The sequence below is a fragment of the Heptranchias perlo genome, chromosome 18 (genome assembly GCF_035084215.1).
Source record: "Heptranchias perlo isolate sHepPer1 chromosome 18, sHepPer1.hap1, whole genome shotgun sequence".
NCBI lineage: Eukaryota > Metazoa > Chordata > Chondrichthyes > Hexanchiformes > Hexanchidae > Heptranchias > Heptranchias perlo.
In genome coordinates this window covers 7,503,884-7,648,062 of record NC_090342.1, presented here as the reverse complement: position 1 = coordinate 7,648,062, position 144,179 = coordinate 7,503,884, and the positions used below count along the sequence as shown (strand labels likewise).

The window sequence follows — 144,179 nt, the reverse complement described above, 5'->3', positions numbered from 1 at the left end:
AGGCGGCTCACCACCACCTTCTCAAGGGCAATTAGGGATGGGCAATAAATGCCGGCCTCGCCAGCGACGCCCACATCCCATGAACGAATAAAAAAAATATTGACTCCCAGCATCCACTGCCTTTTGGGGGGAGAGAGTTTCAGATTTCTGCTACTCTTTGTGTGAAGATGTAGAGCAGGATGGTCATTGCCATCAGAGGATTTTATACTATTGTCATCCTCATTATCTTCTTCGTCTACCACTCCATCTCTCCCTTGCAGTGCTGGACCTGAAGAAGAGCAGAAAGAGGCACAAATGGGTGTGCAGCCCATAGAAAGGGTGACGAGATAGAGACATGTCTGCAATTGAACAGTTGCTCAGCCCTTTAAAGTGCTGCAGCAGGTTCAGTCGCTGCTTTGCATCCCACTCACCTGCGGCTGGCACTAGCCCACCGACCTCAGCAGCGCTGAATGTCAAAGTGGCTCCTCCCAGTGTGTCTCCCCTCCCCTCCCCAGTGTGCCGCCCTTCCACAGTGTGGCCCCTCCCTCCCCAGTGTGGCCCCTCCCCTCCCCAGTGTGGCCCCTCCCCTCCCCAGTGCGGCCCCCTCCCTCCCCAGTGTGGCCCCCTCCCCTCCCCAGTGTGGCCCCCTGCAGCCCGTTGGCTTGTCCGGATTCCCATGGCTCCCTGCCTTCTTCGCACCAGAAAGAAACTGGCATCCGGATCCTGGGACGGGTGGGAGTGGGGTGCACTGGGACGCAGTGGGACACACTGGGGTCTCCAGGCCGGGACTGTGGCCTGGAAGGCCCTGGAATTGACCCTTGCATTGGCACCTTTGTAACGGATATTGTGGCAGGGTCGGGAGCAGAGGTCTGCGGGGGAGCAGGATTCCTGACCTCCACCAGTGGGGCGATCAGGGAGATTATCAGGTCCGTTGTTTTTATTCCATTGGTTCTGCCTCAGTTTGCCTTGAGTTTAATCGGTTCTCTGCACTTTGTTGGCGTTTGGCACCATCTGGTGGTTCTTTTATTTAATTACATCATTTATAACCCTTGAAGTTCGCTGTTTGAATTCAGGTACAGAGAACAACCGGCTTTCCTTCTTCCTGCACACCATTGAATTTGATCTAAATATATTCTAGTTCTGTCCTGATAATATCCCGTGTACATCACAGTTTATTTTCTGGTGCAAAGCAGCCTGTCTACTCCCCCCCCCCACTAACTGTGTCACCACTCTTACTGGGTTCCAGCCCCACCTTCCCAACACATGCCGGCCTCCCAAATTCTGCCTTTACAAATTGTAACTCTGCCCCCACATCCGATCTTGCACAACGTCCCGTTCCCCTTTGTTTTTATTTATTCTCGGGATGTGGGCGACGCTGGCAAGGCCGACATTTATTGCCCATCCCTGGCTGTGCCGGTGAAGGTGATGGCGGGCCGTCTTCTTGAACTGCTGCAGTTCTTGTGGTGACGGTGCTCCCACGACGGCGTCTTCACTAACCTACACCTCAACTTCCAGAGCCTGGTCCTCATCTACTAATCCTCACTGAGTCGTGGGGGCTCCTGGCCCAGGCTCGGGGGTGCGGGGGTGCTGCATTTAGACCCAATGCCATAAGACGGAGACCCCTACTCTACCGTACCGACAAGTGATGCAGGACTCTTGAACACCAAGTCCAGAGCATCCCCGACTTGTCTATCGCAAATAGTTATAGGAAACACAGGAACGGGAGTAGGCCATTCATTCAGCCCCTCGAGCCTGTTCCGCCGGCTGAGTATTGTACGGCTCTCACAGCGATCGAGCATTGGCGAGTCAGAAACCCACCTTATTCTCTCTACCTCCTCTTCCTAAAACCCGGACTCCCAGCTCCTTAAAGCTGAGCGTAAAGCTGACTCCCGTAATTAATTACAACTTGCACCAAAATATTTCTTTACATTTGTCAGACACTTGAGTTTAAATTGGAGTCAGCGTCACCATGTGGGATTGATTTGGTCGATTCCTCTGGCCAACTTTGCCTTTGGAAATGTGACAGGATATTCTCTTTTCACAAATTAAGATCCTGAAATAACATCCACACATTGTGCCAATGTTCATTTTAAGTGTTATATAATTTCAGCTCATGTTTTTTCCTCTCTGCTAAATATTTCTCTTCTTGAGCCGTTATTTGGTTTCGTTGTTGAGTTCTAAGTTAATTTCTACAGTGCCTTTCACAACCTCAGGACGTCCCAAAGCGCTTTACAGCCAATGAAGTACTTTTTGAAGTGTAGTCACTGTTGTAAAGTAGGAAATGGGACAGTCAATTTGCGCACAGCAAGATCCCACAAACAGCAATGTGATAATGACCAGATAATCTGTTTTTAGTGATGTTGGTTAAGGGATAACTATCAACCAGGACACCAGAGAGAACTCCCCTGCTCTTCTTTGAAATGGGATCTTTTACCCGTGAGTGCAGACAGGGCCTCGGCTTAACATCTCATCCGACGGTACTGGCACTGGGAGTGTCAGCCGAGATTTTTTTTTCCTGGAGCGGGACTTGAACCCACAACTCAGAGGCGAGCGTGCTACCCACTGAACGCAGCGCAACTGAAAATAGGGTCTGTTGTAAAACAGAAGCCTGGTGGCAATAAATTCTCACTGCACACGTTCTTCATATCCCCAAGCTTGGGGAGCACTCAGGAACACTAACATGATCAATCATTCTGTTCAGCTAATCATTTGTGGCATGTTCAGTGCCTGGAAGGGCCAGCTGGGGACGTCTTCAACCATTACAGCGAATTAGTCATAGGTCACAGTTCATAGCCATAGGGACCACGTGTATTAATACCAGTGATGGGCGGAGCTGGCAACTGCATCGAGTTACATCGAGACTACAGCACAGAAACAGGCCATTCGGCCCAACAGGTCCGTGCCGGTGTTTATGCTCCACACGAGCCTCCTCCCTCTCTACTTCATCTCACCCTCTCAGCATATCCTTCTATTCCTTTCTCCCTCATGTGTTTATCTAACTTCCCTTTAAATGCGTCTATGCTATTCGCCTCAACTACTCCTTGTGATGGCGAGTTCCGCATTCTTACCACTCTTCCAGGACTTATGAACAGTTCACAGAGCAATTAAGACTTTCAATGACAAGAACGAAAACTTTGAAAAACAGTTTTTTTGAATCTTTGGTTGGGGGGGTTTGACAGCGAGGCGTTCGTTTCTGTGAAATTATTCGCAATTTTTTGGCAATTGTTTCCAGCCACTTTCAAGTGCCAAAGTTTCAATGGTTCTAAGATTCTGCAGGGGCTTCTCCTGATCTCCCTTCTCAAGTTACACCAGGTCTCTGCCAATCCCAGCAGCTACCATGCAAAGCCAAGAGAACCCCCGTGGAATTTAAAGGCCTCTGTTTTTGTGCACTTTGTCCGAAAAAAAATTGCTATTGCAAAATGCAGCGTCCAAAATAAACTGAAAGAAATGATGTGATTCCATAGCAAGAGCATGTGGGAGAGGGCGTGTGGCGATTACAAGTGGAAGGGGTAAATGAGGGTCTCGGGGGTTGGGGGATGAGCCAATTCTGGCCTCTTGCACCTCCCCGATTTTCATCGCTCCACCATTGGCGGCCGTGCCTTCAGCTGCCCAGGCCCTAAGCTCTGGAATTCCCTCCCTAAACCTCTCCGCCTCTCTCTCCTCTTTTAAGACGCTCCTTAAAACCTACCACTTTGACCAAGCTTGTGGTCACCTGTCTTAACATCTCCTCATGTGTCTCGGTGTCAAATTTTGTCTGATAATCGCTCCTGTGAAGCTCCTTGGGGACGTTTTACTACGTTAAAGGCGCTATATAAATGCAAGTTGTCGTTGCGGAAGAAAAAAATAGGGGAGATATTTCCTCAGTGATAAATAAACAAGAGATCTACAAACAATAACAGACTCACCATGTTCAGACATTGCAGAGCAGCAATGAACAAGTGTAAATACAACGCTGAGCTATATGGCCAAACTGGCAGAGTATTAATCAGCCTGCCGCCATATTGGGTGAGGGCAAACATGAGGGCGTCCTTTACCCACGCCTGAAGCAGTCGTTAGCCGCTTTGCACAGATAAAGGGGCCTAATGCCTGCTTCAAGCCCCCGTTGCAATGTTGGTCTCCCCCAAGTCAGCGAGCACCATTGCACTCAGGGAAACCAGCCCCAGGGATCACCTGCAAAAAGACAGGTAAGTTACTTAGCTGTAAAGAGCCCTCCCCATCACTGCCGTCCTGAGATCCCCAATCTACCCCCCCACACCCCCCCCCCCCGCCCACCCCGAGATCTCCGACTTCCAGCCCCCCGATCCCGCGAGCTGCTGCCGGCTGACGCTCCCCACCACCCCCGCCCCACCCCGCACTGATCGCTTCACCCCGCCCCCCCCCCCCCCCCACCACCACAACCCCAGAGACCCTCATTTATCATAGACGGGCGCTCCCGAATTTCTCTCCGCATGCCTCGAGTGCTGCGTCCGGTACTCCTGACTGAAGCACAAGGGAAACCTCCAGGCTCTGGGAATGCTGCGCATAAGGGTTCCTACCCAGGAATTACAACACGGGAAACAGGCCATTCGGCCCAACCGGTCTGTGTTGGTGTTTATCCTCCACACTAGCAATAGTCCTAATCCCCCGTGCCCACTCTTTTTCCCATATTCCTTTGCTCTACTTTTCCCTTCAACTATCCATCCTGTTCTTAAGTGTTGACATACTCTCTGCTTTAGTCACTAAACCCGGTGACGCATTCCAAACCCTCTGTGTGAAAGCGTTTCTCCTGTTCACTGTCCTAAACCTCTCACATTTAATCTCATACCGACATCCACTCATTCTAGATTGGACCAAACAAGGACAGAGCCGAGTACTTTTTCAAATGGTGAACAGCTAGGAACGGTGGAGGTCCGAAGAGATTGAGGGGGACCCTGCGCACAGGTCGCTAAAATGTGTTGGTCAGGTCCAAAAAATAATCAAAAAAGGTGAATGGAATGCTAATAGGGGGCTAGGATATAAAGGGGAGGAAGTTTTGCTACAGCTGTACAAAGCCCTGGGCCGACCACATCTGGAGTACTGTGTACAGTTCTGGGCACCGCACCTTGGAAAGGATATACTGACCTTGGAAGGAGTGCAGCGTAGATTCACCAGAATGTTAACAGGGCTCCAAGGGTTAGATTATGAGCCGAGATTCCATAAACTAGGTTTGTGTTCCCTGGAATATAGAAGGTTTAGGGGGTGATTTTTTTGAGGATTTTAGGAATTTGAAAGGAATTGATAGGGTAGATAGAGGGAAACGTTTTCCGCTGGTGGGGGGAGTCTAGGACAATAATAGAATCGTGGAATAATGCGGCACAGAAGGAGGCCATTTGGCCCATCGTGTCTATGCCTTAAAATCAGAGCCAGGCCATTCAGGACAGAAGTTAAGAAATACTTCTTCATGCAAAGGGTGGTAGAAGTGTGGAAACTCTCTCCCACCAAAAGCAGTCGATGCTCAATTAATCATTTTAAATCTGAGATCGATAGATTTTTGCTAACCAAGGGTATGAAGGGATATGGAGCCAAGGCGGGTGGATGGAGTTAGGATACAGATCAGCCTTGATCTCATTGAATGGCGGAACAGCCTCGAGGGGCTGAATGGCCTGCTCCTGCTCCTATGTTCTTATCCCTCAATCACTGGAAACAGCCTTTTTCCATCAAGAGTGGTACAAGGAGATTGCACATCTCCTGTCGAGTGCCGATTTCTTGGAACCCCCAACTTCTGTGTGAAGGTGATCCATTATTATAGTCACAAGGTTCGGCCTCAGTGATTCCCATAGTTAAGTTCCAAAAGTGACTGATGCGTAGTGGGAATCAATAGTGTCATAAACCATGACAGTAAGACTCAAATTTCAAGAGTTAAAATGATGCGACACTGCCAGTAACTGAGTTAATCTTCCATAACAAGTGTCCATTAACATCGGCAAGTTAACTTCTGTAGACTGTATCCTTCCATACTCTTCAGCATCATTATTAGAATCATTTCCAGTTCAGATACTTTCATCCCGATTAACCAATATCAGGAAATAGACGGTGTTAGTGGTTACGTGGCATCGGGAGACTCCCAGAGTACACACGGGGGAGTGGGAGGAGTGGACGGTGACTCGGATGGTGCCGCCTTCCCGGCAGAGGCAGGGGAGAAGGTTACTCACAGTTTCTGGAATCGTGGAACCCAGATCTAAGGGTGGCCACCTGAAAAAAGAGATTCAAGGGACATCTCACAGCTATGTGCAGCCTCGAAGGTCAGGCTAGAATTTGTGCTCTAGTCCTGGAGTGGGATTTAAACCCACAACCAGAGGTGAGCGCATTACCAAGTGTTGCAATATCTGCTGGTTTCGGTTTGAGTCCTTCGATCCGTCAGACGCTCCGCCCGCCCGTCAGACGCTCCGCCCGCCCGTCAGACGCTCCGCCCGCCCGTCAGACGCTCCGCCCGCCCGTCAGACGCTCCGCCCGCCCGTCAGACACTCCGCCCGCCCGTCAGACGCTCCGCCCGCCCGTCAAACGCTCCGCCCGCCTGTCAGACACTCCGCCCGTCAGACACTCCGCCCGCCCGTCAGACACTCCGCCCGCCCGTCAAGCACTCCGCCCGCCCGTCAGACACTCCGCCCGCCCGTCAAACACTCCGCCCGCCCGTCAGACACTCCGCCCGCCCGTCAGACACTCCGCCCGCCCGTCAGACACTCCGCCCGCCCGTCAGACACTCCGCCCGCCCGTCAAACACTCCGCCCGCCCGTCAGACACTCCGCCCGCCCGTCAAACACTCCGCCCGCCCATCAAACACTCCGCCCGCCCGTCAGACACTCCGCCCGCCCGTCAAACACTCCGCCCGCCCGTCAGACACTCCGCCCGCCCGTCAGACACTCCGCCCGCCCGTCAGACACTCCGCCCGCCCGTCAGACACTCCGCCCGCCCGTCAAACACTCCGCCCGCCCGTCAGACACTCCGCCCGCCCGTCAAACACTCCGCCCGCCCATCAAACACTCCGCCCGCCCGTCAGACACTCCGCCCACCCGTCAAACACTCCGCCCGCCCATCAGACACTCCGCCCGCCCATCAGACACTCCGCCCGCCCGTCAAACACTCCGCCCGCCCGTCAGACACTCCGCCCGCCCATCAGACACTCCGCCCGCCCATCAGACACTCCGCCCGCCCGTCAAACACTCCGCCCGCCCATCAGACACTCCGCCCGCCCGTCAGACACTCCGCCCGCCCATCAGACACTCCGCCCGCCTGTCAGACACTCCGCCCGCCCGTCAAACACTCCGCCCGCCCATCAGACACTCCGCCCGCCCGTCAAACACTCCGCCCGCCCGTCAAACACTCCGCCCGCCCGTCAGACACTCCGCCCGCCCGTCAAACACTCCGCCCGCCCATCAGACACTCCGCCCACCCGTCAAACACTCCGCCCGCCCGTCAAACACTCCGCCCGCCCGTCAGACACTCCGCCCGCCCGTCAAACACTCCGCCCGCCCGTCAAACACTCTGCCCGCCCGTCAGCTAGTCCGCCTGCCCGTCAAACACTCTGCCCGCCCGTCAGACACTCCGCCCGCCTGTCAGACACTCCGCCCGCCCGTCAAACACTCCGCCCGCCCATCAGACACTCCGCCCACCCGTCAGACACTCCGCCCGCCCGTCAGACACTCCGCCCACCCGTCAAACACTCCGCCCGCCCGTCAACCACTCCGCCCGCCCATCAGACACTCCGCCCGCCCGTCAAACACTCCGCCCGCCCGTCAGACACTCCGCCCGCCTGTCAGACACTCCGCCCGCCAGACACTCCGCCCGCCCGTCAGACACTCCGCCCACCCGTCAAACACTCCGCCCGCCCATCAGACACTCCGCCCGCCCGTCAAACACTCTGCCCGCCCATCAGACACTCCGCCCACCCGTCAAACACTCCGCCCGCCCGTCAGACACTCCGCCCGCCCGTCAAACACTCCGCCCGCCCATCAGACACTCCGCCCGCCCGTCAAACACTCCGCCCGCCCGTCAGACACTCCGCCCGCCCGTCAAACACTCCGCCCGCCCATCAGACACTCCGCCCGCCCATCAGACACTCCGCCCGCCAGACACTCCGCCCGCCCATCAGACACTCCGCCCACCCGTCAGACACTCCGCCCGTCAAACACTCCGCCCGCCCATCAGACACTCCGCCCGCCCGTCAAACACTCCGCCCGTCAAACACTCCGCCCGCCCATCAGACACTCCGCCCGCCCGTCAAACACTCCGCCCGTCAAACACTCCGCCCACCCGTCAGACACTCCGCCCGTCAAACACTCCGCCCGCCCATCAGACACTCCGCCCGCCCGTCAAACACTCCGCCCGTCAAACACTCCGCCCGCCCATCAGACACTCCGCCCACCCGTCAAACACTCCGCCCGCCCATCAGACACTCCGCCCGCCCGTCAAACACTCCGCCCGCCCATCAGACACTCCGCCCGCCCGTCAAACACTCCGCCCGCCCATCAGACACTCCGCCCACCCGTCAGACACTCCGCCCGCCCGTCAGACACTCCGCCCACCCGTCAAACACTCCGCCCGCCCGTCAACCACTCCGCCCGCCCATCAGACACTCCGCCCGCCCGTCAAACACTCCGCCCGCCCGTCAGACACTCCGCCCGCCTGTCAGACACTCCGCCCGCCAGACACTCCGCCCGCCCGTCAGACACTCCGCCCACCCGTCAAACACTCCGCCCGCCCATCAGACACTCCGCCCGCCCGTCAAACACTCCGCCCGCCCGTCAGACACTCCGCCCGCCTGTCAGACACTCCGCCCGCCAGACACTCCGCCCGCCCGTCAGACACTCCGCCCACCCGTCAAACACTCCGCCCGCCCATCAGACACTCCGCCCGCCCATCAGACACTCCGCCCACCCGTCAAACACTCCGCCCGCCCATCAGACACTCCGCCCACCCGTCAAACACTCCGCCCGCCCATCAGACACTCCGCCCGCCCATCAGACACTCCGCCCGCCCATCAGACACTCCGCCCGCCCATCAGACACTCCGCCCGCCCATCAGACACTCCGCCCACCCGTCAAACACTCCGCCCGCCCATCAGACACTCCGCCCACCCGTCAAACACTCCGCCCGCCCATCAGACACTCCGCCCGCCCATCAGACACTCCGCCCGCCCATCAGACACTCCGCCCGCCCGTCAGACACTCCGCCCACCCGTCAAACACTCCGCCCGCCCATCAGACACTCCGCCCGCCCGTCAAACACTCTGCCCGCCCGTCAGACACTCCGCCCGCCCGTCAGACACTCCGCCCGCCCGTCAAACACTCCGCCCGCCCGTCAAACACTCCGCCCGCCCGTCAGACACTCCGCCCGCCCGTCAAACACTCCGCCCGCCCGTCAGACACTCCGCCCGCCCGTCAGACACTCCGCCCGCCCGTCAGACACTCCGCCCGCCCGTCAGACACTCCGCCCGCCCGTCAAACACTCCGCCCGCCCGTCAGACACTCCGCCCGCCCGTCAAACACTCCGCCCGCCCGTCAAACACTCCGCCCGCCCATCAGACACTCCGCCCGCCCGTCAGACACTCCGCCCGCCCGTCAGACACTCCGCCCGCCCGTCAGACACTCCACAAACCTTTGTCTCCCGGAGGTCAGACTTTATTATTATTTTAAAATGTAGATTCCACAGTAACACAACTCATATTCTAAATGAGTACTAAATATCTATTATGGAAGAGAGTCTACAAAGTAACACACAGTATAATATCCATGCAATGTTACAGTGGTGCAGTAAAGTTCTTCATCTCACATCTCATATCCACAAACTAAAACGATTGATCGTTCCGCAGTCAGTAAGGCAGCAGGCAATGCTCCACCTTAACTACAGCTCATCATCGCTCTCATCCTGGGGCACACCTGCCAATCAAACCATGGTGCCACGGAAAGTTACATAAATAAATCAACTCTAGTTGTAACAATAGTGGACCAATAAATCCTAATTGGAGGAGTGTTACATCTACACCACCCGCATGCGTTTCTTTCACTGGTTTAAAGCCTCGTAGGATTGTAAAATGGGTAATCAGAATCACGGGGTCAGTTCCAGATCAAGAGTTTCCATGATTTTAATTCCATACATGCATGTTTAAGATGGAGGCTAATGGCTTCCATCTTAAACGTGCATGTATGGAATATAAAGCCGACCTGTCCGGCGATTATATTTTCATTCTCAATCTAATTTACTAACGCAACTGAAGCACGCTGACACTTAAAGGACGTCAGGGCTGATTGAGAACCCTGTGAACGAAGAGATTCTCCCATTGATGGGCAGTGATACGTCAAAGCTGTCATGGGACGGAGAACTTCTGCTTTAATGTACGTCACTTGGCAGGGACTATTAAACAGGCGTTAAAATGCAGAACATAAAAGGGGGGTGATTTTAAACCCCAAGAACGGGCGGGTTGGGGGCGAGTGGGAGATGAAAACAGTCCTTTGTTTTTGGGTCACAGCCGTAAAATTTTCGGACTTTGCGTTCCCCCGTGGGAAGCCGGTCCTTTTACGCTCCGACGTTAAACCCGGAAATAAAGCCAGGTTGCGGTCGCGACCCAAAAAAACAACTATTTTCAACTCCCGCCCGCCCCCAACCCACCCGTTCCCCCAAAGTGTTTGATTGCACTTTACGTGATATGATCATGGTAAGTGTAACATGCTTGGGAAGGACAGGTAACTTTGGACCTATGGGTCTAAATTTTAACTCGGAAAAACGGGTGGGCTGGGGGCGAGGGCGGGGGGACAGTAAAAATATTTAAAATCTAAAACTCGCCCCCAACCCACCCATTTCTGGTTTTCACAGAGGCGGGACGAGGGGCGGGCGAACAAGTTGCTCTCAGGTGGCGGGTCGGTCATTGAAAGCTTTCAAAGAGGCTGCACTTTTACAGTTTTTTTGTTTTTAACCCCTGGGGGCCGGGATTCCCAGACCTTCTGCTTCACGCCACGTGAAAGGAGGCAAGAAGGCCCGAAAAAGCAGCTAAGTGTCTTTAGAGCACAGCTTGTGGGCCCGGATGAGCAGGAGTGCTCCCCAAGGCCCATAAAGCCTACCTGCAGCGAGCCCCCCACCAACTCCGAACCCCCCCCCATGATCTCCGACCCCCCCCCACGATCTCCGACCTCCCCCCATGATCTCTGACCCCCCCACTATCTCCGAACCCCCCCCCATGACCTCTGACCCCCCCCACCAGCTGCGAACACCCCCTCCCATGATCTCTGACCCCCCCGCCATCTCCAACCCCACGATCTCCGGCCCCCCCTGCAAGATCTCCAACCCTTCCCACGATCTCCAACCCCACCCCCTCAATGACTCCCGACCCCGACCCCCCCCCCTCAACTCCGGTTACCCGACCCCCCCCATGACCGACCCCCTCCCCCCCCCCATGACTGACCCCCCCACCATCTAACACTTACCTTCTTGCCTCTGCTTCCTGGCTCTTCCCATGTCTGACTGAGACAGGCTGGCCGGAGGGGCAGGAAACCAACAATAAATAAATAAAAGACGTCCTTACGTCAAAATCGTAAGGGCGTCCCATCAGGAATCCCACCCCCCGCCCCCCCCTGTCTTCCCAGCTCCTAGTAAAAATTTAGGCCATGGTCCCCATCATGTCTGTTGTAGACTAATTGATAGAGATTAATTGCTATGATTGGTCAACAATTCCCATTATCATTGCATCCTGCGACTACCAGGATGGTAGAAGGTGAACTGGTCTTTTTTTGTCAAGCAATTCCTATGTTCCAATGTTCTTTATTAATGCTGCAGGCCTAATATTTATACCACAAAAACACCAGTACTTGCTTGAGCAGACCTGAGTTATACTGCCCCACATACTCCATGCAGCCTGCTTCTAAGATGACACTGGCGACAATGACATCCTTAGCGACCCGCCAAAATAGGCCTAAACTGATACCAAAGGAAAGTGAGATTCCCTGCTCCAAGGATCCTCACTCCACTTTTATACATGTAGGTTGGTCCCAGACTCCGGGTTCACGCTGCTCTTACACGATAACCACAGCGTCAGGGTGACGCCACACGACCGTAACAGCGTGAATTCACCCGCAGTCACTCAGCTCTGCCAAACCTAGCGATTTCTTTTAGTAAATCCAATGACCATTTACAGTTGTAAGCAAGATATGATCTAGCAGGGGTGGGTGGGGGTCAGAGGAATCTTCCTGAGCAAAGCAACAATGATTTTAAGGGTCACTGCACATGGAGTATGGTTTCACTAAAAGTAAGCAGTGTGTAATCAGTGGAGACTGGGGCATCAAATCATCTCTTACTTCCTCACTCTGGGTCACACAGCCTCTGTCTGTTAATCATAAACCAACATTTTTTAATGAGTATACCAATATCACCTTTACCACACGGACTGCAGCGGTTCAAGAAGGCAATCAGGGATGGGCAATAAATGCCGGCCTCGCCAGCGACGCCCACATCCCATGAACGAATAAATAAATAAATAAATAAATAAATAACATTTCTCTGACAAGAGAAGATGCTGATAGATGGGTTCTCTTTTCAAGATGTGATGCCGAGAATAGTCTGTCAGTTTTACAGATTCCATCCCAGCTTGGTCAAAGCTCCATATGTTGCCATGAGCGTTTATTGTAATTCATTGGAAACACAAGGAAATGTTCTTCCTTTTCGTTCCTGCTCAAATCTCTTCCTCCCACCCTCCACCCCTTCTGCAATGTCCTGGTGATATAAACCATTGAGCTTAAACTGTACCTTTTTGTCACCAACAGACCTCAGCGGTTTAGTTTTTGTGAAAGTGTGAATGCTCTCCTGGCCGCCCTCCCATCTTCCACCCTCCGTAAACTTCAGCTCCTCCAAAAACGCTGCTGCCCTCCCCGCCCCCCCCCCCGTATCCTGACTCGCACCAAGTCCCGTTCACCCATCACCCCTGTGCTCGCTGACCTACATTGGCTCCCGGTCCTGCAAGGCCTCAGATTTAAAATTCTCATCCTTGTTTTTCAAATCCCTCCATGGCTTCGCCCCCCTCCCTATCTCCGTAACCTTCTCCAGCTTTACAACCCTCCGAGATCTCTGCGCTCCTCCAATTCTGGCCTCATGTTCATCCCCGATTTTAATCGTTCCCCCATTGGCAGCCGTGCCTTCAGCTGCCTGGGCCCTAAGCTCTGGAATTCCCTCCCTAAACCTCTCCACCTCTCTACCTCTTTCTCCTCCTTTAAAAGGCTCCTAAAAACCTACCCCTTTTGACCAAGCTTTTGGTCACCTGTCCTAATATCTCCTTCTGTGGCTCAGTGTCAAATGTTATTTGATAATCGCTCCTGTGAAGCGTCTTGGGAAGTTAAAGGCGCTATATAAACGCAAGTTGTGAGGAGTGTCAGTAAAAAGTGCTAACGGCCTTTTCATCAGGCGTTACAGCATCTCTGTCCTTTGCTTCCGTGCCGAAATCCGTTTATGAAAAATTCGCCCCACCTGACCCCCCAAAACGAAGTTGCCTGTCAGAGATTGTTTAGGCTTTGTTATGGCAGCAAGACTGCACCACAGAACAGGTTAAAAAATTAACATGGAGTTAGCAACCCACACTCCGATCTGTGAGGTAGTCGTATGATCGAATGCGATTCCTGGGTATCGCTACAGGACTGAGAGGAGTGAATGCTTTATTGATGTCCTTTAGGGAAGGGAGAACGCCCTTCACATGGGTAAGTCTTAATGCCCTCTGAAGTGGCCCAGCATGCCACACGATTATGTAAACAACTGCTATGAAACACTAGTGGAAGACGCACCAACTTCTCATGTCAGCTAGGGATGGACAATAAATGCCGACCTTGCCATCTCATAGGAAGATAAGAAATAGGAGCAGGAGTAGGCCATACGGCCCCTCGAGCCTGCTCCATCATTCAATCAGATCATGGCTGATCTTCAACCTCAACTCCACTTTCCCGCCCGATCCCCATGTCCCTTGATTCTCCTTGAGTCCAAAAATCTATCTATCTCAGCCTTGAATATACTCAATGATTCAGCATCCACAGCTCTCTAGGGTAGAGCATTCCAAAGATTCACAACCCTCTGAGTGAAGAAATTCCTCCTCATCTCAGTCTTAAATGGCCGACCCCTTATCCTGCGACTATGCCCTGTAGTTCTAGACTCTACAGCCAGGGGAAACAACCTCTCAGCGTCTACCCTGTCAAGCCCCCTCAGAATCTTACTTGTTTCAATGAGATCACTTCTCATTCTTCTAAACTCCAGAGAGTATAGGCCCATTCTACTCAACCTCTCCTCACAGGACAACCCTCTCATCCCAGGAATTAATCTAGTAAACCTCCGTTGCACTGCCTCTAAGGCATGTACATCCTTCCTTAGATAAGGAGACCAAAACTTTACGCAGTACTCCAGGTGAGGTCTCACCAAAGCCCTGTACAATTGTAATAAGACTTCCTTACTCTTGTACTCCAACCCCCTTGCAATAAAGGCCAACAAACCATTTGCCTTCCTATTGCCTGCTGTACCTGCATGTTAACTTTTTGTGTTTCTTGTACCAGGACACCCAAGTCTCTCTGAACACCAACATTTTAATAGTTTCTCACCATTTAAAAAATATTCTGTTTTTTTATTCTTCCTACCAAAGTGAATAACCTCACATTTCCCCACATTATACTCCATCTGCCACCTTCTTGCCCACTCACTTAACCTGTCTATATCCCTTTGCAGACTCTTTGGGGGAAAAAAATTGGATAAGGGCCGTTTTTGGGCGCGGGTAGCGTGATGTGCTATTACCCCGCGCCCAATGACCGCTGCGCAGGCAGGACACAAATTCCGGCCGGCCCGAGGACTCACCTGTAACCAGCGTTCCATTCCAGGCCTTGGCTGTGGAATCAATGCAATTCACACTTTCCACCACCAGGGGGAGCTCAATCTCTTAAAGGGAGGATGTTTCTTAGAAACCTCTTAAAGGTAGCCGGTACCTGTTATTTGCTGAAAATAACAGCCTACTGTCTGCACGGAGTCTGAATGGAAATCAGACATCACAAATGTAAAACACAGATGCAGGTCCCATCCCTATGTTTAAACACTGATGGGTTATGTTAAAACATTGAATAAAGGTTGCGCACTAGTAAATCCCACATCCTCCAATCTGAACGCCAGACCTCACCAATCTGCCGATCTGAGTTGATACCAGGCCTGCGAGAGTGCATGGACCAAGGTTCTCTGTTGATGCACTAGCGACCTTGGTGCAAGAGGTGGACAGAAGGAGGGACATCCTATATCTGCAGGGGGGAGGGGAGGCGAGAGACCCGTCAGACATATATCCAAAAGGCAGTGGGAGGCAGTGGGGGGGCGAAGTCAATGCCAGGCGCACAGCATCATGAACGTGGATGCAGTGCAGGAAGAAGTTCAATGCTTTGACATGAGTGGTCAAGGTGAGTGAGGTCAACTGTCAAGTGGTGTCTCCTACCAACTGCACCAAGCACTACACCCCCATCACCCACATACCAACAAACTCACTCTTTCCATCTGTACTCAACTCTTCCAACCGGATGCTTCCTCTCACCCTTACACATTACCACTGTTTCAAGCCGCCCACCCACAACTCACAGGCTACACACACTGGCAGCTATTCAACCATGACAGGCATATCATCCAGACACATGTCCCGCTTTCTTGCAGGAGAAGGTGGCGCATATCAGGAGGCAGCAAGTGACAGTGGTGCATAGCCCTTCGAGCCTTTTCCACTGATGAGATCATGGTGGACCTGCGACCTAACTCCATATACCCGCCTTAGCCCCATATCCCTTAATACCCTTGGTTCACAGATCTCAGGTTTAACATTCACAAGTGAGCTAGCATCAACTGCCGTCTGCAGGAGAGTGTTCCAAACGTCTCCCACCCTTTGTGTGTAGAAGCATTTCCCAACTTCACTCCTGCACGTCCTGGCTCTAAGTGTTAGGCTATGTCCCCGTGTCCTAGTATTCAAGTATAGGAGACCTCCAAAAACAGTTACAAATGTCTTGGCAGCCAGAAGCAATAGTCCAGTCACTAACCTGTAAATCCTGCATGGCCCCTTTAAATAGCGCTGGTGGGGGGACCTCCAGGCACTTTAAGACACATTCAGATGGTCGGGGTTAAGACTGTGCGTTGAGTTGAGCGTTAAGTCCCAAAATGGTGCCTATCACTTTAAATCAGCGTTGCACACTGATTGAAGCCATTTTCTCCCTACTTTACATGATTCCAGCGTTCGTTATCTGCGCCTGCACTAATTCCTATACCAAGATGGTGTCCGGCGCACATCATGCTGGAAACATGCGTGCGCATCCAAGACACCATCTTGGATGTCAGAGAGACTGTGTAGCGCCGAAACAACGGGCGCTACACGGCCCAGTTTAGCGCCCAGTCTGTCCTCTTCACAGCTTACTTTCCCACCCAGCTTTGTATCATCAGCAAACTTGAATACATTACACTTGGTCCCTTCATCCAAGTCATTAATATAGATTGTAAATAGCTGAGGCCCAAGCACCGATCCTTGCGGTACCCCTAGTTACAGCCTGCCAACCCGAGAATGACCTGTTTATCCCTACTCTCTATTTTCTGTCTGTTAACCAATCCTCTATCCATGCTAATATGTTACCCCCAACCCCATGAGCCCTTATCTTGCGTAACAACCTTTTATGTGGCACCTTATCGAATGCCTTTTGAGAATCCAAATATACTACATCCACTGGTTCCCCTTTATCTACCCTGCTAGTTACATCCCCAAAAAACTCTAATAGATTTGTCAAACACGATTTCCCTTTCATAAAACCAATGTTGACTCTGCCTAATCATATTATGATGTTCTAAGTGCCCTGTTACCATTTCCTTAATAATGGAATCCAGCATTTTCCCGACAACTGATGTCAGGCTAACCGGCCTGTCCTTCCCTCTTTTCTCTCTCCCTCCTTTCTTGAATGGCGGGGTTACATTTGCTACCTTCCAATCCGCTGGGATCATTCTAGAATCTAGGGAATTTTGGAAGATCACAACCAATGCATCCACTATCTCTGCAGCCACCTCTTTTAGAACCCTAGGTTGTAGGCCATCAGGGATCGGATTTTAGTCCCATTAGTTTCTCAAGTACTTTCTCTCTACTGATAATAATTACTTTAAGTTCCTCACTCTCATTAGCCCTTTGGTTCCCCACTATTTCTGGTATGCTTTTTGTGTCTTCTACTGTGAAGACAGATACAAAATATTTGTTTAACACATCTGCCATTTCCTGATTTCCCATTATAATTTCTCCTGTCTCAGCCTCTAAGGGACCCACATTTACTTTCGCTACTCTCTTCCTTTTTACATATTTGTAGAAGCTCTTACAATCCGTTTTTATATTCTATTTTCTCCCTTTTTATCAATTTTTTGGTCGTCCTTTGGTGGTTTCTAAAACTCTCCCAATCTCACGCTTACTACTCTTCTCAGCAACATTATAGGCCTCTTCTTTTAATCTAAAACTATCCTCAATTTCTTTAGTTAGCCACGAGTTAATCACTTTTCCCGTGGAGTTTTTATTTCTCAATGGAATGTATATTTGTTGAGAATGTTGAAATATTTCTTTCAATGTTTACCATTGCTTTTCAACCATCAAACCCTTTAATTTAATTTCTCTATATACCTTTGCCAACTCGCCCCTCATACCCATGTAATTGGCTTTATTTAAGCTTAAGACTCTAGTTTCGAACTTAAGTACGTCACTCTCGAACTCAATGTGAAATTCTATCATATTATGATCACTCTTCCCCAGAGATCCTTTACTGTGAGATTACTAATTAGCTCTGTCTCATTACACAATACAAGATCTAAAATAGCCAGTTCCCTGGTTGGTTCCATGACGTATTGCTCTAGGAAACTGTTTTGAGACGGTTTACTGCTGGCTCCTGAGAACCAACGGTAAAAATATCAGTTGCTCTTGGTTTTGTTCTCACAGATTCCACTCAATTAAACTCAAGTAAGAGGGGAAAAATTTGCAGGGCTATGAGGAAAGAGCAGGGGTGTGGGACTAATTGGATAGCACTTTCAAAGGGTCGGCACAGGCACGATGGGCCGAATGGCCTCCTTCTGTGCTGTATGATTCTATGATTCTGCGATAAATGTCACTCACAGTTAACAAACACAAACTTTTGTTTTATTTATTTATCATGAAATTAAAAAAACGATAATGTTTGTGCACAATCCTAATGTAACTTTAAAGATTGGGTTCTTCGATATCCCAGTAATTGGAAGAAAGAAGGAAAAAGTTTGCTTGGTAGGACCTGAAGACAAAAATGGATTTGACTGTAAGGTGGAGACAAACAATGCTGTATTCATCACTGTACACAGCCAGCATTGCTACGTACAAGTCAGGAAATGGCCAGGATTACATCGACTTACATCGAGTCTGTAGCACAGAAACAGGCCAATCAGCCCAGCTGGTGTTTATGCTCCACAAGGGCGTCCTCCCACCCTCTTCATCTCAACCTACCAGCATAACCTTCTATTCCTTTCTCCCTCATGTGTTTATCTAGCTTCCCCTTAAATGCCTCTATACTATTCGCCTCAATTACTCCTTGCAGTAGCGAATTCCACATTCTCACCACTCTTTGGGTAAAGAAGTTTCTCCTGAATTCCCTATTGGATTTATTAATGACTATCTTCTATTTATGACCTCTAGTTCTGGCCTCCCCCACAAATGGAAACATCTTCTCTACGTCTACTCTATCGAACCCTATCATTATCTTAAAGGCCTCTATCAGGTCACCCCTCAGCCTTCTCTTTTCTAGAGAAAAGAGCCCCAGCCTGTACAGTCTTTAGATAAGTAAATCCTCTCAGTTCAGGCATCATCCTTGTGAATCTTTTTTTTTTGCACCTTCTCCATTTAAACAAACTATGAGCCTTTTACTGTGTGAACAGCACTTTATTTCCTGCTTGTTCGAATTCGACTCTAATACGATCCGCTCACTCGCTTTTAATTTGATGCGTGCAGTCATATCTCGGGTTTGCCAGATGTTCCCACACGTTATTTGGTGCCAACAATGAGTTGGAAACAACCTACGCTGCCTCTATGAATATTTCACTGCTTAACCATTTAGTAAACTGCAACCATTACCTTTCAAAGTTTGGTCACGGTGACAAACACCGGGCCAGACCCTGCTGAGAAAAATAACAGCTGCTCGATTTACGCCGCTCCACCGATTGCTTCGCACAAACGGCATCTTGCCCTCAACCACCCCGCTATTTTTAAGAACTTGCTGGATTTGCACATTAATTTGCCCGTTAAACTCGCCGCGGAAAGTTAAGTCTGGTAATTAACAGCGTAAGTACTTTTTAACGACATGATAATTGTTAATGCGATGCCAATCAGGCTCTCCAGCCCAGAAATTGAACAATGTAAACCGTGGAGTCTCATTCCCCCAGGTAGTGAATTGTTCCTAGAAATTTAAAAAAATGTCAAATTTTGAATTTTTTTTCATGCTTTTCTTTTCTGTCTTTTTTTTCTCTGTCTCTTAATCCAATCTTTCTTTCCCTCCCTCTATTTCTCTTTCTGTACCTGATTTGACTCTAATTTACCCTCCTCCTCCGTCGTTTCTCAACCCTTAAATCTCATCGGTTAAGGAGATAGATTGTTGGTTCCCCCCCCGTTCACTAAGGTCCCAGATATGCCCTTTTGCCCTCCCTGCCCTGTTATCAGCTCGCACTTCCAGCCAGTTACGGCACAAAATAAATTTGAGCTAAAGAGTGCGGGAAAAAGTCTAACTAATGGGGCACACTGCGAGATGCCCCACTCCAGCAAGATCTGGTCCAATAAATGTTTTATTAACAACAACAACTTGCATTTAGATCGTGCTCCTTATGTTCAGGAAGACATCTATCAGGACAACTAACAAAAAGGAGGTAAGGGATAGAGTGGGCGTTGGGTACAGGGAAAGAGGAGGGCAATGGAGAACTGAATATAGGAACAGGCGTAGGCCATTCAGCCCCTTGGGCTTGCTCCGCCATTCAGTTGGATCATGGCTGATCGGAAGCGTGGTCAAAGAGAAGCACTTTGAGGAGGTTTTTGAGGTGGCAAGGCGGAGGGGACTGGGGTAGAAAATTCCAGAAGGCAGCTGAATGAGCAGCAGGGGGCGGAGGGACAAGGAGATGCCGAGTGTTAGAGGAATCAAAGAATCATAGAATGTTACCATAGAAATTCGGCCCATCGAGTCTGCACCAGTGAGCATAAGGGGGCATGTAGGGTCTGGGGTTGGAGAAGATCACTAAGGGAGGGTGGGGCACTGTTAGCTATCAGAGCTTGGAGAGGAACGGGAGAGATGAGAGTGGGGGTGAGAACACGGGAGGATCGTTTTAGATGAATTGAAGGGTGTGAAGGGTTAATGGGTGGAGGCCAGCTAGGAGAGCCCCCGCCCACCCCACCCCATGTAGAAGTAAGGTCTTGAGGTGATGAAAACTTTAATTTGGAATGCAGAGCTGGTACGCAGCAAAGGAAATTCAGGTGGCTTTCTTCAGACTTATCCTGATCGATTTTATGAATCAGAACGAACTTGCATTTATATAGCACCTTTCATGACCTCAGAATGTCCCAAAGCGCTTTACAGCCAATTAAGTACTTTTGAAGTGTAGTCACTGTTGTAAAGTAGGAAAAGCGGCAGCCAATTTGTGCACAGCAAGATCCCACAAACAACAATGAGATAATGACCAGACAATATGTTTTAGTGATGTTGTTTGAAAGATAAATATTGGCCAGGACACCAGGGAGAACTCCCTTGCTCTTCTTCAAAATAATGCCATGGGATCTTTTGCATCCACCTGAGAAGGCAGACGAGGCCTCAGTTTAACGTCTCATCCAAAAGACGGCACCTCCGACAGTGCAGCATTCCCTCAGTGCCGCACTGCAGTGTCAGCCTGGATTATGTGCTCAAGTCTCTGGAGTGGGACTGTACCCACGACCTTCTGACTCAAGAGTGCCATCCACTGAGCCATGGCTGACAGCAAGTGAGCAAGTGAATAGCACTTTAGTGATCTCAGGGTATAAAGGGATATGGAGAAAAGGCAGGTAAATGGAGCCGAGGTGCATATCAACCATGGAATGGCGGAACAGGCTTGAGGGGTTTAGTGGCCTACTCCCGTTCCTATCTTCCTAAAGGGTGTGGACAAGGTAAATGTTAATACGTTTAACATAGTCACAGGCTCTACAAGAGGGCTAGACCTCAAACTTAGAAGAAGGATTAAAAAGACATTTTAGATATAATTAAGCAGAGGGTGGGGAATTTATGGGATGCCTTGCCAAGGGAGCCAGTGAGGGCTGATTGTATTCAGGACAGAGTTGGAAAAGTGTAGGTCAGTACAAGAAGACAACCGATATGGCGGCATCAATCATTTTAATGATCAAGTACAATCAGTTACACACAGTAACAAGGCAGTAAATACAAAAGATGGACTATTGCCTCAATCCTTTGGCAAACAGGCAGCCATGTGTTGAAAGTCTTTGCTCCTGTTCTGCCCGTTCCCCCTTTAGACAGTTCTTTATATACCCCCAACGCCATGTGGTAGCCACATGGCCATGACACCATCCACCCTCAGCCAATCCGTGACACTGTAGCCCGTTTAACCCATATATGGACGTGCTTCCATTTTGTTTCTCCCTGACTCTTTTCAGCAGTTTTCCAGCAGGATACAACTTAAAACAAACTGCGGTACGACAGTTTAGGATTACACGTGGAGAAACATTTGGTAGAGAGATAGTCTCCCCTCAGCAACAGAACCGGCCACAATGGTCTATTCCGGTGCTGTGAATTCCTGTATTCCTACATTTCTAATAGTTGTCACGTTTGTCCAGCAAAGAGTTCCAAAGCACAGGAGATCATTTAAGCAACTGGGAAATGGTGAGCGGAAAAGTTGAAGCTCTTTCACACAAAAGACCATAAACATCTGGAGTAAGTTACGTCGAAACGCTGAAATTATCAGCACAGGAGGAGGCCATCTGGATCTTCTTGCCTGCACTGAATTGAAGTCCCTGTCAGGGCTGATTTTACACAGCTCCATTTTCCTGCTCTCTCCCCAGGCCCTTTTAGCTTTCTCTTTTCAAGTAATCACAGTAACCGATACCTTTCTGAATGCTGTAATTAATTTCATATTTCACTTGTGACCAAGCATTCCTCATGCTGATAACTCTCTGTGAGTGAAGAGATTCCTCATCATCTCCCCCTTTTGGGGCTCACCATGAGATCACGGCCTGGTGTCTTTGATTTGCCCTCCAATAAAAACCATCTGGGCCGGGATTTCCTTCAGGGATTCTCCTGATTGACCACCCCAGCCTTGGGGGAAAACTCAAATCAACCGCGTAAACGGGTTTTCTGACAATCTCCCGCTTAAGTTACGGGGAAAGCCTCAGGGAAATCCCCGACGTCTATGTTTACCCTGACTATCATAGAATCAGACAGCACAGAAGGAGGCCATTCAGTCCATCGTGCCTGTACCGGCTCTTTTAAAGAAAGAGCTATCCAATTAGTCCCGCTCCCCTGCTTTTTCCCCATAGCCCTGCACATTTTTACCTTTTATGTATTTATCCAATTCCATTTTGAAAGAATCTGCTTCCATCACCCTTTCAGGCAGTGCATTCTAGATTATTACAACTCGCTGCGTTAAAAAAAAATTCTCCTCATCTCCCCTCTGGTTCATTTACCAATTATCTTAAATCTGTGTCCTTTGGTTATTGACCCTCCCACCAATGGAAACAGTTTCTCCTTATTTACTCAATCAAAACCCCTCATAGTTTTGAACACCTCTATCAAATCTCCTCTTAACCTTCTCTGCTCTAAGGAAAACAATCCCAGCTTCTCCAGACTCAATGCTATCCCTTTTTATCATTTTGAACACCTCTATCAAATCCCCTCTCATCTTCTCAGTTTGACAGGATATAACCCTAGATGCTCTAGCTTTTCCTCGTAACTCATCCCTGATTATCATCCTAGTAAATCTGTGTTGTACTGTCTCCGGGATTATTATATCCCACCTATGGCAAGGAACCACTGTGTTCCAGACGTGGCCCAGCTATTTCCTACAGTCTTCATGGTCTCTGCTTTTGTCCTCAGTCTCTCTCAATCTCAACCCCAACTGCCTTAGTATCATAGTAGGTACAGCACAAGAGGAGGCCATTCGGCCCATCGTGCCTGTGCCGACTCTATGAAAGAGCTATCCAATTAGTCCCACTCCCTTGCTCTTTCCCCATAGCCCTGTAAATGTTTTCCCTTCAAGTATTTATCCAATTCCCATTTGAAAGTTACTATTGAATCTGCTTCCACCACCCTTTCAGGCAGCGCATTCCAGATCATAACAACTCGCTGTGTAAAAAAAAATGTTTCCTCATGTAACCTCTGGCTCTTTTGCGGATCACCTTAAATCTGTGTCCTCTGGTTACTGACCCTTCTGCCACTGGAAACAGTTTCTCCTTATTTACTTTATCAAAACCCTTCATGATTTTGAACACCTCTATCAAATCTCCCCTTAACCTTCTCGTTTCTAAGGGGAACAATCCCAGCTTCTCCAGTCTCTCCACATAACTGAAGTCCCTCATCCCTGGTACCATTCTAGTAAATCTCCTCTGCACCATCTCTAAGGCCTTGACATCCTTCCTAAAGTGCGGTGCCCAGAATTGAACTGGGGCCTAACCAGTGTTTTATAAAGGTTCAGCCATAACTCCCTTTTTAACAGCCTGCCACCTTCAACTTGTCCTGCCACCTTCAAAGATTTGTGTATGTGCACCCCAGGTCTCTCTGATCCTGCACTCCCTTTAAAATTGTACAGAGTTTCATGTCATCAGCAAATTTTGAAATTATACCCTCTATAGTTTCTTAATACCTGTTTTTTTTTAGGAAAGATGTCAAGGCCTTAGAGAGGGTGCAGAAGAGATTTACTAGAATGGTACCAGGAATGAGGGACTTCAGATATGTGGAGAGACTGGAGAAGCTGAGGTTGCTCTTCTTAGAGCAGAGAAGGTTAAGGGGAGATTTAATAGAGGCGTTCAAAATCATGAGGGGTTTTGATAGAGTAAATAAGGAGAAACTGTTTCCATTGGCAAAAGGGTCAGTAACCAGAGGACACAGATTGGCAAAAGAACCAGAGATAACATGAGGAAAAACATTTTTACACAGTAAGTTATTGTGATCTGGAATGCACTGCCTGAAAGGGTGGTGGAAATAGATTCAATAATAACTTTCAAAAGGGAATACTTGAACGGGAAAAAATTATAGGGCTATGGGGCAAGAGCAGGGAGGTGGGACTAATTGGATAGCTCTTTCAAAGAGCCGGCATTGGCACAATGGGCCGAATTGGCCTCCTTCTGCGCTGTCTGATTCTATGATGCTATTATTCTAACCTGTCCTTTCCACTTTCAAGGGATCTGCATCCCTGGATCCCTATCCTCCTCCACTGCTTTGTGAAATTTACCATTTAAGGCATATTTCCGTTCCTTATTCTTGTTCCCAAAACGTATGACCTCACATTGGTCTACATCAAACTGCATGTTACCAGGCAAGGCCGTTGAAAACCAATAGCATAACAGTTCAAGAGAAAATGGGGGTGGGGAGTTTATCACGTTCTCAATACTGATGGGGTGCAACATAAGAAAGAACGTGCATTTATATAGCCCCTTTCATGACCTCAGAATGTCCCAAAGTGCTTTACAGCCAATGACGTACGTTTGAAGTGTAGTCACTGTTGTAATGTAGGAAACGCGGCAGCCAATTTGTGCACAGCAAGCTCCCACAAACAGCAACGTGACAATGACCAGATCATCTGTTTTCGTGATGTTGGTTGAGGGATAAATATTTGCCAGGACACCAGGAAGAACTCCCCTGCTCTTCTTCGAAATGGTGCCATGGGATCTTTTAGGTCCACCTGAGAGGGCAGATGGCGGGCCTCAGTTTAACGTCTCATCCAAAGGACAGCACCTCTGACGGTGCAGCACACCCTCAGTACTGCATTGGGAGCGCCAGCCTAGATTATGTGCTCAAGTTTCTGGAGTGGGATTTGAAACCACAACCTTCTAGAACCAGAAGCTAGAGTGCTACCCACTGAGTCACAGCTGACACGCTGGCCGGCAGCCAGTGGAAAACGTGATGTGCTCCGCCGGTGAGCTAGGCTTTCCTAGGCTTGTAAAATGCCGCCCCCCGCCCCCCCCTCCCGTGTGATTCTGGAGAAATATAGCAATGTCGGGTCAGGTGGGGTTGAGATCATAAAAGGGGGCAGGTTCAGTTCCTGAAATCCTCTTTCTTTCTTTCTTAGAGTTTGAACCAAACCTTTTATTTTACACCAGGATCTCCTGTAGCTGTAGCAGTTCAAAAAATCCAAAGATTTATGGGCCACACCCCTTGTCTGGGAGCTATTTCCTAGGCAGTGTCGCTCCTGAGAATACTGGCCCTCTATGTCTATATGTTTCAACCAGAATTGCCATAACTAGTCGATGACCTTTCATCAGAAGTGCAAGATGTTAACAGATGAACAAATTTTGAGCAAGTACAGAGCCAGGGAACAGAGGAGGGGCCGGGTATAGAACAAAAGGGAGAGGGTTTGTGATAGGGAGGAAGGCAGGAGTGATTAAATAACAAAAGTGATGATGGTGCGAGGCGTAAGGCGGTGATAATGAGACAAGTGGCCCGGGAATGTGGAGGAAAAAAAAAACAGGTAGACCCCGAGGGGGTGAGGACCACTTCTCCGGCCGTGTACCGATAAGGGTGGGGGGGCCTTCCCCTCTTTGCCAGATTTTCCTTGCTTCCTTCCCCCTCTGCTATTCTGTCGTTACCATTTAAACCTCCTCTGGACCCATCTTTTTGTTTCTGTACTTGTCTCATTATCCCATCAAGAAGCAGTGCCCGTATCTGACACCTCAGGTTTAACCAAGTGACAAATGAAAGTGGGGGATAAAAAAAAAAATTGGATAAGGGCCGTTTTTGGGCGCGGGTAGCGTGATGTGCTATTACCCCGCGCCCAATGACCCCTGCACAGGCAGGACGCAAGTTCCAGCCGGCCCGAGAACTCACCTGTAATCAGCGTTCCATTCCAGGCCTTGCGGGTGGAATCAATGCAATTCACACTTTCCACCACCAGGGGGAGCTCAATCTCTTAAAGGGAGGATGCTTCTTAGAAATCTCTTAAAGGTAGCCGGTACCTGTTATTTGCTGAAAATAACAGTCTACTGTCTGCACGGAGTCTGAATGGAGATCAGACATCGCACACGTAAAACACTGATGCAGGTCCCATCCCTATGTTTACACACTGATGAGTTATGTTAAAACACTGAATAAAGGTTGAATAAAGGTTGCGCACCACTAAATCCCACATCCTCCAATCTGCACGCCAGACCTCACCAATCTGTTGATCTGAGTTGGTACCAGACCTGCGAGAGTGCATACACCAAGGTTCTCTGTCGATGCACTAGAGGCTTTGGTGCAAGAGGGGGACAGAAGGAGGGACATCCTATATCCGCAGGGGGTTGGGGGGTGTCGAGAGGCCCTCCAGACATATATCCAAAAGGCAGTGGGAGGCAGTGGGGGGCGAAGACAATGCCAGGCGCACAGCATCATGAACATGGATGCAATGCAGGAAGAAGTTCAGTGCTTTGACATGAGTGGTCAAGGTGAGTGAGGTCAACTGTCAAGTGGTGTCTCCTACCAACTGCACCAAGCACTACATCCCCATCACCCACATACCAACAAACTCACTCTTTCCATCAGTACTCAACTCTTCCAATCAGATGCTTCCTCTCACCCTTACACCTTACCACTGTTTCAAGCTGCCCACCCACAACTCACAGGCCACACACACTGGCAGCTTTTCAACCATGACAGGCACATCACCCAGACACACATCCCGCTTTCTTGCAGGAGAAGTTGGTGCATATCAGGAGGCAGCAAGTGGCAGTGGCATTTAGCCCCTCGAGCCTGTTCCACCATTCAGTGAGCTACCATCAACTGCTGTCTGCAGAAGAGCGTTCCAAACGTCTCCCACCCTTTGCGTGTAGAAGCATTTCCTAACTTCACTCCTGTACGTCCTGGCTCTAAATGTTAGGCTATGTCCCCTAGTCCTAGTATTCAAGTCTAGGAGACCTCCAAAAACAGTTACAAATGTCTCAGCAGCCAGAAGCAATAATCCAGCCACTAACCTGTAAATCCTGCATGGTCCCTTTAAATAGCCTTGGTGGGGGGACCTCCAGGCACTCTAAGATGGTCAGGGTTAAGACTGTGCATTGAGTTGAGCATTAAGTCCCAAAATGATGTCTATCACTTTAAATCAGCATTGCACACTGAAGCCATTTTCTCCCTACCTTACATGATTCCAGCGTTCGTTACCTGCGCCTGCGCTAATTCCTATATCAAGATGCCATCTTGGATGTCAGAGAGGCCAGGTAATGCCGAAACAACGGGTGCTACACGGCCCAATTTAGCGCCCAGTGTATCTTCATAGAGCACAGGTGCCACCTCCAACTATCACAGGCCGGGAGAGAAGATGGACCTATAATGGTCACCTTCTGAGAATGCCTGGGACAGGGATCCCTCAGCAGGCATGGAATTGGAGGCTGTGAGGGAAAGGAGCCAGAGGTCGACCAAGAGGAACTCCGCGCACCACAGTGACAACGGATGCAGCTCCAGTCCACTTGCAATTACGGGAGCTGGAGGCAAACAGAACAGGACAGTGTTGGATTAGTTACTGCTTTACGCACAGGGAGAATGATCACCATGATGAAGATGAAGATAAAGATGATGAAGTTGATGATGATGATGATGAAGATAATGATGAAGATGATGAAGATGAAGATAATGATGAAGATGATAAAGATGATGAAGATGATGATGATGATGAAGATAATGATGAAGATGATGAAGATGAAGATGATGATGACGAAGATGACGAAAATGATGATGATAAAAATGATGATGATGATGATGATGAAATGATGAAAATGATGAAGATGAATGTTGTTACCTCCCAAATCTGTGCCCAACTTTCCCACAACTCCATGTTTGAATCCCTCCAATCAGGTTTTCGCCCCTGCCACAGTACTGAAACGGCCCTTGTCAAAGTCACAAATGACATCCTATGTGACTGTGACCATGGTAAACTACCCCTCCTCATCCTTCTCGACCTGTCTCCAGCCTTTGACACAGTTGACCACACCATCCTCCCCCAACGCCTCTCCTCTGTCGTCCAGCTGGGTGGGACTGCGATCGCCTGGTTCCATTCTTATCTATCAAGTCATAGCCAGAGAGTCACCTGCAATGGCTTCTCTTCCCACTCCCACACTGTTACCTCTGGAATCCCCCAAGAATCTATACTGGGCCCCCTCCTATTTCTCACCTACATGCTGCTCCTCAGCGGCATCATATGAAAACAAAATGTTAGGTTCCACGTGTACACTGACGATACCTGGCTCTACCTCACCACCACCTCTCTCGACCCCTCCATTTGTCTCTCATTTGTCACATTGCTTGTCCGACATCCAGTGCTGGATAAGCAAGAATTCCCTCCAACTAAATCTTGCGAAGACCGAAACCTTTGTCTTTGGTCGCCGCCACAAACCGTGTTCCCCAGCCACTGACTCTATCCCTCTCCCTGTCTGAGGCTAAACCAGACCGTTCATAACCTTGCCGTCCTATTTGACCCATAGATGAACTTCCGACCAAATATCCGCTCCATCACCAAGACCGCTTACTTCCACCTCTGTAGCATCGCCTGTCTCCGCCCCTTCCTCAGCCTATCTGCTGCTGGAACCCTCATCCATGCTTTTGTTACCTTCAGACTTGACTGTTCCAATGCTCTCCTGGCCGGGCTCCCATCTTCCACCCTCCATAAACTTGAGTTCATCCAAAAGTCTGCTGCCCATATCCTAACTCGCACCAAGTCCTGTTCACCCATCACCCCTGTCCTCGCTGACCTATATTGGCTCCCAGTTCAGGAGCGCCTCATTTTTAAAATTCTCATCCTTGTTTTCAAATCCCTCTATGACCTCACCCCTCCTTATCTTTGTCCCCTCCTCCAGCCCTGCAACCCTCCGAGATCTCTGCGCTCCTCCAATTCTGGCCTCTTGCGCATCCCCAATTTTAATCACTCCGCCATTGGCGGCCGTGCCTTTAGCTGCCTAGGCCTTAAGCTCTGGAATTCCCTCCCTAAACCTCTCCACCTCTCTACTTCCCTCTCTCCTCCTTTAAGTCGCTCCTTAAACCTACCTCTTTGACCAAGCTTTTGGTCACCTGTCCTAATAGGAACATAGGAACAGGAGTAGGCCATTCAGCCCCTCGAGCCTGTTCTGCCATTCAATTAGATCATGGCTGATATAACTCCATCCATCCGCCTTGGCTCCATATCCCTTAATACCCTAGGCTGGCAAAAAATCTATCAATCTCAGATTTGAAATTATTAATTGAGCTGGCATCTACTGCTTTTTGTGGGAGAGAGTTCACCCTTTGCGTGAAGAAGTGTTTCCTAACTTCTCTGATGATTGGCCTGGTTCTGATTTTAAGGTTATGTCCCCTTGTCCTAGACTCCTCCAGCAGCGGAAAAAGTTTCTCTCCATCTACCCTATCAATTCCTTTCAAAATCCTGAAAACCTCAATCAAATCACTCTTTAAACTAGTTTATGTAATCTCTCCTTATAATCTAATCCTTGGAAACCTGGTAACATTCTGGTGAATCTGCGCTGCACTTCTTCCAAGGACAATATATCCTTTTTAAGGTGTGGTGCCCAGAACTGTACACAGTACTCCTGTATAGCTGTAACAAAACTTCCTCCCCTTTATATTCTAGCCCTCTAGTTATAATGGCTAACATTCCATTAGCCTTATTGATTAGTTTTTGTACCTGACTACTACATTTTAGTGATCTGTGTACATGGTCCTCCACTGTTCCTAACTTTCCACCATTTAAAAAATACTCAGTTCTATCCTTTTTCAGTCCAAAATGGATGACCTCACACTTACCTGCATTGAAATCCATCTGCTATAGTTTTGCCCACTCGCTTAATCTATCAATGTCTCTTTTGTAATTTTATGCTCCCGTCTACACTACTGACTATGCCACCAATCTTTGTGGCATTGGCAAACTTGGATATATGGCTCTCTATTGTGTTATCTAAGCCATTAACAAATATAGTGAATAGTTGAGGCCCCGGCACAGATCCCTGTGGGCACCACTAGTCACTTCCTTCCAATTCGAGTACATACCCATTATCTCTACTCTCTGTCTTCTACCACCTAACAAATCTCCTGACCAGGTCAATAATTTGCCTTCAATTCCATGAGCTTTAATTTTGGGTGGAACCTTATCAAATGCCTTCTGGAAGTCTATATAAACTACATCCATTGACATTCCCCTGTCTACTACTTCAGTTACTTCCTTAAAAAATTCAATTCAATTAAGTTCATTAGGCATGACCTACCCTTTACAAATCCATGTTGGTTCTCTCTAATCAGCTCAAATTCCTCTAAGTGCTCGGTCACCCTGTCCTTAATTATAGATTCCAATAACCCCAATAATATTTCCTCATGTGGCCCGGTGTCGAATCTTGTTTGAAAAGTGCTCCTGTGAAGTGCTTACTTTAAAGGTGCTGTATAAATGCAAGTTGTTTTTGTTGTTGATGATGATAAAGATAATTATGAAGATGATAATAATATAATAATGTTAATGATGATGACACAGAAATTACCTAATTCAGATGCCTTTGTAACACCATTGTAAACAATTTTACAACACCAAGTTATAGTCCAACAATTTTATTTGAAATTCACAAGCTTTCGGAGGCTTCCTCCTTCCTCAGGTGAATGTTGTGGAAATGAAATCCACAACATTCACCTGAGGAAGGAGGAAGCCTCCGAAAGCTTGTGAATTTCAAATAAAATTGTTGGACTATAACTTGGTGTTGTAAAATTGTTTACAATTGTCAACCCCAGTCCATCACCGGCATCTCCACATCATTTGTAACACCAGGCAGCAGACAACAGAGCTACCTAAACCTCATCAAGGAGTTCAGCGTGAGGAATAGATAAATTATGCTATCTCCTGGAATCAGAGGTTCAGCTATGGATCAAGACCATCACCGAGCAGCCAGTAGCAGCATCATAGTATCATAGTATAGTACAGCACAGGGGGAGGCCATTCAACCCATCGTGCCTGTGCCGGCTCTTTGAAAGAGCTACCCAATTAGTCCCATTCCCCTGCTCTTTCCAATTAGCCCTGTAAATTTTCTCCCTTCAAGTATTTATCCAATTCCCTTTTGAAAGTTACTATTGAATCTGCTTCCACCGCCCTTTCAGGCAGTGCATTCCAGATCGTAACAACTCACTGATTAAAATAATGTTTCCTCATGTCACCTCTGGCTCTTTTGCCAATCTGTGTCCTCTGGTTACCAACCCTTCTGCCACTGGAAACAGTTTCTCCTTATTTACTCTATCAAAACCGTTGATGATTTTGAACGCGTCTATCAAAAAGAGCAGTGGTCCTAATACTGAGCCCTGGGAACACCACTGTATACTTCCCTCCAGTCTGAAAAACAACCTTACACCTCTACTCTCTGCTTTCTGTCCCTTAGGAAATTCTGTATCCACGCTGCCACTGCCCCTTTAATCCCATGGGCTTTAATTTTGCTAACAAATCTATTATGTGGTGCTTTATCAAACGCCTTTTGAAAGCCCATATACACAACATCAACCCACTACCCTCATCAACCCTCTCTGTTACTTCATCAAAGAACTCAGATTACTCAAAAACAATTTGCCTTTCATTTATTAGCCCGTACTTTTCCAAGTGCAATAAGCAGAACATTTGAGCACAAAATAGTGCGGGATTTGGAGATTTAAAAAAAATAGATTTGGGCTGGTCTTTGTTTGATCTTGATAATAACAAATAAACAATGAGACTCCCTCTTTGTGAATTACCATGTCTATAATAAGCATTTTACATGGAAAATGAAGATATGTGAATCGATGGTAGGATTACTGTCAGAAATCTAATGGTATCAAATCCTCCCTATTGTAATGGAGTGACTAACTTGTTTAAAGTATAGACCATTCTTAACTCACTTATTTTGAATTGTCTCATAATTCTTTAGCACTAAATTTTCACTTTGCTGTGTCGCTTAATTCAAATTATCGATAATTCAATTCTTTTTAAGTAAGAACTTGTGTTTATATAATGCCTTTCACACCATCAGGACATCCCAAAGCGCTTTCCAGCCAATGAAGTACTTTTGAAGTGTGATTACTGTTGTAATGCAGGACACGGGGCAGCCGATTTTGGCACAGCAAGATCCCACAAACAGCAATGTGATAAATGACCAGATAATTTTTTTTCAATGATGTTGGTTGAGGGATAAACATTGGCCAGGACACTGGGGAGAACCCCTCCCCTGCTCTTCTTCAAGTAAAGGGTAGACAGGGCCTCAGTTTAACGTCTCATCTGAAAGATGGCACCTCCGATAGGACAGCACTCCCTCGGCACGGCGCTGGGAGTGTCAGCCTGGATTATGTGTTCAAGTCTCTGGAGTGGGACTCAAACCCCACGACCATCTGACTCAGAGGTGAGAGTGCTACAACTGAGCCACAGCCAACACCATTTTATGTTTGAATTACAAGGGAGTAGGTTGTGTGGCTGGAGGTGTTTCGATTTGCTCACCCGCGATCCACCCCCATCTCCCCCCATTCATTTTAACCGACAGGAAAACCGCGGCTGGTGCCTGTGGATATGTATAGGTCCGGCCGGTATGTGTTAACACCTGAATTGAGGTACCTGAGACACAAACGGCTACGTGTTTGCCTAATGCACCCTCGCCTCTGAGTCAGAAGGTCTCGGTTCCAAGCCCCACTCCAGAGACTCGAGCACATAATCTAGACTGTCGTTCTAGTGCAGTACTGAGGGGGTGCTGCACTGTCAGAGGTGCCGTCTTTCAGATGAGATGTTAAACCGAGGCCCCGTCTTCCCTCCCAGCTGGATGTATAAGATCCCACGGCACTGTTTCGAAGAAGAGCAAGGGAGCAGTGTCCTGATCAATATTTATCCCTTAACCAATATCACTAAATCAGATTTTCTGGTCATCATCACATTGCTGTTTGTGGGAGCTTGCTGTGCGCAAATTGGCTGCTCCGTTTCCTACATTACACTTCAAAAGTGACGACACTTCACAAAAGTACTCCATCAGCTGTGAAACGCTTTGGGACATCCTGAGGTGGTGAAAGGCCCAATATAAATGCAAGTTCTTTCTTTGGAGGGCCCTCCCCTGATGGTTTAGAAAGTTTATCCAGCGAGTATCTGGACAATACAGACTAGGTTCAATTCCCCACTCTCTGCTGAGTTAGTTCATTTCGTGAGGAGGAGGGGGGAGGGGCTACAAATACTCTCAGCCGTCCTGGGTCAGGGAAGAGAAAATCAGACAGGATTCCCGTTGCTGATGCCCATCTAGCAACCCTTGGTGTGTGCGCATGTAGGCAATGGGTGAGGACAGTGTTGATTCTGGCCTGCTCCTGCTCCTATCTCTCATGGTCTTATGGCTCCAATGCCAGTCAGAGAAGCTGCCAACCCTCACACATGAATAATGAGCGATTAATGAGAGGACATCAAATGTCTGTCAAACTGTACTGCAGTGAGCTTCAAGAGGGGACATGGACAGGGAACTGAGGTGAACTAGGGATTTTTCGGAGGCTGATTCCCGAGGTCCCTGTCTTCCCTCTCAGGTGGGCGTAAAATATCCCATGGCACTATTTCAAAGTAGGGCAGGAGAGTTCTCCCCAGTGTCCTGGGGCCAATATTTATCACTCAACCAATAGCACTAAAAAACTAATTATCTGGTCATTATCTCATTGCTGTTTGCGGGACCTTGCTGTGCCCAAATTGGCTGGTACATTTCCTACATTACCACAGTGACTACACTTCAAAAGCACGTTAATTGTCTGTATGGCACTTTGGGTCGCCCTGAGACGCTTTATAAATGGAAGTCCTTGATTAATACGGTCATTCTCTGCTTCAGCTTTCTGCTCGGTGCGCAGGGCCAAGTGACTCGGTCGCTCCAAACCAGTCAGTCAGTCGAAGAAGCAGCTTCAAAGTCCAACAAATAATCGCGAAAAGGACAGCAGATCCAGACTGTTAGGACACTGAAGACTTACGGGAGAGACCGGGGAACTGGCAGACCCCCCTCCCCCCTAAATGAACCCGAGCCCAGTATCACTTTAAAACTCCTCTCCCTGTGCTGTGGGTGTGTGCGCAGGCGGTGACAATCTTGTGTGAAAGCTCATTTCCCCTGCCGCTCATTTCTAAAGTCCAGTCTGTTAAACCTTCTTTGGGTTCTGGTGCATGTTATTTTTTTTTTCCCCCCCTCTCCCGATGCCAGTGTCCCTTGCGCCGCCAAGTACTTTAAACAGGCGTGTCTGCTCATTCCGGGAAAGGAAACTGCCTGGATGTTTTTTAATATATAAACACATTTGGGGAGAGAGAGAGAGATAAGTGGAGATCGAGCCTTGCAACTGCGGGAACTGATCCAGGACAACATGCGGCTGGTACTATCGGAATTGAGTTAACAGGATCTTTGCGAAGGAGAGAGAGAGATATTATTGAGATTCCCTTATGAAGAAGGCAAATGTGAGTAAATTTGCATGCAGTGGGATTTGGGAAAGCCCGGTCCTGGGGTTGCAGCAATTGTTCGCTCCACTGCTTCTCACACTGGGGCTGTAGATACCGAGTGGGCTTTGCTGAACAGGCAGAGAGGCAGCAGGTACAAGGGGAGGGGGAGAGAGAGTGAGTGGAGGGGCATTTACAGGTGGGCATTCCGTGCCCATGCCCCGTCCACCCAACGTGTTGATGCAGCTGAGGATCGGATCCTGGCTGGGTCAAAGATTCTTCATATCTTTTATTAAAATCTGATTTTAATGAATACCGAAATGAAAAAAGCAAAGTCTCTTGCTGTGGCCGTGCTGGGAGAAAGGGGGGAAGCCAGAATATATTGTACCTCGTTCAACAGAATCTACCGCGTTGAAACTTCTTTGTAAAGTTAAGCATTGATTATATATTACCGGCTATTCGCCCTCCTGATGGTGAGCACTGTAGCAGAGTAACGTGGCACAAAGTTTGATCCCAAAGGGTTAATGTAGCAGAAACTATTATTTCCCAAAGCAGTATTTTGCACTTCGGCTGGTTTCTTTTCTTTTTAAATTTTAAGCATTAGCGATTGGCACAGGGTAATGGGACCCAATGCTAAACCTGCAGTGGTTTTAAAAAGTATTGGAAATCAACCCCAGCAGGATTTGGTTCTAGACTCTCCGGGTTTATTGAGATGAGATTCACACGTGCTACAAAACCATTGCTTGCGAACGAATTTGTTTGGGAACAGTGCAGAGTTTTTAGCTTTTATTGTCAGCCCCATTAGAAGCTATGATCGAATTAGAGATTGTCTCATTAATTACAGGGATATTGCAATACTTGTGGAATTTGGCTAATGCGACAATAGTTTGTATTTATATAGCGCCTTTATAACGTAGTAAAATGTCCCACGGCGCTTCTCAGGGGCGTTATCAGTACAAAAATTGACACAGAGCCACAGAAGGAGATATTAGGGAGAGGTGACCAAAAGCTTGGTCAAAGAGGTAGGTTTTAAGGAGTGCATTAAAGGAAGAGAGAGAAGTTTAGGGAGGGAATTCCAGAGCTTTAGGGGCCTGGGCAGCTGAAGGCATGGCCGCCAATTGTGGAGGGAAAGGAGTGGGGGATGGAGGAGCGCAGAGATCTCAGAGGCTTGTGGTGCTGGAGGAGGTTACAGAGGTAGGGAGGGGCCAGGCCATGGCGGGATTTGAACACGAGGGTGAAATTTTTAAAATCGAGGCGTTGGAGCCAATGTAGGCCAGCGAGCACAGAGATGATGGGCAAACGGGGACTTGGTGCGAGTTAGGACGGGCAGCAGATTTTCCAATATACTAGCTGATATCACGTGACATTGCCCATGGGTAGTATAGGATGGGTGGAGGCATGTGTGATGTTTAGCTGCTAACTTGGCCTGTTCCTTTAAGGCAACTGCTCTAAATAGGGCCATTCAAGTAATTGTAGCTACTTACAAACTGCTGAGGTCAATTTCAGCTTGTAAATTTCAGGCTGCATATCAATAACTGGCTTCCTTTTTTATATATCAAAGGGTGTTTTGCTATGGTAACACTATGGTGTGTGGCTTCTGAACGCAAAGTAGATGTAATCACACAAACTGATCACTATTGGTGAATTAGTAAGAGGGCAACAGCTTAATCACACTCACTGACATTCCTGCCCATGAAGTGCAGTTTTTTATGAGTTACAAACCAAATGGAAAATTCACTAAAAACATTCCTGGCTCGGCAAAGCAGCTAAGTGGTTTTGACCGGAGGACTTGCTTTGTTACTGGATCAGGTTCCTTCTGCATTGTTTAACCTGGAGCAGTAGGACTGGTCTGACTGATCAGGGACGCTGTCTAGTGGTGACAAGAAGGGAAATAAAAACCAGGGCAAGAAGCTCCTCCTTGTCATTATGATTTGACTCGCAAAGTTAAGCAAGCTGAATTGCAATACGGGGGCAGTGGTCTAGAGCCCCTTTGCTGTTCAGGGCATGTAGTCGGAGTAACGGTCTTTAAAGATAGAATGAGAAAAGTTATGTCTTCAGTGCTGTATTGCATATTGTTAGGATCAAGGAAGATAGGAGCAGGAGGAGGCCATTCAGCCCCTCGAGCCTGTTCCGCCATTCGATGCGATCATGTCTGATCTGTATCTTAACTCCATCGACCCGCCTCAGTTCCATAACCGTAATACCCTTGCCAACAAAAATTTATAGGAGCTGCTAGTAGCTATTGCTTGCAGGGCATTTATTGCCTCCACCTCTTGGGAACCTTTTTAAGAACATAAGAAATAGGAGCAGGAGTAGGCCATACGGCCCCTCGAGCCTGCTCCGCCATTCAACCAGATCATGGCTGATCTTCGACCAGAGGGGGCAAGGACAGCCCATCAGCCCAGTCCTCGCTGACCTATATTGGCCCCCAACACAATCAATTTAAAATCATGGCTGTTTTTCTGTGTATGGAGCACTCTACTTAACAGTGAATGACGAGGAAAGATAAGAACAAGATGATTAAGCTGCTCCAGGGCACACTATGAATGTAAAATTAGATGCTTTGACAATCGACATAGAACCTTTGAAGCAATGCAGAGAAGGGTACATGATTGATCGCTGTTTTTGGAGAAGGGAGGTATGAGGCAAGGTTTGAGAAAGGTGTACATTAGTGTAGTGGTTCTGTTCCTGGACTAGTAATCCAGAGACTGAAAGTTCAAGTCCCACTGTGGGAGTTTTCAAAAAAAAATTGAAAATAGAAAGTTGGCATAAGTAAAACTGTTGAAGAAACCGAGCTGGTTCACTAATCTCCTTTTTAAGGGAGGAAACCTGCCGTTTTTACCCGGTCTGGCTTATACGTGACTCCAGTCCCACGCCGACGTGGTTGACTCTTAACTGCCCTCTGAAGTGGCCTAGCAAGCCACCTTCTGAGCAATGAGAGATGGGCAATAAATGCCGGCCTTGCCAGCGACGCCCACATCCCGAGAATGAAAAACAGTTCGTAATGTTCATTTTTAAAAATTCATTCATGGGATGTGGACGTCGCTGGTGAGGCCGGCATTTTTAGCCCATCCCTAATTGCCCTTGAGAAGGTGGTGGTGAGCCGCCTTCTTGAACCGCTGCAGTCCGTGTGGTGAAGGTTCTCCCACAGTGCTGTTAGGAAGGGAGTTCCAGGATTTTGACCCAGCGACGATGAAGGAACGGCGATATATTTCCAAGTCGGGATGGTGTGTGACTTGGAGGGGAACGTGCAGGTGGTGTTGTTCCCATGTGCCTGCTGCTCTTGTCCTTCTAGATGGTAGAGGTCGCGGGTTTGGGAGGTGCTGTCGAAGAAGCCTTGGCGAGTTGCTGCAGTGCATCCTGTGGATGGTACACACTGCAGCCACGGTGCGCCGGTGGTGAAGGGAGTGAATGTTTAGGGTGGTGGAAGGGGTGCCAATCAAGCGGGCTGCTTTGTCCTGGATGGTGTCGAGCTTCTTGAGTGTTGTTGGAGTTGCACTCATCCAGGCAAGTGGAGAGTATTCCATCACACTCCTGACTTGTGCCTTGTAGATGAAAGGCAGTGAATGAAAACGGACCTTATAGAAATATGTTAGATATTAAGTGGAACAGGAAAGGTTAATGCTGAGTGCGATTTGAAATAGTGCTTCAGATTCGCTAACCTGAAATGACGCTCAGGATTAATCCTCACCTCCATCTTCAAGGCCCTCCTTCCAATCCAGTCACCTACATTCTCTCATCCCAGCCAGTTCCCTGGTATAGAACCACTTCGCCCCTATAAGTTCAAAAAAACAATTTACGCAGAGAGTTGTTATGATCTGGAACGCACTGCCTGAGAGAGCGGTGGAAACAGGTTCAATAATAACTTTCAAAACAGAATTGGATAAATACTTGAAGGGGAAAATTTGCAGGACTATAGGGAAAGAGCAAGGGAGTGGGACTAATTGGATTGCTCTTTCAAAGAGCCGGCACAGGCACAATGGGCTGAATGGCCTCCTTTAGTGCTGTAAAATTCTATGATTCTATCTGCTTTATTTATTTTTCTTCCTCTCCAACTGCCCCCAGGCACTTTTTACATTAAAGCCACCACACAAGTGTACGTTTGTGTAGATGAAGCATGACTGCAGGTCAAGGGCAAACAGGTTCAAACTGGTTAGGGGCACTTGAGAGCAAATACCAGGAAGCACTTGTTCACAGTGGTCTCTTAGGTAGGGTAAGTGGAAGCCCAAACTCCAAAATCGCTCAGTAGCCAGCTGCTGTGATGAGCAGAAACATATGGAAGGACGAGTTAGATGGGCAGAATGGCATCCCCTATCTGTGCTTTTCTCCGTGAACTAACTAGAATGAGGTTCAAAGCAGATATCTAGAGAAGCTGGGATTGTTCTCCTTTAGAGCAGAGAAGGTTAAGGAGAGATTTAATAGAGGTGTTCAAAATTATATGGGGTTTCGATAGAGTAAGGAGAAACCGTCAGTAACCAGAGGACACAGATTTAAGATAATTGCCAAAAGAACCAGAGGGGAGATGAGGGGCAGTTTTTTTCCCGCAGCGAGTTGTTATGATCTTGGATGCAAGGCGTGAAAGGGCGGTGGAAGCAGATTCAATATTAAATTTTCAAAAGGGAATTGGATAAATACTTGGAGGGGAAACATTTGCAGGGTTATGGGGAAAGAGCAGGGGGAGCCTGCACAGGCACAGTGGGCCAAATGGCCTCCTTCAGATACTGTAAGATTCAATGATTTCACACAATGTTGTTTTTTAACCTTCAAATTTAATCGTAATAAACATAGATTTTTTTTTAAAAGACCTGATTTAGCAATTGATCTTGTACAATGCTGGTCAGGTGCTCAGTAGTGATCTCAGAGGAAATTCCTTTCTTCTGTGGTTCCTCCTGACTGTGCTAGAGTGGGAAAGCTTGCAAAAATGGCAGGGGACCAGCTGTGTTACTGGTAGTGCAGTACAGGCTGACATGTTCCTCCATTGTTTGTTCATTGGCACTTGCATTTAAAGAGGAACGAGGCCTAAATGAGATGGAAGTGTTGCAAAATCTTCCTGTGGAGTGTTACCTAAAAAGAAACGGTAGTTCATTTTAGCTTTATTCTTCTCAGTTAGAAAACTTAATGGTGCGCGTTCCGACATGGGTAACTGTTTGGATCAATAATGTTCTCAATCAGATTTCTCACATTGAGAAATAAAAACTCCACAGGAAGAGTAATCCATCCGTGGCTAACTAAAGAAGTTGAGGAGAGTGTTAGATTGAAAGAAGAGGCCTATAATGTTGCCAAGAAAAGTAGTAAGCCCGGGGATTGGGAGAGTTTCAGAAACCAACAAAGGACAACCAAAAAATTGATGATAAGGGAGAAAATAGAATATGAAAGTAAACTAGCAAGAAATATAAAAACGGATTGTAAGAGCTTCTACAAGTATGTAAAAAGGAAGAGAGTAGCAAAAATAAACATTGGTCCCTTAGAGGCTGAGACAGGAGAAATTATAATGGGGAATCAGGAAATGGCAGATGCGTTAAACAAATATTTAGTACAAAAATAGTGGGGAACCAAGGGGTAAATGAGAGTGAGGAACTTAAAACAATCAATATCACTAGAGAAAAAGTACAGGACAAGCTAATGTGACTACAAGCCAACAAATCCCCTGGACCTAATGGCCTACATCCGAGGGTTCTAAACGAGGTGGCTGCAGAAATAGTGGATGCATCGGTTATGATCTTCCAAAATTCTCTAGATTCTGGAATGATCCCAGTGGTTTGGAGGGTAGCAAATGTTATCCCGCTATTCAAGAAGGGACGGAGAGAAAAAACAGGGAACTATAGGCCAGTTAGCCTGAAAATCGGTCATCAGGAAAATCGGTCGTCAGGAAAATGCTGGAATCCATTATTAAGGAAGTGGTAGCAGGGCACTTAGATATGATGTTCTAAGAGTCAATATGGTTTTATGATAGTTTTATGAAAGGGAAATCGTGTTTGACAAATTTATTAGAGTTTTTTGAGGGTGTAACTAGCAGGGTAGATAAAGGGGAATCAGTGGATGTATATTTGGATTTTCAAAAGGCATTCGATAAGGTACCACATAAAAAGTTGTTACACAAGGTAAAGGATAATATATTAGCATGGATAGAAAAGAGAGAGTAGGGATAAACGGGTCACTGTCAGATTGGCAGGCTGTAACTAGTGGGGTGCGGCGAGGAGCAGTGCTTGGACCTCAGCTGCTTACAATCGATATTAATGACTTAGATGAAGTAATGTATCCAAGTTTGCTGATGATACAAAGCTAGGTGGGAAAGTAAGCTGTGAGGAGGACAGAAAGAGTCTGCAATGGGATATAAACAGGTTAAGTGAGTGGGCAAGAAGGTGGGGAAATGTAAGGTTATTCACTTTGGTAGGAAGAATAGAAAAAACGAATATTTTTTAAATGGTGAGAAATTATTAATGTTGGTGTCCAGAGACTTGGGTGTCCTCGTACAAGAAACACAAGAAGTTACCTATGCAGGTACAGAAAGCAATTAGGAAGGCAAATGGCATGTTGGCCTTTATTGCAAGGGGGTTGGAGTATAGAGTAAGGAAGTCTTATTACAGTTGTACAGGGCATTAGTGAGACCTCACCTGGAGTACTACGTACAGTTTTGGTCTCCTTATCTAAGGAAGGATATACTTGCCTTGGAGGCGGTGCAACGATGACTCACTAGATTAATTCCTGGGATGAGAGGGTTGTCCTATGAAGAGAGGTTGAGTAGAATGGGCCTATACTCTCTGGAGTTTAGAAGAATGAGAGATGTTCTCATTGAATCGTATAAGATTCTGAGGGGGCTTGACAGGGTAGATGCTGAGAGATTGTTTCCCCTGGCTAGAGAGTCTAGAACTAGAGGGCATAATCGCAGGTGACTGGGTCGGCCGTTCAGGACTGAGATGAGGAGGAATTTCTTCACGCAGAGGATTGCGAATCTTAGGAATTCTCTACCCCGGAGGGCTGTGGATACTGAGTCATTGAATATATTCAAGGCTGATATGGATAGATTTTTGGACTCTAGGGGAATCAAGGGAGATGGGGATCGGGCGGGAAAGTGGAGTTGAGGTTGAAGATCAGCCATGATCTGATTGAATGGCGGAGCAGGCTTGTGGGGCCATATGGACTACTCCTGCTTCCACTTCTTATGTTCTTAGATAGTCATATTAATCATTGAATTATAGAATGATACAGCACAGAAGGAGTCCATTTGGCCCATCGTTCCTGTGCCGGCTCTTTGAAAGAGCTATCCAATTAGTCGCACTCCCCATAGCCCTGCAAATTTTTCCCCTTCAAGTATTTATCCACTAACCTTTTGAAAGTTACTATTGAATCTGCTTCCACCACCCTCTCAGGCAGTGCATTCCAGATCATAATAATGCACTGCGTAAAAAAAACTCTTCATCTCGCCTCTGGTTCTTTTGCCAATTACCTTAAATCTGTGACCTCTGGTTACCAACCCAACTACCACTGGAAAACAGTTTCTCCTTATCAAAACCCCTCATAATTTTGAACACCTCTATAACCTTGTCTGTTCTAAGGAGGACAACCCCAGCTTCTCTCGTCTCTCCACGTAACTCAAATCAAATATACGTTCATTTTTTTTATATTCAAGGAGTCTTCCCTAAAAGTTCCCATCCTTTTGCATGGGACTCTGGATCATGGCAACTGATAGAGCAGCTTGGGAACGATACCACTGACTCTGTGATCCAGATCTTCTGGCGGGGACCAGGGTTTGCAGGGTGCGTGTCTTGGGAGGTAGTGGACCTGTAGCTCATGATTTATCTTCTCTCCGTGCAAGCCCTTGATTTCTTGAGATGCACCCACTTTGAGTTCCTCTCTCCACCAGAGAGATAAGATAAATCAGGTCTACTAAATGCACCTTAAACCCAAACTGCAGTGCAGAGATTTGAGCTATTTATAAACGATTATCGAACAATTTCTCCTGGTCAGCATTCTTTAATTTTGAATTTGTTTTTTTCATTCTCAGCTGCTCTGTGACACTTTCATTCTGTAATTCAGTGACTATTTTAACCCCGCGTTATGTGAATTATACAGCAAAGAAGCACATTTGAGAAGTACATGGTGATACTTTTCTTCCCCAACATTTTCCACTGTATAAAAATAGCAGGACTCAGCCCAATATTGGCCATATTTCCAGTGCAGACAGGATTAAGCTGAGTCAAGTTGCAAAATTGGTATTTTCCTTTCTACCACTCAGTGGAAACATGCAGATCTGAAAAGAATTTTGTACGCCTCGCATAGGGAACACCTTGTGCTCGGTGCCAAAGATAAAATAGGCAAATGGGAGAATGGTTGCCTATTAAAATTCTCAGCGTCACGCCTTCTTTTAAGAGGCTCCTTTTAAAAATTACCTCATTGCCGAGCTTTTGGCCGCCTGTTCTAATGTCTCCTTCTTCGGCTTGGTGTCAATTTTTGTCTGTTTACGCTCCTGTAAAGCGCCTTAGGATGTTTTACTACATTAAGGGCACTATATAAATTCATGTTGTTGTTGTGGTGGTGGTGGTGACCTGATCACCATGACTGACCTACAGTAGCACTCTTGTCTCTGAGTCAAAAGATTGTGGGTTCAAGCCCCATTCCAGAGACTTGAGCACAAAATCTAGGCTGACACTCCAGTGCAGCACTGAGGGAATGCTGCACAGCCGGGGGGGAAAGCTGCACTGTCGGAGGTGTCGACTTTCGGATGAAATGTTAAACCGAGGCCCCGTCTGCCCTCTCGGGTGGATGTAAAAGATCCCATGGCATTATTCAAAGAAGAGCAGGGGAGTTCTCCCTGGTGTCCTGGCCAATATTTATCCCTCCATCAACATTACTAAAAAAACAGATTATTGGTCATTATCTCATTGCTGTTTGTGAGATCTTGCTGTGCGCAAATTGGATGCTGCGTCTCCAACACTTGAAAAATATTTAATTGGCTGTAAAACGCTTTGGGTTGTCCTGAGGTTGTGAAAGGCACTATATAAATGTAAGTTTGTTCTTCTTTTATCTGCTGAATCTCATCTGTTACTTTCGGACTCTAGAGGCAAAACAAATCCCAGAATAGAGGGGTGACTAGGCGTTTCCTGTTTCACATCACAAATTTTCATACGTTCATCAAACGAGTCCCTTTCTTGTTATGAAAGTGATTTAAAGGTGCTCATCGCACCAGCATCCCAGGAAATGTTACAAACTATAAAACTCCTTTTTGTGTCCTCTGCTCACAGGTCCTAAGGAGAGAACGAAAGTGCCTCCCCCCACAAAATGACAATTTGCTGGCTAGGTCAACTAGACATGACAGGCTGCCGAAACAACCCTGAGTGAAACAACCCTATAATATAGAGAGCAGCTTCACTGCTGATGATTATGTCACCCCCCTGTGCTCACTGACCTACATTGGCTCCCGGTCCAGCAACACCTCTGTTTTAAAATTCTCATCCTTGTTTTCAAACCCCTCCATGGCCTCACCCCTCCCTATCTCTGTAACCTCCTCCAGCCCTACGACCCTCCCAGATCTCTGCACTCCTCCAATTCTTGCCTCTTGCACATCCCCAATTTTAATCGCTCCACCATTGGCGGCCTTGCCTTCAGCTGCCTAGGCCCTAAGCTCTGGAATTCTCTTCACCTCTCTTTCCTCCTTTTAAGATGTTCCTTAAAACCTACCTCTTTGACCTAGCTTTGGACACCTGTTCTAATGTCTCCTTATGCAGCTCAATGTCAAATTTTGTTTGAAAATCTCTCCTGTGTAGTGCCTTGGGATGTTTTACTACATTAAAGGCACTATATAAATACAACTTGTTGTTGTTGTGAGGCTTAGAACTCACAACCTTCTGACTCAAAGGCCAGAGTGCTACCAACTGATCCAGGTTTACACTCTGCTTTGCTCCAGTGCTAGGTCAAGCCCTGACTCCAGATTTACTCTACAACCTTAGCTTCACTAGTGTTGGTATGAAATGGTTTTGCTTTGACTTTGCACTGACTTCTAAAAGTTGTGGTGTACATGCAGCGTACATCCTCCTGAGCTCTTAGCATGTATCCATTCCAAATCTACAGAAGTCTTGTTATCATGACGTGCTGGAGTCAGTAGACTTGCTGCAAACAATATGAACTTCTTCTGACCTGTCACTTTTGTCTGCAACTATGCATAATGTCTCTGGCATCTATTTTTGCAAAATGTTCCATGATTAAAGTTAAATGTTATGAATCTGGTAAATGCCTGGTTTATACAGCCCGATGGTTAAACCACAAATGCGCATGATCATATTGGTAGCCTCAAAAATCAATTTGGGTGTTGGTTTGGACCATGGGCGAAATTGGGTCAGAAAATCATATGTAATGAAAATAAGGCATGAGTGTAAAGTAGGGCAAGATACAATTGCCCTAATGTGTAATAAAAATGTAGTCTTACGTTGAGAGGAACAGCTTACTATTCCTCCAACCCTACAACCCTCCAAGATCTCTGCGCTCCTCCAATTCTGGCCTCTTGTGCATCTCCGAATTTAATCACTGCACCTTTGGCGGCCGTGCCTCCAGCTGTCTAGGCCCTAAGTTCTGGAATCCCCTCCCTAAACCTCTCCACCTCTCTCTCCTCCTTTAAGACGTGCCTTAAAACCTACCTCTTTGACCAAGCTTTTGGTCATCCATTCTAATATCTCCTTATGTGGCTTGGTGTCAAATTTTGTTTTGTAATCGCTCTTGTGAAGCGCCTTGGGACTTTTTACTATGTTAAAGGTGCTATATAAATGCAAGTTGCTGTTGTTAATTACTGATGTACATAGCTGCACACCATTCTTATTTGCACTTTGCATTGGTGAAGATCCTTAGGGTCAGTTCTGGGAGTCGGTGCTCCCTAGGGAGCCAACATGGGTGCACGTCCCACCCATTTAAAATGCACAGATAGTCACGGGTTGCGTGCTGGTGATTTCTCACAGTGCACCTTGCTGGGGGGAGCTGAATTAGCCTGACAGTGTTTTAAAAGAATTCAAGGAAACAAGTAACTTACCAGGACCAAGAAAGTCGCTGCTAGTTACTTGACGCAAGCTCTCGACCGACGAGGTCATGCTTCAGGACTCCACACGGTCAACAAAGTTGCAACTATCTGTGTGGAGCTGTCAACCTTTAGCTCAGTTAATCTGTGTTTAGAAAAACCCATTCCATTGCAGATCAAGAAGATCGAGGTGAGCAAATGGGACTGTAGCCTCAGGTTTACATCTGGTTGACACCTCAGTGAGGTTCGTTTGTCGGTTGGTGTTAAGCTGCCAAGTCAACATGTGCTCAGTTTTCTGTGCTACGAATGGCAGAATCTTTGAGTTTAGGGTACATTAACACTACAAGCTCGTTGTCAAACAGTTCTGGCCTTGCACCAAGGCTAAGTGTGTGCAGTGCAAATTGGGTGTCAAGTTCTGAACTGACTCTGGAGTGGAGTGGAGTGGAGTGAGACTCCTTCCTCCAAGGAGTCTTGATCTCATCATAGAATTATTCAGGATAGGAGGCCGCCACTCAGTCCAGTGTGCCTGTGCCGCCTCTTTGAAAGAGTTATCCTATTAGTCCCACTCCCCCATAGCCCTGTAAATTATTTTGTCGTTTTCCACTATTTCACTTCGGTGCCAGGCTTCGTTTACACTATATCTGCGGCATTGGCACAAAGTGAACTTGTCTGGCATCGACACTACAGTTGTGTAAATTTGCATGTTTACAGTTGGCCTGTTGCCATCTCTTGTTCAGAGTCAACAGGTGAATGTTTTAACTTCAGGACAGACGGAAGTGATACGATAATGACCTGTCTACACGCAGGTGTTTCAGCTATGAATCTATTATGTGGAGATATCAGGGAGCGTCTGCATCAGCTGGTGGCTGGGTAAAGCACCCAGTAGAGGGAGTATCTGAAACATAAAACTGCTGTCCTCCTTCTAACAGAGGGCCTATACCTCAAGTCTTCTCTCCGCAGATTCTAACTCACCATTTGAGTGTATCCAGCATTTTTCGCCTGTGTTACAGATTTACAGCGTCTGCTGAGGTGTGATAGCCAATTAGACTGCAACATAAGAACATAAGAAATAGGAGCAGGAGGAGGCCATACGGCCCCTCGAGCCTGCTCCGCCATTCAATAAGATCATGGCTGATCTTCAACCTCAACTCCACTTTCCCACCCTATCTCCATATCCCTTGATTCCTTCTGGAGTTCAAAAATCTATCGATCTCAGCCTTGAATATACTCAACGACTGAGCATCCACAGCCCTCTGGGGTAGAGAATTCCAAAGATTCACAACCCTCATGTTGGTCCTAAATGGCCGACCCCTTATCTTGAGACTATGACCCCCAGTTCTAGACTCTCCAGCCGGGGAAACAGCCTCTCAGCACCTACCCTGTCAAGCCCTCCAAGAATTTTATACATTTCAATGAGATCACCTCTCATTCTTCAAAACTCCAACCCTCTCATCCCAGGAATCAATCTAGCGAACCTTCAAAGTACATCCTTCCTTAGGTAAGGAAACCAAAACTACACAGTACTCCAGGTGAGGTTTCACCAGAGCTGTATATAATTGCAGCAAGACCTCCTTACTCTTATACTCCAACCCACTTGCAATAAAGGCTAACATGCCATTTGCCTTCCTAATTGCTTGCTGTACCTGCATGTTAACTTTCTGTGATTCATGTACAAGGACACCCAAATCCCTCTGAATACCAACATTTTTGAGTCTCTCACCTTTTAAAAAATATTCTCTTTTCTGTTCTTCCTACCGAAGTGAATAACCTCACATTTCCCCACATCTGCCACCTTCTCGCCCACTCACTTAACCTGTCTATATCCCTTTGCAGCCTCTTTGCGTCCTCCTCACAGCTTACTTTCCCACCTAGTTTTGTATCGTCAGCAAACTTGGATACAATACACACTGTCCCCTTATCTAAGTCATTGATATATATTGTAAACAGCTGAGGCCCAAGCACCAATCCTTGCGGCACTCCACTAGTTACAATCTGCCAACCCGAAAATGACCCGTTTATTCCTGCTCTTTGTTTTCTGTTCGGTAACCAATCCTCAATCCATGCTAATATGTTACCCCCAATCCCATGAGCCCTAATCTTGTGTAACAACCTTTTGTGTGGCACCTTATCAAATGCCTTTTGAAAATCTAAATATACTATATCCACTGGTTCCCCTTTATCTACCCCGCTAGTTACACCCTCAAAAAACTTTTTATAAAACCGTGTTGAATCTGCCTAATCATATTATGATTTTCTAAGTGCCCTGTTACTATGTCCTTAACAATAGATTCTAGCATTTTCCCTACTACTGATGTCAGGCTAACTGGCCTGTGGTTCCCTGTTTTCTCTCTCACTCCTTTCTTGAATAGCGGGGTTACATTTGCTACCTTCCAATCCATTGAGACCGTTCTAGAATCCAGGGAATTCTGGAAGATCACAACCCAATGCATCCACTATCTCTGCAGCCACCTCTTTTAAAACCCTAGGATGTAGGCCATCAGGACCAGGGGATTTGTCGGCTTTTAGTCCCATTAATTTCTCCAATACTTTTTCTTTACTAATATTAACTACTTTAAGTTCCTCACTCTGATTAGATCCTTGGTTCCCCCCTATTTCCGGTATGTTTCTTGTGTCTTCTATTGTGAAGACAGTTACAAAATATTTGTTTAATGTCTCTGCCATTTCCTTGTTCCCCATTATATTTTCTCCTGTCTCAGCCTCTAAGGCACTCACATTTACTTTCGCTTATCTCTTCTTTTTTATATACTTGTAGAAGCTCTTACAATCTGTTTTTATATTTCTTGTTAGTTTACCCTCATATTCAATTTTCTCCCTCTTTATCAATTTCTTGGTCATCCTTTGCTGATTTCTAAAACCCTCCCAATCCTCAGGCTTACTACTCTTTTTGGCAACATTGTAAACCTCTTCTTTTAATCTAATACTATCCTTAACTTCTCTAGTTAGCCATGGTTGGATCACCTTTCCCGTGGAATTTTTATTCCTCAAGGGAATGTATAGTCATTGAGAATTAAGAATTATTTCTTTAAATGTTTACCATTGCCTATCTACCGAAATCTAATTTCCCAATCTACCTTAGCCAACTCGCCCCTCATACCTGCGTAATTGGCAACCCACCTCAAAACAGCTCATTCCATAGCAGTTCATTTTAGTGGCACTTCTAACATCACTGCCTTTGTTGATTACGGTCCAAAGGTGGAATTCTAGTCATCAGTAGAAGGCAGCACTGAAATATTACCTTTCTACAACCATAACTATTGTGACCATGGTCTTTGCCACTGAGCTACAGTTCTGGAAACTGAAAAGATGGTTCAGTGATGTTTAGTGTGGTTATTCCCCTTGATTTGCATTCCGGAATTCCCTCCCTAAATCCCTCCACCTCTCCACTGCCCTCTCCTCCTTTGAGACCCATCTTAAAACCCATCACTTTGAGCAAGCTTTTGGTCACCCCTCCTAATATCTCCTCCTTTGGCACGGCGTCCATTTCTGACTGCTTACTTGGGAGGAACAGGTGACTTTGGACCTATGGTTCCCATCATGTCTGGGTCTGTTGTAGACTAATTGATAGAGATTGATTGCTATGATTAGTCAACAGCTCCATTATTGTTGTATCCTGCGACTACCAGGGTGGTAGATGGCGAACTAGATGGACCTTGGTCTTTTCTTCGTCTAGCCATTCTGATGTTCCTAAGCTTCAGTACGTCTCCAATTCTGTTTCAGAAAATCTTCGTAGTTTATGAGTACGTTAATGTTTTAATGCTCGGCTGAGCTCCTCCTATCTTGGAGTAGATTTTGGTCTTTACCACCCAAGCTTTAAGCATCATTTGGGCAGAGTGCAGAAGGGAAAATCTAGCGAGGAGGATCGCAAGCTGGTAACAAAACCCGAAGGAGTCATAAGGGACCAAATGGCCTTTGTTCACTCCAGAGTATGTTACCTTCTACAACGTAATCCTTAAAACAACCAGTTTCAATTGCACATGTACCAGATTTATTCCTCCCTGCTTCTGAATGTTAGAAATACTTGTTTTATAATTACTAATTTAACTGTGAGATTGATAGATTTTTGTTAGGCAAGAGGTATTAAGGGTTATGGAACCAAGGTGGGTAGATGGAGTTAAGATACATATCAGCCATGATCTAATTGAATGGCAGAACAGGCTCGAGAGGCTGAATGGCTGACTCCTGTTCTTAAGTTCCTAACTGTAGGTGTATATGTAATTATGAGGATCATCTCACTCAGACCATGAATATCTTGTTCAGTAAGTAAGTACAGAACAGTGGTTATACGCCAGTGTGACAATCTGAATGGCAAGGGACCAAGCTCCTTCAGACTTAAGAGTGGTAAACAGATCCTACTTGTGGATCTTTCACAGCTATAGTTTAGAGCCATTCCATTAGCAGAGTCCTCCCTCTCTTAGCAAACGCATTCCAATTTGCAGCTTGAACTGTCGAAGCTGTGGGATGGAATCCGTGCACCACACAGACCTGCTCAAAGGCTCTCTCAATGGTCTTTGTCTAAACAATGGTTAATGAGGGGGCGATGAGACCACTGTAGTAGTCCAATAGTAGTCCAAGGGTAGTATTCTTGCCTCGGAGTCAGAAGGGGTGGGTACTGGCCCCACTCCAGAGTGAGCGAGTTCCGGATTGCTAGTCCAGTAACATAACCACTACATTACCGTACCCCTATTGTAATTGTTAGCAGCTGTACTTGCCAGTGGTTATAAATTGATAAGCAATGGAATGTAAACCTTGACCATTGTTGGGCGTGTATTAAGGCAATTTTGCCAACATGGATTAGCGTTCTTTTCTGTGCTGTTTAGTAATATAAACAAGAGGCTGAATCACTGCAACTGTTCAGCAGATTAGCCGCCAGAAACAAAATGTTACCTCTCGTAACTAGAAGTTACCGGAAGCTAAATTTAGAATCTTGCCATTTTTAATATGAACTTTAAGATAAAATGATTATAACTTTAAAGTAATTTAACAATAACTAGAAACTGGTTAATTGTAATCTGCAGATATAATTTTGGTTAATATTTTATTTTTGAATTGGGAATCTGTTCAGATCAAGCCGATTAATCAGTGAAATTAAGATCTGCCAAGTACCATATAAACTCTAGTGATAAACACAAGGCTACAATCCACAATAATAAAGATTTTTTAAGAACAGACATTAAAACGAACATTCCGCCTTTGAACTAATTTTCAAAAGGAACAAGGGCGGTGTGGGGGGGGGGGGGGCGCGGGAGCAGAGATTGGGGGATGTGAGACTTCCATCCGTAACGGGTGTGAAGTCGGTGGAGCAACCAGGCACACGCACAGTTTCGTGAGACCTAGACAATTTTCGGCTGCCAGATGGATGCTCTGCTGTAGCTCCGGTTGGGACTTCAGAGACCTCAGTTATAAATCACGCCTCCTTCGAGACAGAACTTGCTGCTCTGACATGGTCTTTGGCCATTAGTAATGTTGCCGTTGTCGGAGGGCGGCAAATCGGGCTGAGCCAGCCTACGGGTCAGGCCTGGGGTCGGGGGGGGGGGGGGTCGGGGGGGAGCGGAGAGAGCGTCTGGGAGCCAATCCCGAGGGGTTCGAGCACAGGGATGGAAGTGAGCTGTAGAACTTTTGCGGAGACAGACTGGCATCTCCTGGTCCCCACAAAAAATCTCCCCCTTCCACCTGAAAATCTTTTAGGGCCTTTTCTGGAATGGTCCCTTTAAGAACCCCACAGAGTTAGGGTTAGGCTGCTCACCGCCTGGTACAAATAGGCGGAACTGGCATGGCACACTCTCCACCCGTTTGTAGCTGAAAATTGCAGTCGGGCTCCTTTTACCGGCATAGGACCCCGACTTGCATATTTAAACAGCCACAAGCCTGTTGCAGGTGGCCATGCCCGTCTGAAAATTGTATCAGGCTGGCCTTAGTCCTCCGTGCGATGGCCGAGCCCTCCCACCCCCCTCCCCTCCACGACGATATCCGACTGCCAGTCGCCCGTTTCTCACCTGAAGAACGAATGGGCAGCAGTTGAAAATCCCCTCCAGAGTGACACAAACCTACAGGTTGGAAGAAAAGAAGCTACAGTCAGCCTGTAGGCTATAGTTAATTAATAACAGATTTTTTTATTGTATTGTATGTTAGCTTAGATCCGGTTGGGACTTCAGAGACCTCAGTTGTAAATCATGCCTCCTTCAAGACAGAACTTGCTGCTGTGTCATGGTCTTTGGCCATTAGTTGTGTAATGTTGAGTCACAGAGCAAAGCAAGTTTAAATAAAAATGAATTTTAATTAAGGGCGCAAAAGAACCAAGTAAATCTTCTTGGTGTAACTATAATGCATCTCTGATACCTAAGTATCTATGTGGAAATGTCAAATGTGGAGGGTTAGGGATCTGTACCACAGGGTAAGGGTTTCGTATCGTAGGATTAGTTTTTTGTACCATAGGGTTAGGGTTGGGGGTTTGTACCTTAGGGTTAGGGGTTTGTATCTTTATGGTTAGGGTTTGTACCATAGGGTAAGGGTTTTGCACCACAGGGTATGGGTTTGTACCTTAGGGTAACGGTTCTGTCCCACAGGGTTACGATGCAGCACTGCCCAAGTATTGTTTTTTTTGGAAGTGGAGGAGGTCAATTGGTACAACAACAGGCATTTATATAACACCTTTAACAAAGAAAAGCTTCGCAAGACACTTTGCAGGAGAGTAATCAGACAACAATTGACACCAAGCCAAAGAATGTGATACTAGAAGGGGGTGATCAAAGAGGTGAGTTTTAAGGAGGGTCTTGGAGGTGGAGAGGTTGAAGCAGGAAATTCCAGAGCTTAGTGCCTAGACCGATGTCGGCCACATTTATTTGGAATCCTGACATTCTTTGCTACAGCAGCTAATTGCCTGTGGGTGTTCAAGGTTCATAACACTTTAACTACCTTTTGAAAGATTTCCAAAGTCTCCTCATCTTTCACCAAAGGAATTTATATGCGGGCATACAATTATTTGCAACGATTCAAAGAAGGTCATGAGAAATAGCGCGTTACACTGCCAAGTCCACCTGTTCCTCCTTACTCATGCCTTACGAGCGGCTCCCTCCTCAAAGTCTAAATCTAAATTTACTCCCCCCCCCCCCCCCCCCCCTCAGGTAGGTGGTTGATAGGTTTGCAGGACACCAATAGAAATGCAAGAAAGAAGCTTGCATTTATACAGTTACATCTCAGGATGTTCCCTAAGCACTTCACAGCCAATGAAATACTTTGCAAAAGGTGGCAGCCAATTTGCAAACAGCAATGAGATAAATGACCAGTTAATCTGTTTTTTGCTGGTATTGATTGACAGATAAATGTTAGCTCTTTGGGACACCTGTAGAACTCCCCAGCTCTTCTTCGAATAGTGCTACAGGATCTTTTGCATCCACCTGAACAGGCAGATGGGGCCTTGATTTATCTAGCAGAATAAGTTTAACATCTCATCTCCCTTAAGGTGGCAGCCTAGATTGTCAGTGTCACCCTGAATTTGAGGTTTGAACTCATGACCTCCTGACATAGAAATGAAAGAAAGAAAGAACTTCCATTTATGCCTTTCATGACCTCAGGACGTCCCAAAATGCTTTACAGCCAATGAAGTACTTTTGAAGTGTGGTCACTGTTGTAATGTAGGAAGCGCAGCAGCAAATTTGCGCACAGCAAGATCCCACAAACAGCGATGAGATAATTACCAGATTCATATGTTCGCAGATAATCTGTTTTTTAGTGATACTGGTTGAGGGATAATTATTGGCCAGGACACCAGGGAGAACTCCCCTGCTCTTCTTCAAAATAGTGACCATGGTATCTTTTACATCCTCGCTTTTGAAGCCCCTTGCGAAGTTCTGAGGACGTGAAAGGTGCTATATAAATGCAAGTGGTTTCTTTCTTTACAGTGTAACGTTTATTAATTTGCACAGTGTACGGCATCACCTGTTGGGTCTGCAAATTGTGATTTCAGGAATGGAGGTCAACAAATTTGCCTGATGCAAACTGACCTGCTTTCCACCAGGACTGATGAATCTGCTGCTCTGAGGACTGCTCCTACCCAAACCATCAGTTCACAAGAATTAACAAGAAATGAGAAATAATAGCTTTTTTTACAACGTCAGTCAGGACAACCCTGAGACATCTTTTGAAGGCAAAATGCTTGGCAATGCATCCAGAATTCACCAGAATTATTTCGGGGCTTGGAGGGTTAAATTATGAGGACAGGTTGCATAAACTTGGCTTGTATTGCCTTGAATATAGAAGATTGAGGGGTGATTTAATTGAGGTATTTGAAATGTTAAAGGTATTCGATAGGGTAGGGACAGAGAAACTATTTCCTCTGGTAGGGGAATCAAGAACCTATTCTAACATCTCCTTATGTGGCTCGTTATCAGTTTTAGTCTGATTACACTCCTGTGACATGCCTTGGGACATTTTACTACGTTAAAGGTGCCTTGTGAAAGCCAGTTGCTGTAGTTGTCAGGTATCATTACCTGGATATATTGTATAGGACAGCACACAGTTTGAATCATGTTGCAAGACAGCAACACATAAAGGACTTGAGATGATATACACTACAAGAGTGAAACTCAAGAGTATTATTCATGGTTGCAGGCCCAATACCTGTTACTGCTTTGGAACACACTTCAAGCATTTCCTATACATAACAAGGCCAAGAATTCAGAGTATGTGCTGCTGGCAAAGAGGCTCGTTGACTGAATCAGGTTATATGAGTTCTTAGGAAATCAGCCTTACTTATACAAAGCAACTTAATTATTATTTCTAGCTGGTTTTGGCTCACATTTAAACAGGGTCTTGGACTGTTAAAAACCAATGTAAGTAGGCAGGGGTGGATTTTCCTCTTTTGCATTTATATGTGAGTAATCTCTCGGGGTGAGTTCATACAGGAAATCACATGGCTGTAATTTAAATGGAGGAATAAATCAGCCCGGCTCCATTACAGACATGCAATCCTTCCCATTTGATTTTGCTCTTTGTGCTCCATCTCAGGCAATTATTTCCACCCAAGCAAAGAAAGAACTTGCATTTCGATAGCGCCTTTTACGACCTCAGGATGCCCCAAAGCACTCTACAGTCAATGAAGTACTTTTGAAGTGTAGTCATTGTTGTAATGTAGGAATCCAATTTGCACACAGCAAGGTCCCACAAACAGCAATGTGATAATGACCAGATAATCTGTTTTTAGATGTTGATTGAGATATAGATATTGGCCAGGACACCAGGGGGAAATCCACTGCTCTTCTTCAAAATAGTACCGTGGGATCTTTTACATCTATCTGAGTGGGCAGACAGAAAACAGCCCCTCCAACAATGCAGCACTCCCTCAGTACTGCACTGGAGTGGCAACCTGGGCTATGTACTCAAGTCCCTGGAGTGGGACTCGAGCCCACACCTTCTAACTCAGAGGCAAGAGTGCTACCCACTGAGCCACAGCAACACTATTAATCAGAAATTTCTAGAAAATATAAGAGGAAATAATTGACAGGGACTGGTGTGCTCAGTTTCCCAACATGCGCTCCTGGTCACTAGCTGGGAGCAGCAAAACAGAGAATCTCTCCTGTAGTTACATTCGAAATCCGCTCGAATGGGAGACAAGTGGAATTCTCCATTGGCAATGTTTCGCTAATCCAAACTGTGGAAAGATTGAGCACATCTTCCTTTGGGTTCATCGGATGCACAAAACTGGACAAATAGTTCCATTTTGAGTGAATGTTCAATAACACCAGTTTTCTCCCGGGCAGAAGGAAATTGAAAATAAATAGACCAAGCATGTGAAATTGTGAAGTGCAGTATGTAAACAATGAGATGGTGGATTAAACTACAACTCCTTTCCACCCCCCTCCCCCAATCAATCAATGTCCAGGTTGGGAGTTTCCAATTGCAGTGAAGTTTACGTGTAACTCATGCATTATTACAGTGAAACTCAGGTTAAAATTTACACTGGCTTGTACTTGGTCTTTCCAATATTCTATAAAACCTCTTTGGTTTTATACCGAATGAAAGAAAAAAGTGCACCCTACCGAGGAATGGCAAGAGGAAGGAAAATATTTAATCTTGTACACTCCGGTGCTATCTGATTTACCGACTGCTCAGTGTACTGTTGACCGTTTCAGTCCGCATGTATCTCCTGTTGACTGAAACATTCAGAAGCCGAACTAGTCCTTTAGTTCAATGAGTTGAGTTTTGTTTCGCCAAACAAAATACTCTTTTCTCCTAAATTCCATGAAATAATTAACAACAATGAGCTGAAGAACAGCTGGACAACCCCTGGGCGGAAAGCAGAATTGATCCTGTCATACGGTCCCCATTTAACTTCCAGATCAAGGTGAATAAGGTTTCCAAGAAAATACTCAAATGTCTCCCATACCTGAAGGTAACCAAGCAAAAAGAAAACAGCAACATCACAATCTAATATAATTTAATTCCAAGTTACTCCATTCAGGAGATGGCTCTGCTTTGCTGGTATTGCTGTACCTGACTGAGAGAAGCCAAGAAAATTGGAAGATGGGGGTAAGTGTGAGGAAAGTATTTCGAATGGAAAATGTTCCGAAATGCACATAAACAAAAAAGGAAGTGTTAGAAGTCTCCTGAGCTCATCCAAAACTCAGCTGCCCATATTCTAACTCGCACCAAGTCCCGTTCTCCCCTACATTGACCTACATTGGCTCCTGGTCGATTTTAAAATTCTCATCCTTATTTTCAAATCCTTCCATGGCCACACCCCTCCCTATCTCTGTAGCGTCCTCCAGCCCTACAGCCCTCCGAGAACTCTGCACTCCTCCAATTCTGGCCTCTTGCGCATCCCCGATTTTCATCGCTCCACCATTGGCAGCCATGCCTTCAGCTGCCTAGGCCCTAAGCTCTGGAATTCCCTCCCTAAACCTCTCTGCTTCTCTACCTCTCGCTCCTCCTTTACGACACTCCTTAAAACCTATCTCTTTGACCAAGCTTTTGGTCACCTGTTCTAATATCTCCTGATGTGGTTCGGTGTCAAATTTTGTTTGATAATCGCCTTGGGACGTTTTACTACATTAAATTCAGGTCCTTGTTTTTGTTGTTTGGTAGCCTAGTGATCATGGAACTGGGCTAGTAACCCAAGAGGTCAGGAGTTCAATTCCCATACCATGGCACATTATTTAATTCAATAAATTAAATGATTTCTGGGCTGGTATCAGATGAGATAACAGTTTAAAAACTCATAAAACTGGTTCCTTAAGACCTGGCAGACCTCGTCTATCAATTTAAAAACAAAATTGAGACATTCAACCGTATAGATTATTTTCACAGCCTCTGGAGAAATGCAAATTCAGCAGGGTGGTAAATAGCGAGGCGGATAGCCTCAGTCTGCAGGACGATACATATGGGTTGGTCAGATGGGCGGAACAGTGGCAAATGGAATTTAACCCGGAAAAGTGTGAGGTGATGCACTTTGGAGGGACTAACAAGGCAAGGGAATACACAATGAATGGGAGGACCCTAGGCAAGACAGAGGGTCAGAGGGATCTTGGTGTGCAAGTTCACAGATCCCTGAAGGCGGCGGAACAGGTAGATAAGGTGGTAAAGAAGGCATATGGGATACTTGCCTTTATTAGCCGAGGCATAGAATATAAGAGCAAGGAGGTTATGATGGAGCTGTATAAAACACTGGTTAGGCCACAGCTGGAGTACTGTGTGCAGTTCTGGTCGCCACACTACAGGAAGGATGTGATCGCTTTGGAGAGGGTGCAGAGGAGATTCACCAGGATGTTACCAGGGCTGGAGCGCTTCAGCTATGAAGAGAGACTGGGAAGATTGGGTTTGTTTTCCTTGGAGCAGAGGAGGCTGAGGGGGGACATGATTGAGGTGTACAAAATTATGAGGGGCACAGATAGGATGGATACTAAGGAGCTTTTTCCCTTCGTTGAGGGTTCTATAACAAGGGGACATAGATTCAAGGTAAAAGGCGGGAGGTTTAGAGGGGATTTGAGAAAGAACTTTTTCACCCAGAGGGTGGTTGGAGTCTGGAACTCACTGCCTGAAAGGGTTGTGGAGGCAGGAACCCTCACAACATTCAAGAAGCATTTGGATGAGCACTTGAAATGCCATAGCATACAAGGCTACGGACCAAATGCTGGAATATGGGATTAGAGTAGACAGGGCTTGACGGCCGGCGCGGACACGATGGGCCGAAGGGCCTCTATCCGTGCCGTATAACTCTATGACTCTATGACAGAGTTCTGCTTCCTAGTCTTTAGTCTTGTACTCTAAGCTGGAGAATGAAATTTTCTGCAGCACAGAAAACAATGTGAATTTGTGCAATTGGGAAACTCCCAACCTGGAATATTGGGTAACAGTTCAAGGAAAGAAAGAACGAACTTGCATTTATATAACTCCTTTCACAACCTCAGGATGTTCCAAATTGCTTTACAGCCAATTAGGCATTCCTGAAGTGTAGTCACTGTTGTAATCTAGGGAATCGCAGCAGCCAATTTGTGCACAGCAAGCTCCCACAAACAGCAATGAAATAAATTATTTAGGTGTTGGTTGAGAGACAAACATTGGCCAGGACACCGGGGAGGACTCCCCTGCCCTTCTTCAAATAGTGCCACGGGATCACTTACATCCACCTGAGAGGGCAGTCGGAGCCTTGGTTTAACTTCTCATCCAAAAGACGGCATCTCTGACAGTGCAGCACTCCCTCAGCATTGCACTGAAGTGTCAGCCTAAATGAAGTGCTTAAATCTCAGGAGAGGGTGCTACCCACCGAGCCACCTTGCTGTGCGCAAAGAAAGAACTTGCATTTATAAAGCGTCTTTCACCACCTCAGGATGTCCCAAAGCGCTTTACAGCCAATGAAGTACTTTTGACATGTGGTCATTGCAGAGAAACGCAGCAGCCAATTTGCGCACAGCAATGTCCCACAAAAGCAATGAGAGAAATGACCGGATTATCTGTGTTAATGATGAGGAATAAATATTAGCCAGGACACTTATTGTTTTACACATACACTTGACAATAGCATATGGTCTTCATATTTATTTTCATTTTCTTTGTATCCAGGTGAAAACTGGTGCTCTTACACAAAGGGGAACTATTTGCCCAGTTTTGAACCTAGACTGCTCACAGAGCTATGTTGGTGAGTTTGCAACTCAACAACAACAGCAAATTGCATTTTTAACATAGTAAAACATCCTAAAGTGCTTCACAGGAGCGTAATCAAACAAAAATTGACATCCGAACCAAAGAAGGAGACATTAGGACAGGTGAACAAACGCTTGGTCAAAGAGGTAGGTTTTAGGGAATGTCTTAAAGGAGGAGAGACAGGTAGAGAGGCAAAGTGTTTTAGAGAGGGAATTCCAGAGTTTAAGGCCCGAGACAGCTGAAGGCACGGCCGCCAATGGTGGGGCAAAGGTAGTGGGGGATGGACAAAAGGTCAGAGTTGGAGGAACGCAGAGAACTCTGCGGGATGGAGGACTGGAGGAGGTTAGAGATAGGAAGGGGCGAAGCCATGGAGAGATTTGAAAGCAAGGATGAGAATCTTAAAATCAAGGCATTGGCGGACCAGGAGCCAATGTAGATCAATGAGTACAGGGGTGATGGGTGAACGGGACTCATTGTGAGTTACGATACGGGCAACAGAGTTTTGGATGAGCTCAGGTTTACAGAGGGCGGAAGATGGGAAGCCGGTCAGGAGAGCATTGGAATAGTCGAGTCCCCAGTGTCATTTCGCCAAGAATCAGGTGTAAAACTTAATTGGAACTGGGTAATACAGTGGGTTAGGACTGGTTCCTGTGGTGCCACATACAGGCCCCTGTGCCCTGACAATCCCACCCTTGAAGCTTGGCCAACTCAGTCCTATTGCTGCTTATTTCCTTTTTGCTGGATTGTCCTGTTTGGATTTTGAGGTCCTGGCAGTTTGTAAAATGTTGGTCTTCATACTGTTGATTTGATAGATCTTAAATTAGAGCACCAAGGTCTGTTACTGTCAGTAATTTGAGATATCATACAATCTTACGACACTGAAAAGGCCACTTGGCCCATCATGCCTGGATTGGCACACAGCATGTGTAAGAAGGAACAAATGGACTTGGCAGTGTAATGTACCGTCCCTCACAATCTTTCTCCTTTCAATCGTTGCAAATAATTATGTGCCCTCATATAAATTCCTCTGGTGAAAGGTGAGGAGTTCTTGGAAATCTTTCAAAAGGTAGTTCATAGAATCACAGAATCATACAGCACAGACGGGCCAATCGGCCCATCATGGCTCTTTGAAAGAGCTATCCAATTACTCCCACTCCCCCACATTCTTTTCGCATATCCCTGCAAATTTTTCTTTTTCAAGTATTTATCCAATTCCCATTTTAAAGTTACCATTGAATCTCCTTCCACCGCCCTTTCAATTAATGGGAACATGGATTTAAACTTTATATGTGAGCCTTTATCTAAGGCTCCATGGGACACACCTATGTGGCCCCCAAAGACCAAAAGTTTGGACATCGTGGATTAGTTCACTGCCCTCTTACTTTTAAGATGTGCGTACAAATCAATCCCAAACAGATGGCATGAAGGTGTCCCCATCTCTGCCAACTGTACGTTAGTTAAATTATGCAAATAGCTACGGTCTGTTGTAACCTCTAGTGTCTCAGATCACAGATGTCCCGTTACAAAGCCCCATTCATCTAGGTAAATTCAGGTTTAGCGGGGTTATTCTCTTGACCTGCTCCATTGGATGTCTAAGAAACAGGCTCCTAACAGGCAGGAGTCACTTGTTCTGAATCATGACTGCAATGCGACATTTTTGAGATGACTGCTGCATGCGGGGCAAAGTCAACCAATGGATATCCAGAGTGTAATGTGGACACTGCATGTGGAAAGTTCTTAGAAGGTTTCGGTTCTTGTTAAAGGCTTAACATGTGGGAGAGATGGTTGGAAGGACTGTTATTAAATTTATGTGAGGACTACTCAACTGGAAAAAGAGAATGTGCATATCTTGATATTAATGATATTAACACACACCTATAGACGACTACATCTCTCATAGCCATAGATATATTGGCCCATAAATTGCTCCCAACGCTTCATAGATTTATACTCACCCATTAACATACCATTGTCTTTACTGCGGGAACTTCCCCTAATAGGAAGTTGAGACGAGCCCAGCGTTAGCTCCAGCGAAACTAATGACCAAAATCTATTAAAATAGGGAATAATGAGACTCCACATTTTTAAAAGTTAATTTTTAGTTGTTTGGCAGCCATTAAGACTTAGTTTAGACCTCGTATATTTAAGCGTACCTGCTTTGTGGCAATGTTAGTTAGTTTCCAGCTGGGCAGGAGAGCAAGTTGGCGTTGGTCCGTTGATTCCATTGATTGCAGCCGGCGATATCCCTTTTAAGGCGAAGCTGTCAGATTGCCGGCGAACCAGGAAGAGCAAGTTCTGGATTTCCGTGTTTGACTGTGCATGTGCGGTCACCGGAACTTGCTCATTCATTTGGCCACTAACAACGGTGAGCGCAGTTGAGCTCACCGTTCTTTGTAAAGCGATTTTCAGCCCAGTGCATTCCTTTTGAAAGGAGTTAGTGAAGATAGTATTAAGAAAAAGAAAAAAAAACTTCAGATGCTGGAAATCTGAAATAAAAATTGAAAATGCTGGAAATACACAGCAGTCCACATCTCTAAAGTTTCTTCTTGAGAACCAGTTTTGGTGGGATTCTGTCTGCTAATGTATGGGTTAAAACAATCCTTCCACTGCCTGGACTTGTTCCATTATCTGGCGACACAAAGCTACTTATGTCCTTTCTAAGCCATACAACAGCTGCCAACCAAGAGTGGAAAATATTCAAACCAAAACTCGTTTTTACTTTCAAAAATGATAAAGTGGACAATGCTGGGAACTACATTCTGGAGGGAGGCCTCTGTGGGTTGGCTGTAAACCCCCTAACTGCCTACTTAATGCAAGTCATGTTATTACATTAAGCTATCATAAAGCATTGCTAAATAATATGCAGCTAATGGACAGCAAATGCAAGCAGCAGTGAGCTTTTTTGTTTTACGAGGGCTATCAGCAAATCATTAGACTCCCCAACTGAAGATTTCAAATCTTAGCCTCAATCTGCCCGTCCACACTGAGTTTTGCCAATTTTTGGATGAGTATTCAAGTTGTTGTTTTGTTGTTGTTGTTGCTATGCAGCATCTTGTGTGTGGGGGGGTGGTGGGTGTTGAGGGGTTGGGGCAAGAGGCAGAACCACTGTACACTTTACTCTTGAGATTTGGATCTCCTGGCTGTCTATTAAGCAGAAGTGACAATGTTGAGGGGGAAACTTTTAATCCCAGATTCTGCAGCCCACCATCCAAGATGACAATTGAAGTGTCAAAGATTAGAAGCAACCGCTTGGGACATATAAATAAGTGAAAATTGTGGTTTAGATTTGCTGTACAGTGCAGATTGTTATGTAGCAAAGACTGGGGCAGCAAAAAAAAAAGTTTCATAACTGGAGAACAACACTGGAATTTGGTACGAGTTTGCATATATTGCCAAGAATTGGACCCACGCCAATTCCTTTGAGCGGGCAGATTGACCGCCACCCGCCCAAATTTGCGCCAAGTATGAAAGTCACCCCAATACTGTTTTATAAGGGCAGGGACTTTGTACCTGTAACTCACAATATATTATTCTGCTGCTAATGCGAAGCAGTGTATAACCTTGTTTGTCCCTTTTAAGGCCCCGACATGAATTAATTGTTCTAAAAATTCCTATCATGAGGTGAATTAGAGGCTAATTGGTCTTGGGTAGATTCGAAGGTCAATTAGTGGGCGTTTTCTGTTGCTGTGGAGGTTTCTCCATAGCTTGGCGGGTGCTTGTAAATCCCCACTTCCTCACCAAAGTTAGAACAAGCTAACTAACAAGCTAACTGGCTTTTTTCCCCTCTTTATTTTTTTAAAGTATGACAGACATTTGCACGTGTAACACTTGAAGTACAATATCCAAAGCTTTTTACGCCTGCGCACGTATAATAAAAGGCAGTTTTTACTAAGTTTTGATTTTGTTACCTTTTTCTTCCATTGCAGACTTTAATAAACAGCGTGATTTACCTGCAGTTGTTTCTGCCCACCATATTTGGAGGACCCATATGCAAAACAGGAAACCCAGTGACTGATGATATAAAACGTATTGATGAATTGGTGAGTAAGCAAGTACAGGAATCATGTAAAGCCTCGTGACTGAAATACATTTCACTAATTTTAGCAAAAAACGAGAACTTGCATTTATATAGCGCCTCTCTTAGAAATGTCCCAAAGCGTTTCCCATTCAATGAATTACTTTGAAGCACAGTTACGTGGGTGAAAGTGGCAGCCATTAGTGCACACCAAGACCTCTCAATCAGATGGATGAGCTCCTAGTCCTGTTTTGTATGGTGTTTGAAGGACCAGGAAAACACAGACTTAATTTCGTCCCTATTTTAAAGTGGTACATTCTGTCCTTATTTTTATATAATATTATTTTGTATTATTATTTATAGTTAAGGAGCAAAACTTAGGCCATTTGGGAAACAAGAGAAGTAGAGTTGGTTGGAGCAGAGGAGTTTCTCCGCAGTGTAGGCTATTTATTTATTCATTCTCAGGATGTGGGCCTCGATGGCAAGGCCGGCATTTATTGCCCATCCCTAGTTGCTCTGAGAAGGTGGTGGTGAGCCGCCTTCTTCTTGATTCATTGGCAGTTTGAGACAACTGAATGGCTTGCTAGACCACTTCAGAGGGCAGTTAAGAGTTAACCACACTGGTGTGGGACAGGGCTCGCATATAGGCCGGACCGGGTAAGGACGGCAGGTTTCCTTCCCTAAAGGACATCAGGCTGATAAGCGAGGAGCCACAAAACTGTCACATTCAGCACCTCCAATCAGGAGGGCAAAAAGGGGATATGAGATTGCTTTGGCAGATAAGGCAAAGGAGAATCCAAAGAGCTTCTACAAATACATAAAGGGCAAAAGAGTAACTAGGGAGAGAGTAGGGCCACTTAAGGATCAACAAGGTCATCTATGTGCGGAACCACTAGAGATGGGTGAGATCCTGAATGACTATTTCGCATCGGTATTTACGGTTGAGAAAGGCATGGATGTTAGGGAACTTGGGGAAATAAATAGTGATGTCTTGAGGAGTGTACATATTACAGAGAGGGAGGTGCTGGAAGTCTTAACGTGCATCAAGGTAGATAAATCTCCGGGGCCTGATGAAATGTATCCCAGGACGTTATGGGAGGTTAGGGAGGAAATTGCGGGTCCCCTAGCAGAGATATTTGAATCATCGACAGCTACAGGTGAGGTGCCTGAAGATTGGAGGGTAGCAAATGTTGTGCCTTTGTTTAAGAAGGGCGGCAGGGAAAAGCCTGGGAACTACAGACCGGTGAGCCTGACATCTGTAGTGGGTAAGTTGTTAGAGGGTATTCTGAGAGACAGGATCTACGGGCATTTGGAGAGGCAGGGACTGATTAGGAACAATCAGCATGGTTTTGTGAGAGGAAAATCATGTCTCACAAATTTGAAGGGGTAACCAAGAAGATAGATGAGGGCTGTGCAGTAGACGTGGTCTACATGGACTTTAGCAAAGCCTTTGATAAGGTACCGCATGGTAGGTTGTTACATAAGGTTAGATCTCATGGGATCCAAGGTGAGGTAGCCAATTGGATACAAAATTGGATTGACGGCAGAAGACAGAGGGTGGTTGTAGAGGGTTGTTTTTCAAACTGGAGGCCTGTGACCAGCGGTGTGCCTCAGGAGTCGGTGCTGGGTCCGCTGTTATTTGTTATTTATATTAATGGTTTGGATGAGAATTTCGGAGGCATGGTTAATAAGTTTGCAGATGACACCAAGATTGGTGGCGTTGTGGACAGTGAAGAAGGTTATCTAGGATTGCAACGGGATCTTGAAAAATTGGGCCAGTGGGCCGATGAATGGCAGATGGAGTTTAATTTAGATAAATGTGAGGTGATGCATTTTGATAGATCAAATCGGGCCAGGACCTACTCTGTTAATGGTAGGGCGTTGGGGAGAGTTATAGAACAAAGAGATCTGGGAGTACAGGTTCATAGCTCCTTGAAAATGGAGTCACAGGTGGATAGGGTAGTGAAGAAGGCATTCAGCATGCTTGGTTTCATTGGTCAGAACATTGAATACAGGAGTTGGGATGTCTTGTTGAAGTTGTACAAGACATTAGTTAGGCCACACTTGGAATACTGTGTACAGTTCTGGTCACCCTATTATAGAAAGGATATTATTAAACTAGAAAGAGTGCAGAAAAGATTTACTAGGATGCTACCGGGACTTGATGGTTTGACTTATAGGGAGAGGTTGGATAGACTGGGACTTTTTTCCCTGGAGAGTGGGAGGTTTCCGGGGGATCTTATAGAAGTCTATAAAATAATGAGGGGCATAGATAAGGTAGATAGTCAAAATCTTTTCCCAAAGGTAGGGGAGCCTATAACGAGGGGGCATAGATTTAAGGTGAGAGGGGAGAGATACAAAAGGGTCCAGAGGGGCAATTTTTTCATTCAAAGGGTGGTGAGTGTCTGGAACGAGCTGCCAGAGGCAGTAGTAGAGGCGGGTACAATTTTGTCTTTTAAAAAGCATTTGGACAGTTACATGGGTAAGATGGGTATAGAGGGATATGGGCCAAGTGCAGGCAATTGGGACTAGCTTAGTGGTATAAACTGGACGACATGGACATGTTGGGCCGAAGGGCCTGTTTCCATGTTGTAAACTTCTATGATTCTATGATTCCACTGGCAGGAGGATGTAATTACAGCAGTCTAGACTGTTTCCATTATAAATGTGGATGTCGAAATTAATAATGGGGATTAAGTGTGACAAAAACGTGACAACAGGAAGTACAGTTTTGTAGAGAGGAAGTGCACGCAGCTGTAAGATTTTCACTAGCTGGGTATCCCACCTCCTGGCTCATGGGCAGCACTCTCGCCTCTGAGTTAGAAGGTTGTGGGTTCAAGTCCCACTTCAGAGACTTAAGCACATAACCTAGGCCGACACTCTGAGGGAGTGCTGCACTGGCAGAGTCTGCCATCCTTTGGATTAGATGTTAAACCGAGCCCCCTTCCGCCCCCTCAGATGGATGTAAAAAATTCGAAGGCACTATTTCGAAGAAGAACAGGGGAGTTTACTTTGTTGTCCTGGGCCAATATTTATCCCTCAACTAAAACTTAAAAAAACGATGATCTGGTCAATTATCTCATTGCTGTTTGTGGGACCTTGCTGTGTGCAAATTGGCTGCTGCGTTTCCCTACATTATAACAGTGACTACACTTCAAAAGTATTTCATTGGCTGTGAAGCGCTTTGGGATGTCCTGATGTTGTGAAAGGCGCTATACAAATGCAAGTTTTTTTTCTTTACAACTTACATTGCAGTCTCTGGGAGAGAGGTTCATCTGCTGGTCCCATTGCCCACAGTCCTGCAGAAGCAGTTTCCCTGTGAATTGATATTTGCGTCTGTGTGGTAGAAGGCAGGGATTGCATTACTAGTAACATCGCTGAGCTCCTGCTTTAGGCTGAAATCAATTTAGTAGTCAAACAATTTGGTAATTTCTGTGTCGATAGCAGTTTTTTTTATACCGCATGCGGACCCTGCTAATGGTGTCAGCTCCCGATGCCCGGGTCTCATGCAGTTGAAGCACGTCTGAAAGCAAACTCACTGGGAATCTGGGGAGTTTACTGAATCCCAGAGAGTTTACCTTCAGGTTTGCAGCTGTCTGCAAGAATTACATCGTGTTTACAGCACAGAAACAGGCCATTCGGCCCAACTTTCCATGCCGGTGTTTATGCTCCACACGAGCCTCCTCCCACCCAATCTACTTCATCTCAACCCTCTCAGCATATCCTTCTATTCCTTTCTCCCTCATGTGTTTATCCAACTTCCCCTTAAATGCATCGATGCTATTCGCCTCAACTACTCCTTGTGGTAGCGAGTTCGACATGATAGAGGTCCTTAAGATTATGAAAGGATTTGATAGAGTAGATGTAGAGAAGATGTGGGGGGAGACCAGAACTAGGAGCCATAAATATAAGATAATCACTAACAAATCCAATAGGGAATTCAGGAGAAACTTCTTTACCCAGAGAGTGGTTAGAATGTGGAACTTGCTACCACAAGGAATAGTTGAGGCAACTAACATAGACGCATTTAAGGGAAAGCTAGATAAACACATGAAGGAGAAAGGAATAGAAGGATATGCCGATAGGGTTAGATGAAGAGGGATGGGAGGAGGCTTGTGTGGAGTATAAACACCAGCACGGACGCATTGAGCTGAATGGCCTGCTTCTGTGCTTCACATTCTATGTAATTTTATGTAAAGAAGTTTCTCCTGAATTCCCTATTGGATTTATTAGTGACTATCCTATATTTATGACCTAGTTTTGGACTCCCCACAAGTGGAAACATCTTCTCTACGTCTACCCTAACAAACCCCTTCATAATTTTAAAGACCTCGATCAGGTCACCCCTCAGCCTTCTCTGCTTGTAGAGAAAAGAGCCCCAGCCTGTTCAGTCTTTCAAGATCCAGACATCGGGAGCTGTCGCCACCGGCATGGTTCTTAGTGAAATAGAGAAGTAGTTAAAAGTGTAAACAGAAAAATGCTGGAAGTCGGAAAGAGGAAACCGGAAAAGCTGGAAACACAAATCAGGTCAGTCGGCATGTGCGGAGAGAGCAGACAATCGACGTTTGAGACTCCGAGCCTCCATCAAAGAAGAATTCAAGCTGGAAATGTTGACTGTCAGTTCTGTCTGCAGATGCTGACTGACGCTTACTATGTTTCCAGCTTTCTTTCTGTTTAAGTTAAAATGTAATTGTTTTTCTGACAGCCTTAAGTGTGTTCATTTTAAGCGGTTGGCTCCCTAAAAGGGAAACCCCTCCAGCCCACAGTTTATAAAGTGTCGGGTTTTTTTCTCCTCTTAATTTTTCTTTTGTTTTTCTTTAGGTTGGAAACTTGCCAAATGATTATAAAATCCAGATAAAATATATTTCTAAAGTCCCTAATGTGGTATGTATATTCCGATGTATTTTACATGTTGGCCTTAAAACGTTGCACATGTATTCGAATCGTCATGGCTTGTGGGGACGAGAAGTCATGTCTCACATCATAACTCACCAGAGGCCCTTATGAGCATCAGTAAAAAATAAAAATGCTCCCAGTTTTTTCCCCCTGGCCTCCTCCCCTCCTATCCCAACGACGATAAACTCAAGCTTGCTGCTGCTCCATGGTTACGAAGACAGCTTCACTAATTGGCTAACCTACACGTGTACGCGCGACCACAAACTAGGGTTGCCAGCTCTGGTTGGACATATTCCTGCAGGTTTCATCGCATGACCTCCTGCGTCCGACCGCCCCTACCAGTTAAACAGATTACCTCCAATATTTTTATGACTAATAAATGAAAGAGTTCAAAGAAATAAATTGAACAAAAAAACTCTCCCTTTTTTTAATGCCCCTATCATTTTTTCTCCCTGGGTGTTTACCTGCAGCAGTATCCCAGAGGTTAATATTCAATTCCTCGAGACTCCAGGGCAATCCTGGAGAGTTGGCAACCCTAATCCCAAACACTGAATGTTGGGAGGTGATGCAGCCTGGAGCGTGGCATTGGAAAATTTATTAGACTGCAAGAAGAACAAGGCAATATCAACCCTGACGCAAGTTTGTTTTTACACACTGCTCCCTACCTGAAGCATAGGCTGTGATTCTCCATTCGTCAAGGGAACCAGCTTTCCTCTATTTGCTATTGATGTCTTTTTCATGGTCATCATGGTAAGGGGGGGGGAGGCGGGGAGTGGGGAGGGGAGAGTAATTTTAACCTAACTCACCCCGTGGGAGACTAACCCGATTTACCCGCCGCCTGATTTTACTCTCCATCTGACTCAGTTCGGTTAAAATTACCCCCCCAACCCCCTCGATGATTGTTTCTGACGTTCCAACAAATGTATCTTCCCCAACCCCACTGCCCACCACCCCAGCCCAGATTTCGGAGCTCAAGAACCTGGGGCCGAGTTCACACGTGCGCTCGCTGTCGGGCGAAACTGGAACACCACGCCCACCATTTCCCGAAATCCGTGGTCATGGGTCAGGCTCCCCACTGATGGCTGAACAACCCCCTTTTTGAGGTCACTTTAAGACAAGTTTGCCAAGCCTAAATCAGTCGAGTAGTTGTGGGACTTAAAACAGTCCTGAAATTCCAACGGCACAGTTTTTTTTTGAGAGCCAAAGTCTTTGATTTTGAACGATGTTGTGGCATCTCCAGCCCTCAAAATTACTTCAGGGCAAATTTGTAGCTTGTTCATTTGTTCTTGATGTCATTTTGGCTCTAGTTATTCTGGGTAACCATGCACTGGTTTCTGTGGTGTACCCAAGAGTTTAGGACTTGCCAAGTTACTGTCGGTGTAAATCACACAGAGTTGCATTGTCATCGCAGTGGGAGAGCAGGAAGAGCAGGGCAATTTTTAAGGTCAATATTGAATGAGAAACTCAACAACTTAGCTTTGACAGGATATTAATATCCAAATTAACAACCTGAAAGAATTATTTTCTTGAACTACTTAAAGCTTAAGTTTAGTTGCAGCAGAGTTAACCCCCAAACTTAATAGAAAGAACTTGCATTTATATAGCTCCTTTCACGACCTCAGGACGTCCCAAAACATTTACTACACCAACAACAACAACAACTTTCATTTATATAGCGCCTTTAATGTCGTAAAATGTCCCAAGGTGCTTCACAGGAGTGTTGTCAAACAAAATTTGACATCAAGCCACATAAGGAGGTATTAGGACGGGCTTGGTCAAAGAGGTAGGTTTTAAGGAGCGCCTTAAAGGAGGAGAGAGAGGTGGAGAGGTCTAGGGAGGGAATTCCAGAGCTTAGGGCCTAGGCAGCCGAAGGCACGGCCACCAATGGTGGAGCGATTAAAATCAGGGATGTGCAAGAGCCGAGAATTGGAGAAGCGCAGAGATCTCGGAGGGTTGTAGGGCTGGAGGAGGTTACAGAGATAGGGAGGGGGGGGCGAGGCCATGGAGGGATTTGAAAACAAGGATGAGAATTTTAAAATCGAGGCGTTCCCAGAGCCAATGTAGGTTAGCAAATAGTGTCATGGGATCTTTTACATCCACCTGCAAGGGCAGACAGGGCCTTGGTTTAATAACTTATTTGAAAGACAGCACTTCCAAAAGTGCAGCACTCTCTCAGTACTGAAATGTCAGCCTAGATTTTGTGCTCAAGTCTCATGGAGTAAGACTTAAACCCACAACCTTCTGACTCAGAGGCAAGAGTGTTACCCACCGAGCCACTGATGATGACAATTCCCTCTCTGCTCTGGATCGAATATGGAGCTTGACGTCTTCCAGCCATTCAGTGATATTTACGTGGCTTATTATTTTGCACAAACAAAGTAATGATTTTACGTCGTAGTTGCATTTAGCTGTGAGATACGGAAACAAAGAAGCCATTTGTGTGTTAACTGCTCCCAATGGAGTTCCCCAACAACTTCAAAAATAAAACTAGTATACAAAGAACCATCAAATAAAAATACGGTGACACTATTTACATTAAGTGGCTCTGTAACAAAACTCCAGATTGTCTTTTACTTGATCCAAGTAATTAATCTCAGTAAAAGTTGACTGCTAAAGGGTCAGCGGGACATTGCTTGCAACTCACTGATGAATGATACTGGCAATACATTAGTACCCACTCCTTGGACCATTCGTTTCTGTTAATACTTTGTTGGCCTCTCGGAGCACAAGCTTAATTATTCTGAGTCAGCCATGGCTCAGTTGATAGCACTCTTGCCCTCTGAGTTAGGAAGGCTGTGGGTTCAAAGCCCCACTCCTGAGACTTGAGCATGTAATCTAGGCTTGATACTCCAGTGAAGTGCTGCACTGTTGGAGGTGCTGTCTGGCCTCTCAGGTGGACATAAAAGATCCCACGGCCACTATTTTGAAGAAGAGCAGGGGAGTTCTCCCCGGTGTCCTGGTCAATATGTATCCCATCACTAAAACAGATTATCTGGCCATTTATATCATTGTTGTTTGTGGGAACTTGCTGTTCGCAAATTGGCTGCTGCTTTTCCTACCTTACAACAGTGACTACACTTCAAAAATACTTCATTGGCTGTAAAGCTCGTTGGGACGTCCTGAGGTCGTGAAAGGCGCTATAGCAATGCAAGTTCCTTCCTTTCTTTCTTTCCCGCTAGATACTGAAGTGTGCAGTTAGCTGCTTTTATTTAACATTGAGATGGTCTCATCCACAAACAAATCTTATGCATCAGGTGTATAATCACGCCTCCCTCATTGATCTTTGGGGTGATGTATGTTGCGGTTTTGGCTCACCCTGTTGACAACATGTTTGCATTAAGTCTTCTTCACATTGGGTAATTTTGATTTATTTGGTTTGTGCAGACTGATACGTGTTGGCTGCATTTGACAGCGCCTGAAATGTCCGTCAGCTTGGACACCCTTTCAGAAAAGTTTGCGCAGAATTCGTCGAATTATTTAATTATCGAAAATCTCCGCCAGGTTCTGGATGGAATTCTCAAATGTCTGTCCGAAGACGAGAAGGTACAATGCCGGCTGTCTGTCTGTTTTATTTGTGTGTGTGTGTGTGTGTGTGTGTGTGGCATGACAGTGTGTCGTCTTCCACCTGTGGGGAGTCAGCTGATCGCTGTGGATGCGGTCGTATCTCGGGCCTCAGTGGCCCCTGGCGAAGGAGAGGGAGAAATCACCTGAGGTTACTGCTCCCGATTGCTCTTCGAGGAGCTGGATGAAAAAGTGCCCATGTTAGCTGAAGCCGTTATCACCTTGACCTTGCCCCTTCCCCAGGTCACAAGGCATGAAACTCCTCTATTTCTTCACCCATTTTCAGACAGTACAAGAGGCGAGAATACCTGTACACTGACTGGTGTCTCTCGGTCACCAGGAAGGCGGGGGTGGGGGGGGGGGGGTGGAAAATGGACCCGGGTACCCAAACCGTTGGTTTCCTTCCCATTGTTTTTTCCTACTGTCCCGATCTGCCAGTGCCCCTTCAGCCAGATACTGGAAATGCCGATCCAAATACATGAGGCAGCGATGACCGTGTGACGTCGCATGTGACGTCCTGTCGTTAACGCCTCAGTCGTGCTGGGCGCGTAACTTCCACTTGTAAAGGGCAGTGTTGGGCGGCGATGGGAAACGCCAAATGAACAAATAGAAGTCGCTTGATAAACACTTCTTAACGGCTTGAACTCCCCGCCTTCAGCAGATGTAGCAACCCGGTTTATGTCTTCGATGCTGCCTCGGCCCTTTAAGCTGCTGCAGGCGATGGAATCCTGCCCCGGCCATTTCCTGCCTCCACCAGTGATGGGGGTGGGTGGGAAGTCCAAAGTGCAGCCTGGAATATTTGCTGGGGTCGGTACCAGGTCACCGGGGCGGGTAGTAGTCCTAGCCTGCCACACCTTGGCCGACTGTTGAGCAAAAGAGAAGATCTAGGTCTCAACGTTGAGACTGTGCATCGAACTGCTTTTGGCCACAATGCTGAAAGGGTTTGGTGCACGTTTTTGTCCTCAGATCATAGAATCCTAGAATCTTACAGCACAGAAGGAGGCCATTCGGCCCAATGTGCCTGTGCTGACTCTTTGAAGGAACTATCCAATTTAGTCCCACGCCCCAGCTTTTTCCCATATCCCTGTAAATTAGCCCTCTTTAAGTACATGTCCAATTGCCTTTTGAAAGTTCCTGTGGAACCTGCTCCCACCACCCTTTCAGGTAGCGCGTTCCAAATCTTAACAACCCTCTGTGTGAAAAAAATTCTACTAATTTCTCCTCTACTTCTTTTGCAAATTATTTTAAATCTGTTATCTCTAGTTACCGACCCACTTGTTAAAGGAAATGGTTTCTCCCTACTTGCTCTATCAAAACCCCTCATAATTTTGAATACCTCTATTGGGTCTCCCCTTAATCTTCTCCGCTCTAAGGAGAACAATCCAGCTTCTCCATTATCTCCACATAACTGAAGTCCCTCAACCCTGGTATAGTCCAGGTAAATCTCCTCTGCACCCTCTCCAAGGCCTTGACATCCTTCCTAAAGTGCGGTGCCCAGAATTGGACACAATACTCCAGCTGTGGCCTAACCAGCGATTTGTCAAGGTCCAGCATGACTTCCTTGTTTTTGTATTCAATGCCCCTATTTACATAGAATTACATAGAATGTACAGCACAGAAACAGGCCATTCGGCCCAACAGGTCCATGCTGTTGATTTTGCTCCACACGAGCCTCCTCCCTCCCTACTTCATCTAACCCTATCAGCATCTCCTTATGTTCCTTTCTCCCTCATGTACTTATCTAGCTTCCCCTTAAAGGCATCTACGCTACTAGCCTCAACTACTCCTTGTGGTATCGAGTTCCACATTCTAACCACTATTATTCTTAATAGCGTTTCACTTCGGTAGAGGCAACTCCTTTTAATTTCAACCTGTTATATTTCCCCATTCAAACTTATCAGAGATAATTTTTCAAATCAAGTTAAGCTTAAACGGGCAAATTTCCTGAGGCGAGGCCCCCATGGGACTCACTTGACAGGAGTGCAATCAGGCGCAGAGGTAATCGCAGGCGTTTTGCAACACTCCTAAATTTCCAGTCGCTAAACTTATTGACCGGAAAATCAGGAGGGCTGAGCATTAGCCATTCCTCGCCAAGCACGACTTTTGCGATGGGTGGTAGGGTCGCCAACTCTGGTTGGACGTGTATCTGGACGTTTCGTCACATGACCTCCCGCCTCCAACCTGCCCCTTTCGGTCAAATAGCTTTCCCCCCCCCTCCCCCCACCTCATCTCCAATATTTTTATGTCTAATAAACAAAAGTGTTCAAAGAAAGTGAAAAAAAAAACACTTTTTTTAATGCCCCTATGATTCTTTCTCCTGGGTTTTTTTTTTGCTCGCGGTCCTGCCCCAGGAGAATAATCTTTGTTAAGTCCTGGAGACTCCAGGACAATCCTGGAAAGTTGGCAACCCTGCCTGGGAGAGGGCAGTCAGAAAATTCACCCTTAAAATCTCTTCGGGTTGACTTTTTCTTTGGTCGCACGTTGGTTGTCCCCGTTATCGTCCCTTCACAACTTGTAAATGGATCTTGACCAAGTGGCAATGAAGCAGCCTCATAAATCACATCTAATTAAGTGAATGCTGGATCCCGGGGGCACCCCCCTGCTGACCAATTAACTTTATCAACGTTGCCTTTTTTTTTTAGGACTACTTGGAAGAATCGGAGTTCGACTGTGAAAAATCCGATCTGGAGCCGAAACAGTACTTTAATTACTTCAATGAAATCATTAGTGCATTCCAGTCAGCAGAGGGTAACAATCCGTGTGACTCTGAGGCAGTCTGCAAGGTGATAGAGCCGCCGGACGCAGGTAGAGTTCAAGATGTTCCATTAGCACCGTTGACTTTCTGTAACCCTTAACGTGAGGTTCAGCACAAGACGTTGTGGGGGGAGACCGCAGCAAAGATTGATTTTTTTTTTTGCTGGCCTAAAGCATTTAATGTTACTCTGACTTTATTTTTTCAACAGGTGGTGTGTTAACCGCGTTCAGTTCTGGGCACCGCACCTCAGGAGGGATATAATGACCTTGGAAGGGGTGCGGCACAGATTCACCAGATTGACCAGGCTAAAAGGGTTATATTCTGAGCACAGGTTGCTTAGACTAGGCTTGTATTCCCTTGAGTGTAGAAGATTAAGGAGTGAGCTCATTGAGGTGTTTAAGATGGTTAAACAGGTTGGATAGAGCAAACCTATTTCCTCTGGTGGGAGAAGCCCAGAACAAGGGGTCATAACCTTAAAATTAGAGTTAGGCTTTTCGGGGGTGATGCCAGGAAGCACTTCTTCACACAAAGGGGAGTGGAAATCTGGAACTCTCTCCCCCAAAAAGCTGTTGAGGCTGGGGGTCAATTGAAAATTTCAAAACTGAGATTGATAGATTTTTGTTAGGCAAAGGTATTAAGGGTTACGGAACCAAAGCCGGTAGATGGAGTTAAGATACAGGTCAGTCATGAACTAATTGACTGGTGGAACAGGCTCGAGGGGCTGAGTGGCCTATTCCTGTTCCCGGTCAAGTAACGAGAGATAACCAAAGGTACGTTTACATTGCAAGGTTCGCGTTGATGCGAAGTGGGTCTCAATCCAGTTCACTCCAGCCCAGCCAGACTGCGTGCTACGGGCCCAGCCAGACTGCGTGCTACGGGCCCAGCCAGACTGCGTGCTACGGGCCCAGCCAGACTGCGTGCTACGGGCCCAGCCAGACTGCGTGCTACGGGCCCAGCCTATCAGGCTGCATCTAACACCGTAACTGCAGCATTGGTTGTTACCAAGAGAAACAGCCTCGCACCGACACTATGGATTGATGCTGAATCGATGTTTCCTATAAAGGCTGAACCTAGTATCTCGTGTTTAGTGTTTCAGATGTTAAAAGGGTAGATTTTCAACATGCCGCCCTGGTGTTACAGATCACAAGCCCGTCATAGAAATTGCCTGATTCCATTCAATGCGAATGTAAATCGAATGGTTTCTATAACGGGAGGCAGATCCACAATGTTAGTTTTACGTTGAAAATCTACGGCTACGTTTGTAATGTGGACACAGAGGAACCTCATTAATGATCAGTTAAGGAGAAATATGTGATTGAATCTATGTGAAGTCCTCAACTTAAGAATATTCAATGTTGAAACATTATGATTGATTTTGGTAACCTTGACAGCTTATTTCATAAACATCCTGGATCAATTTGCACTCAACAAGGCTGCCTGAAGTCTTGTTTGATCTAATAATACCTATTAAGGGTTAAAGTGGTTACAGTCGTTACAACAGTGGTTTATAATAGCTTTAATGGTTAGTTGCAGTTAGCTGTGATATGAGACAAAGTTGGATTGATACCCAATTGATGTTTCCTATAAAGGCTGAACCAAGTATCCTGTGTTTAGTGTTTCAAATGTTAAAAGGGTTCGATAGGTTAGATACAGAGAAACTATTTCCTCTGGTGGGGGAATCAAGAACGAGGGGACATAATGTTAAAATTAGAGCTCGGCCGTTCAGGTATGAAATCAGGGAAGGGTAATAGAAATCTGGAATTCTCTCCCCTGAAAGGCTGTGGTTGCTGAGAGTCAGTTGGAGCTTTCAAGGCTGAAATCGATAGATTTTTGTTAGCTAAGGGCATCAAGGGATTATGGAGCTAAGGCGGGTAAAAGGAGCTGAGGTACAGGTCAGCCATGATCTAATTGAATGACTGAATAGGCTCGAAGGGCTGAACGGCCTCCTCCTGTGTTCCTAATGTTCTTTTAAATTTGTTATATCTCGGAACTAGAAAATTGGATGCTCAGAGTTGATTTGCAGATTGGTTAGTACGAAACTAGCAGCTGCACAAAAACTGTAAGCGTATATATTAGCACAAAGCCGACTAAGTGGCCTCGTATTCCTGCAGAAGTCATCCCCAGCTCGTCAGTATGATGCAGGCAAGGTCCTTTTTTTCTTTCTTTGACTCTGTTCATTTTTTTAAAAAAATTTGGTTGGCTTTGAACACATGGGTGAGGAGGTCTCTCGGTGTGGGCGTGCGACAGGAGAAGTGAAACTTTCTAATGGAAGCCTGCCAGCTGCAAGTTCAGAGAAAGGAATGTGCAGACGGTGAGACTGCCTTCTGAGGAAAGGCAGAAAGACAAATTAATCTGCGTCTAGCCTTCACACACATTGAGCTAAAGGGCATTACCTTCCCCTGTGAAAGAAAGAAAGGACAAACTAAGCGTTTATATAACACTTTTCACATCTTGTCCCAAAGAGCGACACAGCCAGTGAATTGCTTTTTGAATTGTAGCCACTGTTGCTTTGTAGGTAAACACAACAGCCAATTCACACTTAACACGGCCCGACAAACAGCATTGAGATGAATGGCTGGTCATTCTGCTTTGTTGGTGTTGAATTATGAATTTTGGCCAGTACATCTGGAGAACTATCTTTCCTTCTTTGAAACCGTGACCGTGGGATCTTTTATACCCACCTAAACAGAGGCTTGACGTCTCATTTGAAAAAACGGCACCTCCGACAGCGCAACGGACCCTCAGTACTGCACTGGGAGCATCAGCCCAGATTACGTGCTCATGTCCTGGAGTGGGGACTTGAACCTAATAACCTTCTGACTCCGAGACAAGAATGCTACCTACTGAGCTGAGCTTCATACATACTATTATTATTAATGGTAATTATAATCAGGGGTCATTCCGTGGTCAACCACTCACAAAGGGCACTGGTCAGAAAACCACTAGCTCCCTGTGTTTGATTTGTGGTCCATTTAAATTAACAAACAGATAAGTGGTGGTCTTGGAAATGTTGGCGTGATCATGGGCAGACGGATCCAGGGAGGTTGAAACCGGTCACAACTCGCTGACCTGGAGCTGGTCAAGCTTCCACTAGGTTTGTGATGGTAGCGTCTGTAAAGAGGGGCCACTTCTGACGGACTTCATTTGTTGAAGTGATTTTTTTTTGTATCGAAAACAACAACAACTTGTCCATCAAATCTCCTCTTGACAACGTGTTCAAAATCATGAATGTTTTTGACAGAGTAAATAAGGAGAAACTGTTTTCAGTGGCAGAAGGGTCGGTAACCAGAGGACACAGATTTAAGGTGGTCGGTAAAAGAGCCAGAGGCGACATGAGGAAACATTTTTTACTCAGTGAGTTGTAATGATCTGGAATGCGCTGTCTGAAAGGTTGGCGGAAGGAGGTTCAATAGTAACTTTCAAAAGGGAATTGGATAAATACTTGAAGGGAAAAAATTTATAGGGCTATGGGGAAAGAGCAGGGGAATGGGACTAATTGGATAGCTCTTTCAAAGAGCCGGCACGGGTACAGTGGGCCGAATGGCCTCATTCTGTGCTGTATCTGCCATGATACTATGAACTTGCATTTATAAAGCACGTTTAACGTAGTAAGACATCCCAAGGCACTTCACAGGAGCATAATGAAACAAAATTTGACACCAAGCCACATAAGGAGATATTAGAACAGGTGAGAATAGGTTGTAAGGAGCGTCTTAAAAGAGGATAGAGAGGTAGGGAGGCGAAGAGATTTATGGAGGGAATTCCAGAGCTTAGGGCCTAGGCAACTGAAGACACGGCCGCCAATGGTGGAGCGATTAAAAATGGGGATGCGCACGAGACAAGAATTGGAGGAGCGCAGAGATCTCGGAGGGCTGTATGGCTGGAGGAGGTTACAGAGATAGGAAGGGGGCGAGGGCACGGAGGGATTTGAAAACAAGGATGAGAGTTTTAAAATCGAAGCATTGCCAGACCGGGAGCCAGTGTATCCTATTGTATTACCAAATATCAAACCACAGTACCTCATCTGAACTGTCCTGTGGAAAGTATTTTTTAAAAGGACAGATGTTGCATGACTTCACCCTCTGAACGGAGATTACTTTAGGAAACAAAAATCTATTTTGGCCTCCCATATGTCAAACCCAGTACTGAAAGCAAGTACAGAATTTATCGGAATTTTTCTTAACAACTGCATTTTATCATTCCTGCTTGTTTAAACAGACTCTTGCTAGTTATTCAACTATTCCAGATGTTTATCCAAGTGGGGATAATTGTCCACCAGTAAACGATTCTGTTTTGAGTATAATCCAGGACAGGCTGGAAGTTCTTACATGGTAGCACATTGAATTTACAGCACAGAAACAGGCCATTCAGCCCCAACTGGTCTATGCTGGCATTTATGCTCCACAAGAGCCTCCTCCCACACCTCTTCATCTAACCCAATCAGCATATCCTCAGTGCTGCATTGGAGTTTAGAAATACCAGTTATATCGTCCACCACTTATAGAGGGCGAATCACTAATGTGCTCACTATAAGTAGTGGGGACAGTGCTTAAATTAGGGCGGGGGGGGTGGGGTTCGATGTCTGCACTTTCCTAACCCAATTATTCTAGATCACTTTGTGTGTCTGCTGTATTGGTGCCTTGTGGAATCTGTCTGGGCCTGTGCAATGGGTAGCTAACGTAATTTATAATTATAGACACCAATGGTGCAGTGGGAGGTTCTGACTGATTGATGAGGCTGAGTTCTAGATAAGCCAGTTTGTGGGGGGATCCAGTTGAATTACAATTGTTTATTTGTTAACTGGTCCCTAGTGACAAGCAAATGTTCCTTGATAAAACCCGTCAGGGTCTATCATTTCTTTTTTTTAGTTCTGAGGAGTATTCTCTACTGGTGACTCCTGGAAGTTTAAGTACCTTCTGATATTATTCCACCTACTTCTATGATGTGAACCATTATACTGGAACCGGAGCTGCATCAAAACGGTCTGCATGCTGGTGCCAAGAATACACCGTAACAAACATTACCAATGCCGGCTAGTACAGGCATGAGCTAGATTACCGCACGCAGTGGTCTTGCAATCTTTTCACTTCACACCAGGGGGTAGATTTTCACTCCGCGTTCCTCCAATTCTGGTCTCTTGCACATCCCCCACTTCCTTCACCCCACCTTTGGCGGCCGTGCCTTCAGCCGTCTAGGCCCTAAGTTCTGGAATTCCATCCCTAAACCTCTCCGCCTCTCTCTCCTCCTTTTAAGATGCTGCTTAAAACCTACCTCTTTTGACCAAGCATTTGGTCACCTGTCCTAATGTCGTCTCCTTTGGCTCGGAGTCAAATATTGTCCGATAACGCTCCTGTGAAGCACTTTAGGACATCTTACTACGTTAAAGACGCTGTATAAATGCCAGTATAAATGTTGTTGTTTGACGGTGTAAAACGAGTGACAGTGAAATCGGCAGCTTGTTTCACATCTCTTCTAATTTTTATTTCAACGGAAATAAAAAATGGGGAGAAATGTGAAACGTGCTCCTGATCCGCTATCACCCATCGCACAAAGTCAAAATCTAACCCTTAGGTTTTCTCAATAGCGGCACAGATTACAGGAGTAACAAATTAATGTTAATTTATACAAACCATCGGTTAGGTTACAGCTGGAGGACTGTGTGCAATTTTAGACACAGACACTATAGACGGGGCAATTTAACCCTTGTAGCCCCAGTATCATTCTGATGCAACTTAACAACATTATTAAGGAGACATTATCGGAAAATCCTCTAGGATAACTTTGAAAGACTTTCTATTGAAACAGTTAAGTTAAATCCATTCAGCTTGCTTTCCTTACACAGTTTGAATAAAGACATAAGAAAGCACGGAATGGGATAAGGCCTGTCAGCCTATCAATCCCACTCCGTCCACAAATCACATCGTGGGCTCTGCTCCACCTATTCCATCTCTCGATAAAGGGTTCTACATAAACACTTCCTTATCACCAAAGTCAATCAAGCAAGCAGGAGCATTCCTACCTGTCTAAACAGCTCCCTCTGCTCAAACGGGTTTGCAATCACTCTCACTCTTTTTGATCATAAAGCTCCCTGCAGACATTTACCCAGTGTTAATGTCTCTGCATTTTCCCTCATTCCCCCTGCCCCTATTCACAGAACAGGAACCATCAAGTCATCCTGGAGTATTTGATCATCTCAAAACCAACATCAATACTGCACCTTTTTCGTATTAAAACACCCCAAAGCGCTCCACAAGAGTGTAATCAGACAAAGTTTGACACCGAACCACATAAAGAGATATTAGGACCAACAGTTTGGTCAAAAAGGTAAGTTCTAAGCAACGTTTTAAAGGAGGGGAGAGGGGTAAAGAGACAGCGAGGCTTAGGGTGGAAATTCCAGAACTTAGGGCCAAGGCAGCTGAAGATACGGCCATCAATGGTGGGGCGAAGGAAATCAGGGATGCGCAAGAGGCCAGAATTGGAGGAATGCAGAGTTCTCAGAAGGTCGTAGGGCTGGAGGAGGTTACAGAGATAGGGAGGGAGTGAGGCCATGAAGGAATTTGAATACAAGGATGAGAATTTTAAATTTGAGGCATTGCTGGACCGGGAGCCAGTATAGGTCAGCGAGCACAGGGGGTGATGGGTGAATGGGACTGAAGTTATAGTTGATTAAAACTTTTGCGGTATATTTTTTACAGGCCCAGTCACTTTTTATTTGCTCATCGGGACAAATTACCCTTACACTAAGCTTCTAGAAAGGAATATATATGAGCGAACACCATCTGCACCAGTAGAAGAGCCTAGTGTTCGGAGAGCTATTGGAACACAATTGTTTTGTTTTACTCTTCATCCTATTAGCTTTAAAATTCAAAGCGAAATGAACTTTTGCACAATAATCAAAAATATAATCAGCAATCTTCAAAGACCTTCCAGCTGTGATAGGACTGAGGTCCATTTTTCTGCCAGATTTGTGGTTCATCGACAAGCCAATCCCTTGTCGATGAACATCAAATCCACGTTTCAAGGCAATTAACATAATCCAATATAAATCTATTTGGTTGTATGAAACTGCACTTTGTACCACAATTATTGTTTTGTACTAAGGCACCTGACAATCTGCGATGTGTTGCCATAGTCACCAATGTATAGGTGAGAAATAAAATTGAAGGTAAGATATGTCCAGAAATATACAGTATATTGGTCTGTTACCAACGCATTGTACAGGTACAGATCTAACAATAGTCTAATCCCAGGCTTCTTCCTGTGCTGGTCTATAACTAATGGGTAAAGAAGGAATTTGCATTTCTACAGCGCCTTTCATGACCTCACGATGTTCCAAAGTGCTTTACAGCCAATGAAGTACTTTTGAAGTGTAGTCACTGTTGTAATGTAGGAAACGCGGCAGCCGATTTGCACACAGCAAGGTCCCAATGACCAGACAATCTGCATTACTGTTGAGGTATAAATATTGGCCCTAGGACACCAGGAGAACTCTGCTGCTCATCTTCAAATTGTGCCTTGGGACCTTTTACACCCACCTGAGAGGACAGACAGGGCCTCGGTTAACGTCTCATCCGAAAAACGGCACCCCCAGCAGTGCAACACTCCCTCAGTCTTGCACTCAAGTGTTAGCCTGGATTATGTGATCAAGTCTGTGGATGGGGGGGCTTGAACCCATGACCTTCTGACTCTGAGGGGAGATTGCTACCAACTGAGTTGACACCAGGTAGCGAATGTGTTCACGGGCATCTGCTTACAGTACTCTGTGATGGTCAATGTTCACCATCAACTGTAGCTCTGATTTACATCTCATTCTTACCCAGGACCTCAAAACTGTGGAAGTCCTCACCTCCCTCAGTCTTTCCTCCCTCCTACAATCTACAGGTATTTATAACCTGATCTTGGTGTCACCGAATCTCCGCTTCTTGATTTACCTATTTTTCTGGCCGCTCTTTCCAACCTTGGTGATGAGTTGGCTCTTCACCCAGGCCATGAAGCTACAGATGGAACTGTCAGCAATGTCTCAGGATCCATACAGTTCATCATCACCCTTGTGCTTGCTGATCGACATTGGCTCCACTTCCAGCGACTGTGACCGGGTCTCGAAAAGTGAGGCACTGTAGTCATGCCTTAGCATTCAGGTGCAAGAGCAGAGGGACCTGGGGGTGCATATTCACAAATCTTTAAAGGTGGCAGAGCAAGTTGATAAGGCGGTTAAGAAAGCATATGGGATATTTGGCTTTGTAAATGGGGGCATTGAGTACAAAAACAAGGAAGTTATACTGAACCTTTACAAATCACTGGTTAGGCCTCAGCTGGAGTATTGTGTACAATTCTGGGTGCCACACTTTAGGAAGGATGTCAAGGCCTTGGAGAGGGTGCAGAGCAGATTTACTAGAATGATACCAGGGATGAGGGACTTCAGCTATGTGAAGAGATTGGAGAAGCTGGGATTGTTCTCCTTGGAGCAGAGAAGGGTTAAGGGGAGACCTAACAGAGATATTCAAAATCATGAAGGGTTTTGATAGAGCAAGTAGGGAGAAACCGTTTCCTCTGGCAAATGGGATCAGGAACCAGAGGTCATAGGTTAAACATAATTGGCAAAAGAACTGGAGGGGGAAATGTGGAGAAATATTGATGTGAAGAAGATTGTTACGATCTGGAACGCACTACCTGAAAGGGTGGTGGAAACAGATTCCATAATAACTTTCAAAAGGACATGTACTTGAAGAGGATTAATTTGCAGGGATATGGGGAAAAAGCTGGGGTGTGGTTCTAAACTGGAGAGCTCTCTCAAAGAGCCAGCATAGGCACGACCGGCCGAATGGCCTCCTTCTGTGCTGTTAAATTCTATGATTCTATGACGTCTCAAAGGAGAGGTATCTTGGTGCAGCTTGTGCCAGTTAACGTGTCCTCCAGCAAGAAGCCCTGTTCCTCGTCGTAAGCGAGAACAGACACGTATCATGGACAAATTTGTCTTCACAAAAGAAATGACTCGGCTTTGTTTATTTATTGCTTAAATTAGAGGGAAAAGGACAAAAGGTGAAGAGTTTCACATAATTTTCAGACTAAATGTAGAATAAGTCAAATAAACAAAGTACTTGAAAGGAACTATGAAGTTCAACTCCCACTCCAGAGACTTGGGCACAGAATCTAGGCCAACACTCCAGTGCCAGTACTGAGGGAGCGCTGCTCTATTGGAGGTGCTGTCTTTCAGATGAGACATTAAACAGAGGTCCCGTCTGCCCCCTCAGTTAGACGTTAAAGATCCCATGGCACTATTTCAAAGAAGAGTATCTTCCGGTGTTCTGGCCGATATTTATCCCTCAACCACCATCACTAAAACAGATTATCTCATCATTATCACATTGCTGTTTGTGGGATCTTGCTGTGCGCAAATTGTCTGCCCCGTTTCCTACATTGCAACAGTGACTACGCTGCAAATGTATTTAATTGGCTGCAAAGCACTTTGGGATGTCCTGAGGTGGTCAAAGATGCAAGTACTTTCACGTCTTTCTTTGATTCATTGATTGGGCACTCTGAGAGTGGGTTGGCACTCTCAGGGACACTGATCAGGAAATTGTGGGTATGCAGCTCCTGATTGTCTGTCCAGCTCTTGGCAACGCTCCCTGCAAGTGCCGATTCCCGCTGGGAGTGCCCAATTGCAGAATCAACCCTGACAGACTACAAACGTAGTGAAGCTCAGGCCCCCTTGAGCGGAAGGATTTGGCGGAGCGTGTTTATGCATAATATGTTCCGCCAGCTGCTTCTATGTCTTCAATAACTTTTATCAAGATATAAAAATCCCCGTGGGCCTATAATAAAGGCACAACGAAATAGCTGTGGGGTGATTGGGGTTCCAAACCCAAAACGGAAATCAAAGCGATCAGGTCAATTCAAAAAAAAATAATAATATAAGGTGCTAAAGGATTTTGAAAGGCTTGAGAAGAGCAACAGGATGGAAAATATTCCAGGAAAGCCAGGTCAAGTGACAATTAATGGAGAATGTCTGTTGTTGAACGCTTCCTAATACAGAAGTTCAAATTCCAATCCCATCTTATATTCCTGGCCTCCCACAATGTACCATATCTCTCGGGTCATCTGTGGAAGGAAAGGGAAATGAGCAGCGGGTCAGTGGGGGAGGTGGGGTGGTGGGTGGGGAGGTCAACCAAGGAATCGCATTGATAGCATCTGTAAGGATGTGTACAGGCTGGACCATCGTATCTTATCTGATCACAGACGCCAAAGTAAGTAACTGCAGGGCTAAGTACCAAACCTGGGTCAGTTCGTGCCATTAGCGAGGTCAATTGTTAACAGCAACGGTTTTGATCAAGAGTGACTTTTTCGTTCTTGAAAGGAATTGACGCCATTCAATATTTTTTAACCATTAAGGCACCGTTGGGCAGTACAATATTAGCGTGTGAAGTGGATAGAGAATCAGATGTGTGCTCCTCTCCTGCCTCCTATCCTGCTGACGATACAAAGCTACATGGGAAAGAAAGCTGTGAGGAGGACACAAAGGGCTCAGTTTTAAAATGGTGGTGGGATGGCAGCGGGGGGGGGGGGGTTTCACCAGGTGTGAATCGGAAGCCGTGGGAAAGCGGCCCAGGTAAATTTAAAATCGTTTTAACTATCTACTATGTCAGAAATAAAGTACCTCAATGAGGTACATTTGGTTCTTTAACTATCATCCCGCCGGTTTTAATTGCTGGCGGGATTTCCGCATTCGGGAAGCCCGCGCGCACACAGGCACGTCTGTGGGGAATCCGGAAGTCGGCGGGTTGGGGCCGGCTTCCTCACCTGCTCGGGATTTTACCGATTCTCGCAGCCCCACCGCCCCCAACACACCCGCAATTTTACTTGAAAACCGCGGCCAAAGAGTCTGCAAAGGGATATAGACAGGTTAAGTGAATGGGCAAGAAGATGGCGGATGGAGTATAATGAAGGGAAATGTGAGTTTATTCACTTTGGAAGGAAGAATAGAAAAACAGAATATTTTTTAAATGGTGAGAAACTATTAAATGTTGGTGTTCAGAGAGATTTGGGTGTCCTTGTACACGAAACACAGAAAGTTAACATGCAGGTACAGCAAGCAATTAGGACGGCAAATGGCATGTTGGCCTTTATTGCAAGGGGGTTGGAGTACAAGAGTAAGGAAGTCTTGCTACAATTGTACAAGGCTTTGGTGAGACCACACCTGGAGTACTGTGTACAGTTTTGGTCTCCTTACCTGAGGAAGGATATACTTGACTTAGAGGCGGTGCAATGAAGGTTCACTAGATTGATCCCTGGGATGAGAGGGTTGTCCTATGAGGAGAGATTGAGTAGAATGGACCTATACTCTCTGGAGTTTGGAAGATTGAGAGGTGATCTCATTGAAACATATAAGATTCTGAGGGGGCTTGACAGGGTAGATGCTGAGAGGTAGTTTCCCCTGACTGGAGGGTCTAGAAGTAGGGGGGCATAGTCTCAGGATATGGAGTCGGCCATTTAGGACTGCGATAAGGAGAAATTTCTTTGCTCAGCGGGTTGTGAATCTTTGGAATTCTCTAATCCAGAGGCTGTGGACGCTCAGTCGTTGAGTATATTCAAGGCTGAGGTTGATAGATTTTTGGATTCTAAGGGAATCAAGGGATGCGAGGATAAGGCGGGAAAGTGGAGTTGAGGTCGTAGATCAGCCATGATCTTGTTGAATGGCGGAGCAGGCACGAGGGGCTGTATGGCCCACTCCTGCTCCTACTTCTTACGTTCTTAAGTTCCATCCCCTCTCCCCTCCCCACTCGCATCCACTATGCCCAGGAGATCCAATATTCCCAGGCGCAAGAACATGCAAATATGCCCAATAATTCTTTATTGAAAGCATTGACCATTTGATAAGGCTATGGAGAAAGAGCAGGGAGAGTGGGACTAATTGAACAGCAGATTCAAAGAGCTGGCACAGGCATGATGGGCAAATGGGCTCCTTCTGTGCTGTATGATTCTATGATTTTAGTGAATAAAATGTCATCTCGTGCTGTTTCACTGTTGTGGGGCTAGTGAGAAGGAGGAATTAAAGGAAATTAGTATTAGTAAGAAATAGTGCTGGAGAAATTAATGAGACTGAAAGCCGATAAATCCCCAGGGCCTGATAATCTTTTTTTTTCATTCGTTCATGGGATGTGGGCGTCGCTGGCGAGGCCGGCATTTATTGCCCATCCCTAATTGCCCTCGAGAAGGTGGCGGTGAGCTGCCTTCTTGAACCGCTGCAGTCCGTGTGGTGAAGGTTCTCCCACAGTGCTGTTAGGAAGGGAGTTCCAGGATTTTGACCCAGCGACGATGAAGGAACGGTGATATATTTCCAAGTCGGGATGGTGTGTGACTTGGAGGGGAACGTGCAGGTGGTGTTCCCATGTGCCTGCTGCTCTTGTCCTTCTAGGTGGTAGAGGTCGTGGGTTTGGGAGGTGCTGTTGAAGAAGCCTTGACGAGTTGCTGCTGTGCATCCTGTGGATGGTACACACTGCAGTCACAGTGCGCTGGTGGTGAAGGGAGTGAATGTTTAGGGTGGTGGATGGGGTGCCAATCAAGCGGGCTGCTTTATCTTGGATGGTGTCGAGCTTCTTGAGTGTTGTTGGAGCTGCACTCATCGAAGCAAGTGGAGAGTATTCCATCACACTCCTGACTTGTGCCTTGTAGGTGGTGGAAAGGCTTTGGGGAGTCAGGAGGCGAGTCACTCGCCGCAGAATACCCAGCCTCTGACCTGCCCTCGTAGCCACAGTATTTATATGGCTGGTCCAGTTAAGTTTCTGGTCAATAGTGACCCCCAGGATGTTGATGGTGGGGGATTCGGCGATGGTAATGCCGTTGAATGTCAAGGGGAGGTGGTTAGACTCTGCATCCCAAAGTACTAAAAGAGGTAGCCATGGAAATAATGGATGCATTGGTTGTTATCTTCCAAAATTCTATAGATTATGGAAGAATTCCTGCAGATTGGAGGATGCCAAATGTAACCCCATTATTTAAAAAAGGAAGGAGAGAGAAAACAGGGAGCTACAGACTGGTTAGCCTAACAACAATAGTAGGGAAAATGCTAGAGTCTATTATAAAGGACGCGATAACAGGACACTTCGAAAATATCAATGGGATTAGACAAAGTTAACATGGATTTATGAAAGGGAAATCATGTTCGACAAACCTACTGGAGTTTTTTGAGGATGTAACTGGTAGAATAGATAAGGGAGAACCAGTGGATGTGGTTTATTTGGATTTTCAGAAGGCCTTTGATAAAGTCCTACATAAGTGTGCAGAATTAAAGCACATGGGATTGGGGTAATATACTGGCATGGATTGAAAATTGGTTCAACAGACAGGAAAGAGAGAAGGAACAAATGGGTCTTTTTCAGGGTGGCAGGCAGTGAATAGTGGGGTACCGCAGGGATCAGTGCTTGGGCCCCAGCTATTCACAATATATATCAATGATTTGGATGAGGGACCCAAATGTAATATTTCCAAGTTTGCTGACGACACAAAACTAGGTGGAATCGTGAGTTGTGAGGAAGATGCAAAGAGGTGTCCAGGCGATTTAGACAAGTTGAGTGAGTGGGCAAATACATGGCAGATGCAGTATAATGTGGATAAATGTGAAGTTATCCACTTCGGCAGGAAAAATAGAAGGGCAGAGTATTATTTAAATGGTGATAGATTGGGAAATGTTGATGTACAAAGGGACCTGGGTGTCCTTGTACACCAGTCACCGAAAACAAACATGCAGATGCAGCAAGCAGTTAGGAAGGCAAATGGTATGTTGGCCTTCATTGCAAGAGGATTTGAGTACGGCAGCAAGGATGTCTTACTGCAATTATACAGGGCCTTGGTGAGACCACACCTGGAGTATTGTGTGCAGTTTTGGTCTCCTTACCTAAGAAAGGATATACTTGCCATAGAGGGAGTGCAGTGAAGGTTCACCAGACTGATTCCTGGGATGGCAGGACTGTCGTATGAGGAGAGATTGGGTCGACTCGGCCTGTATTCACTAGAGTTTAGAAGAATGAGAGGGGATCTCATTGAAACATATAAAATTCTGACAGGGCTAGACAGACTGGTTGCAGGGAGGATGTTTCCCTTGGCTGGGGGGTCCAGAACGAGGGGTCACAGTCTCAGGATACGGAGTAGGATATTTAGGACTGAAATGAGGAGAAATTTCTTCACTCAGAGGGTGGTGAACCTGTAGAATTCTCTACCACAGAAGGCTGTGGAGGCCAAGTCACTGAATATATTTAAGAAGGAGCTAGATAGATTTCTAGACACATAAGGCATCAAGGGGTATGGGGAGAGAGTGGGGAATATGGTATTGAGATAGAGGATCAGCCATGATCATATTGAATGGCGGAGCAGGCACGAAGGGCTGAATGGCCTACTCCTGCTCCGAAAGTCTGTGTTTCTATGTGGCGGTTTGGGTTGGTTCTGTCTGAAGGTAATGTTGAGTGATACAGATCTGCTACACCTGCTTCTTGGTTTTGTAATAATTAAACAATCATGAATGATAAGGTTTTTTTCCACACCAGTAATTCTTTTGACAAACTGGAGCCAAGTACTAAAATCACCGGCCTGGTTAAAAGTCCCGAGATCTGCATATGTCCGTGTGCGAGGTCACGTGTTTGTCATTTTTATATAAATAGATGTTATTAATTGTACCCGAATTGGGATGAATTAATAAAAGGGGAAAAGGACACACAGTGGAAGGAACTGCTAATAAAATTGAACATTCGGGACAATTGTTCTTAGTGCATATCATGGTTTATAGTACTTTTGCTTTCCAAAGTTCCAGGTGTAAACTCATAAAAGACATGTGCAAAACCAACAAACAATGTGGCAGTGTCTTGAATTTTAACAGTATAGTATGGTAACTCTTAATATCGAAACTGAAACTAATCTTGTTATCTCAGAAATGCAATAATGAGTGACTCAAAGATTACTTTTAAAAGAATGTGTGATTAAAAGAAAATGTTTTGCTGAAGTGCTGCTCTTTTTGTGTGTTGGTAATGAGCCAAGAAGCGAGACCCCTTCAAGAGCAAAACTGTCTGATATTCTCAAAGTCACCTGTTGGACTCATTAGGGGTCGCCAATTCTCCAGGATTATCCTGGAGTCTCCAGGAATTAAACGTTAATCTTCTGGACATCGCTGCGAGCAAAAATCAGGAGAAAAATCACAGAAGCATTTTTAGAAAGTGTTTCTTTCCCCCCTTTCCCATTTTCTTTTGTTTATTAATTATTTAAAGATTGCAGACAGGGGAAAAAAAGGTAATTTTTTAAAATATTTGTTCGTGGGATGTGGGCGTCGCTGGCAAGGCCGGCATTTATTGCCCATCTCTAATTGCCCTTGAGTTTTGACTGGGTGGGGCGATTAGAGATGGGAGGTCATGTGATGAAACCTCCTCGAATATATCCAACAAGAGTTGGCGACCCTAGGACTCATTGGTGTCTATCTTTCGATGGATGAAGTTCATGTACCAATGCTTAACCCACTGATACTCTGTCATGGAGCGGTGTTAAAATCAATAGATTAACACGTGCCTAAAACCAGCAGAGAACATGCGCGATAAACATCCCACCATGAATTTGCCGATGAATTCATTGGGGGTGATTTTAAACCCCAAGATCCGGTGGATTGGGGGCGGGTGGGAATTGAAAATAGTTATTTTTTTGGGTCGTAACCACAAAATTTTCGGACTTTGCATTCCCAGTGGGAAGCCTGTACTTTTACACGCCAACAATAAACCCGGAAATAAAGCCAGGTTACGGCCGTGACCCAAAAAACAACTACTTTCAACTCCCACCCGCCTCCATCCCCACCCGTTCTTGGGGTTTAAAATCACCCCCAATATCTCAGACCCAACCGACAATAAAATGGATATAAAAACCTTGACTGGAATTGGCCTGGTCTTATAGCTAATAATGGAAATTTCTCATCCACTGCATCTACAAAACTGACCGGGTTAAAAGAAAATTTAAACCTGTGTGTACTTTCATCACCATCTCAGGAATCTGAATGATTTAAAGTTGGTCGATTGTGAATCACAAAGGTGTTTTGTAAAGAGTATTTTTCACCGGTGACGAACTAGCATGAGATTCTCCAAATTCCTCACCCAACTCTTTCACGTTCCACTTCATGATTGTTCATTAACTGCACCATTTCTCAGAAAATGTGCAAAAAGAATACACAGCAGACAAAAGAAAGACTTGCATTTATATAGTGTCTTTCGCAACCTCAGGACGTCCCAAAGCACTTTACAGCCAATTAAGTACTTTTTGAAGGTGTAGTCACTGTTGTAATGTAGGAAAAGTGGCAGACAATTTGCACACAGCAAGATCCCACAAACAGCAATGTGATAATGACCAGATAATCTGTTTTTAGTGGTGTTGGTTGAGGGATAAACATTGACCAGGACACCGGGGAGAACTCCCCTGCTCTTCTCTGAAATAACGGCTGTGGGATCATTTCCGTCCACCTGAGAAGACAGGTGGGGCCTCGGTTTAACGTCTCATCCGAAAGACAGCACCTCTGACACTGCAGCACTCCCTCAGTACTGCAGTGGGAGTGTCAGCCTGGATTTTGTGCTGAAGTCTCTGGAGTGGGGACTTGAAACCATAAGCTCAGAGAGATTTTCGGGCAGTTAACTCCGCTGATTTCAGGCAAAGTCGGGCCTTTGGGCAGTTTCAATGAATGTGCCTCCCGTAGTTGTTAACATTGCGAACAGCTGATTGAGGTGGCCCTGAAGTCTCCGTCGGCTGTTCGCGCTGTTAGCAATTAGGTGTAAGAAATTGCACCAAGTTCCTCGTGTCCCAGTTTTGTCAGTCGGCAAGCGGGGACTTCAGGCAGCTTCGGGAGCTATTTCATCGTATTGGTTTTTTAACATCCACCGCGTACAGCCGGGCAAATCGCGTTAGCAGGAACGTGCCCGCTGTATGCGGTGCAGACTGTGCCAGTCAATTGCCCGCGGCATTATCCGTGGGTCAGTTGGTCAATATTTTTATGTACAAGATGGCGACGGATGAGAGAAACACTTCACAGAGACGTCTAGTGACCAGAGCTTGCAACTGCACTGTGATTAGTTGGCAACTGATGGGGAATGTCGACGTAGAGGGGGTAATTTTCACCGGCTGTAGCACCTCCCGATATTGCTCGGTAATGGGCCAGATTACCCCCCGAGTGCCGAAGGTGAAAATTACTCCCACCAATTGATGAGGGTAAACGCTGACGCAAAAGCGTGACCTAAATTTGTGACAATGGGGTGATCGAAGTGTGGAACTTGCTCCCACAAAAAGCAGTAGATGCTAGCTCAATTAATAATTTTAAATCTGAGATCAATAGATTTTTGCCAGCCTAGGGTATTGAGGGATATGGAGCCAAGGAGGGTGGATGGAGTTAGGATACAGATCAGCCATGATCTTATTGAATGGCGGAACAGGCTCAAGAGGCTGAATGGCCTACACCTGTTCCTGTACTCCGAAGAAAAGTTTGTGCATGCCCTATATTTTTAACAATGTGTATGTAGACCTATATCAAATGATTCCAAACTCAATATCGATCAAGTCTGATCTAGGATACAGCTGGAACCTAAGCTAGTTCACAGAGTTTGAGTGCTCACTTAGCATCCCATAGGTGCACAGGCCTGTGCGTCAAAGAAAAAGTGGTAATTCTCATTAAAAAAGAAACATTGTACAAGCACTTTTTTTTTGTTCGATTTTTTTTTTTGTGGTCAGCCAGTTGGCTAAAACATACGGAAACCCACCACCAGAGTCTCCAATGGAAAGAACTGAGAAATCCGTGCAGCTGGAGGTTGTTAGCCAGAACAGCTTAGGCACAGACTGGCAAGGGCCAAGCTTTTAATGACCCTTCACCCCCTGTGTGCGCAGAGGTAACTAGCTAAAGCTGCACAGCCAACTAGCACCAGGAGTCTTGTTGCCGCTTGTCCAGTCAGGAGCAGCCTACTCCTGAAGACATAGGCCTCCAGGCAATCTGGTGCCATTTGGAAGAATCCTAGGCCCGAATAACAGGTCTACCCTTCTGCTTCCATAAGCGAGTCAGGCTGGCTGGCTGGCCAGTCATCGATAGCGTTAGATTAAATTGGATGATTGTTCTTTTAAAGCTCAAGACCATTGGATCCATAAGGAAGTTCCACTACGTATTGTGTTGTTCCAGCACGAGATATGAGAGACAACATACAGAGGAGACCCCAGAAAATGGTAGCAATGGTTGGAGAGTTGAGGCTTTAGAAATACAATGGCCAGAAATTTCCTCGGGGCTCCTTGTGTTCCGGCACTGTAACTTTGCCGGAAGCGCGGCATTAACGCACCCAAACCGGGTTTCACCCCCTCCCACTCCCCCTTCCCCCGCACCTCCAGCGAAGCCACGGAGGCAGAGCGGGTGCAGCTCTAAGGAAATTCCCAGCTAATAGTTATTTAGTCAGTAGTTATTTAGTCAGTAGTTACTGTAATAGTTTGGGTGCTGGACCATTCTAGATGCACAGCTAAATTGTATCTCTGTCGATATCCTGCTAAATAGTATGAACTGCGTGGTCTACATGCTTGCAATGAATAAACAGGGTTAAGGGTGTATTGTGCACCATGCCAGGTACCAAATGTTAAAGAAAAGGCATCGGGCTGAGAAAGTTCTCTTTTCCACAGCAACTCTTAAATGTCTCCAGATTGATAGGTTTTTGTTGGGCAAAGAGGTATCGAGGGACATGGAACCAAGGCGAGTAGATGGAGTTAAGGTACAGATCAGCCATGATCTAATTAAATGCTGGACCAGGCTCGAGGGGCTGAATGGTCTACTCCTGTTCCTATGCTCCTGGATGTTTGAAAATGGAGGGACGGTCATCTCAATTGGGTATTTTCCATGTTGATGTCCAAAAATTGAAATGTGTGCACGCTACACTCTATGATAATACTCCTTCCACGATGAGATTTGGTTCGACCAAGATGTCCGCTTGCACAAGTCTGTATTTGGTCAATCATTGAGAACAGCTTAAGGGAAAACAACGAAGTAATAATATCCTTGGGTTTCCAACTCTGTGTTACACCCTGGTCCTGTGTCAGAACTAAAGAGGAGTAAGAATGTGGAACTCACTACCACAAGGAGTACTTGAGGAGAATAGCATAGATGCATTTAAGGGAAGCTAGATAAACACATGAGGGAGAAAGGAATAGAAGGATATGTTGATAGGGTTAGATGAAGTAGGGAGGGAGGAAGCCCATGTGGAGCATAAATGCCAGCATGGACCTGTTGGGTCGAATGGGCCTGTAGACTCCATGTAAGTTGTAGGACGTTCAGTGAAAGAATCACATAATTTGCTACGTGTCTTTCTTTCATGTAACACACTGACAGCACCCCACCCTTTTCTACCCAGGGCGTGGCTCCAACACCACTGCACATATTCTGGAGCAGACAAATAAAACCTGTGCGTCCAAGTGTGAACGCACACGTCCGGAGCTGGGTAGGCCGGTCCGTGCTAAAAGACACTCTCGCACAGCCAGTAAGTATTCACTAATCGCTGCACGAGGAAAGCTGTAGAGTGACCCAGGGCCTTTGTCTGTCTCTCTGTGCGTGTGTGTGTGTGTGCGTGTGCGTGTGCGTGTTAAGTCTTTGCAAGTCAAGCGTTTTTGCCCTGTGGAAAATTCACACCTCAGGCCCAAAGACTTGGGAATGTTTTAAAGCGTGATCCTGCACGGCATGTTGGGAGTTGGGTTGTGGCAGTATTTATGGTTGTCCGTGCCTTTGTTAACGCTAAACTTGACTATTCCAACGCTCTCCTGGCTGGCCTCATACCTTGCACCCTCCGTAAACTTGACCTCATCCAAAATTCTGCTGCCCGTATCCTAACTCGCACCAAGTCCCGTTCTCCCATCACCCCTGCGCTCGCTGACCTACATTGGCTCCCGGTCCGGCAATGCCTCGATTTTAAAATTTTCATCCTTGTTTTCAAATTCCTCCATGGCCTCGCCCCTCCCTATCTCCTCCAGCCCTACAACCCTCCGAGATCTCTGCGCTCCTCCAATTCTGGTATCTTGCGCATCCCCGATTTTAATCGTTCCACCGTTGGCGGCCGTGCCTTCAGCTGCCTGGGCCCTAAGCTCTGGAATTCCCTCCCTAAACCTCTCCGCCTCTCTCTCCTCCTTTAAGACGTTCCTTAAAACCTACCTCATTGAAAAGCTTTTGGTCGCCTGTCCTGATCTCTCCCTATGTGGCTCGGTGTCAAATTTTGTTTGATAATCGCTCCTGTGAAGCACCTTGGGACTTTGTTAAAGGCGCTATATAAATGCAAGTTGTTTTGTCGTTGTCATTGGATCAACGCGAAGTTAACGGCAGTTATTTCAATTTGCCAACTCTACTTCCCATTCAGTAAACAAGCGAATATTAAATAAGCTGAGGTGAAACATTCGGAGGGGTGGGGGTAAGGGGGGTTAATTTTGCCTTTGGGCGAGAATGTAAAATGAGAGATATGGGATTAGGTGCCCGTTATCCATCTCTCCCGATCGGGAGAAGTGTATAGCAGACATATGGCCCATTTTACACTATCGCTGAAAGTCAAAATTATCCCGCCCAAAGTTAATAGACTTGAAGTGTTGTGATTTTTAAATCGTCAGACGATTTATGGAAGGATTATACAATGGCTTGTCACAGCGTAGCTAATAATACATAACCGTGAGCCATGAATCTAATGGAGCAATGAGTTGATTATGAAGGCAGCTTTGACCGACTTGTTTACCACTCTGCAAATGGTTTTGGCAAATGATGTCCCAGAGGAAGATTAATAACAAGGTAGATGCACCTGGCCTACGGCTGAGTGTTGTGCTGAAGATTTTCTGGGAATAGTGCTCAGATATCTGCCCTCAAGCTAATGGTGTGGAAGGTGTCCTTCTTTAGCTATGAGCAACAAAACGTACTTGTTAACATTTTAAAAGAAACATTTAAAAGGGTTGTGGGGGAAAGAGCAGGGGGATGGGACTAAATGGATGGCTCTTTCAGAGAGCCAGTACAGGCGTGATGGGCCGAATGGCCTAGCTTCTATGTTGTAAAGTTCTATCATTCTTGGGGCCCAATATTTCTGTTTTCACTAAAAGTTGGAGAGACACTTATAAACAAAATTGTAACGAGACCGCGGGAATCAAGCAATATATTTCTGAGACTGCGATTTTGTCAGTGGCGTCAGAAAATGAGCAGTTGCAGTAATGATCCAATCACCTTCCCAAGCAACCAACCTCTGTTAACCAGTCTCAACACTGAACGCATGGGGTAACCCAACCGTTAGGAGCGCAGTCGGTGGAGAAAATGTCTGAATGCTGGCAAGGCAAAAGGTCCTTTTACAGCAACAACAACTACTTGCATTTATATAGCGCCTTTAACGTAGTAAAACGTCCCAATGTGTTTCACAGGAGCGATTATCAGACACAATCAGACACTGTTTCCACTGGCAGGAGGGTCGGTAACTAGGGTAACTGGCAAAAGAACCAGGGGGTAGATGAGGAAATTTTTTTTAATGCAGCGAGTTGTTATGACCTGGAATGCACTGGGCGGTGGGAATTGGATAAATACCTAAAAGGGAAAAATTTGCAGGGCTACGGAGAAAAAGCAGGGTGCGGGACTTATTGGATAGCTCTTTCAAAGAACACAGCACAGGCACAATGGGCTGAATGGCCTCCCCCTGTGCTGTACGATTCCATGATTCTATGAATTTGACAACAAACCACATAAGGAGATAAGGTGAAGAGGTAGGTTTTTAAGGAGCATCTCAAAGGAGGAGAGAGAATTGGAGACGCAGAGAGATTTAGGGAGGGAATTTCCGGTGCTTAGGGCCTAGACGTCTGAAGGCACGGCCACCAATGGTGGGGCGAAGGAAATCAGGGATGCGCAAGAGGCCAGAATTGGAGGGACACAGAGTTCTTGGTGGGTTGCAGGGCTGGAGGAGGTTACAGAGATTTCTGCAACTGCTGGTAATCACAGTAATATAGTGACACAAACATGTTTCTGGGGGGCAGGGGGGGAGTGGAGAGACCAGCCTTTCTTAGCATTAGCAGTGACTCAGAGGACTTGGCACCAGAAGTTAGTGCACAACTTTAACAAGAACAAAGGACATACATGCACATGAAGGAAAGTAGCTGTAGTAAAGAAAGAATGACTTGCATTTATATAGCACCTTTCACATCCCAAAACCCTTTCCAGCCAAAGAAGTACATTTTGAAGTGTAGTCACTGTTGTAATGTAGAAAATGCATCAGCCAATTTGCGCACAGCAAGATCCCACAAACAGCAATGTGATAAAGACCAGATAATCTGTTTTTTTAGTGATGTTGGTTGAGGGATATAGATTGGTCACGGCACCGGGGAGAACTCCGCTGCTCTTCTTTGAATAGTGCCATGGGATCTTTTACATCCACCTGAGAGGGCAGATGGGGCCTCAGTTTGACATCTCATCCAAAAGATGGCATCTCCGACAGTGCAGCACTCCCTCAGTACTGCACTGGAGTGTCAGCCTAGACTTTGTGTTCGAGTCTCTGACGTGGCACTTTAACAACCTTCTGACTCAGAGCCAAGAGTGCTATCTCCGAGCCATTGCTGAAACTAGACTTCCAAAAGGCATTTGACAAAGTTCTGCAGGAAAGGCTATTAGCATAGATACAGGAGAGTTGGGGAACTGGATAGTATAGATACAGGAGAGTGAAAGACTGGAAGATATAGACACAAGAGAGTGAAAGACGGGATAGTATAGATACAGATGAGCAAGAAACTGAATAGTATAGACAGAAGAGTGGGAGGGACTGGATAATATAGGTACATCTAGGTTACCGAGGGAAGTAGGGGTGGAAATTGCGGAGGCTCTGGCCGCAATCTTCCAATCCTCCTTAGATATGGAGATGGTGCCAGAGGACTGGAGGATTGCGAATGTTACACCCCTGTTCAAAAAAAGGGAAGTGGGTTAAACATGGCAATTACAGGCCAGTCAGTCCAACGTCGGTGGTAGGGAAAGAACATAAGAAATAGGAGCAGGAGTAGGCCAGACGGCCCCTCGTGCCTGCTCCGTCATTCAATAAGATCATGGCTGATCTTTAACCTCAACTCCACTTTCCCGCTCAATCCCCATATCCCTTGATTCCCTTAGAGTCCAAAAATCTATTGATCTCAGTCTTGAATATACTCAACGACTGAGCATCCACAGCCCTCTGGGGTAGAGAATTCCAAAGATTCACAATCCTCTGAGTGAAGAAATTCCTCCTCATCTCAGTCCTAAATATCCAACCCCTTATCCTGAGACTATGCCCCGTAGCACTAGACCCTCCAGCCAGGGGAGACAGCCTCTCAGCATCTACCCTGTCAAGCCCTCTCAGAATCTTATATGTTTCAATGAGATCACCTCTTAATCTTCTAAACTCCAGAGAGTATAGGCCCATTCTACTCAATCTCTCCTCATAGGACAACCGTCTGATCCCAGAATCAATCTAGTGAACCTTTGTTGCACTGCCTCTAAGGCAAGTATATCCATCCTTAGATAAGGAGACCAAAACTGTACACAGTACTCTAGGTGTGGTCTCACCAAAGCCCTGTACAATTGTAGCAAGACTTCCTTACTCTTGCACTCCAACCCCCTTGCAATAAAGACCAACATATCATTTGCCTTCCTAATTGCTTGCTGTACCTGCATGTTAATTTGCTGTGTTTCGTGTACAAGGACACCCAAATCTCTCTGAACCCCAACATTTAATAGTTTCTCACCATTTAAAAAATATTCTGTTTTTCTGTTCTTCCTACCAAAGTGAATAACCTCACATTTCCCCACATTATACTCCATCTGCCAGCTTCTTGCCCAAACTTTTAGAGACAATAACCCAGGACAAAATTAATTCGCACTTGGAAAAGTATGGGCTAATAAATGAAAGTCAGCACGGATTTGTTAAAGGAAAATCGTGTTTGACTAACTTGATTGAGTTCTTTGATGAAGTAACAGAGAGGGTTGATGAGGATAGTGCGGTTGATGTTGTGTATATGGACTTTCAAAAGGCATTTGATAAAGTATCACATAATAGACTTGTTAGCAAAATTAAAGCCCATGGGATTAAAGGGACAGTGACAGCATGTATACAAAATTGTCTAGGGGAGAGAAAGCAGAGAGTAGTGGTGAACGGTTGTTTTTCAGACTGGAGGGAAGTACACAGTGGTGTTCCCAGGGGTCAATATTAGGACCACTGCTCTTTTTGATATTTATTAATGACCTGGACGTGGATATAGAGGGTATAATTTCAAAGTTTGCAGATGACATGAAACTCGGAAATGTAGTAAACAATGTGGAGGATAGTAACAGACTTCAGGAGACATGGACAGACTGGTGAAATGGGCAGACACATGGCAGATGAAATTTAATGCACAGAAGTGTGAAGTGATGCATTTTGGTAGGAAGAATGAGGAGAGGCAATATAAACTAAATGGTACAATTTTAAAGGGAGTGCAGGAACAGAGAGACCTGGGGTGCACATACATAAATCTTTAAAGGTGGCAGGACAAGTTGAGAATGCTGTTAAAAAAGCATATGGGATCCTGGGCTTTATTAATAAAGGCATAGAGTATAAAAGCAAGGAAGTTATGTTTAACCTCTATAAAACACTGGTTAGGCCTCAGGTGGAGTATTCTGTTCAATTCTGGGCACCGCACTTTAGGAAGGATGTCAAGGCCTTAGAGAGGATGCAGAGAGATTTACTAGAATGGTGCCAGGGATGATGGACTTCAGTTATGTGGAGAGATTGGAGAAGCTGGGGTTGTTCTCCTTCGAACAGAGAAGGTTAAGGGGAGATTTGATAGAGGTGTTCAAGATCTCGAACAGCTTTGATAAAGTAAATAAGGAGAAACTGTTTCCAATGGCAGAAGGGTCGGTAACCAGAGAACACCGATTTAAGGTGATCGGCAAAAGAGCCAGAGGTGACATAAGGAAACATTTTTTTTCGCACAAGTTGTTATGATCTGGAATGCGCTGCCTGAAAGGGCGGTGGAAGCAGATGCAATAGTAACTTTCAAAAGGGAACTGGATAAATACTTGAAGGGAAAAAATTTACAGGGCTATGGGGAAAGAGCAGGGGAATGGGACTAATTGGACAGCACTTTCAAAGAGCCGGCACAGGCACGATGGGCCGAACGTCCTCCTGCTGTGCTGTACCAACTATGATACTATGAACTGCCCGAAATAGTCTGCGCACTTGATATAAGTGGCACCTTTGTAATTGAGTCCGATGATAATGACACTTGGCCACCTCCTGTGCTGTACCTACTATGATATTATGATACAGGAGAGTGAGAGACTGGATAGTATAGACAGAGAGTGAGGGAATGGATAGTATAGACAGAGAGTGAGGGAATGGATAGTATAGACAGAGAGTGAGGGAATGGATAGTATAGACAGAGGAGAGTGAGGGAATGGATAGTATGGACAGAGAGTGAGGGAATGGATAGTATAGACAGAGGAGAGTGAGGGAATGGATAGTATGGACAGAGAGTGAGGGAATGGATAGTATAGACAGAGGAGAGTGAGGGAATGGATAGTATGGACAGAGTGTGAGGGAATGGATAGTATAGACAGAGGAGAGTGAGGGAATGGATAGTCTGGACAGAGAGTGAGGGAATGGATAGTCTGGACAGAGGAGAGTGAGGGAATGGATAGTATAGACAGAGAGTGAGGGAATGGATAGTATGGACAGAGTGTGAGGGAATGGATAGTATAGACAGAGGAGAGTGAGGGAATGGATAGTCTGGACAGAGAGTGAGGGAATGGATAGTCTGGACAGAGGAGAGTGAGGGAATGGATAGTATAGACAGAGAGTGAGGGAATGGATAGTATAGACAGAGGAGAGTGAGGGAATGGATAGTATAGACAGAGGAGAGTGAGGGAATGGATAGTCTGGACAGAGGAGAGTGAGGGAATGGATAGTATAGACAGAGAGTGAGGGAATGGATAGTCTGGACAGAGGAGAGTGAGGGAATGGATAGTATAGACAGAGAGTGAGGGAATGGATAGTATAGACAGAGGAGAGTGAGGGAATGGATAGTATAGACAGAGAGTGAGGGAATGGATAGTCTGGACAGAGGAGAGTGAGGGAATGGATAGTATAGACAGAGAGTGAGGGAATGGATAGTCTGGACAGAGGAGAGTGAGGGAATGGATAGTATAGACAGAGAGTGAGGGAATGGATAGTATAGACAGAGAGTGAGGTAATGGATAGTATAGACAGAGAGTGAGGGAATGGATAGTATAGACAGAGGAATCTGAAATCTGATACAAAAACCGAAAATGCTGGAAACACTTAGCAGATCAGGCAGAGACGCTGATGATTCACTTGTGCCATTTCAACAAAATAATTTTTTGTTCTCACGAGGATGCCCACCCAAAATATCCAGCTTGACAAATCTTCCCACAGGTGCCGCCTGACCTGATGAGTTTGCACCACAATCCCTGTTTCTGTCACATATCCAGACAAGCCTGACAGGAAGTAATTATAGTCACTGGGGGTTGTGGAAATCCAGAGGCGATAGCGACTTAGCTGGAATAAGGAACGGGGCCGGTATAAGTGGGGGAACAGAGTGTGACAAAACATTAATCAATTGTTCAGATTAAATCAGCCAGACATGAAGTAACACCAATTACAAAAATACATTTTGGAAAGAAGTCATTCTATTTTTTACCTCCCATTCTCCCCTTTTCAGCATCTCCTCCCTTCCCTCCCAGTGAAATACATTACTTCCTGATAAAGAGGCAGGTACACGCCAGGTTTGAACCTGTGCTAGATTGGGTGAGGTGGGGGGGATGATTCGTGAGAGGGGTATGAGTTTACCAGTCCCATTTTCAATCCTCCTCGGGCAAAGGGGCCACTACTCCTCTTGGCTGCCCCTTCTCGCAGCCAGACTGGGACTGGGTAGCCCAGGCGTGCCTAGAACCCCATTATACGTTGCACTGAGCCAGTTCCCTAGTGAGGAACATAGGATCAGGAGTAGGCCATTCAGCCCCTCGAGCCTATTCTGCCATTCAATTAGATCATGCCTGATCTGTATCTTAACTCCATCCACCCGCCTTGGTTCCGTATCCCCTAATACCCTAAAAATCTATCAATCTCAGTTTTGAAATTTTCAGTTGACCCTCAACAGCTTTTCGGGGTAGAGTTCCAGATTTCCACTCCCCTTTGTATGAAGAAGTGCTTCCTGACATCAGCCCTGAACGGCCTAGCTCTAAATTTAAGGTTATGCCCCCTTGTTCTGGACTCTCCCACCAGAGGAAATAGTTTCTCTCTATCTGCCCGATCAATTCCTTTACTCATCTTAAACGACTCAATCAGATCACCCCTTAATCTTCTATACTCGAGGGAATACAAGCCCAGTCTATGCAACCTGCCCTCACAATTTAACCCTTTTAGCCCCAGTATCATTCTGGTGAATCTGTGCTGCACCCCCTCCGAGGCCAGTATATCCTTCCTGAGGTGCGGTGCCCAGAACTGAGGTGCCTTTGAGTAGGTGCTCTTGAAGATTCTTGGTATCTGTGTAAAATGCCTCCATACAATTTTACAAGTTTGAGCCTGCAAGAGCTAATGTTCACAGCGTTTTTTGTGGATACCCATTTAGTGCATTCACGCAAGAAATTTGCATATTCCATTTTTTTCTTAGAATATGACTCCTACAATACATTGCACATCAGGAAATTTTCTTGAGGGAGTTCTGTAGCTGTTGCCAGGACATTGCCCTTTTTACACTGTTTCTTATCTATCGGTGAATTTTCAGTTATTTCCTGTAGAGAAACTAGAGGAGCAGGGATTGTTCTCCTTAGAGAAGGTTAAGGGGAAATTTAATAGAGGTGTTCAAAATTATGAGGGGTTTTGATAGAGTAAATAAGGAGAAACTATTTCCAGTGGAAGGAGGATCGGTAACCAGAGGACACAGATTTAAGGTAATTGGCAAAAGAACCAGAGGCGAGATGAGGAGAAATGTTTTTTACGCAGCGAGTTGTTATGATCTGGAATGCACTGCCTGAAAGGGTGGTGGAAGCAGATTAAGTAGCAACTTCCAAAAGAGAATTAGATAAATACTTGAAGCGGAAAAAATTGCAGGGCTATGGGGATTAGGACTAATTGGATAGCTGTTTCAAAAAGCTGGCACAGGCATGATGGGCCGAATGGCCTCCTTCTGTGCTGTATGATTCCATGTAGAGGAGAAAAGACTCTGTAAAGTTGAAGAGATATAGGGGATAAATTTCTGAGATGATGCTGCTGATGATGAAGTGCTTTGTCTGCCACAGGTGCAGGTTGGGGAGATAAACTTCCCCTAGCTGGATTGCTCTTGCATAGAGCTGGTGCGGACTCGATGGGCCGATTGGCCTCCTTCCGTGTTGTAACCTTTCTATGATTCTATGAAAAACCATTATTTTCGGCTTCCAGTTTTGCTGATACCGTGAATTCAAACTACAGCCTGTGAGGGACATGCCGTCCAAATCTGGTCCTCCAATTCCTGGCAACTCAGTCTTCGTAGTTGTTAGCTGCTGGTCCTAGTGCTGTGTCCAACAGGCCTGGGACATCCTGCCCTTTCCAGGGGTCAGCTGTGGCTCAGTGGGTAGCACTCTTGCCTTGGAGTCTAAAAGTCATAGGTTCAAGTCTCGCTCCGGTGACTTGAGCACAAAATCTAGGCTGATACTGCCAGTGCAGTACTGAGGGAATGCTGCACTGGTGAAGGTGCCGTCTCTTGGATGAGATGTTAAACCGAGGCCCCGTCTGCTCTCTCAGGTGGATGTAAACGATCCTATTTGAAGAAGAGCAGGGAAGTTCTTGCTGCTCTCCTGGTCAAAATTGATCCCTCAACCAACATCGCTGAAAACTGATTAACTGGTTGCTTGTCTAAAATCTCATTGCCGTTAGTGGGATCTTGCTGTGTGCAAAATCGGCTGCTGTGTTTCCCTACAGAAAGTGATTTTAGCCTGCGGATGAGTCTCAGATTGGTCAACCTTCAGTCTGGGTCTGGGCTCCCAGCTATCTTTCTCTCTGAGATCTGCACATCCTTAGTTACAGTTAAAAGGTAAATGTTTAGAAACCAAAGAAGAGACAATCCTGCCTCTATAAGTATTTAAATTAATGTCAGGTTGGATTGTAGACTCATAAAACACCAAGTCCAAGAGATCACGTATGGAGTATTGTGAGGAGTTGTGCCTGTCATATTTATGAAAAGACATAGAGGAAGCATAAAGAAAGTCTTGCATTTATATAGGGCCTTTCACAACCTCATGATGTCCCAAAGTGCTTTACAGCCAATGAGGTACTTTTGAAACATAGACACATAGAAACATAGAAAATAGGAGCAAGGGTAGGCCAAGGGTGGGACTAATTGGATAGCTCTTGCAAAGAACTGGCACAGGCACAATGGGTCGAATGCCCTCCTTCTGTGTTGTATGATTCTATGATATATGGAAAGGAAAATCAGGCGGGGTGTATAACGGGGGTTGTATAACGGGGGTTGTATATCGGGGGGTGTATATCGGGGGGTGTATATCGGGGGGTGTATAACGGGGGGTGTATAACGGGGGTGTATATTGGGGGGTGTATAACGGGGGGTGTATAACGGGGGGTGTATATCGGGGGGGTGTATAACGGGGGGTGTATAACGGGGGGTGTATAATGGGGGGTGTATATCGGGGGGTGTATATCGGGGGGTGTATAACGGGGGGTGTATAACGGGGGGTGTATATCGGGGGGGTGTATATCGGGGGGGTGTATATAGGGGGGTGTATAACGGGGGGTGTATATCGGGGGGTGTATAACGGGGGGTGTATATCGGGCATGGTATTCAACATAGAAAACATAGGAAATAGGAGTAAGAGTAGGCCATTCGGCCCTTCGAGCCTGCTCCCCCATTCAAAATGATCATGGCTGATCGTCTAACTCAGTACCCTGTTCCCGCTTTTACCTCCTATCCCTTGATCCCTTTAGCTTTAAGAAATATTTCTATCTCCTTCTTGAATACATCTAATGACTTGGCCTCCACTGCCTTCTGTGGTAGAGAATTCCACAGGTTCACCACCCTCTGAGTGAAGAAATTTCTCCTCATCTCGGTTCTAAATGGCGTACCCCGTATCCTGAGACTGTGACCCCTGGTTCTGGACTCCCCAGCCATCGGGAGCATCCTCCCTGCATCTCGTCTGTCTAGTCCTGTTAGAATTTTATGTGTTTCGATGAGATCACCTCTCATCTTCTAAACTCTAGTGAATATAGGCCTAGTCGACCCAATCTCTCCTCATACGTCAGTCCTGCCATCCCAGGAATCAATCTGGTAAACCTTCGTTGCACTCCCTCCATGGCAAGGACATCCTTCCTCAGATAAGGAGACCAAACTGCACTCAAAGTGTACAGTGTTGTCACTGTTGTAACGAAGGAAACACGGCAGTCAATTTGCGCACAGCAAGGTCCCACAAGCAGGAATGTGATAATGACCAGATCATCTGCTTTCTTGGTGATGTTGGTTAAGGGATAAATATTGGCCAGGAGACCGGGAAGAACTCCCATGCTCTTCTTCGAAATAATACCTTGGGATTTTTTTTACATCCACCTGAGAGGGCAGACAAGGCCTCGGTTTAATGTTTCAACCGAGAGACAGCACCTCCGACAGTACAGCACTCCCTCAGTACTGACACTGGAGCATCAGCCTGGATTTTGTGCTCAAGTCCCTGGAGTGGGAGACAAGAATGCTACCCACTGTGCCATGGCTGACATCAAGGAGCCAAAGAAGGGCAAATACAATGATTGCATGGTTCAGGTCGCTGGGTGTAAGTTTTGCTAAAGCTATGTTCATAGTGTGGAGCCTTTGTGAACGGGAGTGAGGATTGGAGAAGGAAGCATAGAGATTTGTGCACTCAATTGGCATACTGGGTAAGATGACATAAAAAGAAGTCGAGATCGAGTGTGCTGGATGACTGAGTGGCCTTTTCTTCATTGAGTCTTACAGCACAAAAGGAGGCCATTCAGCCCATTGTGCCTGTGCTGGCTCGTTGAAAAAGCTATCCCACTCTCCCTGCTCTTTCTCCATACCCCTTGCAGTCTTTTTCCCTTTTCAAGTACATATCCAATTCCAATTCTTGTTCCTCTGTTCTTTCCTAAATCAAACGATAATTGAATAATAACCTCCCTCCTATTTTGCAGAAAAATCTTCCACTCATAAGAATAATATTTAACACAAAAAACTGCATTCTAAAAGTAAACAAGGATAAAATAGTTGTGGTTGTGCCGTGGAATTATTTTGTTCCATTTAATTATATAGATGATGATTAATTATTCCAGGGAATCTTGCAGTTTCGAGTGTGATGCATTCTATCCTCAGATGTGGCAATCGCTGACATTCAGGGCTAACATGTCAACTTATAGCCACCATTAGCACAGAATCTCATATCCTGTCAAGGATGATTCTTTTGGCTTAATTATTTGTACCTTTTTCATCACTCTGACGAAAAGATTTTGTGGAAGTTAAATTAAATTCAAAAATTGTGCATAGTTTAAAAAGGTTAGGGTAATATATAAAGGGTTAGATTTTCATCTTCATCGTCCGGGCAGTAATCTGGCGGAGCGGATCACCGCACTTTATAGAACCCGTCCGCTTTTCATTCCGCTAATTTCAATGATCCGTTGATCCCTCTGTCAGAATACCACCCAGGAGGTGAAGCTTTAAATTTGCCCCAAAGCGACTACTTTTATTTTTGACTGACATTGAAAGTCTTGTTACACAGTAACACGGTTTCTAGCTTTCATGCAACCTCGTGTCAACAAGATATTTTTAGGCTGTTTTTCTTGCTATTATTACATTGAGTCTACAGCACAGAAACAGGCCATTCAGCCCAACTGCTCTATGCTAGTGTTTATGCTCCACACGAGCCTCCACCTTTCCTACTTCATCTACCCTTATCAGGATACCCTTCTATTCCTTTCTCCTTCATGTGTTTATCTAGCTTCCTCTTAAATGTATCTATGCTATTCACCTCAACTACTCCTTGTGGTAGCGAGTTCCACATTCTAACCATTTTCTGGGTAAAGAAGATTCTCCTGAATTCCTTATTGGATTTATTGGTCATCATTATATTGATGACCTCTAGTTTTGGATTCTCCACAGGTGGAAACATTTTCTCTACGTCTAAGCTATCAAACCCTTTCATTATCTTAAAGACCTCTATCAGGTCACCCCTCAGCCTTCTCTTTTCTAGAGAAAAGAGCCCCAGCCTGTTTGGTCTTTCCTGATAAGTATATCCTCTCAGTTCTGGTATCATCCTTGTGAATCTTTTTTGCACCTTCTCCAATGCCTCTATATCCTTTTTATAATATGGAGACCAAAACTGTGCACAGTACTCCAAGTATGGTCTAACCAAGGTTCTATGCAAGTTTAACATAACTTCTCTGCTTTTCAATTCTATCCCTCTAGAAATGAACCCCAGTGCTTAGTTTGCATTTTTATGGCCTTATTAACCTTTGTCATTACTTTTAGTGAATTGTGTATCTGTATCCCTAGATCCCTTTGCTCCTCTATCCCATTTAGACTCTTATTATCCAAGCAGTATGTGGCCTCCTTATTCTTCCTGCCAAAATGCACCACCTCATACTTATCTATATTGAAAATCATTTGCCAATTACACACCCATTCTGCAAGTTTATTAATGTCTTCTTGCATTTTATCGCATTCTTCCTTTGTATTAATTACACCCCCAAATTTGGTGCCGTCCGCAAATTTTGAAATTGTACTTCCGATTCCCAAATCCAAATCATTAATGTAAATTGTGAACAGTGGTGGTCCCAGCACCGATCCCTGCGGAACACCACCTCCCACCTTTTGCCAGTGTGACTAGCTACCCTAAACCCCTACTCTCTGTTTCCTGTTTTGTAGCCGGCTTGCTATCCATTCTGCTACCTGTCCCCTGACCTTAGTCATGAGTCTACAATGCGGTACCTTATCGAAGGCTTTTTGAAAATCCAAATATATTACATCTACTGCATTGCCCTTGTCTTCTTTTTCTGCTACTTCTTCAGAGAATTCAATAAGGTTGGTCAAGCATGACTTTCCCATCTGAAATCCGTGCTGAATACTTTTTATTATATTTTCGTTTTCTAGATGTTTTTCTGTTACATCTTTGAGTAAAGATTCCATTATCCTTCCTACCACCGACATTACGTTAATTGGTCTATAGTTCCCTGGACTTGTTCCATCTCCCTTTTTAAGTATAGGAATCACATTATCCGTCCTCCAGTCCCCGGCACTATTCCGTTTTCAAATGAATTTTTATATATATTTAATATTACTTTTGCCATCTCTTCACTAACTTCTTTCAGTATGGGTGGATACAATCCATCCAGACCCAGGGGTTTTATCCTCTCTAAATTTGATTAGTTTATCAATTGTCTCCCCTTTTCTATCCTAAATGTCTTTATAACTTTTTTGATCTCCTCTTCTAATGTCGTGTCCACCATAATTAATCTCTCTGGTAAATACAGAGGCAAAGTAACTATTCGATATTTCTGCCATTTTGGTGTCATTACCTGTGAGTTTACCTTGTGCATCTCTGAGTGGCCCTAACCCCAGAACAGTGTGCCTCCAGGGGGAAGAACTTAGTGGATTTAATATAAGTAACAAAAATTGTAATGGAGAAAATAACGGGACTTAAGATAGACAAATCTCCAGGACCTGATAGTTTCCAGCCCATGGGTATTAGAAAAAATAGGTGAGGAAATTGCAGATGCATTGGTCATGATTTTCCAAAGCTCTCTAAGTGCCTTTAGATTTGAAAATTGCAAATATATTCCATTATTTAAGAAGTGTGCGAGAGAGAAACCAGGTTAACACAGACCTGTCACTTTAACATCGACTGTAGGGAAGTTACTGGAATCTATCATCAGTGACTGAGCACTTGGACAAGTATCAGTTGATCAGAGTATACATTCATTTCTGAAGGGTAGGTCATGTCTAACTAATCTAGTTGAATTTTTTTGAGAAGGTCAATAACATGGTCGATAAAGGAGTGTCTATGGATGTTATCTGTAAGGAATTCCAGAAGGAATTTGATATGGTTCCACACAAGTAATGATTAGCAAAAATGAAGGCGTACGGAATAGGAGGTAACCTTGTGACATGGGTCAGGAAATGGTTGGAAGGTTGGGGACGGACCGTAGGGATAAAGAGTTCATTCTCTGATCAGTGGGATGTGACAAGTGACTGCAGGTGGGTGCCCTAAGTGCATCCCTAGTGGTGTGAATGTCTGCCATTGCCATTTAAATGAATGGACCTCCCCCTGACTCCATGAAATTTGGCAAGTCAGAGTTTGTCGTCCCAAGTGGTTGCATCTTGACACTTCTGGATTTTTGGGGCCCATACGTGTTGCTAAGCAATATTGATACTCTAGACTAGTAAATGGTCCATGATGTTGCTGACAGTTGATGAATATAAGTTTTTTTTATATATGTGTATATATATATATATATATATATGATGGCGGAAGAGTTGGGAGAGAGACAGCAGAAATTTGCTCCACTAAGCCACCTGGTGGCCAAAGTTAGCAACTACACGGTGACAGTTGACATAGAAAGATTGAATGAAAAACATTGACATAGCAGCTTGCAATGATAAATGTTGACGGAAAAGTGTGACTAAAAATCATGATAAGAAAGAAAGAACTTGTATTTATATAGCTCCTTACACCACCTCAGGACATCCCAAAGTGCTTCACAGCCAATGAAGTACAACCACTGTTGTAATGTAGGAAACACAGCAGCCAATTTGCGCACAGCAAGGTCCCAAAAACAGCAATGAGATAATGTCCAGATAGTCTGTTTTTTTTATTGATGTTGGTTGAGGGACAAATATTGGCCAGTACACTGGTGAGAACTCCCCTGCTCTTCTTCAAATAGTACCATGGGATCTTTTACATCCACCTGAGAGGGCAGATAGGGCCTTGGTTTAATATCTCATCTGAAATACGACACCTCCAACAGTAATGCACTGGGAGCGTCAGCCTAGACTTTGTATTTAAGTCTCTGGAGTGGGACTTGAACCTATGACCTTCTGATTTAGAGGCAGCAAGTGCAACCCACTGAGCCATGGTTGACACAAAAACACTCGTAGCAGGAAATAAGGTTTGTGGACAGGAAATGCACAACATTTTCAATAATGTATAGATTTGTGAATAACTAAGACACGCCCACGGTTAAAACTGGCAATGGAACCAAACTAACCATATGATTTGGCAATAAAGCATTACTACTGGTGTGTTTAGCATGCCATTAGACATTCCAATTCCCAGTGGAGATGTGTGGGAACTGTGTTTTAATCAGGTTTCATGGTGGATTAACAAAGAAATATTGTTTTTGTCAACAGAGCAGAAAACTCCTAAAGCAAATGATCCAAATAGATTCAAAGGACTTTGTCTTGAGTGTGACATATCGGTGAACTATTTGGCCATGATTGGAATCACCATTGTTTGCACTGTGGCTATCACTGTGTTTCTCACGTGCCTGGTCATCGGAGTACAGAAGGTACGTTTGTTGTCAAAGGTGATGTATGATTGCTTACAGTTGTAAATTCGGTCTGCCTGCAGTCTATTAACCCTAATACACCTGTTTCCATAGCGTTCGAGAAGAAACAGAAGGAATGAAAGTTACCAGACAGACATAGAACTGGAACAGAAAAGGTTTGACTTCTTAAATTCAATTTTGGGTGTTATTGGCCTAGAAATTATTGTTAGTGACATTAGTGGCCTACCAGTTAACACAATCTTAGGACATTTCACTGTCTGTTATTTAACACAGGCTTTTAATAGGTTAATGCCTTCTTAGGTAGCTTTAAACTTGCAGCTTGAAATTGTAGATTGATCCACTATTAGAAGCAGCAAATCTTAAGCATTGGAGGAGAGGAGATTGAGAGGGGGAGGGAGGGGGAGGGGGAGGGTTCCAAAGGAATGAGCTCAGTAGAGAGTTGCCAGCCCGGAAGCCATTTTCCTTCCTTTGAAGGCAAACGGAGCAGCTAATTCATACGAAGAAAGATCCCACAAATGGCAGTGAGATAAGTAACCGGTTAATCAGTTTTAGTTGTGGGAGAAATGTTGGCCAGAACGTCAGGAGAACTCCCCCGCCCTTCTTTGAATGGTGCCATGGGATCTTTTACATTCACCTGTTTACATTCACCAAGCTTATTGTCTCATCCGAAAAACGGCACCTCCAACAATGCAGCACCCCCTTAGTACTGCATTGAAGTGTCAGCATGTCCACAGACCCCTGAAGGTAGCAGGACAGGTAGATAAGGTGGTTAAGAAGGCATATGGAATGCTTTCCTTTATTAACCAAGACACAGAATATAAAAGCAGGGATGTTATGCTGGAACGGTATAAAACACTAGTTAGGCCACAGCTTGAGTACTGAGTACAGTTCTGGTCACCACATTATAGGAAGGATGTAATTGCACTAGAGAGGGTGCAGAGGAGATTTACAAGGATGTTTCCAGGACTGGAGAATTTTAGCTATGATGACTGATTGGATAGGCTGGGGTTGTTTTCCTTGGAACAGAGGAGGCTGAGGGGTGATTTGATTGAGGTGTTTAAAATTATGAGGGGCCTAGATAGAGTGGATAGGAAGGACCTATTTCCCTTAGCGGAGGGGTCAATAACCAGGGGGCATAGATTGGTAAAGTGATTGGTAGAAGGATTAGAGCGGAAATGAGGAAAAATGTTTTCACCCAGAGGGTGGTGGAGATCTGGAACTCCCTGCCTGAGAGGGTGGTAGAGGCAGAAACCCTCACCGCATTTAAAAAATACCTGGATGTGCACCTGAAGAGCTGTGACCTGCAGGGCTACTGACCAAATGCGGGAAAGTGGGATTAGGCTGGGTGGCTCGTTTCTCAGCCGGCGGGGACAAGATGGGCCGAATGGCCTCCTTCTGTGCCGTAAATTTTCTATGATTCTACGGGACGAGATTAGTGGGGTGAAATTGGTGCATGCCAGTAGCATGAAACACACTCACAGCGAATCGGCAGCTGGTTTTACACCACGCCCAACTTCAAGGGTAAAGAAAATTGGACAGTGTCGCACAAGCAGCTTCGAACCTGTTACTGACAAAGACCCATTTCACCCCCTATGGGCTTAAGTCCCAGAGTGGGGCTTAAACCCACAACTCTGTAACTCCAAGGTGAGAGTGCTTCCAACTGTGCTAAACTGACCCTACAACCCAAGGCAAACACCAACAAGATCTTTACTGTCAGCGTACTATGGGTATTTTTATATGGGTTTTGAATTTATTGTGTTTTGTTTCTGTCGCTTTAATTTTTCTTGACGTCGCTGCAGCAGCTCTGATACGGAGATTTAAGGGTCGATTTTCGGGTGGCCGAGTGGGTGCGTCAGGGGCGGGGGAGGCTCATAAAATCGGGGAATCCCGGAGCGGGTCTGGAGCCCGGCTCCATCCCGCCCGATTCCGGGTTCCCCTGTGACGCGTTCGGGTGCGCGCGCAGCTCCCGCATGTGGGACTTCCACCGGCAATTAAAGCCGGCGGGATGACAATTTAAATACTTATTTACCTAGTTGAGGTACTTGACAGACCTCATTGACAGGAGATTTTGGCAGGGGTGCAATTTTCATGGATCCTCAGCGTGTTTCCCGTGCTGTGGGAAACACTCCCTGTTGGAGCAGACGTGTTTCAGTCAGCAGCCAGTGGGAGATGCAAAGGATTTTTTGACAGTTGGAGGGATTATCTCATTTATTGCGGCAGGGCACTCTGTCACTTCAGACAAAGTTTTGGCTGCAACGCCTTTGTCTTTCCACTCAAAATTATTAATTTATACCCTAAACTCTGCTGTGCAAACACATTTACCTACTTTGCGGACCCCCTCAAACTCACACCGTCAGGATGGGGGGGGCGCCATGGCTGCATTCATCACTTCATCCGAGGACGAGCAACATCACCAGCCTCGCCAGGCACGCCGTCCACCTCCGCCACGTGGAGCTCCACAACACAGTGCTGCACCACAGGCACAAAATAGTCGTGCAACTACACATACACCCACTGTATGGTGACCCAATGGGTGGCATCACGTGTGGGTGTTCATGGAGAACCTCGTGAAAGGGACTTATTGCACAAGCCAGTCAAGAATGGCCAAGACGCGGCAGTAGTGGTGACAATATAATATTTAATGTGAGTTGAACCAAAATCAAATATAAATAAAAAACATGACAAACCGTCAAACATCCTTATGCATCCCCTTTGCGCTCACGAAACCTTTGCCTTATGCTTCCTACTACTCATACGTGATGCATCCCCTGTGGCTGCAGCAGAGGCCGTGGCAGGTTGGGTGAGGCTGACCGTGAAAGAGATGCATCAGAGGGTGAGTATGAGACAGAGCCATGAGATTGTATGAGGATTGGGTTGAGTGGTAGTGGCGGGATGAGTACTGGCGAGGTGAGTAAGTGCAGTAAGTGAGGATGAGGTTTGAGTGAGTGTGAGGGGTGATGTGACAGAGTAGTGTTGGCAGTGCAGAAGGAGTTGTGGGGTGGGGGCGGTGATGTGGAAGATGGAGTGTAGGAGAATGAGTAAGTGTGCTCACTTTGGCTGACCTAGTTAAGTCATTGAAGCGCTTCCTGCACTGTATCCAGGTGTGGGATATGTTGCTGGTGCTGCTGACCTCCTCTGCCACCTCGAGCCAGGTCTTCTTGGTGGCAGAGGCAGGCCACTTCCTCCCGTCCGCTGGGTAGAAGATCTCCTTCCTCCTCCTCACCCCAGCCAGTAAGACCTGGAGTAAGGAATCATTAAACCTGGGAGCAGCCTTTCCCCTGGGCTGCTCCATGCTGTAATTTTAGCTGTTTGCTGCAGGAGCAGCATTGGAGGACTGCCCCTTTAAACAGGGCTCCTCCGGCTGACATTCTGTGATGCGGGTGCGCAGTCCGCCCACTGCGCAGGTTTCCAACAGGAAACCCGGACTCGCGATCGGGTGGGGAACGGACGGATTTCACTGGGCGGGTGACCCACGCGCCCAGTCGACCCCCCCGCTGCCAACCTGCCTCCCTGGTAATATCGTGGCCATAGTGAGAGTCAGACACTGATGAGGGATGTGTTCCGACTAGTTCCTCCTGTATGTTTGCCAAAAGCCTGCATTAAGATAGCGCACAGAGGAGATTAAATATAGGAAGAGGGCTGGTGAGAAAATATCCCATCAAAAGGCCCTTTATCTTTACCGATAAAATAGCTACTGTTCAAAAAGACAGACGAGTTGGGCCCCGACAACAGCCCGGCTGTAGTGCTGAAGTCTTGTGCTCCAGAACTAGCCGCGCCTCTAGCCAAGCTGTTCCAGTACAGCTACAAGACTGGCATCTACCCGACAATGTGGAAAATTGCCCAATTATGTCCTGTCCACAAAAAGCAGGACAAATCCAATCCGGCCAATTACCGCCCCATCAGTCTACTCTCAATCATCAGCAAAGTGATGGAAGGTGTCGTCGACAGTGCTATCAAGCAGCACTTACTCACCAATAACCTGCTCACTGATGCTCAGTTTGGGTTCTGCCAGGACCATTCGGCTCCAGACCTCATTACAGCCTTGGTCCAAACATGGACAAAAGAGCTGAATTCCAGAGGTGAGGTGAGAGTGACTGCCCTTGACATCAAGGCAGCATTTGACCGAGTGTGGCACCAAGGAGCCCTAGTAAAATTGAAGTCAATGGGAATCAGGGGGAAAACTCTCCAGTGGCTGGAGTCATACATAGCACAAAGGGAGATGGTAGTGGTTGTTGGTGGCCAATCATCTCAGCCCCAGGACATTGCTGCAGGAGTTCCTCAAGGCAGCGTCCTAGGCCCAACCATCTTCAGCTGCTTCATCAATGACCTTCCCTCCATCATAAGGTCAGAAATGAGGATGTTCGCTGATGATTGCACAGTGTTCAGTTCCATTCGCAACCCCTCAGATAATGAAGCAGTCCGAGCCCGCATGCAGCAAGACCTGGACAACATCTAGGCTTGGGCTGATAAGTGGCAAATAACATTCGCGCCAGACAAGTGCCAGGCAATGACCATCTCCATTGATGCTGAGAAAGTCGTGAATAGCACGTTCAGTGAGTTGGTCACACCGCAGATAAAAATTACTGAGGGAGATAGTGAATGGGTGACCAACAGACAGAGGAAGAGTAGGAAGGCAGTGCAGGGGTCCCCTGCGGTCATCTCCCTCCAAAACAGGTATACCGTTTTGGATACTGTTGGCGGAGATGGCTCACCAGGGGAAGGTGGCAGTGGCCAGGTTCATGGCACCGTGGCTGGCTCTGCTGCACAGGAGGGCAGGAAAAAGAGTGGCAGAGCTATAGTGATAGGGGACTCGATTGTAAGGGGAATAGACAGGCGTTTCTGCGGACGCAACCGAGACTCCAGGATGGTATGTTGCCTCCCTGGTGCAAGGGTCAAGGATGTCTCGGAGCGGCTGCAGGACATTCTGGAGGGGGAGGGTGAACAGCCAGTTGTCGTGGTGCATATAGGCACCAACGATATAGGTAAAAAACAGGATGAGGTCCTACAAGCTGAATTTAGGGAGTTAGGAGTTAAACTAAAGAGTAGGACCTCAAAGGTAGTAATCTCAGGATTGCTACCAGTGCCACGGGTTAGTCAGAGTAGGAATGACAGGATAGCTAAGATGAATACGTGGCTTGAGAGATGGTGCAAGCTGGAGGGATTCAAATTCCTGGGCCATTGGAACTGGTTCTGGGGGAGGTGGGACCAGTACAAATTGGACGGTCTGCATCTGGGCAGGACTGGAACCAATGTCCTAGGGGGAGTGTTTGCCAGTGCTGTTGGGGAGGGTTTAAACTAATGTGGCAGGGGGATGGGAACCGATGCAGGAAGTCAGTGGGAAATAAAGTGGTGACAGAAACAAAAGGCAGTAAGTGAGAGTGTACAGAACATGACCGGACAGATGGTCTGAGAAAGCAGGGCAAAGACCAAGGGAAGTCTAGATTAAACTGCATTTATTTCAATGCAAGAAGTCTGATGGGCAAGGCAGATGAACTCAGGGCATGGATGGGTACATGGGACTGGGATGTTATAGCTATTACTGAAACATGGCTAAGGGAGGGGCAGGACTGGCAGCTCAATGTTCCAGGGTACAGATGCTATAGGAAAGATAGAGCAGGAGGTAAGAGAGGAGGGGGAGTTGCGTTCTTGATTAGGGAGAACATCACGGCAGTAGTGAGAGGGGATATATCCGAGGGTTCGCCCACTGAGTCCATATGGGTAGAACTGAAAAATAAGAAGGGAGAGATCACTTTGATAGGATTGTACTACAGACCCCCAAATAGTCAACGGGAAATTGAGGAGCAAATATGTAAGGAGATTACAGACAGCTGCAAGAAAAATAGGGTGGTAATAGTAGGGGACTTTAACTTTCCCAACATTGACTGGGACAGCCATAGCATTAGGGGCTTGGATGGAGAGAAATTTGTTGAGTGTATTCAGGAGGAATTTCTCATTCAGTATGTGGATGGCCCGACTTGGGAAATAAGGAAGGGCAGGTGACAGAAGTGTTAGTGAGGGATCACTTTGGGACCAGTGATCATAATTCCATTAGTTTTAAGATAGCTATGGAGAAGGATAGGTCTGGCCCAAAAGTTAAAATTCTAAATTGGGGAAAGGCCAATTTTGATGGTATTAGACAGGAACTTTCAGAAGTTGATTGGGAGAGTCTGTTGGCAGGCAAAGGGACGTCTGGTAAGTGGGAGGCTTTCAAAAGTGTGTTAACCAGGGTTCAGGGTAAGCACATTCCTTATAAAGTGAAGGGCAAGGCTGGTAGAAGTAGGGAACCTTGGATGACTCGGGAGATTGAGGCACTAGTCAAAAATAAGAAGGAGGCATATGACATGCATAGGCAGCTGGGATCAAGTGGATCCCTTGAAGAGTATAGAGATTGCCGGAGTAGAGTTAAGAGAGAAATCAGGAGGGCAAAAAGGGGATATGAGATTGCTTTGGCAGATCAGGCAAAGGTGAATCCAAAGAGCTTCTACAAATACATAAAGGGCAAAAGGGTAACTAGGGAGAGAGTAGGGCCTCTTAAGGATCAACAAGGTCATCAATGTGCGGAACCACAAGAGATGGGTGAGATCCTGAATGAATATTTCACATCGGTATTTACGGTTGAGAAAGGCATGGATGTTAGGGAACTTGGGCAAATAAATAGTGATGTCTTGAGGAGTGTACATATTACAGAGAGGGAGGTGCTGGAAGTCTTAACGCGCATCAAGGTAGATAAATCTCCGGGACCTGATGAAATGTATCCCAGGACGTTATGGGAGGTTAGGGAGGAAATTGCGGGTCCCCTAGCAGAGATATTTGAATCATCCACCGCTACAGGTGAGGTGCCTGAAGATTGGAGGGTAGCAAATGTTGTGCCTTTGTTTAAGAAGGGCGGCAGGGAAAAGCCTGGGAACTACAGACCAGTGAGCCTGACATCTGTAGTGGGTAAGTTGTTAGAGGGTATTCTGAGGGACAGGATCTACAGGCATTTGGAGAGGCAGGGACTAATTAGGAACAGTCAGCATGGTTTTGTGAGAGGAAAATCATGTCTCACGAATTTGATTGAGTTTTTTGAAGGGGTAACCAAGAAGATAGATGAGGGCTGTGCAGTAGACGTGGTCTACATGGACTTCAGCAAAGCATTTGACAAGGTACCGCATGGTAGGTTGTTACATAAGGTTAAATCTCATGGGATCCAAGGTGAGGTAGCCAATTGGATACAAAATTGGCTTGACGACAGAAGACAGAGGGTGGTTGTCGAGGGTTGTTTTTCAAACTGGATGCCTGTGTCCAGCGGTGTGCCTCAGGGATCGGTGCTGGGTCCGCTGTTATTTGTTATTTATATTAATGATTTGGATGAGAATTTAGGAGGCATGGTTAGTAAGTTTGCAGATGTCACCAAGATTGGTGGCATTGTGGACAGTGAAGAAGGTTATCTAGGATTGCAACGGGATCTTGATAAATTGGGCCAGTGGGCCGATGAATGGCAGATGGAGTTTAATTTAGATAAATGTGAGGTGATGCATTTTGGTAGATCGAATCGGGCCAGGACCTACTCCGTTAATGGTAGGGCGTTGGGGAGAGTTATAGAACAAAGAGATCTAGGAGTACAGATTCATAGCTCCTTGAAAGTGGAGTCACAGGTGGATAGGGTGGTGAAGAAGGCATTCAGCATGCTTGGTTTCATTGGTCAGAACATTGAATGCAGGAGTTGGGATGTCTTGTTGAAGTTGTACAGGGCATTGGTGAGGCCACACTTGGAGTACTGTGTACAGTTCTGGTCACCCTATTATAGAAAGGATATTATTAAACTAGAAAGAGTGCAGAAAAGATTTACTAGGATGCTACCGGGACTTGATGGTTTGACTTACAGGGAGAGGTTAGACAGACTGGGACTTTATTCCCTGGAGAGTAGGAGGTTAAGGGGTGATCTTATAGAAGTCTATAAAATAATGAGGGGCATAGATAAGGTCGATAGTCAAAATCTTTTCCCAAAGGTAGGGGAGTCTATAACGAGGGGGCACAGATTTAAGGTGAGAGGGGAGAGATACAAAAGGATCCAGAGGGGCAATTTTTTCACTCAAAGGGTGGTGAGTGTCTGGAACGAGCTGCCAGAGGCAGTAGTAGAGGCGGGTACAATTTTGTCTTTTAAAAAGCATTTGGACAGTTACATGGGGAAGATGGGTATCGAGGGATATGGGCCAAGTGCAGGCAATTGGGACTAGCTTAGTGGTATAAACTGGGCGACATGGACATGTTGGGCCGAAGGGCCTGTTTCCATGTTGTAACTTCTATGATAACAAGAGAGAGTCTAACCACCTCCCCTTGACATTCAACGGCATTACCGTCGCCGAATCCCCCACCATCAACATCCTGGGAGTCACCATTGACCAGAAACTTAACTGGACCAGCCACATAAATACTGTGGCTACAAGAGCAGGTCAGAGGCTGGGTATTCTGTAGCGAGTGACTCACCCCCTGACTCCCCAAAGCCTTTCCACCATCTACAAGGCACAAGTCAGGAGTGTGATGGAATACTCTCCACTTGCCTGGATGAGTGCAGCTCTAACAACACTCAAGAAGCTCAACACCATCCAGGACAAAGCAGCCCGCTTGATTGGCACCCCATCCACCACCCTAAACATTCACTCCCTTCACCACCGGCGCACTGTGGCTGCAGTGTGTACCATCCATAGGATGCACTGCAGCAACTCGCCAAGGCTTCTTCGACAGCACCTCCCAAACCCGCGGCCTCTACCACCTAGAAGAACAAGAGCAGCAGGTACATGGGAACAACACCACCTACACGTTCCCCTCCAAGTCACACACCATCCCAACTTGGAAACATATCGCCGTTCCTTCATCATCGCTGGGTCAAAATCCTGGAACTCCCTTCCTAACAGCACTGTGGGAGAACCTTCACCACACGGACTGCAGCGGTTCAAGAAGGCAGCTCACCACCACCTTCTCAAGGGCAATTAGGGATGGGCAATAAATGTCGGCCTCGCCAGCGATGCCCACGTCCCATGAACGAATAAAAAAAATGCATATAATATTTGGATGCACGTTGACTATTTATGAGACACTGCATCTCGTCTCGCTCGGTCCATGAGAACTGGTAAGGCTGGAACGGTGTAGTTTAGTTCATAGAATCATAGAATGGTTACAGCACAGAAGGAGGCCATTTGGCCTGTCGAGTCCATGCCAGCTTTCTGCAAAAGCAATCCAGCTAGTCCCACTCCCCCGCCCTATCCCCGTAGTCCTGAAATTTTTTTCCCTTCAAGCACTTATCCGATTCCCTGTTGAAAGCCATGATTAAATCTGCCTCCACCAACCCCTCGGGCAGTGCATTCCAGATCACAAACACTCGCTGTGTAAAAAAGTTTTTCCTCATGTCGCCTTTGGTTCTTTTGCCAATCACCTTAAATCTATGTCCTCTGGTTCTTGACCCCTCCGCCAATGGGAACAGTTTCTCTCTATCTACTCTGTCCAGACCCGGCATGTTTGTGAAAACCTCAATCAAATCTCCTCTCAACCTTCTCTGATCTAAGGAGAACAACCCCAGCTTCTATTGGACATGAATTTAGATTTGAGGTTGGGATCAGATCAGCCATGATCTTATTAAATGGCGGAGCAGGCTCGAAGGGCCGATTGGCCTACTCCTGCTCCTATTTCTTATGTTCTTATGTTCTCCAGTCAATGCATGTAACTGAAGTCCCTCATCTCTGGAACCACTCTAGTAAACCTCTTCTGCACCCTCTCCAAGGCCTCCACATCCTTCCTAAGGTGCGGTGCCCAGAACTGGACACAATACTCCAGTTGTGGCCGAACCAGTGTTTTATAAAGGTTCAACATAACCTCCTTGCTTTTGTACTCTATGCCTCTATAAAGTTCACTTGGAGTCTTCACTTCATTATCTCCAGGGTGTTGTCCTGCTTGATGGTCTCAACACAATTTTCTCCTTGTTTTTGTACACCGCCCGCAATTTGAGAGACATTCAACTGAAGGGCTTTCAGTTCCAAACAATTCCTGGCCGGTGGGGTTTGGAAAGTAATTGGGACAAGATCGCTCCTGCCCACAGAGAGCAGAGGGTCCACTGTCCCATGGACACATCTGGTGTAATGCGGGCTTCTCTCCAGGGAGCCAATTGTACCACGGGGTGTTTTCAGATCCCCGCGTGTCCTTTCTGGGGTTCTGGGAAAGGGAGGATGTGTAGATGGGGCAAGAAGGTGGCACTCACTTCCGAGTCTAGCCAGTATCCTGAGGGAAGAACCTACCAAAACCATGGTAGCCTTGCATAGAAACATAGAAAATAGGAGCAAGAGTAGGCCATTCGGCCCTTCAGGCCTGCTCCGCCATTCCAAATGATCATGGCTGATTGTCTAACTCAGTACCCTGTTCCCGCTTTTTCCCCATATCCCTTGATCCCTTTAGCATTAAGAAATATATCTATCTCCTTCTTGAAAACATCTAATGACTTGGCCTCCACTGCCTTCCGTGGTAGAGAATTCCACAGGTTCACCACCCTCTGAGTGAAGCAATTTCTCCTCATCTCGGTTCTAAATGGCGTACCCCGTATCCTGAGACTGTGACCCCCAGGTTCTGGACTCCCCAGCCATCGGGAGCATCCTCCCCGCATCTAGTCTGTCTAGTCCTGTTGGAATTTTATATGTTTCGAAGAGATCCCCTCTCATTCTTCTAAACTCTAGTGAATATAGGCCTGGTCGACCCAAGTCGACTACCCTCCCAGTCCTCACCAAGCGCCTACTTGGCCTGCTCCCAACAGGAGAAGGAACCTCACAACCCACATCCAGGACCAGTTCCTGTTTCCTTTCTTGATCAAGAAACTGTGTGACAATTGCCAGTCCAAGTGAGTGGTGCGTGGGCTCTGCATGAAACTGAGAAGCATCATTAGTTTCATGCAGGTAGTTTTCACCCTGTCCCCTCCCTCCGTTCAACGACAGCATTTTGCATTTATATAGCGCCTTTAAAGTAGTAAAACGCCCCAAGGTGCATCACAGAAATGTAATTAGCCAAAAAGCCAACCCCCAGAGGGCTATGGATGCTGAGTCATTGAATATATTCAAGGCTGAGATCGATCGGTTTTTGGACTCTAGGGGAATCGAAGGACATGGGGATCGGGCGGGAAAGTGGAGTTGATGTCGAAGATCAGCCATGATCTTATTGAATGGCGGAGCAGGCTCGAGGGGCCGTATGGCCTACTCCTGCTCCAATTTCTTATGTTCTTAAATTGACACCGTACCAAAGAAGGAGACATAAGGACAGGTGACTGAAAGCTTAGTCAAAGAGATTTTAAGGAACATCTTAAAAGAAGAGAGAGAGGTGGAGAGGCGGAGAGGTTTAGGGAGGGAATTCCAGAGCTTAGGGCCTAGGCAGCTAATGGAGGGGTGGAGCACAAGAGGCCAGAGATCTCGGAGGGTTGTAGGGCTGGAGGAGGTTCCAGAGATAGGGAGGGGCTAGGCCATGGAGGGATTTAAGCACAAGGATGAGAACTTAAAATTAAAGGTGTTGGGGAACTGAAAGCCAGTGTAGGTCAGGGAGCACAGGGGTGATGGGTGAACGGGAGACGGTGCAAATCAGGAAACGAGCAGCAGAGTTTTGGATGAGCTGATGTTTACGGAGGGTGCAAGATGGGCGGCCGGCCAGGAGAGCATTGGAATAGTCAAGTCTGGAGGTAACAAAGGCACGGATGAGAGTTTCAGCAGCAGTTGGGCTGAGGCAGGGATGGAGACGGGCGATGTTACGGAGGTGGAAGTACCCGGTCTTTGTGATGGAGCAGAGCTGGGGTCAGAAGCTCAGCTCAGAGTCAAATAGTTCACGCGGAAACCTTTCATTCCCCCCCCCACCCAACTTTCCTAGCCCACAACCCCTCTACTTCCAGTACCTTGCCAGTGGGACCAAGGAGTTATCATATTACTAAGGAGATACCAGGGGCTCAATTTTAAACTTAAATTAAGGGCGCATTGGGGGTGGGGGGATGTACCTGTGTGCACATGGACATCCCGAATCTGGAAATCCTGCCAGCAATTAAAGCCGGCGGGATGATAGTTAAAGAACTAAATGTACCTCATTGAGGTATTTAAGGTACTTTACTTGTGACATATTAGGTAGTTAGAATGACTTTTAAATTACCTGGGCAACTTTCCCATGACTGCTGATTCACGCCTGGTTTCACCAGACATGAAGGGTCGGATCAGACAAAAAGAAACAAAATAAATTAAATAACAAACCATTGCACAAAGTTGAAACACAAAATCAACCTACCTTTCCATCCTGCTCCAATGTCCGATGTCTCCCTCTCCAATCTCCCCCTTCCCCCCCCCCCCCGATCTCCCCCTCTTCACCCCCCCGGCGTCCCCCCAATCTCCCTCCTCCCCCCGATCTTCCCCTCTCTCCCCCCGATCTTCCCCTCTCTCCCCTCCCGATCTTCCCCTCTAACCCCTCCCGATCTTCCCCTCTAACCCCTCCCGATCTTCCCCTCTAACCCCTCCCGATCTTCCCCTCTCCCCCCTGATCTTCCCCTCCCCCCCCTGATCTTCCCCTCTCCCCCCCGATCTTCCCCCTCTAACCCCCCGATCATCCCCTCTTTCCCACCCCCCCCCCCCCCCCCCCGATCTTCCACTCTCCCCTCCTTCCCGATCTTCCCTTCCAGCACCGGATGACATCTTGCTCTCTCTCTTTCTCTCCCCCCCCCCCCCCCCCCCACTCCCTGCCTCCATGTTGCAGCTCCTGTCAGCGGCCAGCCTGTCAATCAGGGGCTGCCGGGGGTGTGGAACCCGGAAAGAACTTTAATCACCATCAATTACATTGCGATCGGGTCGGAAACGGTAAGTTCTTTTTATTCGGGTTTGCCACGCGCACCTTCACCCCCGCTGCCAACCCGCCACCATTTCAAAATAGAGCCCCAGGACTCCCACTGCCCACATCAGTACCTTGACTGCACAATGCCCAAAGCCCACCCTCACTAGGCGATAGCAAGCCCCCAACCCACACCCCTCACTCATCTGAAGTCTCCCTGAGCCAGGGATCTGTCAACCCTCAATACTGTACTGACATATCTTCTTCAAGGGATTTCTTCATCAGCTATTTGCATCGCATGATCTGACCACCGTAGCCGTGTCTTCGTGATCAGAGTGTCTATGCTCTGCCCATCAGCTTATTTAAAAACTTCAGTGTGAGGGATCTTGTCTTGCCATCTGATCGTCAATATTCATCTCAGGGAGCTAACGCGAAAGTGACTCAGTGTCAAATAGATGTCCATGAACGGGGACAACTTGCTCAAGATAAAAAAAGCATGACAAAAAAAAAACATCCATAAAGGCCCCTTTTACTATAACGCCCAATGCAATGCCGATACTGAATGTAAACTTCAGCTGAGGAAGTCTCGCCAGAAAAATCAAGATTCCCAACCTGGTGTATCCACTGTTCAATCTGCGGACGCTCATTCTGAGCAAAAACCGGTCTCATTGGACACCGAAGAACTCCCTGCAGAAAATGAGATGATATTTCCGACCGTCTTCTCCGATATCGAAGGTCGAGCGATGACTGAAATATACTGAACTCTATAAAACCCTCACTGTAGGTAGCTGTGAGTGCCCCATAATCTAAACCTGTAATACCAGAATGTGTATAAATGTTACTGAATTCAATAAAAAAATTTAAATCAGACATAAGAGCATTTACCATTTAATACATCAAAACTCATATACATTCTTCAAAAGCATCTGGATTATTACAGTAATTAATTCTCAGTTTGATGTCACACAGGGAAGAGAAGGAACAAGATGTCCTATTCACCCATGAAAATCAAGATTCTTTTACATAAAGTTACCAGCTGATAATGTGGTAGGTAATTTTTTTTTTTAATTAAGTGTATCGATTTACATAGAATTACACAGAATTTACATTACAGAAACAAAGGCATTCAGCCCAACAGGTCAATAACCAGGGGGCATAGATTTACAGTGATTGGTAGAAGGATTAGAGGGGAGCTGAGGAAAAAATTTTTCACTCAGAGGGTGGAACTCACTGCCGGAAAGGGTGGCAGAGGCAGAAACCCTCAACTCATTTAAAAAGTACCTGGATGTGAACCTGAAGTGCCGTGATCTACAGGGCTACGGACCAAGTGATGGAAAGTGGGATTAGGCTGGGTGGCTCTTTTTCGGCTGGCGTGGACATGATGGGCCGAATGGCCTCCTTCTGTGCCGTAAATTTGCTATGCTATGATATGATATGATTCTAACTGGTCTATGCAGGTGTTTATACTCCACAAGAGCCTCCTCCCTCCCTACTTCATCTCACCCTATCAGCATATCCTTCTATTCCTTTCTCCCTCATGTGTTTATCTAGCTTTCCCTTGAAGGCCATCTATGCTATTCGCCTCAACTGCTCCTTGTGGCAGCGAGTTCCACATTCTCACCACCCTCTGGGTAAAGAAGTTCGTCCTGAATTCCCTATTGGATTTATTGGCGACTATCTTATATTTATGGCCCCTAGTCTTGGACTCCCCCCACAAGTGGAAACATCTTAATAGGCAAATGGTAGATCTCCCATGGGACTGCTCATGGTTGGAAGATATGCTGCTTTATATCGTAGTATCATAGTGGGTATAGCACAGGAGGAGGCCATTCAACCCATCGTGCCTGTGTCGGCTCTTTGAAAGAGCTATCCAATTAGTCCCCCTCCCCTGCTCTTTCCCCATGGCCCTGTAAATTCTTTCCCTTCAAGTATTTATCTAATTCCCTTTTGAAAGTTATTATTGAATCTGCTTCCACCACCCTTAGCACACAATGTATTGTCCCGCTGTTAAAGTGTGTGAATTGGTGTGTCTGAGGCTGTGAAAGACGCTATAGAATGCAAGTTTCGTTTTTCCTCTCTTTTTTTTCTTTCTGTGCTTCCCCACAGGCAACACTGGCTCATAAAATGACCCCACAAACATCGCCAATGAATTACCGTAGATATTTGCTAAACTGCACAAGTGCATATCTACCTTAGGGTTTCCACTCCCACAATCACAATTTACATTGAATAACCTGGTCGCATCCACAACATCTGATAACTTCCTTAAGAAGCTACTGGACAGATAGCTGACTGGCAAAGATCCTGAAAGTTCTGAGGGTAAGTATGGAGGTAATGATGAAGTAACGGCCGCAAATCTGAATCCGATGAAACGAAATGCAACTGGCTCACAATACAAAACTCCACGCAAAAAGGCACAGAATTTCCAGGTTTGCTGGGACGGATGGAATTATGTGGCCTCCATATTAACGGGAGCCCATTAGCGGGTGATGAACCAGGTGGAAGGAGGGCTTTGCAGGAGACGGGGGGGGGGGGGGGGTTCCCGAGAGATTGGGGATGGGGAGACCCAAGGACTCCTTGAGGGGCCTGGCGGGGGGAGGGAGCACTCCTGCTACTCCTGGCCCACAAGGAGTTCTGAAAGGAGCAGCTCTTCAATACTTACCTTGGCCTCCCGCCTCGGATCAGTTGCCAGGCAGCCGACAGAGCGGGACTCCCCCTGACGTTCCGTTAATTCTACGTCGTGGTGATGGTCATCAGGCCGTAACTTTTGAATGTTAACTAAGCCACCGCCTGAATTTTGCGGGAGCCTCGTCGATGGCCTGATTTGGGGGCAGTGAAAATTTAAACGGCCGGGAGGGCGGAGAGTTAGAACCGGGAGGTAGAATTTTTAAACGTTAACCCCTCCCGCGCACCATTCCCGCTGGGCGGGATGGGTTAAAATCGGACCCTATGTGTTGACTGCAGGTTCGAATGGTGTAAAATAGAATATTAGACTGGTATTGAGCTATTGCCTTTTAACGCTCAACTGTTGATGGAACATCTTTCATGTGGTGATTCACGTCCCTGAGGAAAATAAAAAGATTCGGGAGACCCCCATACGTTGCAGATTATAGGGCCGGAATAGAGCTTCGTTAGACATGGGAATGAGGACTAAATTAGAATCGGGACTAAAGTGTTTCCACCCTATCTCCAACCCGCACACAAAAAGATGTTGCACCACCAGTAGATCATAGCCCGTGTAAAGGGTCAATTGGAAAGAATGGGCTTCATCTATTTGTTGACATATGGCTTTATTATCATGATCCAAAAGCTCTTTGAGATTTTCCAGTTTGAATATCACCAAGCCTATACTGTAATTGGACACTTCAAGTTATCAAACAGGGTAAACGCCAAGGAAATCTTAAAGTATTTTGGTAGGAAGAACCAGGAGGGGCAATATAAACTAGAGGGCACAACTCTAAAAGGGGTACAGGAACAGAGAGATCTGGGGGTGTATGTGCACAAATCATTGAAGGTGGCAGGGCAGGTTGAGAAAGCAGTTAAAAAAGCATACGGGATCCTGGACTTTATAAATAGATGAAGGAATCTTACAACACCAGGTTATAGTCCAACAATTTTATTTTAAAATCACAAGCTTTCGGAGATTATCCCCTTCATTCACCTGACGAAGGGGATAATCTCCGAAAGCTTGTGATTTTAAAATAAAATTGTTGGACTATAACCTGGTGTTGTAAGATTCCTTACATTTATAAATAGAGGCATAGAGTACAAAAGTTTTGGAAGTCATGATGAGCCTTTATAAAACACTGGTTCGGCCATAACTGGAGTATTGTGACCAGTTCTGGGCACCGCACTTCAGGAAAGATGTGAAGGACCTAGAGAGAGTGCAGAAGAGATTTACTAGAATGATTCCAGGAATGAGGGACATCAGTTACGTGGATAGACTGGAGAAGCTGGGATTGTTCTCCTTGGAACAGAGAGGAGATTTGATAGAGGTATTCAAAATCATGCAGGGTCTAGCCAGAGTAGATAGAGAGAAACCGTTCCCATTGGCGGAAGAGTCAAGAACCAGAGGACATAGATTTAAGGTGATTGGCAAAAGAACCAAAGGTGACATGAGGAAAATCTTTTTTACACAGCGAGTGGTTGGGATCTGGAATGCATTGCCCGAAGGAGTGGTGGAGGCAGATTCAATCATGGCCTTCAAAAGGGAACTGGATAAGTACTTGAAAGGAAAAAATTTGCAGGGCTACGGGGAAAGGGCAGGGGAGTGGGACTAGCTGGATTGCTCTTGCATAGAGCCAGCATGGACTCGATGGGTCGAATGGCCTCCTTCCGTGCTGTAACCTTTCTATGATTCTGTGTATTATTGAAAGATAAGCATCAAATTGTGAAATCAGTTTGGCAGAAAATATTTGCTGAAAATATCTCCTTCTACCATTTCTTGAACTTAATCATTTTATTTCCTATTATTAGTTCTTGGCTTCAAAACCGTGCACATTTGGAAGTTGTCCCAACCCTAACAGTCCTCCAGCATTATTTAAATATTTGTCTAACTCTTGTCAGAGTAGATAACAGGAAAAATTAGATCAAATTACTCCTCTTGATAACTTTATTGAAAGGTTGCTGTGAGGACAAAATCGGATATCCCATTTTGTACTTGCCGACTTTCTCATTAAAATCATCCACAGGTTACATTATTAAATCACAGTATATTTATTTTAATTGCTCTCCTGGCCGGCCTCCCATCTTCCCTCCTCTGTAATCTTGAGCTTATCCAAAACGCTGCTGTCCATATCCTATCTCACACCAAATCACGTTCACCCATCACCCCTGTGCTGGCTGATCTACATTCGCTCCCAGTCCAGCAATGCCTCAAATTTAAAATTCTCCCCGTATAGCCCTACGACACTCCTCCAATGCTGGCCTCTTGTGCATCCCCGATTTTGATCACCCCACCATTGGCGGACGTGCCTTTAGCTGTCTAAGTCCTAAGCTCTGGAATTCCCTCCCTAGACCTCTCCGCCTCTCTCTCCTCCTTCTTCAAGACGCTCCTTAAAACCTACTTCTTTGACCAAGCTGTCGGTCACCTGTCCTAATATCGCCATATTTGGCTCGGTTTCAAATTTTGTCCGATAACTCTCCTATGAAGCGCCTCGGGATGTTTTTACTACATTAAAGGCGCTATATAAATGCAAGTTGTTGTTGTGGTTGTGCAAAGGTTTTAACTTGGTTGCTCACTTTGTAACTTTTCTCTTTTGTTTTTATTCACAGGTACCCAGTTTTGTTTGGCATCTTAACCGGAGCAAATCTTTTCTACACGTGTATTATTTCCATTTGATATGAAGTAAGGAGCAGGATTGGTGGAACGGGATTGGTGCAATGGACCGCTGGCGTTGCCTTTGATCTGCTACTTAGAAGAAAATCCCCAGTGAGTGGCGGATGGACACAGCTGAAGAGAGAGCGTGCTTAGGTTCTCAGAGTGGAAGCCCTCTTATTATCATCCCTAACTTGCTAAACAAAATGTACATTCATCGGACTGCAACATTGGTGAAAGTATCCAAGAGGTTAGAATTGGAACTGAAAGTGGAACCAGACAGACTCATACCCCTGTGAGGATTGTTAGGTTTTTGCCCCCTTATAGGCTAAATATACATTGGGTTTTTACAGGATAATCCATGTCCAGGCCCCTTTAAACGAGTTTGATAACCAGCAAACAAGGAGATGTCTGTTCAATGCTTTTTATTCATATAGAATCTTATAACACAGAAGGGAGCCATTCGGCCCATGGTACCAGTGCTGGATATTACACAACCCACTACATACAGTGATCATGAGATTACTGGTACAGACGGATACTCACGGAGGACTCATCAGGAAGAGTTGTAAGCGTGTAGTTTTAATCTGCTTACGCTGGTCGAAGCTAGAACTTCAAGTCCCCAAATTAGATACTCAACTTTAAACGCTCAATTGTCTCTAGTTCTCCCCATGCGGTCGCCATTAAGTGGCGTTAAGTAAGAAAGTGGAGAAGCAAGAGTGCAGGTGTAAAAGGTCTAAAGGTTTAACTCTGTAGTATGGACCATTCTTACATTAAAACAAAACAAAGGGCTAACAGCAAAGCATTTCACTCTGGGCCTCAATGTGAAAATGCTGACACCTGGGCAGCTTACAATCGTTAGCTTTGGCCTAGAATTTTTTGTGGCACTAAGAGGGCTCTAACATGATAAAATGGTGAATTCTGTAGATATTCAATAGGAACCAGTTAGGTGTATTAGTTTTATTAGTCAACATTACAATATTGAATTGGTTAATGAAATGGCACAGTGCAGTAAAGGACAAACTGTGTTTAAACATTGATTCTGAAAGACGCATCATATCAGCTAAGAGAGACTCATACAATTGTGATTTATGAAGGTTTTTTTGCTAGGCTGTCAGCAAAAAGAGAAAAAAAAATTCCTCTTCCAGCCCAGTGTGACATAGACATTCTGATTATCTGGTCATTATCTCACCCCTGTTTGTGGGATCTTGCTGTGCGCAAATTGGCTGCTGGGGTTCCCACATCACAACACTGACTACACTTCAAAAGTACTTCATTGGTTGTAAAGGGCTTCGGGACGTCCTGAGGTCGTGGAAGGCGCTATATAAATGCAAGTTCTTCTTTCTAAACAGTGATTTCAATTTCAGCCTTCAGTGATCAAATTTTCTGAAGTCCAAAGTACATGAGGCTGACAGCATTTGGACATTGGCGACAGCAAGAAAATAAAGTCCCATAAAGTTACCCTAATGGAGCAAACAGGCAGCAGTGCGAACTTTTGACCCCATGTTCTGAAAAAAAACGTAGTTGCATTTTAAAGGGAGTCCAATGGGAATGAGTTACAATATGTTGTTACCCAAGTAAGAGCATTGGGAAAGGGGGCACTGATAGTAAGTGGGGAAAAAAATCAGTGTTTGAGAAAAGCAAGCATGAGAATGTAGATGGCCAGCAGAATACTGCAGTCTGGCAAGACATCGCTAAACACTTCAAACTATAAATATAGGACATGCACTTTGAACAATATTGCTCACTCGCTCATATATTTATGTAAGTAGCTGGGGGTTTCATCCTTGTTTTCAAATCCCTCCCTGGCCGTGCCCCTCCCTATCTCTGTAATCTCCTCCGGCCCTACAACCCTCCGAGATCTCTGCGCTCCTCCAATTCTGGCCTCGTGCGCATCCCTGATTTTAATCGCCCCACCATTGGCGGCCGTGCCTTCAGCCACCTAGGCCCTAAGCTCTGGAATTCCCTCCCTAAACCTCTCTACCTCTCTCTCCTCCTTCAAGGCGCTCTTTAAAACCTACCTCTGTGACCAAGCACCTGACCCAATATCTCGTTACATGGCTCGGTTTCAACTTTTTGTCTGATAATCGCTCCTGTGAAGCGCCTTGGGAGGTTTTTACTACGTTAAAGGCGCTATATAAATGCAAATTGTTGTTGTTTTGAGCATGCTAAACCATGACCCTCTCCTCTTTTTGACTGGGTGGTGATGGTCAATCGGAAACAGCAGAAAATATTCCCGCAAGCAAGATTTTCATTTTCTTGCCAATAAATTCCTGGATTTTATTATTATTTCCGATCCCATTTTTTTTCGCCTGGTTTTCACCAAAACAAAACTGACGGATTTGCCAACCCATGTGATTTCCTGAGACCTCACATCATTTTCCAGTTTAACAAGGTTTGATTTTATCCATCCCCTTTCAGCCCGACTCCAGTTTGATCTGACCTGACCTGTCATTTGTTTCAAAAGCTCCAACTTAGAACTTACTGTCGGTGATCTGAATAGGGGAACATTCAAGGGCTGATTTCCCCTTTGGGAGGATTCTGCCCAAATTTCCTGGCACCGCCCAGCACTGAGAGTGTGAGCGGAGAGACGGAAAACAGGAATGTCGCTCGAGCGCTGAGGGGCTGTGCTCTCGGCCAGCATTGAGGCCTTCAGTCTGCTGCTGGAGAACCGGCAGGCAGGAGGCCAAAGATCCTGAACATCAATGTCCTCCAATTGTCACAACAGTAGCTCCTGGGCTTCAGCACTTTGGACAAAAAGCTGAGAGCGCACATTTGAAATTCAGAGACCTATGTTACAGTGCAGAAGAAGACCATTCAGTGCATCGTGGCTGTTCCGGTTCTTTGAAAGTTCATTTAGTCCCACTCCCCCTGCTCTTTCCCCATTTCCCTGTAAATTTTTTCTCTTCGAGTATTTATCCACGCTCCCACAACTGACCATCCATTCCTAATGGGCGGGGAGGAGACGGGAAGAATTCCCCAATATGTGCTCTCGGAACACAAGGCTTTGCCTGCCAACACACTGGAGATGAATATTTTACCCCTAAGGAGGGGCAGCTTTCTGGCTTCGTGCTCCCAACAGAGCCTTGACCTCCGAGAATGCACATCGGATATTCCAAGAACAGGCAGCATGCAAATTTCCGATCTGTAATGGTCGGAAAGTCATGCCCAGCCAGGTCAAAATTTGCAACGCTTGCTCTTGATAGGTAAGGCTCCCAGTCGGGAGCGCAAAAGTGGGAAAATGGCGAGCAAAGGCTAGGGCTCAGTTTTCCTACAACAGAAATTCTGCCCCTCTCACTTACCATCGTTATCACCCAGACAACGAGGGGAGAACTTCCTCGCAGCTCCGCCCACTCCGCCGCTGTGACTGCAGTGCAAGTTCCGTGTGTAAATGGGGTTTCTGCCGAAATTACAGCAACGCAGAGGGAGGAGGACCGACGAACCCCATCACGTGTCAGCCTTGGCTCAGCGGGTAGCCCTCTTGCCTCGGAATCAAGAAGGCCAGTGGGTTCAAGTCCCACTCCAAGGGACTTGTGTACAAAAACTAGGCTGACGGTCCTGGTGCAGTTCTGAGGGAGTGCTGCACTGTCGGAGGTGCTGCCTTTCAGATGAGGTGTTAAACTGAGGCTCTGTCTGCCCTCTCAGGTGGGTGTTAAAAGATCCCATGACACTATTCAAAGAAGAGTAGGTAGGTGACCTGGCCAATATTTATCCCTCAACCAACATCTCTAAAAAACAGATGATCTGGTCTTTATCACATCGCTGTTTGTGGGAGCTTGCTGTGCGCAAATTGGCTGCTGTGTTTCCTACATTACAACAGTGACTACACTTCAAAAAGTACTTAATTGACTGTAAAGCGCTTTGGGATGCCCTGAGGTTGCGAAAGGCATTATATAAATGCAAGTCTTTCTTTAATGTCTTAAATAATTTCTCGTGATTCTTCCCCTGGATAAACTGTAACTCCTAATGAAGACTAAAAGTTTCCTGGAGCTATGAAGAGGAGTCAGAACGACAAGTTTGTGGGTTGTATTGGGTCATGAAGATTTCAGTGTGTTTAATTTAAACATTTGTTTAGCAAAACCATCTTTATGCATTGCGCTGTAGATACAAAGGGCATGATTTTAATTGGGAAAAACGGGTGGGTTGGGGGCACGGGGGCAGTAAAAATGTTTTAAATCTAAATCCCGCCTCCAACCAGTCCCCTTCTGATTATAATGGAGGAGGGTCAAGAGGCGGGTCAGTTGCTAAAGGAGGCCGCGGGCCTCCATTTTGACAGATTTTTTGTTTTTAACCCCTGGTGGCCGGGATTCCCGTGAGAGGAGGCAAAGAAGGCCTGAAACTGCAGGTAAGAGCCTTTGTAGCACAGCTTGTGGGCCCAGAGGAGCAGGAGTGCTCGTCCCAGGCCCAACAAGCCCACCTGCAGCGACTCCCCCCCACAACCATGATCTCCAACTCTCTGCCACGATCTCAGACCCCCCAATGATCTCCAACCCCCGCGATGGCCCCCGACCCAGACCCCCCGATGACTAAGCCCCCCCGATGACTGACCCCCGACCCCCGCAGTGACCCTGACCCCCCCGATGACTGATCCTCCCCAATGACTGACCCCCGACCCCCACGGTGACCCCTGACCCCCACGGTGACCCCCGACCCCCCGATGACCCCTAATGACTGATCCCCGACACCCGATGACCCCGACCACCCCATGTGAGACTTACCTGTTCACATCCTCTTCCTCTTCTCACGTTTGAGTCCGGCCTGTCGGGCGGGAAACATATAAAAAAACACGTTCTTACGTCAAAATCATATGGACATCCAGGAAACCCGTACTTCCGGGATTCCAGTCAGGAATTCCACCCCCGACGCACCCCCAATAAAATCATGCCCAAAGATTTTTTTATATATGTTTTAAACTCCTGACACATTCACTTTGTATTTTTAATAAAATTCTTTAAGACGACTGTTGGTCATTGGTTACATTGAATTCTTTTTATATCAGTCCACAATTTGGGGAGTCCCAACTCCCCCCTAGGAAACATGTAAAGACCACCCAGCGACCCCTTTTACGCTACGAACATACGCAAATGATGGGCATGAAAAGACCTGCTGGTCCATCAAGTCTGTCCCACGCTCATGATTCCTGGAGTATCCCCTGACTAGACACTTCCTACACCCCTCTCCCCCTCCTCCCCACCAGCAGCCACGTAATCTCCTGGGAAAGGCCAAATGACAGAGGAAAAACCCAGGACCAATAAGGGAAAAAATACTCTGGGAAATTCCTCTCTGCCCCCCCCCCCCCTCCCCGGCGATTGAAAGCAGTCCAGGAGACCACATGGACCAAGTGTTGTGTGTAGAGACACTTACCTTCTACATGGTACCATCTCTACCCCAGTGAAGAACCGGTCCTTTCATAAGAGGTGGGGGAGGGAGGGGGCAGAACCTCATCACCTGTCAGCAGAATCTCTGGGGGGGGGGTTCCAGACCATGATCCCAGGCTGGAGCCCCAGGTGGGGCCCACATGCCCCTTGGTGGCCTGATCACCACTGCCCACCGACTGAGAAGCCGGAGATGTGGGATCTCCCGGCATTGGGAATCCCAGCCCCCCCCCCGTCTCCATCATAGGGAATTGTTAACAATGTCAGAAAAGCACTGAGGAGCGGAGGGGTGGTTGTGTGATCAGGATTGGGGGCCAGGAGGGGAATCGAGGGAGGGGGAAGTCGTCCTCACGATGGAGATAATGTTGGTGAGAATTGGCAGAGGGCTGAAGCTACACCGTGATACTGGGCCAGGACTGGTTACAATAGATTCTCAGCTTCCTGGCAGTTTGGGATTGTTATTATGGTCTGGAGACCTGTGCTTGGTTAATAAGGATTCCAGTCATGGAATGAAGCCAATAAATTACTTTGCGACACTGTGAACGTGGCCTTAACAGCAGATGCAAATTGCACTTGGAGATGTTTAAAATTTACCAATTGCACCCAAGAGCTGAAAACATTTTGCCAATTCTTGCAAATCGGTTCCCACCCCTTTACACAAGAGACAAAAAGCTTTCTGTTATCAGCATCTGTGGAACAGCTGAGATCCCTCGATCGATCATTCGCACCAGGTAAAAGCAACAGGAAGTTCCCTGCTGTGCAAAAGTATACCTGAAAACGTCATCGTGTTATCTAATCTCCTGCCCCAGAAATATTAGTATTCTAGAAATTTCTGAGTTAGCTGAGCACCATGGGAATACATGGGCCTGGTCCAGGCTGACACACCCAGTGCAGTACTGAGGGAGTGCTGCGCTGTCAGAGGTGCCGTCTTTTGCATGAGACGTTAAACCGAGGCCCTGTCTGCCCTCTCAGGTGGATGTAAAAGATCCCACCGTACTATTGTCGCTTGGTCAAAATCCTGGAATTCCCTTCCTAACAGCACTGTGGGAGAACCATCACCACACGGACTGCAGCGGTTCAAGAAGGCAGCTCACCACCACCTTCTCAAGGGCAATTAGGGATGGGCAATAAATGCTGGCCTCGCCAGCGACGCCCACATCCTGTGAACGAATAAAAAAAACTATTTCGAAGAAGAGCAGGGGAGTTCACCCCAGTGTCCTGGCCAATATTTATTTCTCAACCAACGTTCACTAAAACAGATTATCTGGTCATTTATCACATTGCTGTTTGTGGGATCTTGCTGTGCGCAAATTGGCTGCCGCGTTTTTCTACATTACGACAGTGACCACACTTCAAAAAGTACTTCATTGGCTGTGAAGCGCTTTGGGACATCCTGAGGCCGTGAAAGGCGCTATATAAATGCAAGCCCTTTCAAAGTCTTTTTTTAGTCTTTTTTCTTTAAAGAGGAATTGTCTTCATGAAGAAAGTATCTGCTGATCAATTTCTTTTCGTTGGGAAAAGAGAGAGCAAGTCGAAAATCTGTGAGTCCTTTTCACCACGATTATGTTGTACACGAGTGTGATACGATTCAACCCAATTTATGTTATCATGTTAAGGATTTGCAAATAAACAAAAGAATAAAGTTTGCCATGCACAAACAATGTTCCTTCAAGTCTTTTTATGTTGATGCAGTAACGGAAATTTTACAAATCCCAGTGCAGAGGTTCACCCCCAGGAGCGTATACGGGGAACCCCCTGCGCGTGCTCCCCATTTAAAATTAAAGGGCACATAATTATGAAAGGGGACCCATTCCCGTTTCCCCAATTTGTGCTCCCAGTGAGTAAGGCTTCCTGAAAGCAGCATACATTGGACGAACCGGCCCTCTTGTGTTGGTTTAAAACTCGTAAGTGTCATAAGATTAATATCTTCACATACATTTTTCCTCTGGTGAAAATACAGCCACATTTTACTGCACCAAAATGTTAGCAGCCTCAAACAAACCGTTAAACCCCACCGCAAGTTAGAACCTTTCCATGTCACATCAGATTTTTTTCCATCTATTTGTAAGTAGAAAGGAGACATATATTTTTCAAATAAAGGATGTTCACAGCACGCTCATGAAGGAATCTTTAATGCTGGCTGCTGTCTATCCGAAAACAAAACGTCAGATTCCACAAGTACACTGACAACGCCCAGCTCTACCTCACCACCACCTCCCTCGACCCCTTCACTGTATCTGATTTGTCACACTGCTTATCCGACATCCCTTATTGGACGAGCCATTGTCTTTGGTCCCCGCCACAAACTCCGCTCCCTGGCCACCAGCTCCATCCCTCTCCCTGGCCACTGTCTGAGGCTGAAACAGACTGTTCGCAACCTTGGTGTCCTATTTGACCCGGAGATGAGCTTCCGACCACATATCCGCTCCATCAACAAGACCGCCTACTTCCACCTCCGTTACATCGCCTGTCTCCACCCCTGCCTCAGCTCATCTGCTGCTGAAATCCTCATCCATGCTTTTGTTAACTCCAGGCTGGACTATTCCAATGCTCTCCTGGACGGCCTCCCATCTTCAAACCTCCATAAACTTGAGCTCATCCAAAAACTCTGCTGCCCTTATCCTAACTCGCACCAAGTCCCGTTCTCCCATCACCCCTGTGCTCACTGACCTACATTGGCTCCCGGTCCACCAAAGCCTCAATTTTACAATTCTCATCCTTATTTTCAAATTCCTCCATGGCCTCGTCTCTCCCTTTCTCTGTAACCACCTCCAGCCCTACAACCCTCCGAGATCTCTGCACTCCTCCAATTCTTGCCTCTTGCGCATCCCCGATTTTAGCACTCCACCATTGGCGGCCGTGTCTTCAGCTGTCTAGGCCCTATGCTCTGGAATTCCCTCCCTAAACCTTTCTGCCTCTTTACCTCTCTCTCCTCCTTTAAGACGTTCCTTAAAACCTACTTCTTTGACCGAGCTTTTGGTCACCTGTCATAATATCTCCTTATGTGGCTCGGTGTCAAATTGTTTGATAATCGCTCCTATGAAGCGCCTTGGGACATTTTACCACATTAAAGGCGCTATATAAATGCAAGATGTTGTTATATTTCCCTTCTTTCAGAAAGTCATTGATAACTATGTGGGGTTGCTAAATTTAACGTAATGGCTCAAAAGTGTGCATTAATTCACATAATGTCGAGGCTTTGTAGAGCAGCAATGAAGAAATCAACCAGAATGCTAATCGATACTGGCACATCAGTACAGTACAGTACATGCCAGAGGAGATTAGGCTGAAGATGTACAGAATGAACCTTGAGTATTGTCCTGGTATTGCTTCCACCACACAGACTGTTCAAAAAGCTACAAGACTGACCCTCAAAGGACGGAGCTATAAAGATAGAATAGAGAAATTCATACTCAGGTATGTCCTGGTGCTGGAACACTCCAGTGAGGAATAGAGTAAGGATCCTGCGTTCAACCTCCAACCATCACATTAAAAGCAAACTTCGTGGTAATAAGGACAACAACATATGTGTATAGATGCCTCCTTTCCCAAACTTTAGGATTGTGTGACTTTAATCGCCAACTATTTGTCATTTTCAGTTCCCATGAACAAATTCCCAGGAAAGGAATTGTTCAGAAACTTGTAGGCATAACTCAAAATGAATTAATCACCCTTGACAGAAACCTACCCCCAAAGTCCAAAGTTAAACAACGTATTAGTTGTTTTAAGCGTCTGGGAAAGTGATCAATCTTGCTCCAGGAAACTGGTTACTATCAACTTTTTTCGCAGCCTCCTTTCCCTGCCATTGTGTTTTGCTGGGCACTTTGCAGAACGACTCGTGATCAGTCAGAAAGAGAAGGTTAAATGTCCGACATCCACGTTTTTTAATTCGCAGATCTCAGTGCATCTCATTTTTATTTATTTTCTCACCGCGGGTCCAGAAAGGCAGGGAGAAGGAGAGAAAGCGAGAAAGAGAGGAAAGAATGTAGAGAAAAATGAGGACGATTTCAAAATACAATCAAGCCAAACCTGCCCTTTCCAGAAAGATTAGCCTGAAGTTAGGTTGCATTGGCATAGAATCACAGAGTCATAGAACGGGCGGGGGTGTGGGACTAGCTGGATTGCTCTTGCAGAGAGCCAGCACGGACTCGATGGGCCGAGTGGCTTCTTTCCGTGCTGTAACCTTTCTAAGAATCTATGGTTACAGCACAGAAGGAGGCCGTTCGGCCCATTGAGCCCGTGCCAGCTCTCTGCAAGAGCGATCCAGCTAGTCCCACTCCCCCGCCCTTTCCCCGTAGCTCTGCAAATTTTATTCCTTCAGGTACTTGTCCAATTCCCTTTTGAAAGCCATGATTGAATCTGCCTCCACCACCCCCTCAGGCAGTGCATTCCAGATCACAACCACTCGCTGCGTAAAATAGTTTTTCCTCATGTCGCCTTTGGTTCTTTTGTCAATTACCTTAAATCTGTGTCCTCTGGTTCTTGACCCTTCTGCCAATGGGAACAGCTTCATTCTTTCTACTCCAGACCCCTCATGATTTTGAACACCTCTATCAAATCTCCTCTCAACCTTCTCGATTCCAAGGAGAACAACCCCAGCTTCTCCATCTATCCATGTCACTGAAGTCCCTCATCCCTGGAAACATTCTAGTAAATCTTTTCTGCATCCTCTCTAAGGCCTTCACATCCTTCCTAAAGTGTGGTGCCCAGAATTGTGGCCGAACCAGTGTTTTATAAAGGTTCATCATAGCTTCCTTGCTTTCATACTCCATGCCTCTATTTATAAAGCCCAGGATCCCAATTGCTTTTTTAACCACTTTCTCAACCGGCCCTGCCACCTTCAATGATTTGTGCACATATACCCCCAGGTCTCTCCCTTTTAGAATTGTACCCTTTAGCTTATATTGCCTCTCCTCGTTCTTCCTACCAAAATCATAGAATAGAATCATAGAAGTTTACAACATGGAAACAGGCCCTTCGGCCCAACATGTCCATGTCGCCCAGTTTATACCACTAAGCTAGTCCCAATTGCCTGCACTTGGCCCATATCCCTCTATACCCATCTTACCCATGTAACTGTCCAAATGCTTTCTAAAAGACAAAATTGTACCCGCCTCTACTACTGCCTCTGGCAGCTCGTTCCAGACACTCACCACCCTTTGAGTGAAAAAATTGCCCCTCTGGACCCTTTTGTATCTCTCCCCTCTCACCTTAAATCTATGCCCCCTCGTTATAGACTCCCCTACCTTTGGGAAAAGATTTTGACTATCTACCTTATCTATGCCCCTCATTATTTTATAGACTTCTATAAGATCACCCCTAAACCTCCTACTCTCCAGGGAAAAAAGTCTCAGTCTATCCAACCTCTCCCTATAAGTCGAACCATCAAGTCCCGGTAGCATCCTAGTAAATCTTTTCTGCACTCTTTCTAGTTTAATAATATCCTTTCTATAATAGGGTGACCAGAACTGTACACAGTATTCCAAGTGTGGCCTTACTAATGTCTTGTACAACTTCAACAAGACATCCCAACTCCTGTTTTCAATGTTCTGACCAATGAAACCAAGCATGCTGAATGCCTTCTTCACCACCCTATCCACCTGTGACTCCACTTTCAAGGAGCTATGAACCTGTACTCCTAAATCTCTTTGTTCTATAACTCTCCCCAACGCCCTACCATTAACGGAGTAGGTCCTGGCCCGATTCGATCTACCAAAATGCATCACCTCACATTTATCTAAATTAAACTCCATCTGCCATTCATCGGCCCACTGGCCCAATTTATCAAGATCCCGTTGCAATCCTAGATAACCTTCTTCACTGTCCACAATGCCACCAATCTTGGTGTCATCTGCAAACTTACTAACCATGCCTCCTAAATTCTCATCCAAATCATTAATATAAATAACAAATAACAGCGGACCCAGCACCGATCCCTGAGGCACACCGCTGGTCACAGGCCTCCAGTTTGAAAAACAACCCTCTACAACCACCCTCTGTCTTCTGTCGTCAAGCCAATTTTGTATCCAATTGGCTACCTCACCTTGGATCCCGTGAGATTTAACCTTATGTAACAACCTACCATGCGGTACCTTGTCAAAGGCTTTGCTAAAGTCCATGTAGACCACGTCTACTGCACAGCCCTCATCTATCTTCTTGGTTACCCCTTCAAAAAAACTCAATCAAATTCGTGAGACATGATTTTCCTCTCACAAAACCATGCTGACTGTTCCTAATCAGTCCCTGCCTCTCCAAATGCCTGTAGATCCTGTCTCTCAGAATACCCTCTAACAACTTACCCACTACAGATGTCAGGCTCATCGGTCTGTAGTTCCCAGGCTTTTCCCTGCCGCCCTTCTTAAACAAAGGCACAACATTTGCTACCCTCCAATCTTCAGGCACCTCACCTGTAGCTGTCGATGATTCAAATATCTCTGCTAGGGGACCCGCAATTTCCTCCCTAACCTCCCATAACGTCCTGGGATACATTTCATCAGGTCCCGGAGATTTATCTACCTTGATGCGCGTTAAGACTTCCAGCACCTCCCTCTCTGTAATATGTACACTCCTCAAGACATCACTATTTATTTGCCCAAGTTCCCTAACATCCATGCCTTTCTCAACCGTAAATACCGATGTGAAATATTCATTTAGGATCTCACCCATCTCTTGTGGTTCCGCACATAGATGACCTTGTTGATCCTTAAGAGGCCCTACTCTCTCCCTAGTTACTCTTTTGCCCTTTATGTATTTGTAGAAGCTCTTTGGATTCTCCTTTGCCTTATCTGCCAAAGCAATCTAATGTATCACTTTGCACTTCCCTGCATTAAATTTCATCTGCCACGTGTCTGCCCATTCCACCAGCGTGTCTATATCCTCTTGAAATCTATCACTATCCTTCTCACTGTTCACTACACTTCCAAGTTTTGTGTCATCTGCAAATTTTGAAATTGTGCCCTGTGCACCCAAGTCCAAATCATTATTATAGATCAAGAAAAGCAGTGGTCCTAGTACCGACCCCTGGGGAACACCACTGTATACTTTCCTCCAGTCCGAAAAACAACCGTTCACCACTACTCTCTGTTTCCTGTCACTTAGCCAATTTCGTATCCATGCTGCCACTGCCCCTTTTATTCCATGAGCTTCAACTTTGCTGACAAGCCTATTATGTGGCACTTTATCAAACGCCCTTTGGAAGTCCATATACACCACATCAACCGCATTGCCCTCATCAACCCTCTCTGTTACCTCATCAAAAAACTCAATCAGATTAGTTAAACACAATTTGCCTTTAACAAATCCGTGCTGGCTTTCCTTAATTAATCCACACTTGTCCAAGTGACTGTTAATTTTGTCCCGGATTATCATTTCTAAAAGTTTCCCCACCACTGAGGTTAAACTGACTGGCCTATAGTTGCTGGGTTTATCCTTACACCCATTTTTGAACAAGGGTGTAACATTTGCAATTCTCCAGTCCTCTGGCACCACCCCCATACCTAAGGATGATTGGAAGATTATGGCCAGTACCTCCGCAATTTCCACCCTTACTTCCCTCAGCAACCTAGGATGCATTCCATCCAGACCCGGGTGATTTACGTACTTTAAGTACAGCCAGTCTTTCTAGTTCCCTCTCTTTATCAATTTTTAGCCCATCCAGTATCTCAACTACCTCCTCTTTTACTGTGGCTTTAGCAGCATTTTTTTCCTTGGTAAAGACAGATGCAAAATATTCATTTAGTACCTCAGCCATCCCCTCTGCCTCCATGCGTAGGTCTCCTTTTTGGTCCCTAATCAGCCCCACCCCTCCTCTTACTACCTGTTTACTTTTTATATGCCTATAGAAGACTTTTTGATTCCCTTTTATGTTACTTGCAAGTCTATTATCATGCTCTCTCTTTGCCCCTCTTATTTCCTTTTTCACTTCCCCTCTGAACTTTCTATATTCAGCCTGGTTCTCATTTGTATTAGCAACCTGACATCTGTCATATGTCCCCTTTTACTGCTTCATCTTACTCTCTATCTCTTTCGTCATCCACGGAGCTCTGGCTTTAGTTGCCCTGCCTTTCCCCCTTGTGGGAATGTACCTAGACTGAACCTGAACCATCTCCTCTTTAAAGGCTGCCCATTGTTCGATTACAGTTTTGCCTGCCAATCTTTGATTCCAATTTACGTGGGCCAGATCCGTTCTCAACCCACTGAAATTGGCCCTCCTCCAATTACATATTTTTACTCTAGATTGCTCCTTGTCCTTTTCCATAACTAATCTAAACCTTACGATACTATGATCAGTGTTCCCTAAATGTTCCCCTACTGACACTTGCTCCACTTGACCCACCTCATTCCCCAGAACTGAGATACATCAATGCCTCCTTCCTCGTTGAGCCGGAATCGTACTGATCAAGAAAGTTCTCCTGAACACACTTCAGAAATTCTTCCCCCTCTCTGCCTTTTACACTATTACTATCCCAGTCTATATTAGGATAATTGAATCCCCCATTATCACTACTCTACAGTTCTTGCACCTCTCTGTAATTTCCCTGCAAATTTGCTCCTCTATATCCTTCCCATTTGGTGGCCTATAAAATACACCCAGTAGTGTAATGAATCATAGAATCATAGATTCATGGAAAGGTTACAGCATGGAAGGAGGCCATTCGGCCCATCGAGTCCGAGCCGGCTCTATGCAAAAGCAACCTAGCTAGTCCCACTCTCCCGCCCTATCCCCATAGCCCTGCAAATTTTTTCCTTTCAAGTACTTATCCAGTTTCCTTTTGAAGGCCATGATTGAATCTGCCTCCGCCACCCCCTCGGGCAGTGCATTCCAGATCCTAACCACTCGCTGTGTAAAAAAGATTTTCCTCATGTCACCTTTGGTTCTTTTGCCAATCGCCTTAATGGCGCCTCTATTGTTTCTTAACTCTAACCAAATAGATTCTGTCCTTGACCCCTCCAGGACATTCTCTCTCTCTCTAGTACTGCAATGTTCTCCTTAATCAATGCTGCTACCCACCCCCCTTTTTTTCCTTCCCTATCTTTCCTGAACACTTTGTATTCCGGAATATTTAATACCCGATCCTGCCCTTTTTTGAGCCAGGTCTCCGTTATCGCCATGACATCATATTCCCATGTGGCTATTTGCGCCTGCAGCTCACCAACCTTATTTACAATGTTTCTTGTGTTTACACACATGCGCTCTAAACCTATCTTAGACCTTCTTATATTCTCTCTTAGTCTGATCCCATCTAATACTGTACTATTTCTTATTCTCGTGCTATCTGTCTTTCCCAATCCTTTGTGCACCTTGTTTCACCTTTCCAATGCTATATCCTGGTGCTCAATCCCCTGCCAAATTAGTTTAAACCCTCTCCCACAGCACTGGTGAACCTCCCCGTGAGGACATTGTTCCCAGCTCTGTTGAGATGCAACCCATCCGGCCTGTACAGGTCCCTCCTCCCCCAGAACTGGGTCCAATGTCCCAGGAATCTAAAGCCCTCCCTCCTGCACCAACTCTCCAGCCACGCATTCATCTGCTCTATCCTCCTATTTCTATACTCACTGGTGCATGGCACCGGGAGTAATCCGGAGATTACTACCTTTGAGGTTCTGCTTATTAATCTCTTTCCTAGCTCCCTAAAATCTGCCTCATCCCTCTTTCTACCTTTGTCGTTGGTACCGATATGGACTCTGACCTCTGGCTGTTCACCACCCCCCCCCCCCCCACCCCAGAAAGTTCTGCAGCCGCTTAGTGGGATCATGGACCCTGGCACCAGGGAGGCCACATACCATCCTGGACTCACGTTTGCGGCCGCAGAAATGCCTGTCTGTTCCCCTAAGTATTGAATCCCCTATCACTATTGCTTTCCTGATCTTCCTCCTTTCCCCCTGTACAGCTGAGCCACCCATGGTGCCGTGGACTTGGCTCTGGCTGTACTCCGCAGAGGAACCATTGCCCTCATAGAGAGCGAGATGCACTCAGGGGACTCCTGAACTACCTGCCTGGTCCTTCTTGTCCGTCTGCCGGTCACCCAGTCCCTCTCTGCCTGCAATCTCTTAAACTGTGGGGTGACCACCTCCTGAAACATGCTATCCACGTGGCTCTCAGCCTCGCGGATGCACTGCAGTGACGCCAGCTGCTGCTCAATCTCCGAAGCCTGGAGCTCGAGCTCCTCCAGCTGAGGACACTTCCTGCACCTGTGGTTGTCCAGGACACGGGAAGCGTCCTGGAGTTTCCACATGGCACAAGATGTGCAAACATCGGGACTGAGGTGCCCTGACACGACTCGATTTATTACATTACTATCTCACTTAACAGAAATAAACTAAAGACTTAAGAAAAACACTCACCAGCTACTCACCAATCAGCTCCTTCCTTTCTGCTGCTGCGTCTCCAAACTCAGTCAGCCAATCAAGCCGTCTATTCTAGAATACTCTGACAATATACTGCTCTGCACATTTCTTTCGGAACCCTCTTACAAAGGTCAAACTACTTCCAAGAATAACCAGTTTGGGTCAATTGGAATTGGGGCTGTCTGCTGCTAACCCTTTCTATCAGCCATGGCGCAGTGGGTGGCACTCTCGCCTCTGAGTCAGGAGGTTGTGGGTTCAAAATCCCACTTCAGAAGACTTGAGCACGCTCCCAGTGCAATACTGAGGGAGTGCTGCACTGTCGGAGGTGCTGCCTTTTGGATGAGATGTTAAACCTCTGCCCTCTCAAGTGGACATAAAAGATCCCACGTCACTACTTCGAAGAAGAGCACAAGAGTTCTCCCCAGGAGAACCCTCAACCAACGTCACTAAAGCAGATTATCTCATCATTATCACATCGCTGTTTGTGGGAGTTTGCTGTGCGCAAATTGGCTGCTGCGTTTCCTACATTACGATTGTGACTACACTTCAAAAGTACTTAATTGGCTGGAAATTGCTTTGGGACGTCCTGTGGTTGTGAAAGGAGCCTATTGGGAATAGATATACGGACTACGTGACCGTTTAGGGAGCCCCTGCTCCACTTCTCACTTCCCAGTTCCAAAAGATTCGAGTTGACACCAATTGGTTACGGTGGTAAGTATTTTATTACAAAGAACAGTTTGATACGCTCAGTCTTTAAGCAGCTGTTTACAGAATGGAAACTGGAGATGTATTGCTGGCTTCCACTCTGAGTAGATCTTGTGCCTTGGC

The 144,179-nt window shown here is 46.0% G+C and overlaps 1 protein-coding gene across 2 annotated transcripts; it reads left to right on the top strand.

The window, feature by feature from the left end:
* The first annotated feature begins 34,042 nt into the window (after positions 1 to 34,042).
* Positions 34,043 to 132,594, top strand: kitlga (kit ligand a). Of its 2 annotated transcripts, XM_067999314.1 has the most exons (10): positions 34,043 to 34,590; positions 62,653 to 62,766; positions 67,563 to 67,625; positions 71,022 to 71,180; positions 73,841 to 74,003; positions 93,339 to 93,464; positions 109,342 to 109,499; positions 109,593 to 109,654; positions 123,282 to 123,359; positions 127,587 to 132,594. In XM_067999314.1, the coding sequence occupies exons 1-9, from the start codon at positions 34,576 to 34,578 to the stop codon at positions 123,337 to 123,339; spliced, it is 918 nt and encodes a 305-aa protein (XP_067855415.1). In that variant the 5' UTR covers positions 34,043 to 34,575; the 3' UTR covers positions 123,340 to 123,359; positions 127,587 to 132,594. The 2 variants fall into 2 exon arrangements, with proteins under 2 accessions (XP_067855415.1, XP_067855416.1); XM_067999315.1 differs by lacking the exon at positions 93,339 to 93,464 and having other exon boundaries at positions 34,045 to 34,590.
* The last annotated feature ends 11,585 nt before the right edge of the window (positions 132,595 to 144,179 follow it).

Coding starts and splice junctions, on each gene's coding strand:
- kitlga (XM_067999314.1), top strand. Junction 67,626..71,021: donor TTTCTAAAGTCCCTAATGTG/GTATGTATATTC, acceptor TGGTTTGTGCAG/ACTGATACGTGTTGGCTGCA. Junction 109,655..123,281: donor ATAGAACTGGAACAGAAAAG/GTTTGACTTCTT, acceptor GATGTCACACAG/GGAAGAGAAGGAACAAGATG.